The 134,899-nt window shown below is 48.8% G+C and overlaps 2 protein-coding genes and 1 non-coding gene across 3 annotated transcripts; 2 read left to right on the top strand and 1 right to left on the bottom strand.

Annotated features, from left to right (window-relative positions):
• Positions 1-12,257: 12,257 nt before the first annotated feature.
• RPS10 (ribosomal protein S10) lies at positions 12,258-19,446 on the top strand. The gene is made up of 6 exons (XM_029069920.2): positions 12,258-12,348; positions 14,909-15,058; positions 15,385-15,556; positions 17,664-17,741; positions 18,986-19,041; positions 19,356-19,446. Exons 2-6 carry the CDS (start codon positions 14,909-14,911, stop codon positions 19,395-19,397), a joined length of 498 nt encoding a protein of 165 aa, XP_028925753.1. The 5' UTR covers positions 12,258-12,348; the 3' UTR covers positions 19,398-19,446.
• A 9,838-nt stretch (positions 19,447-29,284) lies between these two features.
• On the bottom strand, positions 29,285-29,422 carry LOC114813570. Its single transcript, XR_003761287.1, has one exon. It is a non-coding gene; the product is annotated as a small nucleolar RNA SNORA7 (small nucleolar RNA).
• A 10,881-nt stretch (positions 29,423-40,303) lies between these two features.
• On the top strand, positions 40,304-128,805 carry NUDT3 (nudix hydrolase 3). The gene is made up of 5 exons (XM_001512210.4): positions 40,304-40,571; positions 87,201-87,311; positions 122,531-122,575; positions 125,001-125,085; positions 126,921-128,805. Exons 1-5 carry the CDS (start codon positions 40,473-40,475, stop codon positions 127,097-127,099), a joined length of 519 nt encoding a protein of 172 aa, XP_001512260.1. The 5' UTR covers positions 40,304-40,472; the 3' UTR covers positions 127,100-128,805.
• Positions 128,806-134,899: the final 6,094 nt, after the last annotated feature.

The raw sequence follows: 134,899 nt of genomic DNA, 5'->3' as shown, positions 1-134,899 counted from the left end.
TATATTGTTATACTGTCCTCTCCCAAGCACCCAGTACAGTGTGGCTTAGGCGAAACAGCTTGGTTTAGTGGAAGGAGCCCGGGCTCGGGTGTCAGAGGTCGTGGGTTCTAATCCGGGTTCCACCACTTGTCAGCTGTGTGACTTTGGGCAAGTCACTTTACTTCTCTCTGCCTCAGTGACCTCATCTCTAAAAGGGGGATTAAGACCGTGAGCCCCACGTGGGACAACCTGATAACCATGTATCTGCCCCAGCACTTAGAACACTGCTTGGCACATAGTAAGCGCTTAACAAATACCATCATTATTATTATTACGGTGCTCTGCACACAGTGAGTGCTCCATAAACACCGTTGATTGATTGATTGATTGGAGAAAGAGCTGAGCCCTGCAGAGAGAAGAGAAATACTCTGTTTCCAGAGTCCCTGCCATGACAAGCCAACACAGCTCTCTCTTCACCAGCCCTAAGCCCAGGACACTGCAGGGAGTTAATATACCAGGTGACAGTATTTTCACCTAGGGCCTAGGGGCCAGGGAGAGGGAGCTTTTCTGTACCACTGGAGACGTATTAAATAGGCTCCAAAGAGCTTGAGGTGCTCAGGCTGGGTTATTTATATCCCGGGCCCTGGCTGTTGCTCTGTGCTTCCCGTCTGTTCCATCTGGAGTTCATTCAGTGAGCTCTTCGGTTGACTTATTATCCTGGGCTGAGGGATCTCCCTTGGTTTCTTTTCTTTTCTTTTTTTATTATGGTATTTGTTCAGTGCTTACTATGTGCCAGGCACTGTACTAAAAACTGGGGCAGGTGTAAGCTAATGAAGTTGGGCAGAGTCCAATGTCCCACACGGAACTCACAGTCTCAATCCCCATTTTACAGATGAGGGAACTGAGGCACAGGCAAGTGGAGTGACTTGCTCAAGGTCAGCCAGCAGACAGGTGGCGGAGTCAGGATTAGAACCCATGACCTTCTGACTCCCTGGCCTGTGCTCTTTCCACTACGGCTTACTGCTTTCTCACAGTTTTGTTGGACTGCATGTGGTACTGATGCATCTGGGCTCTGATGGGGGCGGGGGTACAAGCAGCTCGGAATTAGGGTTGGAGAGAAGCAGCGTGGCCTAGTGGATAGAGCATGGGCTTGAGAGTCAGAAGGACCCGGGTTCTAATTCTGGCTCTGCCACATGACCGCTATGTGACCTTGGGCAAGTCACTTCACTTCTCTGGGCTTCAGTTACCTCATCTGTAAAATGGGGATTAAAGATTGTGAGTCCCATGTGGGACAGGGACTGTGTCCAACCTGATTAACTAGTATCTATCCCCGCACCTAGAGCAGTGTTTGGCACATAGTGAGTGCTTAACAAGTACCATAATTATAATTATAATTATTATTAGGTATTGCCATGGATGTGTCACTTGGGGGCAAAGTGAAAAAAACCCCAACTTTCTAGGGCTCAACTTTTTATCGGCAAAATGGTGATTAGGAGGCTCCATCAATCAATCAGTGGTATTTATTGAGCACTTACTGTGTGAGGAACACTGTACTGAGCACTTGGGAAAGTCTGACTTGGTAGACACACTCCCTGCCCCCAGGGAGCTTACAGTCTAGAGGTTTTAAGTTAAAAGGAGGGTTTGCCTACTGGAACCCATACTAATTACAGTAATCATGGTGTACGTTCAATCACTCAATCAAGTGTATTTATTGAGCACTTGCTGTGTGCAGAACACCATAGTAAGTGCTTGCCACGACCTTACAGTTTAGAGGGGGAGACAGACAATAACATAAATGAATAAATTACGGATATGTACACAAGTGCTGTGGGGCCGAGGGAGGGGGTGAATAAATGGTGCAGATCCAAGCAAAAGGGCGAGGCAGAAGGGAGTGGGAGAAGAGGAAATGAGGGCTTGTCAGGGAAGGTCTCTTGGAGGAGATGGGCCTTCAGTAAGGCTTTGAGGGAGGGAAGAGTGATGGTCTGTAGGATATGAAGAGCGAGGGCGTTCCTGGCCAGAGGCAGGGCATGGGTGAACGGTCAGTGGTGAGATAGACGAGATCGAAGCTCAGTGAGTTGGTTGGAATTAGAGCATCAAAGTGTGTGCAGAGCACTGTACTAAGCGCTTGGATTACCTCGTCTATAAAATGGGGATTATTACTGTCAACCCCAGGTGGGACAACCAGATTACCTTGTATCTACCCCAGTGTTTAGAACGGTACTTGGCAGCCAGTAAGCTCTTAACAAATACGATCATTATTATTATTATTATAGTAAATGTGCAATAAATACCACTGACTGATTGATTCGTCTCCTATGTCTCAGCCACCATTTTCTATCCTACTCTGAAGGAAGGGATGGCAGGAAGCTCTGACATGTCCAGCTGACTTACGAAGTCAACGTTACCCTGCTGGGAAAATCAGCGATGGAGATCCAGTCGAGAGGAAATACCTGCGGCTGCTATCTGAGGAACGGAGCGGAAAGGATTACCTGAGCTCTTTTTGGCAGATTTGCATTTAGGAGAAATCACTTCACAACAGCAACGATTCTGAAGTTTAAGGAACCAGCTGTGTGTGTGTGTGTGTGTGTGTGTGTGTATATACCTGTTTCCCTGCCAAGAACAATGTAGAAACCCTATCTTCATGTCGGAAGGTAGCATAAATGAATCCGTTTTCAACCGACACCCGTAAGAGGTGTTCTAAAGGGCAGGAAGAGAAATAATTTGACAGGTGTTAATTGGAGAGCTATTCACGGCGTAGGAGGTGACATGGAAAAAGCAAACCTGGGCTACTTTGGACCCACTGCGATTTTAGTTGGTGTGTTATATCTGGTGAGTTACCGTGCCCTGATCCGTGGGTCGGAGCCCTGGTCTTTAACCCTGGGGAGTTAGCAAGACTTAGATCGTACACTGTAGACTGTAGGCTCCCTTCAGCCTGTAAGCTGCTTGAGGGCAGAGTACGTGTCAGTCAATGTTAGGGACTGAACGCTGTGTGCAGAGCACTCTATTAAGGTCTTGGGAGAGTACAATACAACAATATAACAGACATGTTCCCCGCCCACAGCGAGCTTACAGTCGAGAGGGGAAAAAATCAACATTAATATAAAGAAATAAAATTACAGATATGTTCAAAAGTGCTGTGGTGCTGGGAGGGGGGATGAATAAGGGGAGCAAGTCAAGGCGATGCTGAAGGGACTGGGAGAAGAGGAAAGGAGGGCTTAGTCAGGGAAGGCCTCTTGGAGGAGAGCTGTCTTCGATAAGGCTTTCCCCAGTTGACACAGTCTCCCCTGCTGCTCTCTGTAGAGGGGACCTCATCTTCCCCCACTCCCCCCAGACTCACTGGCAAAGGGGGTGATGTCGGCTTCCTTCTCACTCCCCATTACTGCTTTTGCACCATTCCACCTCCCCGTCTCTGAAGATTTGTTGATGATAAACCCCCTGAGGGCAAAAACCTTAGATGCCGCATGGCTTGTTGGATAGAGCACAGGCCTGGGAGTCAGAAGCCCCAGGTTCTAATCCCAGCTCCACCACTTGCCTGCTGTGTGACCTTGGGCAAGTCACTTAACTTCTCTGGGCCTCATTTGTAAAATGGGGATGAAGGCTGTGAGCCCCACATGGCACAAGCTGATTACCTGGTATCTACCCCAGCGCTTAGAACAGTGCTTGGCACATAGTATTAACAAATACCAATATTGCATTACTTAACTTCTCTGGGCCTCAGTTACCTCATCTGTAAAATGAGGATGAACACTGGGATCCCAATGTGGGACATGGACTGTGTTTAACCTGACTAGCTTATATCTAATCCAGTGCTTAGAATAATGCCTAGCACATAGTAAGTGCTTAACAAACACCATAAAAAAGTCCTTTATAACTAGGGCTTGGGAAAGCACAACAGAAGCCAAAGTCATGGTCCCTGGCCCAGGAGGAGTTTACAGTTGATTCGTTGATTCATTCAATCATATTTATTGAGCGCTTACTGTGTACTGAGAGCTTGAGAGAGTACAGTATAACAACAAATAGACACATTCCTGCCCACAACGAGCTCACAGTCTAGAAGAGGAGACAGATATTAATATAAGTAAATAAATGATTGAATAACTAAATTACGGATATGTACACGTGCTGTGGGAATGGGAGGGAGGATGAATGAAGGAGTGAGTAAGAGCGGCGCAAAAGGGGGTGAGAGAAGAGGAGAGGAGGGTTGAGTCAGGGAAGGCTTCTCGGAAGAGTTGTGCCTTCAATAAGGTTTTGAAGCTGGGGAGAGCAATTATCTGTCTGATATGAGGAGGGAGGGCGTGGGTGAGAGGTCGGAGGCAAGACAGACGAGACTGAGGTACAGTGAGAAGGTTTAATAGTTCTTGACTTGATTTGTTTCTTAGTTTTCTACTTCTTGGTCCCATATCTAATTCTGGCTTCATTACTTGTATGCCGTGTAACCTTGGGCAAATCACTTCACTTCTCTGTGCCTCTGTGCCCTTATCTGTAAAATGGGGATTTAAGACGGTGAGTCCCTATGTGGGACAGGGACTGTGTCCAGCTTGATTTGCTTGTCTCCGCCCCAGGGTTTAGTATAGTGCCTGGCACATAGTAAACACTAAACAAATAGCACAATTATTATTATTATATCAAAGTCAAATTGATCAGCAATTTTGTTGGGGTTTTTTCCTCTTCCTGATCCCTGTCTCTGTGTCGTTTTCCCCAGTGATAATAATAATTGCATTTGTGAAGCAGTTATTACATGCCAAACACTGTAGAGAAGCAGCGCGGCTTACTGGAAAGAGCATGGGCTTGGGAGTCAGAGGTCATGGGTTCTAATCCCGGCTCTGCCGCTTGTCTGCTGTGACCTTGGGCGAGTCATTTAACTTCTCTGTGCCTCAGTTACCTCATCTGTAAAAATGGGGATAAAAAATGTGAGCTGCACATGCAATCTGATTACACTGTATCTACCCCAGTGCTTAGAACAGTGCTCTGCACATAGTAAGCGCTTAACAGATACCACAATTATTATTATTACTAAACCCTGGGGTAAAGACAAGATAATCAGGTTGGACATGGTCCCTGTCCCACCTGGGATTCTCAGTCTAAGTAAGAGGAAGAACAGGTATCGAATCCCCATTTTAATAATAATAATAATAACGTTGGTATTTGTTAAGCGCTTACTATGTGCAGAGCACTGTTCTAAGCACTGGGGTAGATACAGGGTAATCAGGTTGTCCCACGTGAGGCTCACAGTCTTAATCCCCATTTTACAGATGAGGTAACTGAGGCACAGAGAAGTTGTGACTTGCCCACAGTCACACAGCTGACAAGTGGCAGATGAGGAAACGAAGACATAGGGAAGTGAAGTGATTTGCCCAAGGTCACTCAGCCGGCAAGATTAGAGCCGAGATTAGAACCCAGGTCCTTTGATTCCCAGGCCCATTCTCTTTCCACTGGGCCACGCTGGTTCTCTAAGGCTGGACCAAAGTGTGGATTCAAAAGAGAAAAGAGATGACCTTCAAATGAATCAATTTTCCTCCTTGTTAGCGAGTTTAGTGAGGGAAGTAAAAATGATTGGTGAAAGAGGAGTTGAAAGTTTTTGACTTAATTAAAAATTTGGAGATTATCTGTGGATTTCTTTTATCGGTGCCAGACCATCTTCTAGTCAATCAGTGGTATTTATTGAGCACTTATTGTGTGCAAAGCACTGTGCTAAGTGCTTGGGAGAGTACAATATAACAGAATTAGTAGGAATGCTGCTGGCCTGGATACTGAGCTCCTACTGAGAGCTCACCTCCTCCAAGAGGCCTTCCCAGTCTGAGCTCCTCCCTTTTCCCTCTGCTCCCCCTCCACCCTCTGCTCCTCCTCCTTCCCCCTTCACCTCCCCTCAGCTGAGCCCCCTTTCCCTCTGCTCCCCCTCCCTCCCCTCCCCGACCTCTGCTCACCCCTCAGCACTGTGCTCGTTTGTATATATTATTTAGTACCCTATTTATTTTGTTAATGAGGTGTCCATCCCCTTGATTCGATTTATCGTGATAATGTTGTCTTGTTTTTGTTTCGTTCTGTTTTGCTCTGCTGTCTGCCTCCCCCATTAAGACCGTGAGCCCGTCATTGGGCAGGGATGGTCTCTATCCGTTGCCGAATTGTCCATTCCAGGCGCTTAGTCCAGTGTTCTGCACATAGTAAGCGCTGAATAAATACTATTGAATGAATGAATGAATGAATATTCCAGAGTTGGCCACCTTATCTTCTAGATGGCCAGTTTCTACAGTTACAGTCCTTGCAGATCTTACTAAAGACAATGGGGAAAAACTGAGGCCAAGAGAAGGACCAGGTCCCAGGGAGTCAGGAATAGATTTGGAATGAACTCAGGAATCCTCATATCCAGAGATGGTTTCGCTAAAATAGCAGTTTCCAATTTTTCCTTCAGTGAAAACCTCACCTGACTATATCCCTAATCCAGCTTTCATTTTCTGCTCTTTGGAGCTTGCCCGTGCCCATGCATTTTAAATCCCCTCCTTCTCGTTCTTGTCCATTCAGGTTCTGGGCCTTGATGCTGCAAGTGATAAACCATGGCTACAGCAAAGGACAATCTCCTCAGGGTGGAAGCAACCTTCGGATGGGCACTGCTCTGCTCAGCTACTCCTAACTGTGGGAATAAAATTCCTTCTTGAACACGGGGACAGCGGTGTAAATAGAGAAGCAGCGTGGCTCAGTGGAAAGAGCCCGGGCTTGGGAGTCAGAGGTCATGGGTTTGAATCCCAGCTCTGCCACTTGTCAGCTGTGTGACTGTGGGCAAGTCACTTCACTTCTCTGTGCCTCAGTGACCTCATCTGGAAAATGGGGATGAAGACCGTGAGCCTCACGTGGGACGACCTGATTACCCTGTATCTACCCCAGCGCTTAGAACAGTGCTCGGCACATAGTAAACGCTTAACAAATACCAACATTATTATTATTTAGAGGTGACGTTGTTCCCTTACTTCACCTCTATGTTCTCCTCTTTAGAACTTGGGTTGGAGGAGGCCTCTGTTCATCTGTGAGAAAGGGACTTCCTTCTTCAGTGATCAGGACATTCTACAGTTCACCCAAAACGGATTAAATAGGTCAATCCGCAGAGGAGCACGAGGTCCGGGAGGGATGGGGCTGGTGTTGGAAGGAGCGGGAAGGTGGTGTGTAGATTATATTAACACTCTCAATAAATCCACCGGCAGGCTTATGTCTATTAAGGTAGCATCATCTTGGACTTCTTTCTGGGACAACTGTTTATCCATTGCGGATTTAAACCCAGGATGACCAAACTGTAGAGATTTCTAAATTCAAGGCCTCGGTCCTGTAGTTCTGCCTTTCTGTAGCGTCCAGCCGGTCCTCTTTAATCCTGAACTAGTCTCTTTAGACCGTGAGCCCCATATGAGACAGGGTTCTATGTCTGACCAGGTTATCTACCTCAGTGCTTAGTGCAGTGCTTGGCACATTGTAAGCCTTTATTATGATTTTATTATAATAAAAATAATCATACCAACAATGATAATTCCCCACAGTAGTTATACGCGTATCTGTAATTTATTTATATTAATGTCTGTGTCCTCCTCTGGAGTGTAAACTCCTTGTGGGCAGGGGATGAGTCTACCAACTCTGCTATCTCGTACTCTCCCAAGGGCTTAGTGTTAGAGAAGCAGCGTGGCTCAATGGAAAGAGCCCGGGCTTGGGAGTCAGCGGTCATGGGTTCAAATTCCAGCTCTGCCATTGTCAGCTGTGTGACTGTGGGCAAGTCACTTCACTTCTCTGGGCCTCAGTTCCCTCATCTGTAAAATGGGGATGAAGACTGTGAGCCCCACGTGGGACAACCTGATGACCCTGTCTCTACCCCAGCGCTTAGAACAGTGCTCTGCACATAGTAAGCGCTTAACAAATACCAATATTATTATTATTACAGTGCTCGGCACACAGTAAGTGCTCGATAAATATGATTGATGGATAATAATTTGTGTAATCCTGGCTAATCTGCTCCTGGCCCATCTAATCCTGTCCTGTCCCACTGCCCTGTGTGATTCCCTCTCTGGCTGGGGAAATAATAATAATAATGTTGGTATTTGTTAAGCGCTTACTATGTGCTGAGCACTGTTCTAAGCGCCGGGGTAGGTACAGGGTAATTAGGTTGTCCCACGTGAGGCTCACAATGAATCCCCCTTTTACAGATGAAGTCACTGAGGCACAGAGAAGTTAAGTGACTTGCCCACAGTCAGCTGACAAGTGGCAGAGCCGGGATTCAAACCCACGGCCTCTGACTCCCAAGCCCAGGCTCTTTCCACTGAGCCACGCTGCTTCTCTAGTAAAAATGTGGCTCATTCAGTGAAGGGGACAAGGGACATACTGTATTCCTACAAATCAGTCAATGAAAAGTATTTATTGAGTGCCTACTATGGGCAGAGCACAGTACTAAGCACTTGAGGGAGTACGTTATTGTCAGTAGACACACTCCCTGCCCTCAAGGATTCTAGAGAAGCAGCGTGGCTCAGTGGAAAGAGCACGGGCTCTGGAGTCAGAGGTCATGGGTTCGAATCCGGGCTCGGCCACTTGTCAGCTGTGTGACTTTGGGCAAGTCACTTCACTTCTCGGTGCCTCAGTTACCTCATCTGTAAAATGGGGATTAAGACTGTGAGCCCCACGTGGGACAACCTGATTCCCTTGTGTCTACCCCGGCGCTTAGAACAGTGCTCGGCACATAGTAAGCGCTTAACAAATACCAACATTATTATAACCTAGTGCAGAAGTTTACATTGCAGCTGGGGAGACAGACGGTAAAACCCAATATAACTGAGAAAGATAATTACGTTCTACCTTCGCATCACTAAAATCCAACCTTTGTTCCGCACCCGAACACAACGAAGCATTTATCCTATCCTGCCTTAATTACTGCATCAGCCTCTCAGGGCTGACTTCTCTGCCCCCTATCTCTCCCCACTCCAGACCATACTTCATTTTGCTGCCCAGATCATCGTTCTAAAAAACTGTTTAGGCCACGTTTCCCCACTTCTCAGGAACCTCCGGTGGTTATCCATTCACCTCATCACCAAATGGAAGCTCTTACTATCAGCTTTAAAGCACTCAGTCTCCTTGCCCGCTCCTACCTCACCTCGCTACTCTCCTACTAATACCCAACCTGCACACTTTGCTCCTCTAATCACAACCTACTCACTGTACCTCAATCTCATCTATCTCACTGCGGATCCCTTGCCCATGTCTGGTCTGGAGCTCCCTGTCCCGTCAGATGCGACCAACCATCACTCTCTCCACCTTCAAGGCCTTATTAAATCTCATTTTCTCCAAGAGCCCTTCCCTGACTAAACTATCATTTCCTCTGCTCTCCCACCCTTCTGCATCCCCCTTACGCTTGGATTTGCACCGTTTATTCAACCCATCCTCAGCCCTACGGCACTCAGGATTATATCCGTCACTCTGCCTCCCCCGTTAGACCTCCTTGTGGGCGGGGTTCATAATAATAATAATAATTGTGGTATTTGTTAAGTGCTTACTATGTGCCAGACACTGTACTAAGCCCTGGTGTGGATACAAGCAAATCAGGTTGTACACAATCCCTGTCTGACATGGGGCTCACAGTCTTAATCCCCTTTTACAGATGAGGTAAAGGAGGCCCAGAGAGATGGACTTGCCCAAGGCCACACAGCAGACGAGTGGTGAAGCCGGGATTAAAATTATTATTAAGTTACTTGTTAAGGGCTTACTATGTGCCAAGCGCTGTTCTAAGCGCTGGGGTAGATACAAGATGATCACGTGGGGCTCACACTCTTAATCCCCCTTTTACAGATGAGGTAACTGAGACACAGAGAAGTGAAGTGGCTTGCCCAAGGCCACACACAGCAGACAGGTGGCGGAGGCAGCATTAGAACCCACATCCTCTGACTCCCAAGCCCATGCTCTTGCCACCAGGCCACGCTCATGACCTTTAAAACATCTTCCAACCCTGTTACACTGTTCCCTCCCAAGGGTTTAGTATTCTGCCTCATTCATTCATTCATTCATTCATTCATTCATTCATTCATTCATTCATTCATTCGCATTTATTGAGCTCTTACTGTGTGCAGAGATGGTCTCTATCTGTGGCTGAACTGTAGATTCCAAGCACTTAGTCCAGTGCATATACTAAGCGCTCAATAAAAATGAATGAATTGATGAATGAACTAACAAATGAATGAACGAAATAACGAACGAATGAATGAATGAATGATGTTCTCTATCTCAGGCTGAATGGTCCATTCCAAGCGCTTAGTCCAGTGCTCTGCACATAGTAAGCGCTCAATAAAAATGAACGAATGGATGAACAAACGAAATAACAAATGAATGAATGAATGAATGATGGTCTCTATCTGAGGCTGAATTGTCCATTCCAAGCACTTAGTCCAGTGCTCTGCACAGAGTAGGCGCACAATAAAAATTAATGAATGGATCAGCATGGCTCAGTGGAAAGAGCCCAGGCTTGGGAATCAGAGGTCATGAGTTTGAATCCCAGCTCTGCTGTGTCAGCTGTGTGACTGTGGGGAAGTCACTTCACTTCTCTGGGCCTCAGTTACCTCACTGGTAAAATGGGGATGAAGATTGTGAGCCTCATGTGGGACAACTGATTACCCGTGCTCAGTACATAGTAAGTACCTAACAAATACCAACATTATTATTATTATGAATGAATGATGGTCTCTATCTGAGGCTGAATGGTCCATTCCAAGTACTTATTCCAGTGCTTTGCATGTAGTAAAGCGCTCAATAAAAATGAATGATTGCATGAATGAATGAACGATTGAATGAATGAGTGAATGAATGATAGTCTCTATCTGTTGCCGAATTGTACATTCCAAGCGCTCAGTCCAGTGCTCTGCACATAGTAAGCACTCAATAAAAATGAATGGATGGATGGATGGATGAATGGATGAATGAATGAATGAATGACGGTCTCTATCTGAGGCCGAATTGTCCATTCCAAATGCTTAGTCCAGTGCTCTGCACAGAGTCAGCGCTCAATAAAAATTAATGAATGAATGAATGATGGTCTCTATCTGAGGCCGAATGGTCCATTCCAAGTGCTTAGTCCAGTGCTCTGCACAGAATAAGTGCTCAATAAAAATGAATGAATTGATGAATGGTTGAATGAATGAATGAGTGAATGAACGAATGAATGAATGAATGATGGTCTCTATCTGAGGCCGAATGGTCCATTCCAAGCGCTTAGTCCAGTGCTCTGCACAGAATAAGTGCTCAATAAAAATGAATGAATTGATGAATGGTTGAATGAATGAATGAGTGAATGAACGAATGAATGAATGAATGATGGTCTCTATCTGAGGCCGAATGGTCCATTCCAAGCGCTTAGTCCAGTGCTCTGTACAGAATAAGTGCTCAATAAAAATGAATGAATTGATGAATGGTTGAATGAATGAATGAGTGAATGAACGAATGAATGAATGAATGATGGTCTCTATCTGAGGCCGAATGGTCCATTCCAAGCGCTTAGTCCAGTGCTCTGCACAGAAGAAGCGCTCAATAAAAATGAATGAATGGATGAACGAATGAATGAATGAGTGATGGTCTCTATCTGAGGCCGAATGGTCCATTCCAAGCGCTTAGTCCAGTGCTCTGCACAGAAGAAGCGCTCAATAAAAGCGAATGAATGGATGGATGAATGAACGAATGAATGAATGAGTGATGGTCTCTATCTGTTGCCGACTTGTTCATTCCAAGCGCTTAGTCCAGTGCTCTGCACATAGTAAGCGCTCAATAAAAATGACTGAATGGATGAATGAACGAATGAATGAGTGAATGAATGAATGATGGTCTCTCTCTGTTGCCGAATGGTCCATTCCAAGCGCTTAGTCCAGTGCTCTGCAGAGTAAGCGCTCAATAAAAATGACTGAATGGATGAATAAACGAATGAATGAATGAATGAATGAGTGAATGAATGAATGATGGTCTCTCTCTGTTGCCGAATAGTCCATTCCAAGCGCTTAGTCCAGTGCTCTGCAGAGTAAGCGCTCAATAAAAATGAATGAATGGATGAATGAACGAATGAACGAACGAATGAATGAATGAACGAATGAACGAACGAACGAATGAATGAATGAACGAATGAACGAACGAATGAATGAATGAACGAATGAATGAGCGAGCGAGCGCTGGGCGTCCCCGCGGGGCGGTTGTGTGGGAGGCGGGCTCGGGGTCCTTCGGGCACGGCGCGGGGCAGGCTGGCGACTGCGCGCAGGCAGTGGCGCGGCCAGCCGCAGCGGTGTGGCGGGGTCCTCGCGGGAGCGCGGAAGAGGTCCGGTGTGCGCATGCTCCTTCCTTTCCAGCGGGGCTCCGGCGGCGGCGGCGGCAGCGGAGGTGAGAAGGGGGGGCGGCGGCGGCCCCGCCATCCAGCCGCATCGGGGCCATCCCGCACCCGGCGACCCCATCCCCCGTCCGCCCGGGCCCGGGGGGCTCCCCGCCGCCGCCCGGAAAACAGATTTCCCGGCGGAGGCCCGGGACCGGCCGGCGGCGAGCGGCCGGGGGGGTGGGGGGGGAGGGGCGCCGGCCCCAGACGCCCTTCCTGGCTACTCATTCATTCATTCCTACCGATTGAGCGCTCACTCTGTGCAGAGCACTGGACTGAACGCTTGGAATGGACGATTCAACTTCAGATAGAGACCATCATTCATCCAGTTGTATCTATTGAGCGCTGACTAGGTGCAGAGCACTGGACTAAGCGCTTGGAATGGACGATTCACCCTCAGAGATCATCATTCATCAATAGTATTTGTTGAGTGCTTACTATGTGCAGAGCACTGGACTAAGCGCTTGGAATGGACGATTCAGCTTCAAATAGAGACCATCATTCATCCAATTGTATTTATTGAGCGCTTACTATGTGCAGAGCACTGGACTAAGCGCTTGGAATAGACGAGTCAGCCTCAGATAGACCATCAGTCATATTTATTGAGCACTTACTATGTGCAGAGCACTGGACTAAGTGCTTGGAATGGACGATTCAGCTTCAAATAGAGACCATCATTCATCCAATTGTATTTATTGAGCGCTTACTATGTGCAGAGCACTGGACTAAGCGCTTGGAATAGACGAGTCAGCCTCAGATAGACCATCAGTCATCAATCGTATTTATTGAGCGCTTACTATGTGCAGAGCACTGGACTAAGTGCTTGGAATGGACAATTCGGCTATGGGGGGAGTGCCTCCTCCGCCAGGCCTGGGCTGCTTCGTGTCTTTTTGGGGGGACTCCCCCACCCCGAGCTCTGCTTCGTTTCCCTCTTGGGAGAAGCGTTGCTTCAGCAACTGGAGAACGCTGGAGAAGCAGCGTGGCTCAGTGGAAAGAGCATGGGCTTTGGAGTCAGGGCTCATGAGTTCGAATCCCAGCTCTGCCACTTGTCGGCTGTGTGACTGTGGGCAAGTCACTTAACTTCTCTGTGCCTCAGTTCCCTCATCTGTAAAATGGGGATTAAGACTGTGAGCCCCACGTGGGACAACCTGATTCCCCTATGTCTACCCCAGCGCTTAGAACAGTGCTCGGCACATAGTAAGCGCTTAACAAATACCAACATTATTATTATTATTCAGCATGGCTCAGTGGCAAGAGCTCGGGCTGGGGAGTCACAGGTCGTGGGTTCTAATCCCGACCCCGCCGCTCGTCAGCTGGGTGACCTTGGGCAAGTCACTTCACTTCTCGGGGCCTCAGGTACCTCATCTGTAAAATGGGGATAAAGACTGAGCCTCGTGTGGGACAACCTGGTTACCTAGCCCAGCGCTTAGAACAGTGCTCTGCACATGGCACTTAACAAACACCAACATTATTATTATTACAACCTGATTACTCTGTGTCTGCCCCAGGGCTTAGAACAGTGCTCAGCACATAGTAAGTGCTTAACAAATACCAACATTATTATTATTGCAACCTGATTGCCTTGTATCTAACCCAGCGTTTAGAACAGCGCTTGGTACATAGTAAGCGCTTAATAAATACCAACATTATTATCTTATTGTTCTGTGCGTGGCTCAGTGGCAAGAGCCCAGGTTGGGAGGCAGAAGTGGTGAGTTCTAATCCCGACCCCCTGTCACTGTGTGACTTTGGGCAAGGCGCTTCTCTGGGCCTCGGTTACCTCATCAAGAAAATGGGGAGTAAGACTGCGAGCCCCACATGGGACAGTGCTTGGCACATAGTAAGCGCTTAACAAGTACCATCAGTATTATTATTGTAAGCCCTGGAGTAGATGCAAGGTTATCAGGTTGTCCCACGTGGGGCTTGCAGTCGTAAAAGCCATTTTACAGATGAGGTAACTGAGGCACAGAGGTCACGCAGCAAGCAAGGGGCGGAGCTGGGATTAGAACCCACATCCTCTGACTTTAAACTCCATGCTCTAGCCATTAAGCCACGCTGCTGCTCTTTATCGGGGGTGCAACCCCCGAAAGCCAAGGTATCTCCTCCACTCCTCCTCATGTGCCCGTGACTTAATTCAGTAGTATTTACTGAGCGTATACTATGTGCAGAGCACTGTACTAAGCGCTTGGAATGGACTATTGCCAACAGATAGAGACAATCCCTGCCCAGTGACAGGCTCACAGACCTGGATCCCCACCCTTGCATAGACCTTTTGCTAAGAGTGGGATTTCTCTGATGGAATCCTTTGTGGGGACAGCGTCAACCCTAATTCCATCGATTGCGGGGGCCTGACCTACTCCATCAACCTCCAGCTACCCGGTGCACCGATGAACTGTAAAAATACAGTCTCCTCCTGGGATGTGTGTTCGCTGGGGGGACTGTCAGAAGGGGTATTCCTAGACCAAAGATCCCTGTTTCGCTCTGCACATGCCAACCCCGGGAAGTGGTGGGTTTCTGAACCATCTGCCGTGTCGCATGACCCGCGTCTGACTGCTTTAACATTAAATCTTCCAGATGTTGATGCCCAAGAAGAATCGTATTGCCATCTACGAACTCCTTTTTAAGGAGGGAGTGATGGTGGCCAAGAAGGATGTCCACATGCCAAAACACCCAGAGTTGGCCGATAAGAATGTGCCCAACCTTCATGTCATGAAAGCCATGCAGGTATGGGGAAGGTAAACACTGGTAGCCCTGTGGGAGGGGGGTCTTGGTGCCATCCATTTCCCCTCCCAAATGCCCAATTTGAAGGGAGAGAAAAACACAGCTTGAACTCTTATTAGACATTAAGTAGGGAGCTGTTGGGATATAGAACACCCTAGAAAAATTTGGATTTCCCTCAGTAATCCTTGTTGTGAAACTTCTTTTGGTACAACATGCGTAAGTTTCGGTTAACTACCCCCCAGAAAAGTTGCTGTGGTATTGTTAACTCCTCAAGCCATTATAATTATTACTGATTCTTAACTCTCTTCCCTCCGCAATGCACTCCTTAGTCTCTGAAGTCTCGGGGCTATGTGAAGGAGCAGTTTGCCTGGAGACACTTCTACTGGTACCTGACTAATGAGGGCATTCAGTACCTTCGGGACTACCTACACTTGCCACCCGAAATCGTGCCCGCCACTCTGCGTCGTAGCCGCCCCGAGACGGGCAGGCCACGACCCAAAGGTAAGGTGCCCAAAACCCTCGGTGCGCCTCGTCTCCGAAATATCCACGCCGAGCAAGATTGTTTTCCTCCTCTGAATGTAGAGCTCCTGCAGCCTGGTCACGATGAGGAAGTGTTAGTGCAGTGGGAATGTTTTTCCAAAAACATGCCGTGCTGCTCTATTTTTAAAAGAGTTTGACTCATGTTGTGGTTTGGGTGGAACTCTGACCCCTGGATACCATGTGCACCATCTTTAATATAGCAGTCTGTGACTGGACCCTGCTCCTTAGTCTTGTAGTGATTAATGAATCTAAGCTCCTTCAATCATTGGTATTTATTGAGTGCTTACTGTGTGTAGAACACTGTACTGAGAGTTTGAGAGAGGACAGCACAAGAGAGTTGGTCATCAAGTTCCTTCCCCGTAGTGAGCTTACAGTCTATAGAGGGAGAAAGACGTTATAAATTAATGTTATAAATAGGTACATAAGTATAAGTAACGTGGTGCTGAGGGAGGGGTGGATACCAAATGCCCAAAGGGATTGTAAAGCCCACCTCGTCAACCAGCTTCAGAGTTTTATTTGTTCCTGGAGGAATGATTGCCTTGTCCTACTGGATTTCTTGGAGGGGAAATACGAAGCCTTATGGAAAATGAATGTTAGTCCTTCTGTTCCTTGATTTAGAGGTGATTATGTTAGATGTCTGGCTTTTATGGAGTTTTCACCCAAACCAGCAGCTGTGTTATGAAATAGTAATTACCTCAGGGAGTTAAGCTTAAGGTTAATGACCTTCTGTACACCACTTGTTTTTGCCATAGGAGAGCTGTGTTAGGAAATTCAGGGGCTACTTTTGAGGGGGGTATTTAAGCACTTACTTTACACTAGACCCTGTTCTAAGTGCTCGGGTAGATAGTAATCAGGTTGGACGCAGTCCATGTCACACAGGATCATCATAATAATAATGGTGTTTGTTATGCACTTATTATTTACCAGACACTGTATTGAGGGCTGGGGTGGATACAAACAAATCAGGTTGGACAGAGTTCCTGTCCCATGTGGGGCTCAATCTTAATCCCCATTTTACAGAGGAGGTAACTAAGGCACAGAGCAGTTAAGCGGCTTGCCCATGGTCACACAGCAGACAAGTGGCAGAGCTGGGATTAGAACCAGGATTCTCATGACTCCCAAGCCTGTGGTCTATCCATTAGGCCACGCTGCTTCTCAAACCAGCAGCTGTGATGTGGAAGAGTCACTAATTATCTTGGGAAGTTAGATTTAAGATTAATGACCTTCAGCTACGCCATTTAGATCGCTGTTAGGAAAGGTGCCATGGGTTACTGTGATTGTCTGATGCTACATGTGACTAGATTGTGGCTGAGGGCATGGGGGCAGACTGCTCTGGGCATCCTAAAGCAGGTTCTCGTATTCCCCCAAAGAGTCGGGAATCCATACTTGGACTGGGCTGGATTTACAGAATGGCTTCGCTGTTGGGTTTTAGTCGGGATAAATTAAAAAGTGTGAAAGCTTTCTATTCTTGTGATTCAAATATAGGGCCCCCCCCCCCGGCCTGGTGTGGCTGAATTTAGAAGTGTGCTAAAAAATGTCCAGATGTCCCGCTTTTTTCTGGACCTCTTTGTCAGCTGGTTTCATGGGCCTGATGATTATTGGATTTTTCTGAGTACCACATGTCACCGAATATGTTGTCTATTGTTTTGTTTTGTTTTGTTCTGAAACTGGAAGGGGATAAAAGCGTGGTGTCTTCTGTTTGGAATTCAGGACTACAGAAGCCACCCGATCTAGGGGAAGGCTCCAAGGAGATAGATGTCTCCCCCAGGCTCAGAAACTTTTAGGGGGGAAGTGGGTGGGGAATTTGAATAATTATTATACATGTGTCTGGATTTTGTATGTGGACATTGTGGGGGGAAGTTGAGCTCAAAGAATCGGGCGTTATCCCGAGCCCCGTGCGGGGCAGAGACTTGGTCCAGTCTAATTGTATCTACTGCAGCGCTTTAAACTAATACCACTAAAAAGTGGACATGGAAGACTCTGGTCTGGGACCTCACTTTCTGGGTTTTGGTTGGGGTTGGTGCGTTTCTGGATTTCCCATGTTTTTCGTTCCTCCGATTTTGTGTAGGTCTGGAGGGTGAGCGCCCCGCACGGCTTACCCGGGGTGAGGCCGACAGGGACACCTACAGACGCAACGCTGCTCCCCGTAAGTATCCAGCTGTCGGTGAACCACTGCTTACGCATCACCTCTTGTTTTCTAAAAAGCTGTCTTTAAAGACCATGGTTGCCCCTAGAAAGGCAAAGGACGTTTCCTTTTTTGTCTCACGAAGTCACCTGTGCACGAGTGCCTGCGAATTCATCCGCACAAGGCTTCTCTGCCCGATTCTTGGACCTCCGGTGCGCAGCAGGGGAGGAATGGAAATAGAAAGGAAGAAGCCGGGCCTACTGGGTCACTAAACCATGCCTATGGGCACTTGAAAATATACTTGCTCCTTCCACTGTGGGACATTACTCCATGTTTTAAATAAAGCGCGTTAGGGAATGTCCTCCCATCTGCTTGTGCCTGGATAGAATTCAGCGTGACGGAAGAAAACCATTTTGTGTGTGTGAGTCCTACGTCGGTCACGGCACACATTCTGGCTTTCGTGAAAAGCTAAATGTGTTTGGGTTGAGCTACCCTTTCTCCTTTGTGTTGATCCCCCTGTAAACCGGGGAGCTTGACTGTAGGCTTACGGATAGGGATGGCACTGGACAGAGGCAGGTGCTTCTCCTTTCCCTCTGCTAAGCCATCTGCAGCTCCAGAACTACCTTCCTACCTCAAGTCACCGTTGTAATAATAGTATTTAAGTGCTTATTTTGTCAGGCACTGTACTAAGCACTGAGGATGGACACAGTCCTAGTCCCATGTGGGGCTCACAGTCTCAATCCCCATTTTAGAGATGAGGTACCTGAGGCAGAGAGAAGATAAATGACTTTCCCAAGGTCACACAGCAGACACAAGTGGCAGAGCTGGGATTGGAGCCCTTAACCTTCTTACTCCTGGGCCCATGCTCTATCCGCTGCAAGATGCTGCTTCTCACATATGCAAGAGAAGTAGCGTGGATTAGTGGCAAGAGCCCGGGCTTGGGAGTCGGGTCAAGGGTTCTAATCCCGGTTCTGCCACTGATCAGCTGTGTGACTCTGGGCAAGTCACTTGCTTCTCTGTGCCTCAAGTTACCTCATCTGGAAAATGGGGATTAAGACCGTGAGCCCCACATGGGACAACCTGATTACCCTGTTTCTACCCCAGCGCTTAGAACAGTGCTCGGCACATAGTAAGCGCTTAACAAATGCCATCATTATTACCGTTACATATGCATCCCTGCAAACAGGACAGGAGCCGTATGCAGGGTGGGGAGGGCATTGTTTTCCGGATCCGGTGGCTCATTCTCATTCTTTCCACCTTTCCAGCTGGCGCTGACAAAAAAGCTGAGGCAGGTGCTGGAGCAGCGACCGAATTCCAGTTTGTAAGTATCTTTGGTTCAGGATCTTTTCCTCTAGGAGACGGGGGTGGGGAGGGGGGTGTTTTCTCCATGAACTCGCCTAGGTGGAGAGTAGATTTAGAAATCCACCTTTTCCTCGATGATGCGTAGAAACAGAGCCTCCCTTATCCTCAGATCATCAGGGGAACCCTGTTGGGGACAGCAGGGCCCGGGAGAAACTTGCTCTGAACCGGTCCTCAGTTAGCCCTTTGGGACCGAAAGGCCACAGGATGGCGGAAGGAAAAGGACGCTCACGTGTGTCATCGAAGTAACAATTTCCGTTTCCTGTTTCTTTTCAGAGAGGTGGATTTGGCCGTGGCCGTGGTCAGCCTCCCCAATAAAACTGAGGATTTCTATTTTCGTGTGTAATAAAAATTGACCCAAAAAATGTACAGGACTCATTTATGTGTGTAGTTGGGATCAATCAATCGTATTGACTGAACGCTTGAGGATGCAGCGCGGTGTACTGAATGCTTGGGAGTACAATGTAACGCACATTCCCTGCCCACAATGATCTTACAGTCCAGTGGGAGACTGGGATTGCCGAAAGATTGGCCATCTGATGAAAAAGAGTGCTCGTCTGGGCTTTCCTGGGTTCTTCATCCGGGCCACATGTCGGGAGGGAGCTGGGAAGATTTAAGAGGCAGCATAAATGCTGAGCACTTCAGAGGGCAAGTCCCAGATTTTGAAGTGCCGTGGAGGAAAAGTGAGTTTCTTGGAAAGCTGGAGGAATTTCATCCAGATACAAGGAGGATTTCTTCTGGGCCAGAGAGGAGTCTGCAGCTAGGTGGCATTGAGTAGCTTCACCTAGAGAAAAGAGCACAGGTCTGGGTTTTAATCCCGTCTCTGCCATTTGCTATGTGGCCTTAGGCGAGCCCCTAAGTGTCTGGTACCTCAAATGTAAAATGGGAGGTAAAAACCCAACCTAGTAGGGTGAGCAGTATCCTACCTGATTAGCTTGTACTTTACCCCAGTGCTCAGTACAGTCCCTAAAACACAGTGAGCACTTAGCATTAAAGATAAAACAAGGCACTCCTGGCAGACCAGTGGATGTGGCCTTGGGCAGCAAGAGAAGCAGCATGGCCTAATGGATAGAGCCAGGCCTGGGTTCTAGAGCCGGCTGTGCCGCTTGTTTGCTGCGTGACCTTGGACGAGTCACTTCTCTATTCCTCAGTTCCCTCATCTGTAAAAGGGGGCTGGGGACTGTGTCCAACCTGTAAGCACCCCAGCACTTTAGAACAGTATCTGGCACATAGTAAGCGCTTAACAAATATTTTTAAAAAACCCAAATCCAGACTGGAGGTCTTGCTCTGAGCAAGAAGCCCCCGGGAAGGGAATGCTGAGGTGGTGGTCGGTGGGTCCCTCACAGGAGAGGCTCATGCCTCAGCTAAGGCTCTGTCGGCCCCGAGTGATTTCTGCCAGGCATTGCCGCTCTGAAAATAGGTCTCTAAAACCTAGCCTTGTTACTTAAAGCCGCGGAGAGGAGCCGAGTGTAACCGGCGTGGCTTCTCTAGTGGGTCTCGGCTCCTGGGTAACGCGAGCCCACGGACTCCGCCTCGGCTGGGGATGAGGAGGGTTGAGCGATTTGGTGCTCACTTGGGCCCGCTCGCTGGCCGGCCTGCCGGCCGTCTCCGCTTGGTTCAGTAGGTGGAGGGCCTGGGCTGCCGGTCGGCTTGCCTGAGTGGATTTTCATCCGGTTTTGCCCCCCGGTAGAAGTAAGGGCAAGCCTGACGAAGCAACGTGGCCTAGTGGAAAGAGAACGGGTCTGGAGGCAGAGGGCCCGGGGTTCTGATCCCGACTCTGCCATTTACTTGATGTGTGACTTCTCTGGGCCTCAGTTTCCTCAACTAAAATGGGGATTCAATGCCCGTTCTCCTTACTAGACTGTGAGTCCCCCATGCAGGACGGGGACTGGGTCTAATATGTACCGTCCCCAGCGCTTAGATCAGTGTTTGACAGATAGTGGTTCAGTGGAAAGAGCACGGGCTTGGGAGTAGAGGTCATGGGTTTGAATCTTAGCTCCGCCACTTGTCAGCTGTGTGACTGTGGGCAAGTCGCTTCACTTCTCTGTGCCTCAGTTACCTCATCTGGAAAATGGGAATTAAGACTGAGCCTCACGTGGGGCAACCTGATGACCCTGTATCTCTCCCAGCGCTTAGGACAGTGCTCTGCACATAGTAAGTGCTTAACAAATACCAACATTATTATATAGTAAGCACTTAACAAGTACCATAAAACAAAGGGTTGGGCAGCTTTTCAAACTGAGACTAGACCTTCAGCTGCATTGGGATTGTGTATGCCAACTCTATTGTACTGTACTCAAGTGCTCAATTGTATTTATTGTGAGCTTCATGTGTCCAGAGCGCTGTACTAAGTGCTTGGGTTAGTGCGATACGACTTGGTAGATAATTTCCCTGCCCACAGGGAGTCTACCGATTACCAGTCCACGCTATAATAATAATGTTGGTATTTGTTAAGCTCTTACTATGTGCAGAGCACTGTTCTAAGCGCCGGGGTAGATACAGGGGAATCAGGTTGTCCCCCGTGAGGCTAACAGTTAATCCCCATTTTACAGATGAGGCAACTGAGGCCCAGAGAAGTGAAGTGACCTGTCCACAGTCACCCAGCTGACAAGTGGAAGAACCGCGATTAGAACCAATGACCTCTGATTCCCGAGCCCGGGCTCTTTCCACTGAGCCACGCTGTATAAGAAATCCGTCGCCTCCACGGAATGATCCAAATGTTATTCACGGTATTTGTAAGAGGGAGAGTGGGTGATCAATTCCCATTTGGCAGGTGAGGAAACTGAGGCACAGAGAAGTGACTTGCCCGAGGTCGCGCAACAGACATGTAGCAGAGCTGGGATTGGAAGCCGGTTCTCCGACTCCCAGGCCCGGGCTATATTCCCGTTGGGCCACACTGCTTCTCCCAGCCCTTAACTCCCCTCTCCCTCCAAAAATCTATTCCTCCAGAACTCTGGCCATCTTCAGGAGCTTTCTAAAGTTCTACCAGGAAACCTTCCTTAATTAATTTGCAGCTCACCAGTAAAGAAAAAAAAAATGTTGGTATTTGTTAAGCGCTTACTATGTGCAGAGCGCTGTTCTAAGCGCTGGGGTAGACACGGGGGAGTCAGGTCGTCCCACGTGGGGCTCCCAGTCTTAATCCCCATTTTACAGATGAGGTCACTGAGGCACAGTGAAGTGACTTGCCCACAGCTGACAAGCGGCAGAGCTGGGATTTGAACCCATGACCTCTGACTCCCAAGCCCGTGCTCTTTCCACTGAGCCACGCTGCTTCTCTGTAACGTAACATCAATCCAATATCCACACTTTGCAATCATCATCGTCACTTAGAAGTAGCGTGGCTTAGTGGCAAGAGCCCGGGCTTGGGAGTCAGAGGTCGTGGGTTCTAATCCCGCCTCTGCTACTCATCTGCTGTGTGACTTTGGGGAAGCCACTTCTCTGCGCCTCAGTTATCTCATCTGTAAAATGGGCATAAAGACCGTGAGCCCCACGTGGGACAACCCCCATTACCTTGTATCTACCCCAGCATTTAGAACACTGCTTGGCACATAGTAAGCGCTTAACAGCTCTGTCCTCTTTCCTCAAGGCTACAGAACCTCGCAGGGCCCCCATAGTTTAGTGGGGGAGAGAAAGAACCAACAAGACTGGAAAGCCTTGAGAAGGTGTAGTGAATAGGACACAGGCCTGGGAGTCAGAAGGTCATGGGTTCTAATCCTGGCTCTGTCACTTGTCTGCTGTGTGACCTTGGGCAAATCACTTCTCCAGGCCTCGGTTCCCCTAGCTGTAAAATGGGGATTAAAACTGAGCTCTATGAGGAATAGAGACTGTCCAATCCGACTATCCTGTCTCTCCCCCAGTGCTTAGAACAGTGTCTGGCACATAGTAAGCACTTAATAGCGTTATTATTATTATTACAATACACCAGTGACAAGAGAAGCCTCCTTGAACTATGTGCCAGCCTGAATGCTGTGAATCATCCACTTTTCTTTTGTTATGTTGTCCCCCCTTCTAGACTGTGAGCCTGTTGTTGGGCAGGGTTTGTCTCTGTTACTGAATTGTACTTTCCAAGCGCTTAGTCCAGTGCTCTGCACACAGTAAGCGCTCAATAAATACCCTTGAATGAATGAATGATTCCACCCCTCCCCCACCTTTGAATGGCTGTTGCTGTTGAAACCTTTAACAAGATAAATGCAGTTTATAATGAAAGGGATCTATGCGTGTAACCTGCTAATCCAGACAGATGCAGTTCATTCATTAGTATTTATTGAGCGCTTACTATGTGCAGAGCACTGGACTAAGCGCTTGGAATGTACAAATCGGCAACAGATAGAGACAGTCCCTGCCCTCTGACGGGCTCACGGTCTAATCGGGGGAGACGGGCAGACAAGAACAATGACAATAAATAGAGTCGAGGGGAAGAACATCTCGTAAAAACAATGGCAAATAAATAGAATCAGGGTGATGTACATCTCATTAAACAAAATAAACAAAATAAATAGGGTGATGAAACAAAATAAATAGATGCAGTGTGGCCCAGAGAATAGCGCATGGGCCAGGGAGTGAGAAGGACCTGAGTTCTAATCCTGCTTCTGCCACTTGTCTGCTGTGCGACTCAGTCACCTCATCTGAAAGTGGGGATTGAGACTGTGAATCCCATGTGGGACGGGACTTTGCCAACCTCATTAGCTTGTAGCTACCCCAGCGCTTAGAACAGTGCTTCGCACAGAGTAAACACTTAACAAATGCCACCATCATTATTATTATTTAATCAGTGGTATGTGTGGCATGATTGCTATGTGCAGATCACTGTACTGAGTGCTTGGTAGAATACTACAGAACCGAGCTGACAGACTGGTTCCTTGCCCACAAACAACTTGCAGTCTAAAGGAGGAGAGGATATTAATATAAATTTGTAAAATATAATTTATAGATATGTACATTAGTGCTGTGGAGTTGCGGGTGGGTCAAATATCAAAAGCTCGAAGGTCACAGATCCAACTGCAAAGAGAGGAGAGGGACCCGGGGAAAAGAGGGTTGAATCGGAGAAGGCTCGTACTAGTTAACTACTTACTATGTGGCGAGCGCTGTTCTAAGCACTGGGTTAGATAATAATAATGTTGGTATTTGTTAAGCGCTTACTTCGAAGCGCTGGGGTAGATACAGGGTGATCAGGTTGTCCCACGTGGGGCTCACAGTTTTAATCCCCATTTTCCAGATGAGGTCACTGAGGCCCAGAGAAGTGAAGTGACTTGCCCACAGTCACACAGCTGCCAAGTGACAGAGCCGGGATTCGAACCCATGACCTCTGACTCCCAAGCCCGGCCTCTTTCCACCAGGCACCAGATCCAAGTTAATCAGGTTGGATACAGTTCCTGTCCCAAATGGGGTTCCCAGCCTAAGAAGGAAGGAGTAGGATTTAATCCCGATTTTCCACGTGAGGTAACTGAGGCATGGAGAAGTTAAATAATTAGACCAAGTTCATTCAACAGATATGTGGCAGAGGCAGGATTAGAACCCATGTCCTCTGACTCCCAGACCTGTGCTCTTTCCACCAGGCCACCCTGCTTCTCAAGAGCCTTTGCATTTCCCCGATCCTTAGCCTCCGGCCCTGTGGCCATCGGACCGGCTAGCCGAACACGGGAGGGGCTCGTTAGCGGAACAAACTGCAAACCACCCCCTTTCTGGACACCCCCTGCACTCGGATTTGCTCCCTTTATTCGCCCGTCCCTCAGCCCCACAGCAGTCATGTACATATCTGTCATTTATTTTTATAAATAAAGTTAGTCATATTAGTGTCCGTCTCCCCTTCTAGACTGAAAACTTGCTGTGGGCGGGGAACATATCTAATAATAATCACGGTATTTTTTGAAGGGCTACGTGTCCGGCACTGTACTAAGCAACTAAGCAAGTCGGGTTGGACACAGTCCTTGTCCCACGTGGGACTCACAGACTCCATCCCCCATTTCGCTTTATTGCTATTGTTGTTGTCTGTCCGTCTCCCCCGATTAGACCGTAAGCCCGTCAAAGGGCAGGGACTGTCTCTATCTGTTACCCGTTTGCACATTCCAAGCGCTTAGTCGGAAGCGACTCGACGGCACTTAATGATAATAACTAAAGCACGGAGAATCGACTTGCCCAAGGTCACACACCAGACAAGAGGCGGAGCTGGGATTAGAATTCACGATTAAAGAGGCAGCGTGGCTCAGTGGAAAGAGCCCGGGCTTGGGAGTCAGAGGGCGTGGGTTCTAATCCTGGCTTCGCCACCGGTCAGCTGTGTGATTTTAGGAGAGTCACTTCCCTTCTCTGTGCCTCAGTGACCTCATCTGTAAAGTGGGAATTAAGACTGTGAGCCCATGTGGGACAACCTGATCACCTTTTATCCCCCAGCACTTAGAACAGTGCTTTGCACCTAGTAAGCGCTTAACAAATACCATCATTATTATGACCTTCTGACTCCCAGGCCTGTGCTCCATCCACTACCCTCTGCTGCTTCTCAACCATCCTACCAGTTCTGTTATAGTGTACTCTCCCAAGTGCTTAGGACAGTGTTCTGCACACAGTGAGTACTCAATCAATACAATTGATTGGTTGATTGCTAAACTACATGGGCAACCTTGGGCTACACTAGGTTCCCTGGCTAGAATGCAAGGTGGGTTTTAGGCCCAAAGAGTCTAGCTGGGTATGTCGCTGGCTACGTCACCCACTCCCACCTTGGGGATGCTTCTGCGAGGTCCATCTTGCCCCCACCCTTACCGCAGCTGTTCTCTCACATGTAGGAATTGCTTATTAAATCTAAGTAGCAATAAAGCTCAACTCCCGGTTTCCACGTCAGTGCTGGCAGGCTGCTCTGTTTCTGCCGATCCCCAAGGCGTGCCCTGCGTTAGCTAAATACAGCTTTGTTCCACCCTGCTGCTCCCCGAGACGCAGGTGGAATAATAATGACAATAATTACGGCATTTGTTAAGCGCTTACTACGTGCCAAGCACTGTTCTAAGTGCCGGTATCACCGTACGAAGCGCTGCTGAAAAGAACACGAGTTTGGGAGTCAGAGAATGTGGGTTCTAGTTCCGGCTCTGCCACTTGTCTGCTGTGGGACTCTGGGCAAGTCACTTGACTTCTCTGGGCCTCAGTTCCCTCATCTGTAAATTGGGGATGAAGACTGTGAGCCCCATGCGGGACAACCTGATTACCCTGTATCTGCCCCAGTGCTTAGAACAGTGCTTGGCTCATAGTAAGTGCTTAACAAATACCATAATTATTAAGCTCTGCCACTTGTCAGCTGTGTGACTGCGGGCAAGTCACTTAACTTCTCTGTGCTTCAGTGACCTCATCTGTAAAATGGGGATTAAGACTGATTCCCCTGTGTCTACCCCAGCGCTAAAAACAGTGCTCTGCATATAGTAAGCGCTTAACAAATACCAACATCATTATTATTATTATCAATGTTATTATTAATAATGTGTGTTAAGCACTTTCTATGTTTCGAGCACTGTTCTGAGCACTGGGGTAGATATAAGCTAATCAGGTTGGAACCCGTCCCTGACCCCCATGGGACTCCCAGTCTTAATTCCCATTTTAAAGATGATTTAATTGAAGCAGAGAGAAGTGAAATCAGTCAGTCAATCGTATTTATTGAGTGTTTACTGTGTGTTATATTGGGAGGGCATAATATAACAATAAACCGACACATTCTGTGCCCACAACGAGCTCACAATGACTTGCCCGGGGTCACACGGCAGACGGTGGAGAGCCGGATTAGAATTCAGGTCCTCTTGACTCCCACGCCCGTGCTCTCTCCACTAGATCATCTGCTTTGGACTCCGAGGTTACCCAATCGTCTGGCACCCATATCATTTCTAATCTTTTGGTGGAAACCCTGCTTTAAGTTTGCTCTTTCCTTGATGGGGAGAATCAGTTCCCAGAATTTCACTTCTTGGAAGTTAGACAGGGCCTGGAATCTCAGAAGCTGAAGTGGAGTAATTGGAAGTTATTGTTGAGATTGTCTGTCATTTGCTTGGAATCCATATTTCTGAGAATTACGTAAGTCAATTGCTCGTAAATAAAAACAGGAGATTCGGGTTGAGACGGGGTAGCTGAAATATGTCCATGGTTTAGAGTGGGGTGTCTGGAACCAGTTTTTTTTTTTCTGGCAATGGATTTATCTGGGACCATTTCTATTCCTGAAACATCTGGTCTATTTGGGCACAAGTGTTTCTGTGCTGGTACTGGTTCATTCCCCTGCCAGAATCTGTTCCTTTTCCTCATTCTCATGAGAGAGAAACTCCAGAGTGCTCTCAGTCCTAGAAATCCAGCCGTCTTAATTGAATTTTTGGGGGAAAAAACCCTCAGGGGTCTAAGGATCGGCGAGGTATAAATGGAGTGGACAATATTATCCAGGATAGGAACAAACATTGGGGCTGAGCCTGAGGGCAGAATATTTTGAAATGGATAGTGATGTTGAAAAGATTAGCTTTGGGTCTCACCTACACAAGACGAAAACAACGTTCCTCGCTGCTTTCATTCATTCGTTCAATTGTATTTATTAAGCTCTTACTGTGTGCGGAACTCTGTACTAAGCGATTGGGAAAGTACGATACAAGAGTAAAAAGTGACATTCCTTGCCCACAACGAGCTCACAGTCTAGAGGGTGAGGGAGACAGACATTAATATAAGTAAATGAAATTAGAAATATATACATAAGTTCTGTGGGGCCGGGAGGGCAGGGGAGGAGAGCAAAAGGAGCGAGTCAGGGTGACGCAGAAGGGAGTGGGAGATGAGGAAAAGTGGGGCTTAGTCTAGGAAGGCCTCTCGGAAGAGATGTGCCTTCCGTAAGGCTTCGAAGCAGGCAGATTTGAGGAGGGAGGGCGTTCCAGGCCAGAGGTAGGACGTGGGCCAGGGGCTGGCTGCGAGACAGGCGAGATGGCGGCCCAGTGAAAAGATTAGCACCAGAGGAGCGGAGTGTGCGGGCTGGGCTGTAGAAGGAGAGAAGCGAGGTGAGATAGGAGGGGCGAGGCGATGGACAGCTTTAAAGCCAATGGTGAGGAGTTTTTGTTTGATACGGAGGTGGATACGTAACCACTGGAGATTTTTGAGGACGGGGGTGACATGTCCTGAACGTTTCTGTACAAAGATGATCCGGGCAGCGAGTGAAATATGGACTGGAGTGGGGAGGTCAGCAACGAGGCTGATGCGGTAATCAGATGATGAGAAGCAGCATGGCTCAGTGGAAAGAGCCCGGGCTTGGGAGTCAGAGGTCATGGGTTCTAATCCCGGCTCCGCCGTTTGCCAGCTGTGTGACTTTGGGCAAGTCACTTAACTTCTCTGTGCCTCAAATTACCTCATCTGTAAAGATTAAGACTATGAGCCCCACGTGGGACAACCTGATCGCCTTGTATGTACTTTGCACATAGTAAGCGCTTAATAAATACCACCATTATTATTATTATTATTATTGCTATTAATCTAGGCAGGATAGGATGAATGAATGAATTAATGTGGCAGCGGTTTAGATGGAGAGGAAAGGGCGGATTTTAGTGATGTTAGTATGGTGCTTGGCACATAGCGCTTAACATACCAGAAGTATTATTATTATTATTGTTATTATTATTATTATTAATTCATTCATATTTTGTTGAGCACTTCCTGTGTGTGCAAAGCACTGTACTAAGGGCTTGGGATAGTACACTATAACAATCAACAGACACACTCCCTGCCCTCAATGACCTTACCTATCAAGGATGGACACCACGTGGGTCACCATCCGATGGGCGATCCCTATCGGGGACTGCGTCAACCGTAGCATCGCACCGACCATTACAATCTACTCGCTTATGGACACCTTCTCTCAAGCCCATTGCTTCTGCTCTTGGTTCTCTTCTCCGTCCGTGTCCTTCCGTAGTGTGTGCTCGTCCGAACCGGTTTCAGCTAGGGCTCGCGGTGGGTTATTACGTCCACGTCTCCTGTGGTGACTCTTTTTGTCTTGTCTCATGCCGTCGAGTCGTTTCCGACCCACAGGGACACCACGGACACCCGGAACGCCCCGTTCCCCATCTGCAATCGTTCTGGTAGTGGATCCAGAGAGTTTTCTTGGTAAAAATACAGAAGTGGTTTCCCATTGCCATCTTTCACGTGGTAAACGTGACCAACTTGAGTCTCCGTCCTCGGCTGTCTCCCGTGCCGCTGCTGCCCAGCACAGGTGAGTTTTGATTTGAAGCAGATTGCCTTCCACTCGCTAGCCACTGCCCAAGCTAGGAATGGAATGGTTCTGCCTCTGCTTGCCTCTGCCTCCCATAGCTGAGACTGGTAGAGGACTGGAAACTCTCCAGGTGCGACCTGAGGGGGGGACTCTTCTGGTGGTCAATATTTTGCAACCCTACCTTTTTAATCTTACAACTGTCCTTCCACCTTACGTCCTTTAGTATTCCCTGCCTTTTACAAATTCTGTTAATGCAAACACCTAAATCTCCTCTCTTTTGTCAATGCAAACCCTTACAGTGGGGTGAGTATCAAGAGCTTAAGTGGTATGGATCCAAATGCAGAAGTGATGCAGAAGAAAAAGTCATTCGGGGAAATGAGGGATTGTATGGAGATGTGCCTCTTGGAGATGCGCTTTTCTGAAGGTTTCTGAAGCTGGGGAAAGGCGGTGGTCGGTCAGCTATGAAGGGAGAGGGAGTTCTAGGCCAGAGGGAGGACGTCGGCTTTGAAACATTGGAGAGGGAGTTCTAGGCCAGAGGGAGGACGTCGGCTTTGAAACATTCAATCAGCTCACCCCCTCCTACCTTAACCTTGCTAATTTAATAATGTTGGTATTTGTTAAGCGCTTACTATGTGCCAAGCACTGTTCTAAGTGCTGGGGTAGACATAGGGGAATCAGGTTGTCCCACGTGGGGCTCACAGTCTTAATCCCCATTTTACAGATGAGGGAACTGAGGCCCAGAGAAGTTAAGTGACTTGCCCACAGTCACACAGCCGACAAGTGGCAGAGCTGGGATTCGAACTCATGAGCCCTGACTCCAAAGCCCGTGCTCTTTCCACTGAGCCACGCTGCAACTACTATCTAGCCCGCACGCTTCACTCTGGTGTCCACTTGCTCTCGGTACCTGGATCTCGTCTCTCTCACCCTCGATCCCTTTCCCACATCCTTCCTTTGACCAGTATCTCCCTCCTCTTCCATATACAACAGACCACCATTCTTCCCACCTTCACAGACCTCCTAAAATCATATATCCTCCAAGAGGCCTTCCCCCACTAAGTCTTCTTTTCCTCCACTCCCTTCAGCATCTGTACCCCTTTAGGCACTTGATATTTACCCTACCTTTAGCCCTGCAGCACTTATGTACATATCCATAGTTTATTTTAATGTCAATCCCCTCTCTAGACTGTAAGCTCCTGGGAGGTAGGGAACACGTCTACCAACTCTGTTGTATTGTTGTATCATACTCTTAGTACAGTGCCCTGCACACAGTAAGTGCTCAATAAATACTACCAATCGATTGACTGATGATGTTCTATAAAACACGGTTTGGCAAAGGATGCCTTTTAAAATTTTAAAAGAAACAGGAAAAATGTTGAAGAAACAAGCTTTATGATAAATTCATGGAAAAAAATAATGAGAAACAAAAGTTGGGAGTCCCCAGAAATGGGGCTGAGGGGGAGGGGGTGTGAAGTGAATGCATTTCTAGAACTCCTTCATTCCAGGCCTGCACAAGAGAGTTGAGGCATAGAAATGACTAAAGTGTTGGCTGTCAGTGATTAAAAATACATTTCAAAAGAATTGTCGATTCCCTAGCACGTGAAAGATTCTTGTTTGCTGACTAGCCCCATCTTTACTTTGATGGATCACGGGTAGCCTTTAAAAATGAGCACTTTAATGGCCAGGATGCTAAACTGAGCCTATAGTAATAGGGTCACCAAGCACCCAGCAAATCTCTCTCTAATCCATTCTGAGCCCCTGAGAAACTCATGAGGGTTAGTCATAACCTAGAATGGAAGCAGCAACCCAGATACAAGTTATTGAAGTTAAAATACGATGGTTGGAGATTAGGAGGGAGAGCTACAGTGAGCTGATCTTCCAGTCAATCAATCATATTTATTTATTTCAATGGTGTTTGTTAAACGCCTACTATTTGCCAGGAACTCTATTAAGTGCTGGGGTAGATAGAAGTTGGACACTCTCCGTGTCCCATGGTGGGGCTCAAAGTCTTAATTTCCATTTTACAGCTGAGGTAACTGAGGCACAGAGGAGTGAAGTGATTTGCCCAAGGTGTCATCGCAGACAAGTGGCGGAGCTGGAATTAGAAGCCAGGAGATCTTTCTGACTCCCAGGCTCATGCTCTCTCCACTAGACCACCCTACCTCTCAACTGAGCTTCTTACTGGAGAAGCAGCATGATTGAGTGGATAGAGCACGGGCCTGGGAGTCAGAAGATCATGTATTCCATTCCTGATGCCACCACTTGTCTGCTGTGTGACCTTGGACAAGTCACTTCACTTCTCTATGCCTCAGTTACCTCATCTGTAAAATGGGTATTGAGACTGTGATCCCCACACAGGACAGGGAGTGTATCTACCCAAGTGCTTAGGACAGTAACTGGTACATAGTAAGCGCTTAACAAATACCACACCTTTTTTTATTGAGCACTAACCGTGTGCAGAACACTGTACTAAGCGCCTGGGAGAGTACAGTGCAAGAGAGCTGGTGGAGAAGAGATGTGATTTTAATGTCTTCAAAAGAGAGGGATGGTCTGTTGGGATATAAAGGGGGAGGGAGCTCCAGGCCAGAGGCAGAACACGAGCAAGGGGAGAATGGCTAGATGAGATCGAGGTACGGTGAGTAGGTTGGTGTGAGAGGAACAAAGTGAGCGGACTGGGTTGTAGAAGGAAATCAATGAGGTAAGATTGGAAGGGGCGAGGTGATAGGGTGCTTTCAAGCTGATGGTCAGGAATTTTGCCTGATGTCGCGGTGGGTGGGCAATCCCTGGAGGTGCTTGAGAAGTGGGGAAACGGGGCCTGAATGGAGTGATCTGGGAGCAGGGGGGAAGTACAGAGGTGGGGGAGAAGCAGGAGGCAGGGAGGTCACTGAGGAGGCTGAAACTGTAGATAAGGCTTGGAGCAATGTGGTTTGGATGGAAGGGAAAGGAAAAGTTTTATCAGTGTTGTGAACCAACAGGATTTGATGACAGATTGAATGCGTGGTTGAATGAGAGAGATGAGTGAAGGATAACACCCAGGTTATGGGCTTGTGAGACAGGGAGGATGGTGGTGCTGTCTACAGTGGTGGGAGAGTCAGGGGAAGGACAGGGTTGGGGTGGGAAGACGAGTTCCGTTTTGGACGGGTTAAATTTGAGGTGTCGGGGTGGCGTCCAAGTACAGATGCCCTGAAGGCAGGAGGAAGTTCGAGACCGTAGAGCAGGAGGAAGATCAAGGCTGGAGATGTAGATTTGAGAATCATCCACATAGAGATGGTTGTTGAAGCCATGGGAGCGAGTTCTCCAAGGCTGTAGATGGAGAATAGAAGGGGACCCAGAATTGAGCCGTGAGGGATTCCCACAGTTAGGGGGTGGAAGGCAGAGAAGGAGCCTGAAAAAGAGACTTAGAGGGAGCGGCCAGAGGGATAGGAGGAGAATTACCCCCAGTTAAAGTGGACTCAGGAGATACATTTGGGTTAGAATAGAGAATCTTTTTCTCTGACACATTGAATAGCTTTATTTCCAATATTTAAACCCCTAAACACGTTAAACCTGCAGTGAAGTTGGTTCCTGGCCTTCCACAACTTTTAAATGCCCCTTGTCTGGACTGGCCCTCTCTTTCACTTCAGGCAGGCAGCCTTCCCAGGGTTGGCAGGCAGAATGTGAACTTTGGCTCTCTTCAAATCTCTGTCTGGTACATGGCCGCTCCTCAGTCCAGTCACCCACAAAACGTTCAAATCCTATAAACAATAAATCTTATTTATTTAAGAAAAATAAAAGCTGGATTTTTTATGGAGTTTATTAAGTCTTCATTTGCCAGTCTGGGGTCAACGTCCCAGAAGAACCATTATACGACCGTGGTGTACACCCCAAGATTTTGCAGAGGTTGGGTAAGTCTCATGGCGGCTTTTGACCCCGTTAGTATGAATTCGATTGTATCTATTGAGCGCTTACTGTGAGCAGAGCACTGCACTAACTGCTCAGGCGAGTGCAATACAACAAGAAAGAGACACAGTAGCATCAGTAAACACCCTGGCCAGGCTAGCGGAGTTGAGGCAGATCGTTCAATTGTGCCGGCAGGGCGATGTGTTCCAGGCCAGAGGCAGGACGGTCCCGAGAGGTCGGAGGTGAGATAGGCTGGATCGAGGTACAGTGAGAAGGTTAGGATGAGAGGAGCCAAGTGTGGGATTGACCTCGCTATCACAACCCGGCCTACACACTTCGCTCCCCTAGTGCCAATCTACTCACTGTACCTCCATCTCATCTATCTCACCAACGACCCCTTTCCCATGTCCAGCCTCTGTTCTTTCCTTCGTTCAATTATATTTATTGAGCACTTACCGTGTGCAGAGCACTGTACTAGGTGCTTGGGTCACAATCTCTGCCCACAATGGGTACACAGTCTAAAGGGACTAGCAGATGATTACTCTCCCCCCTTCAAAGCCTTACTGAATAATAACGATGGCATGGTTAAGCGCTTATTATGTGACAAATACTGTTCTAAGCAGTGGGGGAGACAGAAGGTAATCAGGTTGTCCCAGGTGGGGCTCACAGTCTTCATCCCCATTTTCCAGATGAGGGAACGGAGGCACAGAGAGGTGAAGTGACTTGCCCAGAGTCACACAGCTGACAAGTGGTGGAGGCGGGATTAGAACCCACGACCTCTGACTCCCAAGTCCTTGCTTTTTCCACTAAGCCACGCTGCCCATCTCCTCCAAGAAGCCTTCCCTGACTAAGCCCTCATCTCCTCTTTTCCCACCCCAACCTGCGTCGCCCTACCTTCCCGCAGAAACGATCTGGGCATGTCACTCCCCTTCTTAAACAACTCCAGTGGTTGCCTATCGACCTCCGCTCCAAACAAAAACTCCTCACTCTAGGCTTCGAGGCTCTCCATCACCTTGCCCCTTCCTACCTCTCCTCCCTTCTCTCTTTCTACCGCCCACCCCGCACGCTCCGCTCCTCTGCCGCCCACCTCCTCACCGTCCCTCGGTCTCGCCTATCCCGCCGTCGACCCCCGGGTCGCATCCTCCCGCGGTCCCGGAACGCCCTCCCTCCTCACCTCCGCCAAACTGATTCTCTTTCCCTCTTCAAAACCTTACTTAAAAATCACCCCTCCAAGAGGCCTTCCCAGACTGAGCTCCTCTTCCCCCTCTACTCTCTCTGCCATCCCCCCTTTACCTCTCCGCAGCTAAAGCCTCATTTTCCCCTTTTCCCTCTGCTCCTCCACCTCTCCCTTCCCATCCCCACAGCACCGTACCCGTCCACTCGACTGTATATATTTTCGTTACCCTATTTATTTTGTTAATGAATTGTACATCGCCTCGATTCTATTTAGTTGCCATCGGTTTTTACGAGATGTTCTTCCCCTTGACGCTGTTTATCGCCATCTTTCTCGTCTGTCCGTCTCCCCCGATTAGACCGTAAGCCCGTCAAACGGCAGGGACTGTCTCTATCTGTTGCCGACTTGTTCACCCCAAGTGCTTAGTACAGTGCTCTGCACATAGTAAGCGCTCAATAAATACTATTGAATGAATGAATACCTTGCTTCCTTTATTCACCACCCCCACCCCCACAGCATTTACATACATATCCATAGTTTAATTCTATTTATTATAATAATTAAAAATAACCATAGTATTTAAGTGCTTATTACGTGCCAGGCACTCTAGTAAGCGCTGTGGTAGACACGAGCAAATCGGGTTGGATACAGTCCCTGTCCTAAATGGGGCTCACAGTCTCAATCCCCATTTTACAGATAAGGTAACAGAGGCACAGAGAAGTAAATAATAATCATGATGGTATTTATTAAGCACTTACTGTGTGCCAAGCACTGTTCCAAGCATTAGGGGAGATACAAGGTGATCAGGTTGTCTCAGGTGGGGTTCACAGTCTTCATCCCCGTTGTCCAGATGAGGTAACTAGGGCCCAGAGAAGTGAAGCGACTTGCCCAAAGTCACACAGTTGACAAGTGGTGGAGGCGGGATTAGAACCCACAGCCTCTGACTCCCAAGCCCGGGCTCTTTCCACTGAGATGCGCTGCTGCTGTTGATGTGTGTGTCTCCTCCTCTAGGCTGCAAGCTCGATATGGACGGGGAATGTGTCTGTTACACTGGGCTATTACACTCTCCCAGGAGAGAAGCAGCGTGGGTTAGCAGAAATAGCTCGGGTTTGGGGATCAGAGGACGTGGGTTCTAATCCCCCCTCTGCTACTTGGCTGCTGTGTGGCCCTGGGCAAGTCAGTTCACTTCTCTGTGCCTCAGTTCCCTCATCTGTCAAATGGGGACGAAGACTGTGAGCCCCAACGGGGACAGCCTGATAATCTTGTATCTCCCCCCAGCACTAAGAACAGTGCTTGGCACATAGTAAGTGCTAAAACAAACACAAACGTGAATGAATGAAAGTATGAGAAGCAGCGTGGCTTAGTGGAAAGAGCCCACGCTTGGGAGTCAGAGCTCGTGCGTTCAAATCACCCCCTGCCACTTGACAGCTGTGTGACCTTGGGCAAATCACTTCACTTCTCTGTGTCTCAGTTCCCTCCTCTGTCAAATGGGGATGAAGACTGTGAGCCCCAACCGGGGCAACCTGATTACCTTGTATCACCCCAGTGCTTACAACAATGCTCGGCACATAGTAAGCGCTTAAACAAACACCAACATTATTATTATTATTTCCACGCTCTGGGGCATTTGATGGGATTCATTCAATAGTATTTACTGAGCGCTTACTATGTGCAGAGCACTGTACTAAGCGCTTGGAATGTACAAATCGGCAACAGATAGAGACAGTCCCTGCCCTTTGACGGGCTTACGGTCTAATCGGGGGAGACGGGCAGACAAGAACAGTGGCAATAAATAGAGTCAAGGGGAAGAACATCTCATAAAAACAATGGCAAATAAATAGAATGAGGGTGATGTACATCTCATTAAACAAAATAAACAAAATAAATAGGGTGATGAAGATATATACAGTTGAGTGGACGAGTACAGTGCTGAGGAGGTGGGACGGGAGAGGGGGAGGAGGAGAGGGAAAGGGGGGAGAAGAGGGTTTAGCTGCGGAGAGGTGAAGGAGGAGGGTAGAGGGAGCAGGGAAAAAAGGGGGGGAGCTCAGTCTGGGAAGGCTTCTTGGAGGAGGTGAGCTTTAAGTAGGGATTTAAAGAGGGGAAGAGATGGGATTGATGCCCACTTGTTTGGTTTTGTTGTCTGTCACCCCCCTTCTCGACCGTGACCCTGTTGTGGGGCAGGGGTGGTCTCCCTCTGTTGCCGAACTGTCCTTCCTGAGCGCTTAGTACAGTGCTCTGCACTTAGGAAGCGCTCAATCAATACGATTGAATGAGGGAGTGAATTCCTTCATCCTTTGTGACGACGGGGGGACATTTTAGCACAGGCGACGCAGGAATAAACTTGGGGCCTGGGAAGGGAAGGGGTCCTTCCAAGGCTACACACACACACACACACACACACACACACACACACACACACACACACACGGGCCTGGCAGCAAAGTTTATTAGGGGGAAGCAACGTGGAGCAGCAGTGTGCCCTACTGAGAGCTCACCTCCTCCAGGAGGCCTTCCCAGACTGAGCCCTCCCTTCCCCTCTGCTCCTCCTCCCCATTCTCTGCTCTTCCCCCCTCCCCTCCCCTCAGCACTGTGCTCATTTGTATATATTATTTATTACTCTATTTATTTTGTTAATGAGGTGTCCATCCCCTTGATTCGATTTATCGTGATAATGTCTTGTTTTTGTTTCGCTCTGTTTTGCTCTGCCCTCTGCCTCCCCCGATTGGACTGTGAGTCCGTCGTTGGGCAGCGATGGTCTCTGTTGCCCAATTGGATGTTCCAAGCGCTTAGTCCAGTGCTCTGCACATAGTCAGCGCTCAATAAATACGATTGAATGAATGAATGAACCATAAACAGAGACATAGCTCAGTGGAAAGAGCCCGGGCGTGGGAGTCGGAGGTCATGGGTTCGGATACCGGCTCTCCCACTTGTCAACTGAGTAACTGTGGGCAAGACACTTCACTTCTCTTTGCCTCAGTTACCTCATCTCTAAAATGGGGATTAAGACTGTGAGCCTCACGTGGGACAACCTGATTACCCTGTATCTACCCCAGTGCTTAGAACAGTGCTCTGCACATAGTAAGCGCTTAACAAATACCAACATTATTATTATTATTAGAGGGGGTTCTTGAAGAGGTGCAAACACAGAGAGTGAACCTTTTTATATATATTATTTATCACCCTATTTATTTTCTTAATGAGGTGTACATCCCCTTGATTCTATTTATCTCGATGATGCTGTCTTGTTTTTGTTTGGCTCTCTTTTGCTCTGCCGCGTTTAGACTGTGAGCCCATCATTGGGTAGGGATTGTCTCTATCTGTGGCCCAACTTAGTCCAGTGCTCTGCACATAGTCAGCGCTCAATAAATATGATCGCATGAATGAATGAATGAAAGAATGAGTGGAGGGCGTTGGGTTTGGCGGGTGGGGGAAGTTGCACCGGGCCGGGCCTCCAACCGACACCACGCTCACGCTCCGCTTCTGCGCAGTTGGCGTAGTGCTCCCCCGCGCTGTTTGCGTAGCGCCTCCGCCCGGCTGCCCTGCGCTGTTTGCGTAGCGCATCGGCCCGACTCTTCCACGCTGTTTGCGTAACGCCTTCTCCGCGCTCCTCTACGTCGTCTGCGTAGCGCCCACGCCCGGCTCCTCCGCTCTGTTTGCGTAGCGCCTCCTTCTGGCTCTCCCACGCTGTTTGCGTAACGCCTCTGCCCCGCTCTCCCGCGCTGTTGGCGTAGCGCCTCCGCCCCGCTCTCCCGCGCTGTTTACGTAGCGCACCCCCGCGCCGTTGGCGTAGCACCTCCCCCTTGCTCCCCCACGCCGTTTGCGTAGCGCCTGCGCCCGGCTCCCCTACGATGTTTGCGTAACGCCTCATTCATTCATTAATAATAATAATAATAATGATAATAATAATACTGTTGGTATTTGTTAAGCGCTTACTATGTGCAGAGCCCTGCTCTAAGCGCTGGGGTAGACACAGGGGAATCAGGTTGTCCCACGTGGGGCTCACAGTCTTAATCCCCATTTTACAGATGAGGTAACTGAGGCCCAGAGAAGTGAAGTGACTTCCCCACAGTCACACAGCTGACAAGTGGCAGAGCTGGGATTCGAACTCATGACTCCTGAATCCAAAGCCCGGGCTCTTTTCAACTGAGCCACGCTGCTTCTCATAATGTTGGCATTTGTTAAGCGCTTACTATGTGCAGAGCACTGTTCTAAGCGTTGGGGTAAATACAGGGTCATCAGGTTGTCCCACTTGAGGCTCACAGTCTCGATCCCCATTTTACAGATGAGGTAACCGAGGCCCAGATAAGTTAAGTGACTTGCCCACAGTCACACAGCTGACAAGGGGCAGAGCTGGGATTCGAACCCGTGACCTCTGACTCCCAAGCCCAGGCTCTTTTCCACTGAGCCACGGTGCTTCTCTATGTGCAGAGCACTGTACTAAGCGTTTCGAATATACAATTTTGTGCAACAGATAGAGACAATCCCTGCCCAACAATGGGCTCACAGTCTAATTGGGGGAGACAGATGGACAAAAACAAGACAACATCATCACGATAAGTAGAATCAAGGGGATGGACACCTCATTAGAGAAGCAGCGTGGCTCAGTGAAAAGAGCCCGGGCTTGGGACTCAGAGGTCAGGGGTTCAAATCCCAGCTCCGCCACTTGTCAGCTGGGTGACTTTGGGCAAGTCACTTCACTTCTCTGGGCCTCAGTTCCCTCAACTGTAAAATGGGGATGAAGACTGTGAGCCCCAAGTGGGAAAAACCTCATCACCTTTTAACCTCCCCAGTGCTTAGAACAATGCTTTGCACATAGTAAGCGCTTAACAAATGCCATCATCATTATTAACAAAATAAATAGGGTAATAAAAAATATACGGATAATAGTAATGTTGGTATTTGTTAAGCACTTACTCGATTAGACTGTTTCCCCAGATTAGACTGTAAGCCCGTCAAAGGGCAGGGACTGTCTCTATCTGTTACTGATTTGTCCATTCCAAGCGCTTAGTCCAGTGCTCTGCACATAAAGCGCTCAATAAATACTATCGAATGAATGAATGCAGAGCACTGTTCTAAGCGCTGGGGTAGATACGGGATAATCAGGTTGTCCCACGCGAGGCTCACAGTCTTCATCCCCATTTACAGATGAGGTAACTGAGGCACAGAGAATTTAAGTGACTTGCCCAGGGGTCACACAGCTGACCAGTGGCAGAGTGGGGATTCGAACCCATGACCTCTGACTCCCAAGCCCAGGCTCTTTCCACTGAGCCACGCTGCTTCCCATGAGCAGAGTGCTGAGTGGAGGGGGAGGGAGAGGGGAAGGAGCAGAAAGAAAGGGGGCTTAGCTGAGGGGAGGTGAAAGGGGGAAGGAGGAGGGAGCAGAGGGAAAAGGGGAAGCTCAGTCTGGGAAGCCTCCTGGAGGAGGTGAGCTCTCCCGGCTTCTCCACGCCGTTTGCGTAGCGCCTTCCGCCCCGCCTCCTCCACGCCGTTTGCGGTAACGCTCCGCCCGCCAGCCTCGCGCCGTTTGCGTAACGCCTCCGCCCGGCTCCTCCACGCCGTTTGCGTAACGCCTCCGCCCGCCAGCCCCGCGCCGTTCGCGTCGCGCCTCCTCCAGGTGCCCTACGCCGTTTGCGTAACGCCTCCGCCCGGCTCCTCTACGCCGTCTGCGTCGCGCCTCCGCCCGGCTGCCCTACGCGTTTCGCGTAACGCCTCCCCCTCCGGCTCCTCCACGTCCGTTTGGTAGCGGCGGTGGGGAGTCGGCGGAGGCGGCGATTCTCAGAGGCGCTGGCGCTGCGGGCGTCCGGGCGCCGCGGTGCGGCCGGGGCCTTACGCCGCCGGCGTAGCGGGGCTGAAGATGGCGGGGCGCCGCTCGTCGTCGTCCTCGTCGGCGGCTTCGTCCACGGCGGCGGCGGCGGCGGCCGAGGGGGCGGAGGCGGCGGCGGTGGCGGCAGTCGGGGGCCCGGGGCGGGAGGAATGAGGAGGAGGAGGAGGAGGAGGAGGCGGCGGCGGCGGTGCAGCGGCCGAGCGCAGCGGAGAAGCGGGGCCCTGCTGGCGGTGCAGGCCTAGGGGCTCGTCCGGACCCTTCGCCCCCCCCCAGGACCTTCCCCACCTCCCCCACCGTGTCCCCACCCACCCCCCGGCCCGGACGATGATGAAGCTCAAGTCCAACCAGACTCGGACCTACGACGGCGACGGCTACAAGAAGCGGGCCGCCTGCCTCTGCTTCCGCACCGACAGCGAGGAGGAGGTGAGGGCGTCCAGCACAGAGGTCGGGCTCAATTGGGGGCCCCGGCTCGCGGGGAGGTTGGAGGGATCCTCAGGGTTGGGGAGGGGCCAGATTGGGGGGGGGTTCCGGCGGAGGGGGAGGGGCCCTGGAGTGGGGGACCTGGGGGGAAGGAGGTGTTGGAAGGGGGAGGCTGGAGGGACCCTCAGGGTGGGGAAGGGGGGCTCTGCTGGGGGTGGGAGGGCCCTGGGTCGGGAGTTGGGGTACCCGGGTGGGGGGAGGCTGGAGGGACCCTCGGAGTTGTGATTGCGGCCAAATTGGGGGGCTCTGTTGGAGGGGAAGGGTCCTGCAAAGGGGGAGACTGGGGACCCTCAGGATGGGAAGGGGGCCAAGCTGGGGGTCCCTGTGGCGGGTGGGAGGGGCCCTCGGGCTGGGAATTGGGGTACCCTGGGCGGGAGTCCTAGAGGGGACGAAGTCCTGGGGTGGAGAGGCTGGAGGGATCCTCAGGGTTGGGAAGGGGACCAAGCTGGGGGTCTCAGCTGGGTGTGGGAGGCGCCCCGCTGCTGGGAATTGGGCTACTCTTGGGGGGTTCCTGTAGGGGATGGGGGTCCCTCCAGGGGTGGGATGGGGATGGGTCTCTCCAGGGGTGGAAGGAGGAAGTGGAGGAGGTGGGAGAGACCCTCAGGGTCGGGAAGAGGGGCTCAGCTGGGGGTCTGGCTTATAGGGGTACGTCAGGAAGAGGGTATGGGACCCCACAGAGGGGTCACGAATAGGGGTACACCGGGGATAGGACCCCGCTGGAGCCGGGGCGTGGAGAGTGGGACTGGCATTGGGAGTAGGGGTGCCTGGGGGTTGGAGAGGGCATGGAGCCCCGTTGGGGGTGGGTAGGAGACCCCCCAAAAGAGGTCCTCTGGTGGGATGGGGGGTAGGGGAGAGGGGCTGGGGTCCTGCACTTGGCACTGGGGACAGAGAGAACTGGTGCGGGCGGAGGAGAGCCAGCGCGGGCCAAAGGGACGTAAAATGAGCTTCAGCCCAGCCGGATCGGGCCGGGCCACTGCAGGGGAAGAAGTGTGCCCGGAGAGACGGAAGGTGAGGAAGGAAATCCAAAACTCCCTGGAAGGCCAAGGTGGAAGGTGGGGTGGGTCCAACCCGAAACCCTTCCGTATCACGAAGGGCCGGAGAGGAGAGGGCAGTGGCCACAGCTCTCCCGTTTTTGATGTCACGGGTGGGGAGGTGGGGGGATTGGATGGATGAAGGATAGAAATCGGGAAAGGGCTTTGTAGGGTGGGAAGTGTCGGAGAGAAAGGTCAGGGGACTCCGAGACAGCGGTCGAGTCGGCGCAGGAGAAGTTTCAGAGCCTTTGGGAAGAATGACAGGGGGAAGATGGAATTTGCCAAGAGCTCACTACTTGGCAAGCGACAGATTCAGTATTGGAGTCAGTACTGTACAGTGGAGTCAGACGCAGCCCCTGGCCCACAGGGGGCTTGGCATCTAAATTGGAGAGAGAACAGGTATTGAATCTTCCTTTTGCAGAGGAGGAAACTGAGGCACAGAGAAAGGAGATGATTTGCCCAAATTCACACGGCAGGCAAGTGACAGAGCCGGGATCCTGGGATTCCTGACTCCTAGTCCTGGACTAATTAAATTAGGCTACAGTGCTTCTCCAAGTGGATGGAACTGTAGGCTCTGGGACTTTATATGTATATTTTATATATGTGTTGTATATATGTATATGTAAAACTCAGTATAATATGGATATATGAGTTTACTAATTATACTAGCCAATCAGTAGCCTTTATTGAGGATCGTTGTGCGTTGGCCAGTAAAATTCCTCTTTGGAGAGTGGTGGACTGTCAGATATTCCAAGGCCCGAGGTAGGAATGTGGGCAAGGGGAGGGTCAGTGGTGAGAGAGGTGAGATCGACGTGTAGAAAGTAGAGACGAGCAGAATGTGCGGGTTGGGTCGAAGTGGGAAATGGATGAGCTTAGAGGTAGGAGGGACTGTAAGCTCCTTGTGGCGGGGAACGCGCTCTGCCAACTCTGTGGTATGGTACCCTCCCAATCGCTTACTACAGTGCTCTGCACATGATATATTTTTACTGATTTGTGTGACGTAGACAGTGGAGTTGGGGAAAGACCAGATTGGTTAAAATAATTTTGTGGGTTGGTAAATTCCCGGTATTGAGTATTTTGTGTAGCGGAGTAGAACTCTAGTTCAGAGCTTCTGGCTGGAACTCCCCTTTCCTCTCCCAGTGCCAAGGAAAAGCCAGTAGGATGAGAATTGTAGGAAAAAATGAAGGGGTAGTCGTTCCGTGATGACTTGTGGTTGATAACCTAGGAAAATCTCTCCTTCTCCGGTAGGTAAGTTCAGCGGACAGGCACAGTTTGGGAATCTGTAGAATTGGTGGGGTGAGTGTTTCTTTTGAAACGCAAAATGGCCGGGTGAAAATAGGAACCGCGAAGGGCAACGTACTGGAAATTCAGTATGTTACATTCGGGGGGTGAAAGGAAAAAAAAAATGTTTCCAACTGGAACACCGTTGCCAGTGGTGATGGCTAGAAGCCATCGATCGCCTGGGACGCGAGCAGGAAGGCGGTAGTGACATTAGCCCGTCGCCCGGGGGCTACCAACTGCGACCAGAGGCAACGAGAGGAGCCACCGTTCTTCTGGCTTTTGACTTGGGACCGCTGGGGACCAGGAGGCAGCTGGGGGTGGGGAGGGTGGGCCTGGTGACCACTGTCCCTCCCTGATCCGGCCCACGTGGGTGCCCACCCTGCACCCCCACACCCGGTTGAAACAATTTTCATACCGGAAGGGTTGTCTGGGACCCTTTTTTTTAATACCTGAGCGAAGATAGAGCCAGTCCCCGTTGGTTTTCCAGGGCCCCTTTCAGCTCCGGGCCCGGCATCCTGTGGGGTGCTTCGGTGGCTCAGGTGGAGCCCAACACCTCAAACGAAAGCGGGAAAAGAAACCTGGACCCGGGACCTCTTGAAAAGAAACCATGAATCAGGTGACAGATGGGGTGCCTGGAGTGGCTGTCCAGAGAGATGGCGAGAGGAAGTGGGGATTCAAATTAATTAGTCTGAGAAAATGGGGGCTTCCTTTCCATAGAGCCGAAGGAGTCAAGGAGATAGTCAGGCAGCGTGTACTTAGCATTCCAAGCATATGGTTAGAAGACTTCAGTATCGGCACGTTTTAATCCGCGGTGTCTAGGCCGTGGTCTCCTTTTTAAAATTCAGGTGGAGTAAATACTGTAATTCAAAGTCCTCCTGAAATCCCCCCCTCCTCCAAATGCTTTTCCCCCAACTGAATCCCCCAGCACCCCAAGTTGTGCAGAACCATCTTCCATCTCTAGCACTAGATAGTTTTCTCTACCCCTCTTCAAATTGTGTAAAGCCATCTGTCATGTTTTAGCCCAGGGTATTCTTCTCTACATCTCTTCAAGTTGTGTAAATCCTTCCCCTATCTTTAGTATTATTATTACGGTATTTGTTAAGCGCTTACGGTGTGCCAGGGCACTGTACTAAGCGCTGGAGGTGGATACCTGTCCCACATGGGGCTCACAGTCTCAGTCCCCATCGGAGGCCCAGAGAAGTGAAAGCGACTGCCCGAAGTCACACAGCAAAGAAGCAGCGGAGTCCGAATTGGGCCCATGCTTCATTCATTCATTCATTCATTCATTCAATTGTATTTATTGAGCGCTTCCTGTGTGCAGAGCACTGTACTAAGCGCTTGGAATGTACAGTTCAGGTGGCTCTAGCCACTGGGCCATGCTGCTTCCCTTTAGCATCAGCCTACTTTTGCATTTCCCTTGCTTTACTCTTCCCTTTAGCATTTAGGTACTTTTCCATCCCCATTTCCAAGTTGTATAAAGCCAGCCACCGTCTCTAGCACTAGGTATTTTTCGTACCCCTCTTCCAAGTTGGGTGAATCCATCCCACCACCCTTAACACCAGGTGCTTTTCTGTAGCCATCTTCAGGACTTCACTTTCCGTTTCAGAGTGGACGTTGTTTGTGGTCAGGGAATGTGGCTCCTTTCGTCCTTTTCAGGCGCTTAACACAAAAGAATCGCCCCCACCCTGCCCACTCCCCAACCGCTGGTACCGGGGCAGAGGATGGTCTCTGTCCGTTGCCGGATTGAACGTTCCAAGCGCTTAGGACAGTGCTCTGCACCCAAAAGCCCTCAATAAAGACGATTGAATGAACGAAGGTGAGTTATTACTGGGCTTTACGGTCTCCGTTCTCTTCATTATCGTATCTGTAAGAGGAAATCAAAGGGAGCAGAGACCAGACTGCTTGAGGTGGGCGACCGCCTCAGCATATCAGCAAAAGTAGTGATTTCGGGGTAAGAGGGTGAACATGCGACTCACGACCAGAGGGGTTGGAATAATACAAGACCTTAGTCATGAGGCTATTAAAAAGCCAAATTAAAATAACATGGGGAGAGTTAAATTCCATTTTTTTTTTTTTTTTCAACTGAACCCCACCATTATTTTCAGGGAAGCTGGGTTAGAATCAGTCAGGGGCATTTGAGTGCTTACTGTGGGCAGAGCATTGTACTAGACATTTGGGAAAGTGCAGTGCCGGAGAGCTGGTAGACGTGATTCCCTGCCCACAGAGAGCTTAGAGGCGGAGGCAGACACTGAAATAAATCACAGGGGAATTGGCAGAGAATAGGGTTTTATATAGATACGTAAGTGCCGTGGGGCTGGGAGCCGGGTGGATAACCAGGGCGTAACTGATGCGGATCTAAATGCACAGATGATGAAGAGAGGAGGGTGGTTGGGGAAATGCTGGCTTAATCAGGGCAGGCCTCTCGGAGGAGATGTGATTTTTTTTTTCCCGGAGGGTTTTGAGGTGGAGACAGCGTCGGTCTGTACCGGTGCGATAGACGAGATCAAGATACCGAGAGTAGGCTGGGTTTAGAGGAGTGAAGTGTGCGGGCTGCGTTCTACGATAAGCGTAGGAAACGGAGCATCCTTGCTTCTCACTCATTTGTGAATACCGTAAGGAGCTGAAGATTCTGTAATATGTAAGTGTTTACATACCTGGCACTGTAGAGTCTCCAACCGTAAATCTAAAACACTGTTAAAAAGAATGGTAGCCTTGCTATCTAAAAACACCTGTTATGGAATTGCCGTTAAATAGAAAAAGCACCCTTAACAGTTTTTAGAAACCTGTCAGAACCCTGCATTTTTCATCCTCGATTTGCATTTGAGAGTTCCCTGAGGAGCAGAGAAGGATGGGGTCACATTGCCCGGAGGAGAGAATAGCTGCGGAACCAAAGGGTCTCTGCGTTCTCAGACTTCGGTAGGAGAGCAGAGGAAATGCGAGGGTCATCCGAAGCCTAATCTGCCAGCTCAGTGAGGGTCTAGTATGTTAGATTGGCTTTGAAGTAACCAACCTACTCACCGTACCTCAACCTCACTTGTCTTAGCCACCGACCTCTGGACCCCCGTCCTTTCTCTGGGCTGGAACTCCCTCCCCCGCTCGTTTCCGACAGGCAACCACACTCTCCACCTTCAAAACCCTTCTAAAATCACCTCCTCAAGAGGCCTTCCCCGACCAAGCTCTCATTTCTCCCATTCACCTTCCCTTCTTTTCATTCATTCATTCAGTAGTATTTACTGAGCTTTTACTATGTGCAGAGCACTGTACTAAGCGCTTGGAATGTATAATTCGGCAACAGATAGAGACCATCCCTGCCCAATGACGGGCTCACAATCTAATCGGGGGAGACAGTCAGCAGAGCAAAACATAACGAAACAAAAGCAAGAGATGTTGCCTATGCACTTAGATTTCTCTTCTTTTATAATAATAATAAAAAAATATTGGTGTTAAGCGCTTACTCTGTGCCAAGCACTGTTCTCAGCGCTGGAGTAGATACAGGGTAACCAGGTTGTTCCATGTAGAGCCTACGGGCTTCATCCCCATTTTACAGATGGGATAACTGAGGCAGAGAGAAGTGAAGCGACCTGCCCGAGGTCACACAGCTAACAAGCAGCAGAGCCAGTATTAGAACCCACGACCTCTGACTCCCAAGCCCAGGCTCTTGCCAATGAGCCATGCTGCTTCTCAGAACGTGTCATTCACCCCCCCCACCACACATCCAGTCAATTAATTATATGTATTGAACACTTACTGTCTGAAGAGCACTGTATGGAGTGCTTGGGAAAATATGATAATAATTATGATATTTGTTAAGTGCTTAACTATGTGCCAGGCACTGTACTAAGCGCTGGGGAGAATACAAGCAGATCGGGTTGGAGGCAGTCCCTGTCCCACGTGGGGCTCACAGTCTCAATCCCCATTTTACAGATGAGGGAACTGAGGCCCAGAGAAGTGAAGTGACTTGCCCAAAGACACACAGCTTGGATGAGCGGCGGAGTCGGGATTAGAACCCACGACCCCTGACTCCCAAGCCCGGCCTCTTTCCACTGAGCCACAGTTGGTAGGCATGAGCCTTGTCCACCAGAAGCTTTTAGTCTGAGTAACCCCCGGTACCTAAGTACATATCCCTGCCCTCTCCCATTCCCAATTGGTAATTTATCCTCACGCCTGTCTCCCGGTCTAGACCGTGAGCTCCTTGCGGGCAGGGAATGTGTCTTCCAACTCTACTGCGCTGTTTCCTCCCAAGGACCCCGTCCAGCGCTCAGCACACAGTAAGTGCTCGAGCAATACCGTCGGTTGATTTTCAGATTGCAAAGTCGGCTCTCGCTTTTCCGGCGACATTTAGACAGTTTATGGATTATCCAGAATCTTGGCTTCTCCTGACCTTTGGCCTCTTGGTTACAGGGCGGGAAGGGAAAAAGAAAGGCCAGGAGGCTTATCAGTGTGCTCTAGTACTTGTTAACCCTTCTGGAGAAGGAAATTGGAGCTATTGCCCAAGTGAGATCACTTGTGGATTTCATTATCCTCTCTCCCTAGTGGCGTCTTTACAACCTCGCCGTGTTCGGCACCGTACTCATTCAATCAACTGTGTTTCTTGAGCGCTTACCATTTGCAAAGCACTGTACCAAGCTCTTGGGAGAGTATAGTCTTAGAGTAAACAGACACATTCCCTGCCCACAACGAGCTTGCCCTGTACGGAGCTTTAGGGCCCAGGTCTTCCAGGCACGGCTGTCCTGCCCCTTAAGAGGCTCATTAGTCTAAAATACAATCCTGCGTTAATTTTTATTGAACATTTACGGGGTGCGGATGCTCGGAGATTGGCGCCTAGAGTGAAACCAGTTGGGGTCCTCATTTTGGGGTTACCTCATCTGGAGTCTAATGAGGGAGACAGAGAAATTATAAGCGTGCAGTGGGAGCGGGAGGAACAAGGGATAAATAGAGCACGGGCCTGCGAGTCAGAAGGTCATGGGTTCTAATCCCAGCTCCACCGCTTGTCTGCTGCGTGACCCTGGGCAAGTCACTTCACTTCTCTGGGCCCATTATCTCATCTGTGAAATGGGGGATGGCTGTGGCCCACGAAATGGGGCAGGGATTGTGTCCAACTCGATTCGCTTGTATCCGCCCCAGAGCGTAGTACAGTGCCTGGCACATAGTAAGCTCTTAACAAATAGCACAGTTATTGTTATTTTTGAGAGATTCAGCCCGTAAGTGTAAAAAGGGAGAAAAATGGGGGAAAGGGAAAAAAATGGGATAAAGGACCCGATAACAGATGCGCAGGAAAGGACTTTCTCCCACTATTTCCATGATGTAGTGTTTTCCTGGTGTGTTAGGGAATTTGGGGCTGTTTTTCTGACAACATCCGCCAGCCTGGATAGTGCACGGTGTCAGAAGAAATGATCGTGCATGCGGCATCAACTGAGGCTGGTGCAAGTCCTCTTCGCCCAGGGTTTTGTCCAGAATGTAACTCCAGGGTTACAGGAGAACCGAGGGCAACTGCAAATTGTGTCATCTTTGGAAGGAGTAGTCCTGGGATCCTCACAGCTCTGGGTAGAACTAACCTGGGTTGAAAGTCAAGCCCTCCGAATGTCGGGAAGGCAGGCTAATTGCCCACCCCGCTTCAGGGAACCGGTCTTCATCCGGGCGATGACGGGTCGGGGAGGGAGGTGCCACCCAAAGACTCCAGAGCCCTCATGGGCAGAGGAAATTGGGGGAAGCTTGGGACCGTGTGGCTCCAGAGGGGTGGGCCTTCATCCTGCCAACGGCTGGTGGAAAAGGGAGATGGCACACCCATGCAGCGCTCAGAACTTCTCATCTTTCCACCCGAGCCCTGTCCTCCCCCTGACTTTCCTATCCCTGTAGACACCACCGCGATGCTTCCTGTCTCTCAAGCCTTTAACCGTGGCCTTAGCCTCTACTCACCTTTCTCATTTATCCCACATTTTCCATCTGTCACCAAGTCATGTTGCCTTTATCTTCACAACACTCCACAGCACTTAGGTACAGATCCTTCACCCTTCCCTTTCTCCTGTTTGTAATGCTGTGTCTGCCTCCCCTTCTAGACTGCAAGCTCCTTGTGGGGAGACCACCTCTGTTGCCCAGTGCTTTGCACACAGTAAGCGCTCAAACACCATTGATTGCTTGATTGAAGGGATGTCTTCCCTAGATGGCAGGCCCATTAGAGTGCATTAGAAATTTGGGGGAATTAAGAAGTCCTTTTGGAATGGATTCAATCAGTCGTATTTATCGATTGATGTTTTATTGGTTTGATATATTTTCAGACTACCAGCCTCTTAAGAGCCAGGGAGAGGGAAGGATTGCTAGATGAGTTTGCTTATTACCCCTACATACCACCTCCCGCCTCATTAATCATTTGGAACCCAAAAGTGAAATTTATTTCATATGAAAGAGCCTAGTGTTCCGCTTTGGAAGACGTGACACAATTCAGAGCTTTTCCGGCCTTCGTGTCTGAGGTGCTTTCAAAGGGCTTTTGCCCCCTTCTCACCCACTCTACTGTCAGACCTCAAGAGTAGCAGGGGAATCCATCAGTCGGTGGAATTTATTGTACTCGGAGAGTACAGTAAAGCAGGGTTGGTGGACCCGTTCCCTGCCCACAACGAGCTTACAGTCCAGAGGTATTTAATGAAGCAGCGTGGCCTGGTGGACAGAGCGTGGGCCTGGGAGTCAGAAGGCTCTGTTTTCTAATCCCGGCTCTACCGCATGTCTGCTGTGTGACCTTGGGCAAGTCACTTCACTGTGCCTCAGTTACCTCATCTGTAAAATGGAGGTTAAGATTGTGAGCTCCATGTGGGACAGGGACGGTGTCTAAGCCGATTTGATCGGATCCACCCCAGCACTTTGAACAGTATCTGGCGCCTAGTAAGGGCTTAACAAGTGCCACAGTAATCATAAAAATGATAGGCACTGATCTCTTATTATTTTTGTTGTTATTATTGTTCTTATGTGCTTACTTTGTGCAGAGCATAGTACAGTAGAGCTGGTAGACATGATCCTTCCTGGCTCTGAGGTCCTACGGACTGGCCACCGAATGAATGGGATGGGAAAAGGAAGGGGGTGGGAGGCTGGGGTGGCCCATCCGGAGGCAGGGGGGCTTCCAGAAGCCTTTTGGCCAACCCCCAGGATTTTAGGATAATTGGTAATTAATTAGTCTCCAGAGCAGTAATCTGCTAATTGGCACGGTGACTTGTCTGTCAGAGGACCCGGTTGGTAATCAGGGAGCAAGTTTACCTCCCTTGTGGAGTTTGGAATTCCATTCGTCACTGCTGTAAAAAGACATTTGCATGATTTTGATGCTCTGCTAAGTCTTCTCTATATGGGTAAATGTTCCACAAATTTATGGAAAGAGACTATCCTTGTATTAAAGCTTAATTTACCTAAAGTGTAGATTGTGCATATTTGCGGGGGGGGCTTTAAAATTGGATGGCCGCAGCTGGTAATATTTCACACGTGCCCCACAGTACTTCTGTACATATCTGCATTAATTTATTTGTTCACATTAATGTCTGTCTCCCCTTTTAGACTGTAGTAAGCTCATTGTGAGCAGGGAATGAGCCTGTCTAGTGCTCTATTGTACTCTCTCAAGGGCTTGGTACGGTGGTTTGCACACAGAAAGCAGTCAATAAATACGATCGAATGAATGTCTAAATGGTATTTCATCCTTTAGTCACTCTGTTTCATACTGATCTTGCACACAAATTTGATGACTCAATTTTTCATGGACTTAACCCGAGGGAATCTTGTGTTCCAAAGCAATGTTGACTGTAGGTGGGAGGAATTTTGAGATCATCTAGTCCAGTGGGTCCCAACGGAAGAGCTGAGGCGTGTCGGTGTAACTTGGGAGCTTTCCAAGAGTTTGGGGGCTCTGCCGCCTTCAACTGAAGTTCAGCCCCATGCTCCCTCCCTCCCAAGCTTGCCTAGATGTGTTAGAACTGTACTTGACCCGGAATAAACCCTTAACAAATACCATAATAGTATCATCATCGAAGATACTATCCCTGCCCAGAAGGAGCTCACACCCTCACCGGAGAGCCCGACGTAAAACTGCGGTCGAATGGTGGAGTTATTTATTTCTATCCTGTGCTTAGTGGGGTCGGTCAGTCAGTGGAATTGATTGAGCACTTACTGCGGGCAGAGCACTGTTCTCAGCACTTGAGAGAGTACAGTACAACAATAAACAGACTCATTCCCTGCCCACAACTAGTTTACAACCCACGGGGGAGACAGACATTAGTATAAATAAATTTCAGAGTCATTCAATCGTATTTATTGAGCGCTTACTGTGTGCAGAACACTGTACTAAGCACAATTCAGCAACAGAGAGAGGAAATCCTTGCCCACAACGGGCTCACAGTCTAGAAGCTAAGTGTCGTGAGCACTGTTTTAAATGCTCGGGAGAGTGCAGCGCAGAAGAATCGGCTGACCCCCATCCCCGCCAACCAGGAGTTTACAGTTTAGGGGGGAGACAGACATTAAAATAAATTACAGATAGGGAAAGCGGCGGAGTCTAAGGATAGGTACATAAGTTCTCTGGGGATGGGGTGACTATCGGGTGCTTAAGGGGTAGCCACCCAAGTGCAGAGATGATGCAGAAGGGAGAGCAAATGGGAAATGAAAGCTTAGTCAGGAAAGGCCTTTTGGAGATGGTGTGATTCGAATAGGGCTCTGAAGAGAGCGAGTGGTAGTCTGTCGGATAACAAAGGGGAGGGAGTTCCAGGCCGACCGGAGGACACGGGCAGCGTGTCAACGGCGAGGCAGATGAGATCGGGGTACAGCAAATAGGCGTTAGAGGAGCAGAGTTGTGCGGGTTGAGTTGGCGTAAGGAGTCGTTGAGGTAAAGGTAGGAGGGGGCGAGCTGACTGAGCGCTTTAAAGCCGATGGCGAAGCGTTTGCGAAAATGGATGGGGAACCGTTGGACGTTTTCATTCCGTTAACGTGTTGCACTGGAATGGGGACCTAGTTGCATATGAGGGATGATCCGGGAGCGACTGGTCCCAAGAGCTACTGGGGAGGGGCCAGGAGGGGCTGCGGTGTGCACAGACTGGCCAAAATAACAGTTGGGAAGCCCTCATATTGTCCAGAGAGGATTGCCATCCCATCATTTCAGAACGAGCCCCACCTACTAAGCAGCAGCCCTGAGCACAGCGGCAGGACTATTTATTGAGTACTCACTGTGTGCTGAGCACTCTACTAATACTCATGGTTTTTACTGAAGTCAGTACCCTTTACCACATACAGTCTACTTGGGAAAATACAATCAGACGCCATCCCTGCCCAGAAGGAGCTCACATCCTCACCGGAGATCCTGACCTACCGTCAAATGGTGGAATTATTTATTTATAGCCTGTGCTTAATACAGTGCCTGGGACATAGCACTTAACAAATACCATTGTTTAGTAATAATTTAATCTGTCTTCAAAATGGTGCTGTTCTTTCCCATCTCTCAGATGGTGTGAAGAACAGTGCTGGGTAGGTAGTAAATGCTTAACAAATACCATTGTTTAGTAAGAATTTGTCTGCAAAATGGTGCTGTTCTTTCTTATCTCTCAGAGATGGTGTGAAGAACTTAGTTACAAATACTGGTAGGTGGTCAACTTAGTTACAAATAGGGGCTGATGTAAAAATGCATGGATGAGTGTAGTAGCTGCGTTTGACTGGGGAAGGATGGTGCTGTGCAAATCCAGGGCGGTCACGCTCTTCTTATTTTAGCCCATTTGCAGTTTGTGAGGAGCAGAGAGCAGGCAGAGCACATTGAGACCCAGGAAATGGATCTAGTTCTTCAGCAGGGCAAATCCCTGCCCCGTGTTGAAAGCTGCTAACCCTGGCTGATGATTCTGAGGGCAAGTTTGGATGGGAGGCTGGGGGCGGGGCCCAACGAGTGAGTGAGTGGGAGAGACATCCAGGAGGGAGGAGGGAAGAGAAAACAACCTTGGGATCAAGTGCAGCCACATGAGAGACCTCTAGCCAGGGAGGGAGACGGGCTGACGGTCCTGGCGTGGAGTAATGATATGTCACGGGCTATCAGTCGGTAGCAATCGAGGGGACTCCGCGTGCAGAAAACTCTCAAGTCTTTGGGAGAGTACAGTAAAACTAGTAAGCAAGGCCCCTGCCCTCAGGGAGCTTACAGTTTAGGGAGAGCAGCCAAAACCAAAATAATTAGTACAGATAGGAGGAAGAAGGAATAGGGGAATGTACATGAGATAGTGCTTGAGTAATTGGATAATAATAATTTATAGTATTTAAGCGCTGACTATATGCCAAGCACTGTTCTAAGCGCTGGGGTAAATATAAGTAAACAGGTTGTCCCACGTGGGGCTCACAGTCTTCATCCCCATTTTACAGATGAGGGAACTGAGGCACAGAAAAACGAAGTGGCTTGCCTAAGGTCACACGGCAGACAAGTGATGGAGCCGGGATTAGAACCCGCATCATCTGACTCCCAAGCCCGGGCTCTTTCCACTTAGCCACATTGCTTCTCTCTGTGTATAAGATACATATATATAATAATGTTGGTATTTGTTAAGCGCTTACTAGGTGCCGAGCACTGTTCTAAGCACTGGGGGAGATACAGAGTCATCAGGTTGTCCCATGTGGGGCTCACACACTTTTAATCCCCATTTTACAGATGAGGGAACTGAGGCACAGAGAAGTTAAGTGACTTGCCCACAGTCACACAGCTGACAAGTGGCAGAGCCAGGAGTCGAACTCATGACCTCTGACTCCGAAGCTCGGGCTCTTTCCCCTGAGCCACGCCGCTTCAAATAATGTTGGTATTTGTGCAGAGCACTATTCTAAGCCCTGGGGTAGATACAGAGTGATCAGGTTGTCCCACGTGAGGCTCACAGTCTTCATCCCCATTTTACAGATGAGGGAACTGAGGCACAGAGAAGTGAAGTGACTTGCCCACAGTCACACAGCTGACAAGGGGCAGATTTGGGATGCGAACCCATGACCTCTGACTCCCAAGCCCTGGTTCTTTCCACTGAGCCACACTGCTTCTCTGTACATATATACATATATATGTATATTTTATAATATATTTTGGTCATATAAGGTATATCCAAAGTCACAGGTGGATGAGAGTATGAAATAATAATACTAATAATAATAATACAAGAATAAATGCGTATTTGTTAAGCACTTACTCTGCGTCATACTGTACTAAGTGTTGGGGTCAATTCAGTATATACAGATCAGATACAATTGCTGTCCCGCATGGGGTTTACAGTCTAGGAGAGAGAACAGGTAATAAATCTCCATTTTAGAGATAAGGGAACTGAGGCCCAGAGAAGTTAAGTGACTTTCCCAAGGTCACCCAGCAGGTAGGTAGCAGAACCGGGATTAAAACCCAGATACCCCAAGTCCCAGACCTGGGTTCTCTCCATTAGGCAACACTGTTTCTCACTCTGCTTAAGTCCGTAGATTGCTCTGAAGTTTTGTACAGGCAGCAGAGGGGACAGTTAATCACTCTTGGAATGCCGCCTCCTGAAGGAGATGTGATTTCCGGAGAGCTTTGAAAAAGGAGAGCGTTGTAGGGTCTGAAGGGGGAGGGAATTCTAGGTCTTGGTGGAGAGGGTGTGAGCGAGAGGTAAACGGCAGGAGAGAGAATAATAATAATTTTGATATTTTTTAAACGCTTACTATGTGCCGCGCACTGTTCTAAGCACTGGAGTAGATACAGGGTAATCAGGTTGTCCCACGTAGAGCTCACAGTCTTCATCCCCATTTTCCAGAGGAGGGAACTGAGGCACAGAGAGGTGAAGTGACTTGCCCCTAGTCCCACGGCTGACAAGTGGCAGAGCCGGGATTAGAACCCACAGCCTCTGACTCCTAAGCCCATGCTCTGTCCACTAAGCCACGCTCGAGACCCAGCGACTAGGAATTTCTACATCCCAAGGGGAGATGGGTAGCTTTTTGTTTTGTTGGGTTGTTTTTTTTTTAAAATCCAGCACCCTTTTGAATTTACTCCACACCACTACTGAAATGGTGTTTGCAAGAGGCCCAAGTGGATTGATTCCCTGGAGCGATCTGATTTTTGAGCTCTGAGGATCCCGTAGTTGGGACGTACTGCTCTTGGACAGTGTGGGACTGGTCAGGGGATACTGGGGAAAGTGAGGGAACGGTTTCATTCCAGGCCGGAGTACCGTGGGGCCGGGGTGAGTCTCAAGGTGTTTAAGGGGTACACAGCCAGGTACGAAGCGGACCTTCTCAGGGCTCCTCAGTACAGACGGACTAAAGCATCCCCGGCGTCTGGAGCCCGTTGAGCCCTGGACCAGGTTCTGGGGGAAGCGAGAGGGCTGAGATCAAAAGACCACCCCCGCCCCAGCAGCCGCTTCATCCCTTCAGCCTGCCCATCGTGTCCCACATCGTCCCCCCTCTCCTGTTGTCCCATGGTTGCTTCTGTGCGGAGCCAAGACCACAGCTCTCCCTAGCCAAAGAGTGAAGAGAATCTGGAATGGGTCTCTTTTAAGAGAACAAATGAACTCCTACTGTGTGTAGAACACTGAACTCAGGGCTTGGGAGAGTTACCATCATTAACGCCCCCCCCCCCAAAAAAGGCTTTTAAATGAGCACCTGAGACAGGAGTAATTTAGTTGAAATAAAGCTAAAGTACCGGACTGCTAAATCTCTTAAGTAGACTTTCTGTGCACTGAGCCAGTTCAGCTCTTTGTTCTGAAAACAATAAGGCCTTTTTAAAGGAACGTCTGGGCGAAATGGTTTTCCCCAGTTGGGTAATTCAACAGATTTCTGAAGCGCCGTTCAAAAACCGCATGGCAATAGTTAGCCCAAGTGGACGGGGGACCTCCGGGCGGAGAAGAAAAGTGATACAGTGCTTACGCGCCGGCCGGGTGTTGGCATTTATGTGGACAGAAGAGATTTTGCCCCTTTCAAATAGAAGTATTTAAGGCTCAAAGTTAAAGTTCTTAACCCCTTTAAAGCTGAGCGATTTGAGGTCGGTGCGCTCAGTTCTGCCATAACGTCTGTGTTCACCGTGCATTTCGGCAGAAACGCCGTTAGTGAATTAGGGCGTGTTCCCCTGACAGCCGTGAGCCTGTTTGACTATAGCCTGACGTTGTCGGGAGACCTGGAAGTGTGTACGTGTGGCCCGATAGACACAGCTGATCGAATAAGTTTTTCCCGAACACACCCCCATGTCTTAAGAGAATTTTATCGTAGAGGTATTGCTTCTGTTGCTTTCTTCTCAGCCTGTTTCGAAGTCTGGATGACCATCAAGCCTTTAGCAAAGTCTGAAAAGCGTTTCCTCCAGTCTGGTTTGGGAATTGCCCTCGCTGGGCCGTCCCCGGGCGGGGGACAGGAGAAAGAGGGCGCAGGAAAAGCGGTTGCTGCAACAGTTCCTGCGGCCCACGGCGGTTTGGTTGCGACGTGTGTCACTGGGCCGTCTCCAGGCCCACCGCTCCTGCGTCCCGAGCTGGCCACGGTGACCCCCGGAGCTTGCCCGGGGAGACACCGATCTGGTCTGTGCCCTTTCCGGCCGGAGCCTAGAAGGCACCGGTCCGGTTGGGGTTCTCGCTCGTCCAGATTCTGAATTTAAGGCAGTTTCTTGATGCCGTTTCCTCCGGTGGGGCTCAGCTCTGTAGCACGGTCAAGTGGCTCTGGCCATGCTATCCGGCTAAAAGCAGCAGTATCCATTCGTTCAGTTGTATATATTGAGCGCTTACTGTGTGCAATGCACTGTACGAAGCGCTTGGGACAGTACAATATCACAATGAACAGGCGCATTCCCTGCCCACAACGAGCTTACACTTACTAAGGTTGATCGATACACAGCCGTGTTTTTTTTAAGCTCAAACCAAAAAAGAAAATTAAAGGGGCACCTGACCCCTTTTATCCCTCGTCTTCATTTTGGGTGGGGAGCGTGTCTGCCGAGTCGGTTATACTGTACCCTCCCAAGTGCGTAGAGAAGCAGCGTGGCCTCATCGATAGAGCCCAGGCCTGGGAGTCCAAAGGCCCTGAGTTCTAATCCTGGCTCTGCCACCTGTCTGTTTGTGACCTTAGGCAAGTCACTTAAACTTCCCTGTGCCTCAGTTCCCTCATCTGTAAAATGTGGATTAAGATTGTGAGCCTTAAACTGGGCAGGGACTGTGTCCAACCCCATTAGGAAGCAGTGTAGCTCAGTGGAAAGAGCCCGGGCTTGGGAGTCAGAGGTCATGGGTTCGAATTCCGGCCCAGCCACTTGGCAGCTGTGTAACTGTGGGCAAGTCACTTCACTTCTCTGTGCCTCAGTTCCCTCATCTGTAAAAAAAAAAAAAAAAAAATGGGGATTAAGACTGAGCCTCACATGGGACCACCTGATTACCCTGAATCTACCCCAGCGCTGAGAACAGTGCTGGGCACATAGTAAGTGCTTAACAAATACCAACATTATTATTATTATTATTCAAGATAATAATAATACATCTTGAATCTTGAATATTATCTTGAATAATAATGATAATAATGTTGGTATTTGTTAAGCGCTTATTATGTGCCCAGCACTGTTCTCAGCGCTGGGGTAGACATAGGGGAATCAGGTCATCCCACGAGGGGCTCACAGTCTTCATCCCCATTTTACAGATGAGGGAACTGAGGCACAGAGAAGTGAAGTGACTCGCCCACAGTCACACAGCCGACAAGTGGCAGAGCTGGGATTCGAACTCATGAGCCCTGACTCCAAAGCCCGTGCTCTTTCCACTGAGCCACGCTGAATCCACCCCTGTGCCTAGAACAGTGCCTGGCACATAGCAAGTGGTTAACAAATACCATTATATTATATTCGTTAAGTGCTTAGCACCGTGCTCTGTTCATAGTAAGCGCTCAGTACGTACCATTGATGGATCGATTTCCCGACTGCTTCGTGGGGATCGCAACGCAAGAAGCGGCATGAAGGGGAGGTCGTCGGAGCCCACCCACACTTGTCTGTGGTGCTAGGCTTAACTGGCCCCATCATCTTGGGACCCAGGAGGGCCGACCGGCTGACCGAAGGGAGCAGGGAGCACGGGATGGTGGAGGAGGAGGAGGAGGAGGAGGAAGAGAAGGTAGTGCTCGGGTCACATTGGGAGAAAGGCAGTCACCCCCGATCTCAGCGTGTGCCACCTCAGACGTGGGTGTTCTGCATCATTTCGGGTAGCCTTTCTGGCGAGCAGCACCCGGTACGGAATTCTCCACGGAGATGCTCGGTTTGGTGCGGCTTAGAAAGATACTGGCATCGGCGTACTGCCGGCTGTTATGTATTGGCAGCGTTCTTTCCTCTCACAGTCCAGGTGAGCTGAGGATATTTCCCCGCTGCCTAGGAAGGAACGAACAGTTCTGTGGTGCGTTTTGTGGGGCTCAGGAGCTTGGCGTGAACAGATTTCCCCAGGCAGGTACGGCGCCAACAGGAATCCTTTACTGAGTCACAGCCTGCACCACCCAGAGTCGCCAAAACAATGATTCTTTCTCCTTAAAAACCTCGGCGCCGACACGAGCCTTCGCTCTTCTATGTCTACACACTCCCTCACCTGAACACTTGGATGTCTACACACTCCCTCACCTGAACACTTGGGTTCTTTCCTCCTTGCCCACTAGTAACCCTCAAAAATCCAGTTCTCCCTCTCAGCTGTGATGGAGAGCTCCCAAGTCACCCACTTTTTTTTTTTAACCGTATACAGTTATTTTTAGCCTCGGGTAAGTTGGCCACCTGATTTGGTCGTTGGGGACCTCGCAGCTTGGTGTCCACAGTCTTGCCTTACCCCATCTCCTCAGGCGTAATTTCCGAGTAAGGGACTGTCCTATCGTCTGACCAGGCCCTTTGGTTTCCCTCCGTGGGTTGTCCTCTTTGGCTTCTTTTGCAGACGCTGCCTAGCTTTTCCCTTGTTGTTATCAAAATAATTAAAAAAGGTGGCATTTGTTAAGTGCTTACTGCATGCCAGGCACCGTATTAAGCGCTGGGGTAGAGACAAGCAAATCTGGTTGGACACAGTCCCACATGGGGCCCCCGGTTTTAATCCACATTTACAGGCCCCAAGAAGTGAAGCGACTTGCCCGAGTTCACACAGACAGGTGGTAGAGCCAAGATTAACACCCAGGTCCTCTGACTCCCAGGCCTGTGGTCTATGTACTAGGCCACTCTGCTTGACTCTACTGGGTTACTTGCCGTTCCCCTCCTTAAAAAAAAAAAAGGTATTTAAGCACTTTTCCGTGCCACGCACCGTATTAAGTACTGGGGGGTAGAGTCAAGCTAATGAGGTTGGACACAGTCCCTGTCCCACAGAGGGCTCCCAGTCTTAATCCCCATTTTACAGATGAGGGAACTGAGGCACAGAGAAGTCAAGCGACCTGCCCAGAGTCACCCAGCGGACAGGTGGCAGAGCCGGAATTAGAACCCAAGTCCTCGAACTCTCAGGTTGGTGCTCTTTCCACTAGGCCACGTGGCTTGGTCATTCCTATCTTCCCACCCGCTTTTCCTGTCTTGACCCGCTCGTGGCACAAATGCAGGAGTGGGAAGTGGAAATTTTAAAACCAGCACTTCTTTCTAAGTAGTGTGTTGTTATTGCATAGCTCTAAAAAGCCACTGTGGTATTTCTTAAGTGCTTCGTGTGTCGCAAGGCCTGGGCTGAGGGCTGGGGTAAGTACAGTTCAGTCAGACCCAATCCCTGCCCCACATGGGGCTCACAGTCTAAGGAAGAGGGCGAACAGATATGTTATCTCCATTTTACAGATGAGGGAGCCGAGGCACGGAGAAGTCAACCGAATTCCCCCGGAGTCGCACAGCAGGCAGGTGGGGCGGAGTCAGGACTCCCTGCCACTGAGTTTGGGAGGCAGCATTTGGAATGAACAAAGAGAGTTTTGTAATTATTTTCCGAGTAACTAATCCCCCACCATCCTGCTTGTGCTGTCCCATCAGCCTCCTCGTGAATATCTCTTTAATTGCTTGCATTTAAAAAAATCATTTGAAGCTGCTTTCTAAAATTTCACCCATTGTACATTTGATCATTTGAGTCTGCCCATCTCCCACAAGAGCGGGGAGACCGTATTTTTCCTCTAATGTGTATTTCCCAGCAGCTGGTACTGCAAGCAGTTAATAGACGTGGTTAGCGACGGATATTTCTGAATTGATCCCCAGGCGGGAGTGTATACCGCCCCTGCTTCGGGCAAGAATTCAGGTTTATGTCAGGTTCTCTTCCCCACCTCCCCTCCAGTTACGTTTCTTAGAAATATGGGTTTAAGTTCCCAAAAGCTCATATTACGATTCAGCTGCTTCCCTCCGTTCCTCAGCCCCTGCGCCTTCCCTCCCTTCTCTCTCCTCCGGGCCCCTGCTCCCTTCTCCTTTCCTCTTGTCGTGCCCCCGCTTCCCACCCTCCCCGTAGCTGATCTGAAAGAAAAGGCCAGCTTGGGGCAGGGGGGAGAGGGGCAGGAAGGGCAGAAAAAAGGAAGAGAGAGGGACCGCGGAGCTGCAGAATGCTTAGAGGCTCCTCTTCTTTTCCTCTGCACGGCTCCAGGGTGTCTGAGTCGGCTTTTGAGTCTCTGCCACACTGGCCGCTTTGGCCAAGGCCCGGCGTGGCGGCCGGAGGGATGAAATTATGGTCTCAAAATGGCCCCGGCAGCAGGGTTCACGATGGGCCCCGGCAAAGAGAGAAGGAGCTTCCTTGTCCTCGCTCCAGCCTCTCTTCCGGGCATGTCACAGAGCGGATTCCCCTGGCTCTAGAGGCCCGGTAGATGGTTTAGGCGTCAAGCGTTCAGTTAGACTTTGGGGATGTTTGCAGATACCTGAAAGGAACTGCTTTTTCCATCAATGAGTTCAGTGATTCAGCTAAGGTGGGGTTTGCCAGAGCCGCTGAAAAATCCTGCCTCGTTGTAGAGGAGTTTGAGGGAGAAGTTGTACTGGGAGAGTGGGGGCTGGTTTAATAATAATAATAACAATTGTGGAATTCGTTAAGAGCGTACTCTGTGCCGAGCACTGTACTAAGCGCTGGGTTAGATACAAGGTAATCAGGTTGGACCCCGTACCTGTCTCTCCATGGGGCTCACAGTCCCATAGAGAAGCAGCGTGGCTCAGTGGAAAGAGCCCGGGCTTGGGAGTCAGAGGTCATGGGTTCTAATTCCGGCTCCGCCACCTTCCAGCTTTGTGGCTTTGGGCAAGTCTCACCTCACTTCTCTGGGCCTCAGTTCCCTCATCTGTAAAATGGGGATTAAGACTGTGAGCCCCACGTGGGACACCCTCATCACCTTGTATCCCCCCCCCCCCAGTGCTTAGAAGAGTGCTGGGCACATAGTAAGTGCTAAAATGCCATCATTATTATTATCAATCCCCATTTTGCAGACCAGGTAACCGAGGCACGGAGAAGTGACTTGTCCAAGGCGTCCCAGCGGACGAGGGGCCGGGATTGGAACCCATCCACTAAGCCATGCTGCTTCATGCTGGGAAGAGGGCTGGCAACTTGGATGCAACCTCTCTTTTCAGCCTGCCGCACCACCTACCGTGCTGCCATTGTGCCCCCAAGCAGCAGCGGTACAAAGCGGATAGCGGAAAACTCCGAGCGGTATCAGGCCAAGTTACCATTCAAGGAGCCCAGGGACAGACAACAGAGATCAGAGCCTTGTTTCTGTCGCCCTGACCCCTTTCCGCAATATCCAGCAGGCTACTGAGGCGGTGAGGATGCAGCAGGATGCATAATATTTGTGGTCACGATAATTATGGTCTTCGTTCAGCATTTCCCGTATGTCAAACACTGCTGCTGGGGTGGATTCAAGATAAGTTGGGCACAGTCCCCGTTCGTGGGAGGCTTCCAGTCTAAGTAGGAGGGAGTAGGATTTAATCCCCATTTTATAGAAGAGGAAACGGAGGCACAGGAAAGTTAAGCGATTCACCCAAGGTCACACAGCAGTGGTGTGGAGTCGTCAGGGGACCCCGGTTGTCTTGAGATGCTTTGGGATCTTGGGGAGGACGGTGAAGGTTTTATTATTTTTTTTTCCCTTTTTCTTTTTCCCTTCTGTACATCCTATTCCCACTGATATTTAGGGGAGAAGCCCTCTGGTGCGGCAGTTGGATGGTTTGGAGCCAGAAGTCCGAAGGAGGGTGAATCGATCAATAGTATCTGAGCTCCGATTGTGTGTAGAGCACCGTACTTAGTCCGGCAGTATCTGACTTGCTCCCTTTCTTCATCCCCCCCCCCGTCCCAGCCCCACAGCACTTACGGACGTAACTGTAATTTATTTATCGACATCAATGTCTGCCTCCCCCTCGAGACTGTAAGTTCGTTCTGGGCCGGGGATGTTTCTGTTTATTGTTAGGGCGTACTCTCCCAAGCGCTTAGTACAGTGCTCTGCACCCAGTAAGCGTTTAATAAATAAGATTTTAATAGTAGACATGATCCCCACCTTCAAGGATCTTGTGTTAAAGAGTAGGGGAGAGGGACCCTAAAATAAATCGCAGGTAGGAGGAAATGAAAGGGAATTAGTGCATTTGGAGGCTATTTAGGATATGCGCTTAAGTGCTTAGGTGGTGAGTTAAGGTGCCGTGATGGCAGTTGGGGTAACATAAACTGAGGAAAAAAGAAATTTATCAGGGAAGGCCTCTTGGAGGAGGTGTTTTTTTTCAGAAAGGCTCTGAAGGTGGATTAAGCTGCGGTCTGCAGGATATGAAAGGCGCGAAGTAGTTCCGGACTAGGGTAGGGTGTGAGCAAGGGGTCCCTGGCAGACGGGTGAGAGTGAGGTACAGTGGGTAGGTGAGGTCGGGAAGAGTCGAGTGTGAGAGAAGATGGAGTGATTTAAAGCCAGCGGTCCGGACTTCCTGCTGCAAGCCATTTCACTTCAAGACGGCATTTCACTTCTAGGCGATAAGCCCGAAATGGGCAGGGATGGTCTCTCTTTACATCTGAATTGTACTTTCCAAGCACTTAGTATAGTGTTCTGCACACAGTAAGCGCTCGGTAAATACGATTGAATGAATGAGTTTCACTTCTCTGTGCTTCAGGGACCTCATCTGCAAAATGGGGCTGGAGACTGTGAGCCCCACGTGGGACAGGAACTGTGTCCAGCCCAGTTTGCTGGACTCCACCCCAGCGCTAGTAGGATGCCTGGTACATAGTAAGCGCTTAACAAATACCACAATTATTATTATTCTGCTAGCCAGCTACGCTTCAGCCTGGGGCTAATGGTTTAGGCTTAGGCTGGAAGCCACTTGCTGGTCTCACACTTGATTATCTTGGATCTCCCTCAGTGCTCAGAACAGTGCCTGGCTCATAGTAAACACTCAACACATTAATGCATCGTAATAATATAATATAAGATCCCTGGAGGGTTTTTTGAATCTTAACTACTCCCTTGATCAGTCCCAGTGTTGGCCTTGGGTGCCCTGAATGCAGGGTACACAGGCTTTCCAAAAGAGAGCAAAAGCGATCTTTCAATCAGTGGTATTTTATTGAGCACTTTCCTATGTCTGGAGCTCTGTACTAAGCGCGTGGGAGAGTACGGTGCAACAGAGCTGATAGAAACATCATCTGCCCGTAAGGAGCTAGGAAAGCATGTGTTACGGCAGAGCAGGCTGTATCTGGAAATACTTTTTAATAATAATAATAATGTTGGGATTTGTTAAGCCGCTTACTATGTGCAGAGCACTGTCTAAGCGCTGAGTTACATACAGGGAATCCAGGTTTTCCCACGTGAGGCTCGCAGTTAATCCCCATTTTACAGATGAGGTAACTGAGGCACAGAGAAGTGAAGTGACTTGCCCCCAGTCCCAAAGCTGACGAGCCGGGATTCGAAACCCATGACCTCTGATCCCAAGCCCGGGCTCTTCCCCTGAGCCACGCGCTTTTTAACTTTCATCATGGTTGGGATTTGCGGTGGAGTCGAAGAAGGGCAGAAATCTCATAAATAGCCTGCCCTTTGGGTCATGTTTGAAAGACTGGCTTTTTAGCCCTACTCGCGCAAACACGACACCAGCAACGTGTTTGGGGTGAAGCACAGGTGAACGAGGCCAACATTTTGGGGAAGAAGCAAATGTTTCATTAGAAAGGCTGTCCAAGAAGCAGCGCTCAGGCTTCCCCTTTTATCATAAGCTTATTTACATCTGTCATCTTTGTTGTGATGTTTCTGAGCTCGGCTGGGCTCCCCACTGGCGTTCCGTGTTTTGATTTGAAGGTCAGAGCTAATTTCCAATTGAGCCGGCTTCGGTGAGGTAGTTTATTTGATTTCAACGTATGCAGCTCTCTTTGAATTGCGGTTTTGTTTTCAATTTGGATAAACTGGTGTTTATCCAGTGCTTACTGGGTGCAGAGCACTGTAAGATAGTAATTGTGGTATTTGTTAAGCCCTTACTAGGTGTCAAGCTCTGTTCTAAGCGCTGGGGTAGATACAAGGTAATCGGGTTGGACACAGTCCCCGCTCCACAAGGGCCTCACAGTGTTAGTCCCCCATTTTATGAATGAGGGAACTGAGGCACAGAAAAATGAAGTGGCTTGCCCAAGGTCACACATCAGATGCGCGGCGGAGCCGGGATTAGAACCCAAGTCCTCCGACTTCCAGGCCCGTGCTCTTTCCATTAGGCCATGCTGCTTCTCACCTATCTTCTATTTGGTGTTTTTATTACCAAGTGCCGTAGGTTATTACTCTTTGAAACACCCCTGGGGAGGTAGGGTTCGGGATATTAGACGTGCCACGGAGCGTCTAATATAGCAAGAGCTGCTAGACACTTTCCCAATTACTGTATCACTTAAGATTTGGGAAAGGATAATTGTGTGTCTCATCCACTAGCCTTTCCACTGAATGAAGAAGCCCTTTTAAGACGTGGCTCCAGTGGAAAGACCCGGGCTTGGGAGTCCGAGATCATGGGTTTGAACTCTGGATCTGGCCACTTGTCAGCGTGTGACTGTGGGCAAGTCACTTCACTTCTTGGGGCCTCAGTTCCCTCATCTGTCAAATGGGGATGAAGACTGTGAGCCTCACGTGGGACAACCTGATTACCCTGTATCTCCCCCAGCGCTTAGAACAGTGCTCTGCACATAGTAAGCGCTTAACAAATACCACATTATTTTATTGTAAAGACCCTGCCTGAATCCAATTTTGTGGAGAGATTCTAGAATTAGTAGATTTGCATTTCTTAGGGAGCAGCCCGGCTAGTGGGCAGAGCAATGGGGCCTGGAGTCAAAAGGTCCTGGGTTCTAATCCTGGCTCTGCCACTCATCTGCTGTTGACCTTGGGTGAGCCACTTAACGTCTCTGGGCTTCAGTTCCCTCATCCGTAAAATGGGGATTAAGACTGCCGAGCCCACGTGGGACGGGGTCTGCGTCCAACCTGATTAGTTTGGCTCAGTGGAAAAGAGCCCAGGCTTGGGAGCCAGAGGTCATGGGTTCAAATCCTGACTCTGCCACCTGTCAGCAGTGTGACTGGTGGGCAAGTCACTTTACTTCTCTCTGCCTTCCGTTCCCTCATCTGTAAAATGGGATGAAGACTGTGAGCCTCGTGTGGGACAACCTGATTACCCTGTACCTACCCCAGCGCTAGAACAGTGCTCTGCACATAGTAAAGTGCTAACAAATGGCCAACATTATTATTATTATTATTATCTACCCCCGGTGCTTAGAGCAGAGCATGACACTTAGCGAGAACTTAACAAATCATCATCATCAAGTACTATTTTTACTTTTGCATTTTCGTAGAGCCATTTACAGATCGAGAGCATTACATCTAGTGGGTGGGTTCTCAGCAAATGCGGTACGTACCGCTCCCACCTGCTTCTCCCCAGCTTGAAGTCTTCACTTCCGAGGTCTCCTTCCAATGGTGACCCTTTACTGAAGCTGTTAACCCAGCCTAGAATTCACCCTCCCCACCTATAGCCCACCAGGCCCCAGTTCTCCCTCGCCCCCCGCCCAATTCAAAGCCCATCTCGAATCCCACCTCCCCCAGGAACCCTCCCCTCGTAATTTTACAATACGGGCGAAGTACGGTAATCAACATTCGTTTGTGTGCTCACCAGGCTTGGGCAGTGCAGGCACGCCCACCAAATGCTGCTCCTGACATGGCAGTGCATGTCGTTGAATCCAGACAGGCTCACGTTGCCAGATCAATTCATGTCCCCTAATTTCTCAACAGTGTTTTAGCCAAACCAAAGGGGAAAAGAAGCCTTATTGGCCTAAGGGTTAAATGTATATTCAGTTTATTAATAATATAATGTGGATTTTTTAAGCGCTTACTATGTGCAGAGCACTGTTCTAAGCGCTGGGGTAGATACAGGGTAATCAGGTTGTCCCACGTGAGGCTCACTATTAATCCCCATTTTACAGATGAGGTACCTGATACCTCATTCTGACATATAAGCACCATGACCTACTCCCTCCCTGTTATCAATTATATTTGCACTGTTTGAAAATGCTTTTTGGCTGTGACCCTTCTTTAGATTGTAAGCTCCTTGAATACAGGCCATCCATATTTTGCTTTTGTTGTACTCTTTTTAAAAAAAAAAAATATTTGTAAAGTGCTAACCCTGTGCCAGGCACCGTACTAAGCACTGGGGTAGATTCACGCTTATCAGATTGGACATAGTTCATGGCCCGCATGGGGCTCACAGTCCTTAGTTAACGTTTTTATAGATGAAGGAACTGTGGTACAGAGAAGTGAAGTGATTTGCCCAAGGTCACTCAGCAGCCAAGTGGTGGAGTCAGGATTAGAACTCAAGCCCTCTGACTCCCAGGCCTGTGCTCTTTCAAGTTCACCACGCAATTGCTTATTTCAGTGCTCTGACCTTTGTTAGTGCTCAACGAATGCCACTGATTGATAGACTTGTTTGGCCTTAGTTAAAAAAAAAATGTGTTAGTTATAATTGTGTAGACAGGTTGCAGCTCTGAAAGATGAACAGGTACAAGCTGTAATTCAGCAAGTAGCGTAGTTTAGGTTTGTGAATTCATATTCATTTCTTTCTGTTCATATCTGTTGAATCGACATCTGTTTGGATGTTGTTCATTTATAACTTTGGGCTCCTGAAGAGCAGGAGTACAGAGTTGAAGTTGCTGGGCTAAAGCACTTTTTGTAGTGCCTGAGACATGAGGGGGTTTAATATTGTTTGATGAAATAGAGAATTGACAAGACATGGTGGACACTTAGTATCTAATAATTAAGTGGAGAGGATAATTTTCCTTTTAGGATATTTTATTTTATTTTTCCTGTGTGATTTTGATTTAGAGGGTAATTTACCGTGCAGAAAAGTCAGGAGTGTGGTAAGAAATTAATTTTCATACCAAACTTCTTTTACCTGACAGAATTGGCTATCTTAAAACAGACTATCGGGTTTTTTGTTTTTTTAAAAAAAAATCAATATACAGTACAGGTAGGATTTACAGATGCATTACTAGGAACCCAAAGCAGGTTTCCCCTCCAGATCATTTTCCTGAATGGCCAGTCAGCTGACCACGGGCTCTTGGAAACGTAGCCCACTTTTTGTCCCCTGGGGGGACCGCCGAGATGCTGAACTTTGGTTCCTGGTGTTAAAGCAAGGAACACAATCCTGCTTCAGTGGACCAGAGCCCTCCAGGGCCCAAGGCCTTGCCAGTGGGCCACCAAAAGATTCGGGCGAGACAGAGGGCCACATCCCCGCCGTCCCCCCGCGTTGTTTGCGTCTTCTTCAGATGAGTTTGAGCCCACCAAGTTCTACAGGTCCTTTTTTGCATATAGTATTTGTTAAGTGCTTACTCTGTGCCCAGGACTGTACTCAGCACAGGGGTAGATACAAGCTAATTAGGTTGGACACAGTCCCCGGCCCACATGGGGCTCCCGATCTCAGTCTCCATTTTACAGATGAGGTACCTGAGGCACAGAGAAGTGAAGTGACTTGCCCACCATCACACAGCAGACACGGGGCAGAACCGGGAGTAGAACCCAGGTCCTTTTGACTCCCAGGCCTGTGCTCTACCCATTAGGCCACGCTGCTCTTCTTGACGTATGGTGGCCGCCGATCTGGATAGAGGAAAGGTATCCCGTCGCGTCCCCTATGTGTCTTTTGGTCAGGGTGTGAGTTTTTTGTGCTCAAAAAGTTGAGCTTGAGAAGGTCATCACCAGCACTGAAAAAAAGGAGTAGAGATTGGATTTAAATTTCAAAAATTGGGGGCTTATTTGAGCTGTCATTTTTATGATTCACATTTAGTAAGATATGCGTGGCAACTGTTTCTTCAGTAATATTACCCCTTTCTGGCATTTGCAAATGACGCAAGTGGCTAAACAAACACCCAAGGAAACCGCCCCCCCCCCCCCCCCCCCCCCCCCGGCTTATATAGCAATGTTAGGGGATCCGTACTTAATTAAACTCCAGTGACCATCCAAAATGTAATAATATCTGAATCTTGGTTTTAAGGTGAGGGCTTCACATTGGAGAGAAAAGAAGGATGACACTTGCCCAGGAAAGAAGCAGAGACTGGCCGTGGGGGCCCGCGACCCAAAATACTCCAGACATTTTACAGAATGGGGACACGAGAAATCGCTTGCGGGGAGCGGCAGGGGGATTGAAACACTAAAAAAAAAAGACCGCATTTTCCGGCTAACACGTTCTAAAATACCTGTCAGGTGTATTGGTGGCAATGGAAATAGTGTATTTTTATTTGTTAAGCGCTGGGGTAGGTACAGGGTAATTGGATTGGACACCATCCCTGCCCCACATAGGGTTCACAGTCTTAATCCCCATTTTACAGATTGGGAACTGTGGCCTAGAGAAGCGAAGTGACTTCTCCAAGGTCACATAACAGATGAGTGGCAGAGTCGGGATTAGAACCCGTGACTTTCTGACTCCCGGGCCCGGGCTCTACCCACTAGGCCACCCTGGCTTGGGCCAAAGACATCTTAATTGGACCTGGTCAACTTGGTATGTATTTGTAAATGAAGTCAATCCTTTTTGTTGAAAAAAGACTGTACAAATTGTTTTAGATAGTCTAGTTTGGGAGGGCTTGAACTCTAGGTTTAAATAATTGGGGAGGTGAAAATCGGGTTCATTTGGACCAAATCCTACCAAACCTCTATGTCGAATTTACTACGTGAATCAGTGTGTTTGCAACCCAGTTTTTGTAGTAAGAGAAAGATCTGGATTTTAGCCTGATCAAGAGGAAGCTCATTTTGGGTGGGGAACGTGACCATCTCTGCTAATTCTGTTACATTGTACTTAGTACAGGTTTTGCACCTAGTAAGCGCTAAGTAAATGCCATTGATTAATTGAGGTGATAAACAGCCGCTTTCTAGGAGGGGGAAATGTAAATCGTGGGATCCGTAGGGGAACTGCGCTGCAGGGGGTTTTGTTGAACAGATTTAAAATTGATCTGGAAGAGGGACTGTGCGGTAGCGTCTCCAAGCCCGAGGATAGTGCGAACCTTTTCCGGGTGTCGAATTCCAAGGAGACTGCCTCAGACTGAGTGGATGGAAAAGTGTCGTCTTGGATCTTCAAACCGGAACGCAGGACCACCCCTGGCGTGATCTTTACCACATGGCTAATCCAAGAGCAGAGCACCAAGATCGGGGTAGGGGTCATGTTTTAATTCTCTCCTCTGTATTTGTCCCTTAGCGCTCAGTACAGTGCTCTGCACACAGTGAGTGTTCACTAAGTACTATTATTACTACTGGGGAACAGGGTGGCCTAGTAGAAAGAGCAGGCCTGGGAGACAGAGGACCTGAGTTCAAATCCCGGCTCTGCCACTAATAATAATAATAATTCATTCAGTCAGTCGTATTTATTGAGCGCTTAGTGCATGCAGAGCACTGTACTAAGTGCTTGGAATGTACAATAAGGCAACAGGGAGAGACAATCCCTGCCCAACGACGGGCTCACAGTCTAATGATGGTTTTTGTTAAGCGCTTATTATGTGCCAAGTGCAGAGGTAGATCCAAGGTAATCAGGTTGTCCCACGTAGGGCTCGCTTGTCTACTGTGTGACCTGGGGCGAGGCATTTCACTTCTCTGTGCCTCAGTTCCCTCCTCATCTGTACGATGGGGATTAAGACTGAGCCCCGGGTGGGACATGGACTGTGACCAGCCTGATAAGCTTGTATCTACCCCAGTGCGTAATACAGTGCCTGGCACATAGTAAGCGCTTAACAAACACCGTAAAAAAGAACTATTACTCCTACTACTAGTTTCACTGCAGTCTATTTTGTAATGGCAGATCGTACTAAAGCATTTGACACCATCCACAGACTTGGGCTCCGATCGTGCCTAAGCAGACACGATGGCCCCGAGCAGGTCACTGAGACACAAAAGCAGCGTGGCTCAGTGGAAAGAGCCTGGGCTTGGGAGTCAGAGGTCATGGGTTCGAATCCCGGCTCCACCACCTGTCAGCTCTGGGACTGTGGGCAAGTCACTTCACTTCTTGGTGCCTCAGTGACCTCATCTGTAAAATGGGGATTAACTGTGAGCTTCACGTGGGACAACCTGATGACCCTGTATCTCCCCCAGCGCTTAGAACAGTGCTCTGCACATAGTAAGCGCTTAACCAATACCAACATTATCATTAAAAGCCACCGTGTGGCGACCTGATGATGGGATCCGAATAGAAGGAGCTCTGTCGGATCCTTCCGCCAAGATCATTGAATTCACACAGGCCGGGGGAGTCAGGTCATCGCTGACCCCTCGCCCACATCAGTCCTCTGGTCTGGAACTCCCTCCCTCCTCAAATGCGACAGTGAGTTACTCTCCCCCGTCTTCTCACCCATCTCCCGCACCTTCAGAGCCTCCAAGAGGCCTTCCTCTTCTCCCTCTCCCTTCGGTGTCACCCTGACTTGCCTCCTTTGTTCATCCCCGGCCCCTCTCTCCCCCCAGCCCCACAGCACTTATGCACATATCTGTAATTTATATTACTGTCTGTCTCCACTCTAGACCACAAACTCATTGTGGGCAAGGAAGGGGTCTGTTTCTTGCTCTGTCATACTCCCCCAAGTGCTTAGTACAGTGCTCTGCCCACGGTACGAGCTCAATAAATACGTTTGAATGGATGACTAAAAGGCTAGATCTGCTCATCTTCTTCCGGGCTCCCTGTTTGAAGGGAACTCAATGAGGGACCTCATAACTGGCACCAGAATGCATCTCCAGTCCCCCGGAAAACGCTTCCAGCTCGGAGGGCTGCAAGCATCTTCGATTAAGGCAGTCTTTCCGGAGCGGCTTTATGCTGGCTGTGTTCTGTAAGCACAGATTTAATAATAATTAGAAGAATTATGGTACTCGTTAAACACTTATTATGTACCAAGCACTGTTCTAAGTGCTGGGGTAGACAGAGGTAATCAGGTCGGACACAGTCCCTGTCCCGTGTTGGGCTCTCGCACACCGTTTTTTCAATGAGGTGCCTGAGGCACAGAGAAGGTAAATGACTTCCCCAAGGTCACACAGCAGACGAGTGGTGGAGCCGGGATTAGGACCCATGACTCTGACTCCCAGGCCCGTGCTCTATCCACTACCCCATCCCGCTTCTCAAAGAAATTTCAGATATGCACATAAGCTCTGTGGGGCCGGGTGGGGGGATGAAACAAGGGAGCAAGTCAGGGCGATGCCGAAGGGAGAGGGAGAAGAGGAAAGGAGGGTTTAGTCAGGGAAGGCCTCTTGGAGGAGATGGGCCTTCGATAAGACTTTGAAGTAGGGGAGAATCATTGTCGGATACGAGGATGGAGGGCGTTGCAGGCGGCGAGATAGATGAGATTGAGGTTCAGTGAGAAGATTAGCATTAGAGGACCAAAGTGTGCGGGCTGGATCGAGTGCCAAAAGGGTCACAAGGTGGACTTGCCCGACTGGGAATCGAGACAGAGAACCGCGGTCGTGAGCGTGCTGCATCCCAAATACCAGGAGCAGGGAGGATGTGAGCAAGCCTACTCGGGGTGACCCGGTGAGCAGAGGACTGTGTGAGGAGCTGGGGTGTGAGCTGGAGGGCTTTGGGAGAAGAGAGTGGGTAAGTAGGAGGGAGAGAGAGCCGATAAAGAGCCTTACAGCCCTTGTGGCTGGCAAAATTGGAGACCTGTGGGCTAAATGGATTAGAGATTGAGTGACTTTGCACACACTTGCCAAAGTCCAAGTTTGTGGCTGTCATAGTAAGCATGCTAAGCCTGCACTAAATGCGAAAATGATGAATGAGAAAGGGCTGTAATATATACAAATCACTCTCACTTGAATACTACTTGTAAAAGTACAAGTAATTCTAGAAAATCGGCCATATGCTCACCGATAAATAAGTTAACTTTCTTTGGCCTCTTCACTGTTTCTCACTTTACTCGGAAGCCTTGACTAGGAGCGACAAGCAGACTGAAAGGAGAAAATTATGGAGCACTGTGATTGGAGCGTAACAGTATGAAGTGTAAAGTAAAATGGAGTGGGAGAGCAAGGTAGCCTCCGATTCTGCCAGGGCGAGTGCTCTCGGATGCGTGACTACGTGCGGGCCATCCGCAGCACGATCTGTAGCCGTGGAAATACGCGGTTACTCAAAACGGTGGACTTTTGCTGCGGCCAAAATGGTAGACAGGTTAGCAGAGTCATCCTCGGTGCAGACTCCCAAGACCTCATTATTCGCATTCCCCATGCAAACGTTCGGCTCTGCCCGTCCACCGCAGCGGAAAACTGCTGACAGTATCAGGTCTCGTGTTTTCTTAAAGAAAGGACGCCAAAGAGCTGACGGTCCCGGTCACCTCTCCGTCTCACTCCTTGACTGACCTCACCCAGAGGTGTAGCTTCCCGTTCCGTGTTGCGGTTCAGAGATTTTCTGTGGCACGTTGTTCCACCGAAGGTGCGGCGCTGGGTTTCCCGCTCGCGCTTCTGAGACGGGCAGAGCAGGGAAAACTCGAGCGGGAGAGCTCCGCCGATTCTGACCCGGCTTCTCGTGCCTTGGCCTCACCCCTCTCTCAGCCCTACGGCACTTAGGTGCCAATCTGTAATTTGTTGATTTATAATAATGTCGGTCTCCCCCTCTAGACTGTGAATTCGTTGCGGGCAGGGAATGTGTCTGTTAATATAGTACCCTCCCAAGTGCTTAGTACAGTGCTCTGCCGACATTAAGTGCTCAATAAATACCATTGAATGAATGAATAAATACATTCGACTGATCGACTGCCAACTCTGTTATCGTGTACCCTTCCAAGCACTTAGTACAGTGCTCTGCACACAGTAAGTGCTCAATAAATAACATTGATTGATTGGCTGTGCCACCCAGAAGCCGATCCTAGAGCTACGTTGGGCTACCCCAAACTCATTCCGACTTTCCCCAGAGGCCTGGGAAGGAGCAACGTAAAATCCCTCAAAATGCCTCCTGTGATCTAATTACAGTATAAATTAGCCCACAGACATCTTGGGTCTAGCACCTTTTGTGGGCTAGGTTTAATAGAGTCAATTTGAATGGTGCCCCGTCCGTTTATCAAAACAAGTTTTCACTGTGATCGACACGCGTTCTGTTGGTTGCATGCTAATAGCTAAACCACCCGGAATTGTGTAGGAAAATGTGGAGCGAGGATTCCAGAACTTGTAGCATTTCATCGGACTTTGAACCGTGCTGGCAGTGATTGGATGGGGCAGTTGTATCTTTTTTTTTATTATTAATGGATCAGAAATATTCCCCTTTAGGGTGGGGGATCGGTCATTCAGTGGTATTTATTGAGCGCTTACTGCGTATGTTTTTCATCAGAAACATCCCCCTTTAGGGTGGGGGATCGGTCATTCAGTGGTATTTATTGAGCGCTTACTGCGTACAGATCCCTGTGGTGATCTGTGGTGAGCATTCACTCATTCAGTCATATTTATTGAGCACTTACTGTGTGCAAAGCACTGTACTCAGCACTTGGTGGGCACGATTCCTGCCCGTAGGGAGTTTACGGTCGTGAGGGAGCGATTCGGGCATCCCCAAATGTTCCCGATCAGGTTTGAGCAGGTGGACCCATTTTGGAGCAACAGAGGCTGACTTCTTTCGCACGGGACAAATGGCCCCCTGGGCATCTAGCCAACGCTGACGGTGAAAGTGCAGCTGCAGCTCAGCCGGGCCTAGTGGATAGAGCGCGGGCCTGAGGATCAGTAGTTCATCCCGGCTCCGCCACCTGTCTGCTGTGTGACCTCAGGCAGGTCACTTCACTTCTCTGAGCCTCAGTCATCTCCTCTGTAAAATGGGGATTGAGACTGGGAGCCCCATATGGGACGATGACTGCGTTCAACCCATTTTACTTGTATCTCCCGCAGCGCCTAGTACAGTGCCTGGCTCATAGTAAGCACTTAATACACACCCCAGTTATCATTATTATTATTATCTCGGGGTAATGCAGTTCAGGGTATGTTTTCACCAACCATCCCGCCCCCGAGCCCACCCCCGGTTCCCCGAGTTTAGCGCGACTGCGTAGTCCCCCTCCCCAGCTCTCGCCCACTTGTCGCATACACTTTAAAGTAGCAATAGCAATAACTGGGGTATTTATGAAGTGCTTACTATGTGCCGAGCACTGTACTAAGCGCTGAGGTAGATATAAGGTGATCAGGTCCCACATGGGGCTCACATTCTACGTGGGAGGGAGGGCAGGTATTGAGTCCCCATTTTTGCAGATGAGGGAGCTGAGGCACAGAGAAATGGAAGTGACTTGTCCACCTGGCCGCACTGCAACGAGAAAAAATAAAGGAAAACCCCCGGCCGCGCCTCATCTTTTCAATGGAAAAGTCCTCCTGGAATCACCCCTGATGAGACTGATCAGTCGTGAGGGATAACATCATGTGCATTCATTGGCATTCCAGACGGGTTGTTCCAGGAACGCTATTGCAGTTTTTCTGTGCAAATCATATCCCCAAGTGCAAGAGGCCGCCCTCGGGCATTGTTCGAATGAGTTGGCAGAAACAGGCCTCGAGTAAAAAACGGAAATGGGATTGACGCTGATTATGGCAAACTTGTCAGGTTGATAACCCCTCGGGCCAAATTGGCCAAAGAGGCAGAAGCCTCAAACAGGAAACTGCCCAGAGGGTTGTTTTGGAAAGGGTGCGTATTAAAGACCGAAAGAAGAATGGCGCAAATTGCAAGCGGATGGGGAGAGAGCCACCCGAAAGAAAAGATCGATCAGCCGCGTGGGGGTCGTTGGAGCCACACCCATCGATCAGAGAGCGATCTAAAGTGAGAAGAGGGGACCCAGAATGGAGCCATGTCCAGACTAATTGACCACCTTTTTGTGTATTTAGGAGAGAAGCAACATGGTCTGATGGGGCCGGGAAGTCAGGACCTGGGTTCTAATCCCCAGCTCTGCCGCTTGTCTACTGTGTGACCTTGGGCAGTCACTTCACTTCCGTGGGCCTCAGTTCCCTCAAAATGGGGATTAAATACCCATTCCCCCTCGTGCTTAGGCTGTCAGTCCATGTGGGACCATATAATAATAATAATAATAATAATAATAATAATGGTATTTGTTAAGCGCTTACTATGTGCAGAGCACTGTTCTAAGCCCTGGAGTAGATACAGAGTAATCAGGTTGTCCCACGTGAGGCTCACAGTTAATCCCCATTTTAGAGACGAGGTCACTGAGGCACAGAGAAGTGAAGTGACTTGCCCACGGTCCCACAGCTGCCGAGTGGCAGAGCCGGGATTCGAACCCATGACCTCCGACTCCCAAGCCCAGGCTCTTTCCACTAAGCCCCGCTGCTTCTCTCATGATATTATGATCATAAAGACCTCATGATCTTAGTGGAAAGAGCACAGGCCTGGGAGTCAGAGGACCTGGCTTCTAATCCTGCGTCCGCCATTGCTGTGCGACCTTGGGCAAGTCGCTTCTCTTCTCTGGGCCTCAGTTACCTCCTCTTGGGGCCTTTGCTCCTAAAGTGAATAAGATCCTAAAACAGGCAACCTCCTCCTAAGCTGGCCTCCTTAACTGGACCTCATTTTTGACTCTCCCACCTCGGGTCCCTTGCTCTTTCTGGATTCCCTGCCTGTAAACCACAAATCCTCCAGGCTGCAGCTCTTCCAAAGACGATGCTGATAATAATAATTATTGGTATTCGTTAGACATTTACTGTGTCCCACGCACAAGTAAGATAATCACATGGGATACGGTCCCTGTCCCACATGGGGAGTGCAGTCTGAATAGGAAGAAGTAGGATTTAATCTCCATTTTTACAGATGAGGGAACCAAGGCCCAGGGAAATGAAATGACTTGCCCAAGGTCACACGGCAGGTAAGTGGTGGAGCCAGGAGTGGAACCCAGATCTCACTCTTAGGCCCGTGCTCTTTCCACTAGGCCACACTGCTTCCCATCTTCAGGACCCTCCTAGAACTTTCGCATGCTCCTCGCAACATGCGTCGTGCCCTGTTCCCGCAAGACGCTGTACTAAGCACTGGGGTAGATACAAGATCATCGGGTTGGACCCGGTCCCCGTCCCACATACGGCTCCCGGTATCAATCCCCACTTGCCACATGGGGTAACCGAGGTACAGAGAAGTTAAGCAGTTTGCCCAGGGTCACACAGCCGACCACTGCCCTTTCCCCATCTTCAAGGCCCTTCTGAAATCACGCCTCCAGGAGGCCTCCCCTGATTAATCGTTCATCTCCCCAAAGTACGGGCCCGGGACTCAGAAGGACCTGGGATTTACTCCCGGCTCTTCCGCTTGTCTGCTGGGTGACCTTGGGTAAGTCACTTTGCTTCTCTGGGCCTCAGTTCCCTCATCTGTAAAATGGGGATTGAGACTGTGAGCCCCGTGTGAGACAGCGACTAGGTCCAACCCATTTTGCTTGTATCCACTTCAGCACAGTACCGTGCCTGCCACATAATAAGCGCTTCACAGATGCCATTATTATCGGTATTTTTATTAGCATTAATGGATCTGAGGAATTTAGTTTTCAACCACGTTAGCCCAGCAAAGCATTCCCGCTCCCCTGCCCCCTTCCGCTCATAAATTCTAGGGCTTGAAGCAGCTGGGGTCAACCCCCTTTCCCTGTCCCCACCCCCCGCCGAATGCCCCGTTGCCCAATTGAGCTTTCACTCATCCCCCTTGCTGTTTCGGCATTTCTGATCTCTTCAGGAGAGGCCAGAAACCATCCGTCTCCCCTTTAGAAAATGTGTGCCGCCTTCCCAGGACGTCTACAATTCCCTAAGCCCACTTGGGGGTTTGGGCGGCTCTTCCGCTTTAAAATGGCAGCGCCCTGATTGCTCAGGCCTCATCTTATAACCATATTCTCATTTTGCGGCATCAGGTACCGTCGCAGGCGAGTTGGTACATCCGTTCAGTCGTATCTGTCGAGCGCTTAGCGTGTGCCGGGCCATGTGCTAAGCACTTGGGAGAGGACGATATAAGAATAAACGAGTTTATCACAACCGGCAGTGGGATTAAAACCAACAGAACTTGCAGGGCTGGGGAGGTGGAAGGGGTGGGGTGCAGATTAGAAGATCGACTCGTTGGCTTCACAGACTGGTCATTTAAGCCGCCCGGCAGCCTGGGGGTCATCCCGGTGGGGCCGGCCGGCCGAAGAAGCGTAGTGGCTAGAGCCCGGGCCTGGGAGTCAAAAGGACCTGGGTTCTAATCCCGGCCCCACCACGTATCTGCTGCGTGACCTTGAGCAAATCACTTGACTTCCGTGAGCCTCAGTTGCCTCGTCTGTAAAATGTGGATTAAGAACGTGAGCCCCATATGGGACAGGTACTGTGTCCAACCTGATTAATTTGGTTCTACCCCAGCGCTTATAACAGTGCTTGGTACACAGGAAGCACTTAAATACCATAATTACTATAGTTCATTCAGTCGTATTTGTTGAGCGCTTACTGTGGGCAGAGCACTGTACTAAGCGTTTGGAAAGTACAATTCAGCAATAGAGAGAGACAATCCCTGCCCACACCAGGTTTACAGTCTAGAAGGGGGAGACAGACATCAAAACAGGTAAACGGGCATCAATATAAACAAACAGAATTATAGATGTGTATACATTAAAACAAGTAAATAGGCATCAGTATAAATAAATGGAATTACAGATATTTACAATTATTATTAAATCTGTACTCAATGAATCAGTGGTACTTACTGAGCACTCCCTACGTATAGAGCACTGTCCTAAGCGCTTGGGAGAGGACAGTACAACAGAGTTGGAAGATGCGATCCCTTCCTACAATGAGCTTACCGTCTAGAGGGGGAGACATTGATATAAATGAGTAATTTATAGAATTACTCATTATTATTATTATTAATTTACAATTCTATAATATAGAATTCGGAGTTACGAAAAAGAGCCCCCTTTTCTCTTTCGCCTCAAGCTCGGCCTGGACGAAACCTGCAGAGGGCCAAGATTCCTTCCCTCTGGGGGTGGTCATATAATAATAATAATAATAATGTTGGTATTTGTTAAGCGCTTACTATGTGCAGAGCACTGTTCTAAGCACTAGGGTAGATACAGGGTAATTGGGTTGTCCCACGTGAGGCTCACAGTTAATCCCCATTTTACAGATGAGGTAACTGAGCCACAGAGAAGTGAAGTGACTTGCCCACGGTCACCCAGCTGACAAGTGGCAGAGCGGGGATTCGAACCCATGATCTCTGACTCCCAAGCCCGGGCTCTTTCCACTGAGCCACGCTGCTTCTCTAAGCTTCTGGGGAAGACAGACGTCTCTTCCACCGTCTCCGCTTTTATTCTGTATGGCACAGAGGATCGGGGTTTGTGCTTCTGCACTGTGAAGATTTTAGTCCTCTGGGCAGTGAGGCGTCCCCCCCCCCGAAAGAAGCTAATGGCTTCTGTGTAATGTATTCAGAGAAAGGAATCGCCATTATCCAGGTCTCCGTTATTGTGTTCCTGTTCAAAGGACCAGGAGAAAATGGAAAAAATAATAATAATTGCTCTATTTTGTTAAGTGCTTACTATGTGTCCGGCACTGTACTAAGCGCTGGAGTAGATAGAGGGTAGTCAGTTTGGATCCAGTCCCTGTCCCACATAGGGTTCATGTTCTCCATCCCCGTTTTACAGATGAGGTAAACAGGCACAGAGAAGTGAAGCGACCTGCCTTAGGTCACACAGCACACAAGCGGCAGAGCCGACATCGGAACCCAGGCGAAGCAGATTGTGCAGTTACTTTTAAATGTGGCAGTCCGAAGTCCTAGCCTCCCAATTCACTTCAATATTTTCCTATTTTTGCTGCCTCCCTCCTTTCCAGTTCCAAGTTCCCAAGCCCTCACGACAGCTAAATGGCGGCGCGTCCCTAAGACCCTCTGATCTCGCGTTTTCTCGCCGTGGAATAAAAATGCGGAAGCGTTCAGAGGGTTGAATCGACACCTTCGTGTTTCCCTTTCCTTTCGGCAACTCGGGCTCTCTGGGTCGCGCCGATTCACGTCGTCATCGTCAGACTGCGGATGGCTGAGAGTGGAATTATTATCTTTCCCCCGCGGATACCTGGTTTAATATATAGTACTCCCAAGTGGTTTCTGGTGGAACCTTCCTTCAGTTGAGAACGTCTGTCAAATAATCTTTCAGAGGGATTAAGCTACCCTTTATTGCCCTGTTCCCCTGTGACTCCCGTGACCCAGCTTTTCTCCACGCTTCCCACTCACCCTGTGAATTATGGAAATAAGCCCGGCGGGAACTTTGTAAGACCCCCCCCACCCCCCCAAAATTTAGTGCTGGTTTACGTACGGGCCGGGAGAAGAAATACTCCTTTTAAGTGCGGTTTGCGCTTAGGGTCCCAGAAAACCACACTCATCTGACTCCCCTGGGACATTATAATTGCTTGGGCGAAAACAGGCCTGCTTGTTTTCTGCGGGCTCGACTGGGTTTTCCACCCCTAAGTGTTCTGAAGGAGTGGCCGACGGTCAAATCGAAGACCACAGTTTCAAAAGTCGGAGGGTCCGAACAAACAACCCAAGTGGCCGGGAAAGGGGATGGCTAGGGAAAGGCCGGAACGGTCCTTTACGGCTGTCGGAAAGGAATATTTTGAAAAAGGAGTTCGAACGGCGAGGCAGAACCGGTCGACGGGTTCAGATACTAGACGAAACCCGGAAGTCGTGTAAAAACCCATCGTTTCAGTTTGAACAGAGCAGGAGTTAGGGCGGTCGTATAGATGCCTTTTGCCCTCGAATTCATTCGTTGAGTCGTATTTGTTGAGCGCTTACTCCGTGCAAGGCGCCGTACTGAGAAGACGGGCCCGCCGATAGCGTAGTTCACCAGAGTGGCCAAAAAGGCTGCCTCGGGACGGCCGATCCCGACTGCACGGGGCACCCGCCGAGATGGGCCCCGCCGCCGATGCTGACGCAGTTGTGGTTTGCAGCTGTTTTCGTTTCGGCCTCAGTCTCATGACCGTCTCCCGGCTTCCCCTGCCGACGAGCCGCTCGTCTCTGAACTGCAGGAAGCCAGGCCGGTCTGCCCGCCGAAGCTCAGCCGTGACACCGCGCTGTCCGAAGCGGCCCTTGGCCGGGTCCGTAAAGCCTTAGCTCTGCCACGCTTCCCGCCGGTCTCAAACGTATCTCTCATCGTCCCCGCCCCCCATTTTCAGTTGTCCAACCTGGACTCGCCGTTCGGCACCTGTCGAGAAACCTTTCTTCATCATTGTTATTATCGGCACTACTTTTATTGTGTTTGAGCACTTACTATCTGTCAAGGACTGTTCTAAGCGTTGGGGTGGATTAGTCAATCAGTGACGTTTATCGAGCGCTTAATCGGGTACAGAGCATTGTACTGAGTACTCGGGAGAGTACAATAATCAGTGGTATTTAGTGAGCGTTTACTATGTGCGGACCACTGTATTAAGCGCCTGGGAGAGTACAAAATATTACATGCTTAGTGTGGAAAACTCCGGTCTGCCCTAGGCGGTGGCATTGTTGGTTCGCGTCCGTTCACCCAGCTTGTGGCTTTGCAGGGCACAGTTCAGTTTGTTTGTGGGTTGACAAGTTGTGTGGGATCGCACGTTTCCCCTTTGTTTCCCACAGCCCCTTCACGGGAAGTGGAAGTGGGAAGTCACGACTGTCTGACTTGAGTGCTATCAGGGGCTGGGTATCTTAATAATAATAATAATAATAATGTTGGTATTTGTTAAGCACTTACTATGTGCAGAGCACTGTTCGAAGCGCTGGGGGGGATTCAGGGTAATCGGGTTGTCCCACGTGAGGCTCACAGTTAATCCCCATTTTACAGATGAGGTAACTGAGGCCCAGAGAAGTTAAGCAACTTGCCCACAGTCACACAGCTGGCAAGTGGCAGAGCCGGGATTCGAACCCATGACCTCTGACTCCCGAGCCCGGGCTCTTTCCACTGAGCCACACTGCTTCTCTATCTTCTCTATCCTTTGTGGCCACATGCCCCAGGGCCTTGCATTCCTTCCCCTCCCGCATAAAGCTGCAATCTTTTAAAAACCCAGCACAGTTAATGCTATTTATTTAAAGACAGATACCGTTCCAATCAAGGTTTCAGACTTAATAATAAAAGAGCAACAGTTTTTGAAATTCACCCGGCCTTCATATCCGACAGACCACCACTCATTTCATCTTCAGAGTCTTCCTGAAATCATGTCTCCTCCAAGATAAGCAACATGGCCTAGTGGAACGATCACTAGTGGGTCTGGCAGTCGAAGGACCTGGGTTCTAATCCCAGCTCTGCCACTTGTCTGCTCTCTGACCCTGGACAAGTCACTTAACTTCTCTGGCCCTCAGTTACCTCATCAGTAAAATGGGGATTAAGACTGGGAGCTTTATATGGGTCAGGGACCGTGTCCAACCTGATTATCTTGTATCTACCCTAGCAAATAATGTTGGTATTTGTTAAACGCTTACTATGTGCAGAGCACTGTTCTAAGCATGTAATATGCGGTACCTGATTTTCTTGTATCTACCCCAGCACGTAAAATGGGTTCTGGCACATAGTAAGCACTTAATAAATGCCATTTAAAAAAAAAAAAAAAGGACGCGGCGTCATTCCCCCATCCTGGTCACCCTCACCTCTGCATCATCTGTGCACTTAATAATAATGATGATAATTGTATTCGTTAAGTGCTTAGTGTGTGCCAAGCCCTGTTCTAAGCACTGGAGTAGATACAAGATAATCAGGTTGGACACACCTGTCCCACCTGGGCTTCCAGTCTTAATCCCCACTTTACAGATGAGGTAAATGAGGCCCAGAGAAGTGAACAGACTTGCCCAAAGTCACACAGCACACACGTGCCAGAGCCAGAATTAGAACTCACGACCTCTGACTCCCAGGCCCGGTCTCTTTCCACTAGAATATGCACTTGAGGCCATCTCCCTTAAGCACTTCGATAGCCCACCCCCAGCTCCACAACACTTCATTCGTTCATTGTATTTATTGAGCACCAACTGTGTGCAAAGCACTGTACTAAGCGCTTGGAAGAGTACTTATGTATATATCTTTATCTTCTGCTACTTCTACTGCCTGTAACTTATTTTAACATCCACCTCCCTTGCTAGAGTAAAAGCTCCTTGAGGGCAAGGATTGCATCTTTCAACCATACTGTACTGTGCTCTCCCAAGTGCTTAGCCCAGTGCCGTGCACACAGTAAGCGTTCACTAAGTGCCCATCGGTTAATTGATGGATCGCGTGATGGGAAGTACGACAATCCCGGTTTTTCGCTTGTAGTTGGAGAGAGAATCAGGCAGGAGAGATGAAATCAGGGGCTGCTATGAAACGGGAACCTCACCTTGCATGTAATAATTTTTAAAGTTTAATAATCAGGAGTGATGGGAAAATATAATTTAATGATCTAGCAAATATTAAATTGGAATGCAGAGTGATCTTTTTCCCTTTCATTTTGCCCATTTTTACTTTCATCAGTAAAAATGACCAGGCGAGATCTGTTTGCTGACTGCAGTCTTTGTTGCCTTGCTGCACACCAGCATGTTGAAGTTTCAAATTCTGCCTCAAAGCAGGAATGTGGGATGGAACACTGTCTCGAAAATGGTTTTTCGGGGTTTTTTTTCCTGGATATCTTTTCCTCAAAGCACAAAATCTCTTAGACCTCTTAACTTCTTATTGATCTTTCCCCCATTCCCCCGAACGGACAGGGAACCTGTCCAATTCCCACCTGTGTATTCTCTCCCAGCGCTTAGTACAACGCTCTGCACATAGTAAGCGCTTCATTATTACTACTACCGAAGCGTGGCCACGGTGAGGTTTCAGCGTAGCTTTGGATTTCAGTCAGGCGTAGGATAGTAAAGGGACAAAACCTGGTTGAATCTGCTCTTCCCTTTATTTGCTCGGATCCCAAAGAATTCCTTCCCTCTCCTTGGCCTTTCCAGCTGTGAAAGGGCCGCTAGCTTGGTTTTTGGTTCACAAATACGGCCGAGCCTTTGCTGAGAGATTGTAACCAAGCAGAACTCGGCCTCCGTCTCCGGGCGGACACCTCGAGTGAAACCAGTCCACGTAGCAGGACCGTGGTCGAACCTTCGGACCTGCCTTTCCGTCATGAGAGGTGGAGCTTGTTCCAGGTGCGCTCTGAACCCTAGAGAGGCAGCAGGACCCAGTGACGGTGGCGTTGAGTCAGATGGATGCAGAGCACTCTAATAATAATAATAATAACGGTGGTATTTGGGAAGCGGCTACTAGGGGCCAGGCACTGTTCTAAGCGCTGGGGTAGATACGCGATAATTGGGTTGGACGCAGTCCCTGTTCCACATGGGGCCTCACAGTCCTCATCCCCATTTTACAGATGAGGGAACTGAGGCCCGGAGAAGGAAAGTGACTCATTCAGGGTCACACAGCGGACAAGTGGCAGAGCTGGAATTATTAATAACAATAATAGTATTTAAGTGCTTACTGTTTGCCAGGCACAGTACTAAGTGCTGGGGTGATGCGAGCAGATCGGGTTGGACACAGTCCCTGTCCCGCGTGGGGCTCATAGTCTCAGTCCCCATTTGACAGTTGAGGGAACCGAAGGTCAGTGAAGTGACTTGCCCAGGGTCACAGCAGGCGGTGGTGAAACTGGAATTAGAACCCAGGACCTTCTGACTCTCAGGCCCGTGCTCTATCCACAAGCCCACGTTGCTTCTCTGTGCTACAGTGTTCTAAGTAGGCTGGACCAACTTCCATTTTGCTGGGCTCACTTTGGTTTGGGCACATTCCGGGCTGGGGGCCGGCGCCCGGCGTGGGCAGACCCTTAGAGCAGGCCAGGGGCACGTTGGAGCCGAAACGGCGAGGAGGGCCCACTCGGGCCAGATCCGTAACCCACTCAGGGCCGCAACAGGTGATCAGTTTACCTTTCAGCATAGGAAGGTTCACTCCTGTTACGTGTGTGTTCTCCCTTTGGTGGATATTTGGCAAAAGCATCTTCCCCTTGGACGTGAAAATCTTCAAGCATCCGCATTTGTCAATCTTGTAGGAAACCCGTCAGGTCGCTGACAGATCTAGCAGATCTCACGTCTTCCATCTTTCCCTGCAGGGCGTTTCCTCCTTTGTTAGCCTAATCGAGATAGATTTGGGGGAAGTTTGTCATTTTCTGGGTATCCGGTCTATTCATGGTCTCAGATGTGAGTATTCTGACTTGTCGAGCAGAAAAGGAGAGGAAATTGCTGAGGCATTATGTAACCCAAGGGTGGTGGTTATACAACCCTCCTCCACTGGCTAACTTTGTGACCTTGGGTGAGTCGCTTAATCTCGGCTTAAATTTTCCTCATCCATAAAACAGAGATAACACTACCAGCGTCCTCGGTGAAATGGTTGCGAAATAAGGGCTTGTGGAAGACTGGGCAAATATGAGTTGTTAAAGAAATCTAATATAACTATTATAATTTCCTGGAGTTCAGCAGAGTCTTTTGTTTCTTTAAAATCAAGATAAGTAGGATACTATCCGGAGGGTAACTCAGAATTACGAAAAGTCCGGCTTTCTATTGAAAGTCCGGCTTTCTCTTTCTATTTGAGAGGTCATATATGTGGAAGTACAATTGAAGCAGAAAGCTCAGCGTTGAGAGTCCACGCTTTTTTCCCCCGTTTTGCCATGAGGTGATTCTGGATGATCGCAGGGGTCTGTTAAATAAGTGGATTTGTTGCCTGTGGGGAATTAGAGCGGTGTGCTTAAAGATGGGATGGAAGCATATTCAGATTACCAAATGGGAATTTGCAGAAAAAGGATGAAAGTTAATTCCAAATGGGTTGGAATTGGGGGCAAAAGACAGAAAAGTGCGAGCTTTGTGAAGATGCTAAGTTGACGGTGCTGATTCATGATCATCCGACGTTGTTTCTTCAAACCAGCCCACTGTTACCTGGAGTATTCCTATTTTAAAAGACTTGTTCTTTGTTCAGGAGGGTTTGTGGCAGGTAAGTGTCACTTTAATTACCAGCCTGAAAGTGGGGAAGAAGTAATTGCCACTACCCTGGGACCCCATTATAACCTGCTCTCCGAGACTCAGTGTGACACATCCTTGGATACAGTTTTACCACGGACAGGGAACCAAAAGACAACACTGTTGGGTTTGGGTGATTTTTTTATGGTATTTGCTAAGTGCTTACAGTGTGTCAAGCAGTGTTTTAAGCGCTGGGATAGATACGAGTTAATCAAGATGGACACAGTCCCTGTCCCACGAGACGTTAAGCCATTTGCCCAAGGTCACGCAGCAAGTTGGCAAAGCCGGGAGTAGAACTCAGCTCTTTCAAGCCCAGGGTCTTTCCCCTAGGCCACGCTGCTTCTTTTGCGCAGAACCCGGATGAACTGGGAAAATCCTCTTTCCCTCTTCCCTGTGATATGCCCGAGGATTTCCTCCCCGGGGGCCAAAGGGAGGAATATCATTGAAACCAGGCTCACCTGTGAGACGTTAGTTCTGGGGCTTGAATTGTGTGATGTTGCAGTGTATTTTCTTGGGCCGTTCTAATTTTCAACCCTTCTACCTTTCCAAGGAGAAAACGGACAAGCCAGAGTAATGCAGGGTGGTGTTTATCAAGGGCTTACTATGTGCTAAGCACCACGGTAGGTAGAAGACCAATAATCAGGTTGAACACGGGGTCCCATCCCACACGAGGCCCACAGTCTAAAGAGGAGGAAGATCGGGTATTGGAACCATGCTTTATGGGCGAGGAAACTGAGGCACAGAAAAATTAAATGATTTGCTCAGGGTCGTGCAGCAGGCAAATGGCGAAGCTGGGAGTAGGAGATCCTGGGTCTTCCTGGTTCCCAATCCCGTGCTCACTCAGTGAGGACACCTTGCTTCCCGAAAAAGCGGAAAGCTGGAGGGATGGATTTAGCCTGAGGTCAGAGAAGCAGGTGCTTCGTTTGAGGCCGGTGAGGAAAAAAACTGCACGAAGCATTGTGGCCTAGTGGGTAGAGCTCGGGCCTGGGAGTCAGAAGAACCTGGGTTCTAATCGTGGCACCACCACCCGTCTGCCGTGTGACCTTGAACAAGTCACTTCACTTCTCTGGGCCTTAGTTTCCCCTGAAATGGAGATGAAGACTGTGAGCCCTATGTGGGACAGGGCCTGTGTCCAACCCGTTTATCTTATATCTGCCCCAGTGCTTAGAACAGTGCTTGGCACTTGGTAAGCGCTGAACTTACCACGATTAATGTTATACTACAAGATAAAAGAGGATGCTGGGAACCAGAGCCAGTCCACGAACCTGCATATTCTAGGTCATGGTATTATCGGGGGGAGAAACCAACCAGATCATTCCCATCATAGTATTTCCGCGTCTCTTTTGGAGGGTCTCCGGCCTCACCGTCCTGCATAGCTTAGTTTCCTGGTTATGGACGATAAGCATCTTGTGTGCAGGAAACGCTTCTACCAAGCGTGTTGGACTGTACTCTCCCAGATGCTTAGTAGAGAGCTCTACACATAGTAAGAGCTCAGTAAATACCGCCGACAGATCGACGGATTGATTGTGTCGACACTGCCTGAACGAACAGGCGGAGCAGCACCGTGGCCTGGTGGATTGGGCGCGGACCTGGGAGTCAGAAGGACCCGGGTTCTAATCCCGGCTCCTGAAAGTGGGGAAGACGTAATCCTTCTCGATAAACACCTGGGCTCTAATCACTCGTCCGCTGTGTGACCTCCGGCAAGTCACTTCGCTTCTCTGCGCCTCGGTTCCCTCATCTATAAAATGGGGATTGAGATCGTGAGCCCTGGGTGGGACAGGGACTGGGTCCAACCTGATTAGCTTGGATCCACCTCAGCGCTTAGAACGGTGCTTAACGCACAGTAAGTGCTTAACGCATGCCATCGTCGTTATCGTTATTATTCTTAACAAATACCGCGGATCGATCGATCGGGCGGACGCCGTCCGCCTGAACAGACCTGTCCCGCCAGTGACGGCTGAGTCCGCGGGCGGATATTTTCCTGTTGTTCGCGTGTCCGCAAGCCGCAGTAACGACCGGGCGTGATACTTTACGTGAACATCTGTGCCTCTCTGCCAGGTGCTGCTGGTGAGCAGCAGTCGTCACCCCGACCGATGGATCGTCCCCGGGGGAGGGATGGAACCCGAAGAGGAGCCCAGCGTGGCGGCCGTCCGGGAAGTCTGTGAAGAGGTATGTTGGGAGCGAGGCGGGCCTCGGTTGGAGAAGGGCCTTCCTCTGTTAATAGCTTTGCCTCTTGAATCAGGGTAACGTCAATTTCCTCCTCCTTTCTCCCGCACAAATATCCGGAGCCGAGAGTGACGGAATGGGTGTTGTGCCCTCATTTTCCGAAGTACTTCCAGGGGAGGTTTCTCAGTTTTCCCTCATGACGGCCCCCTGAGCAGGAAGGGGCAGGTAAGGAGAGGCCCGTTCTCCGACCTATTTGGGAATCCCTTCAATTCGTTAGAAGCAGCGTGGCTTAGTGGATAGAGCACGGGCCTGGGAGCCAGAAAGACCCGGGTCTTAATCTCAACTCTGCCGCTGGTCTCTTGTGTGACCTTGGGCAAGTCACTTCACTTCACTGTGCCTCAGTTACTTCATCTGTAAAGTGAAGATTAAGACTGTGAGCCCCATGTGGGCCAGGGACCGTGTCCAACCTGATGAACTTGGATCTACCTCAGTGCTTAGAAGAGTGCCTGACATAGAAAGCGCTTAACAACAGCCATAATGATTATTATTATTATTGAAAACGGTAGAAAACTGATTGCCTTCACAAACACTCAGGTCGCACCTCTGCTAAAGAAACCTTCTCACAACTCCCTTCAACTGTTGCCCTACCTCCTTCCCGCCGTTTCTGTTCGAAACTCCTTAGACGGGGCTTGTGAACCCGCCGCCTTGGCTTTCCCCCACAGCCTCCCAGACCCACTACCGTCGGGTTTTTATTCCGTTCACCTCACTGAGGCCACACTCTCCGAAGCCACCAACGCCCTCCCCCTTGCCAAATCTCGTAGGCTAGGGAATTAGCGTGGCTTAGTGGGAGGAGCCCGGGCTTGGGAGTCAGAGGTCGTGGGTTCTAATCCTGGCTCCTCCACTTGTCGGCTGTGTGACTTGGGGAAAGCTACTTCACTTCTCCGGACCTCAGTGACCTCATCTGGAAAATGGGGATGAAGACTGTGAGCCCCACGTGGGACAACCTGACAACCTTGCAGCTACCCCAGCGCTTACAACAGTGCTTGGACATAGTAAGCGCTTAACAGATACCATCCTTATTATAATTTCCAAATCCTCCCTGTCCTTTCGGCTGCTCTTTGACGGTAGATCGACTCCCTTCCCCTGGAAATCCCACCCCACTGTGGTTTTCCCGACACGGTTCTCTCCTGTTCTCCCGCCACCTCTCCGGCCTCTCCTTCTCAGCCTCCTTTGCCAGCCCCTCTTCCTCCTCTCACTCCCAAATTGTGGATGTCCCTCGAGGCTCTGTTCTAGGTCCTCTACTCTTCAAAGCGTACACTCCCTCCCCCGGGGACCTCCTCTCTTCCTGGGGCTTCAGCTGCAACCTCGACGCTGGTGACTCCCCAGTCTCTCTCTCGCTAATCCTCACCTCCTTGGCCGTCTGACGTTTTCCTCTTACATCCAGGACGTCAGCGTCCTGCTGGCACCTCCATCGCAGTATGTTAGCGCCAAAGTCTTCATTTTCCCTCCCAAATCTCCTCCTGACTTTCCACCCTCAGTTGACACCATCACCACCTCCCCGTCTCTGTAGCTGGCATCCTTGATTCCTTGCTTTCAGCGCTCACTTTTATGTAGCTAAATCCTATTGGTTTTTCCACCACGACACTTCTCGGGTTCGCCCCTCCGGTCTCCGTCCAGACGGCCTGCATGCACCCTGTTTCTGGCACTCATCCCATCCCAGCGAGATGACCCCGTCGGCCTCCTCCCACATCTCCCTGTCTCCAGCTTTTCCCCTCTCCAGTCTGTTGCCTGGATCATTTGTCTCAAAACATCCACCCACCGTCTGTCCACGTCTCTAAAATCTTCAAGGGAGGCCCATTCTCTTCCGCTTCATGCCGAAACGCCTGGCCGTGGCTTCAAGGCGCTCCCCGCCCCCCCCCAGCTTGCTCCCTACCACCCCGGGCCGCACACTCCTCATTCCTCCCAAGCTAATGTCACTGTGCCTCGTTCTCCACTCTCCAGGCTCACCGCCTTCCTTCTGTCCAGAACTCCCTGCCCCCTTCAGATCCATCAGGCCACAAATCTCCACGTTTCTCCCAAAGTACTCCCCCAAAACTACTTCTTCCAGGAGCCTCTCCCCAATTTTTCTCTTCCCCAGACTGTCCTCTCCCAGCTCCCACCTCAGCGAAGCAGCATGGCCTAGTGGAAAGAGCACGGGTCTGGGATTCAGAGGGACCTGGGTTCTAATCCCGGCTCCGCCACTTGTCTGTTGTGACCCTGGGCACGTCACTTCTCTGTACCTAAGTTACCTCATCTGTAAAACGGAGATTAAGACTGTGAGCCTCGTGTGGACTATAAGCCCTCTAGACTGTCAGCTCACTGTGAGCAGGGAATGTGTTTATTGTTGTACTGTCCTCTCCCAAGTGCTTAGTACAGTGCTCTGCACACAGTAAGCGCTCAGTAAATACGATTGAATGAATGTGGGGCAGGAACTCTGTCCAACCCGATTTGCTTGTATCCACCCCAGCTCTTAGTACAATGTCTGGCACACAGTAAGTGCTTTAATGAATACCGCAGTTATGATTTATGCACTCTCAGCCACCTGACCTGTTTTGAACTTACCAATTTACGCCCTCTACTATTTAAACCCTTACATGTCCACCCGCCTTCTTTCCATTTTATTTCTTCCTCCTATCAGGAAGTTACTCTGCGTCTTATCTCCTCCGCTAGACTTTAAGCCCCCTGAGGACAAGGATTCATATCTTTTACCTTCCTCGTATTCTCCCAAGTGCTTAGTAAAATGCCTTGCACTCCCTAGGCACTTAATAAATGCTGTCGATCGAATGAGTGATCAATCGTCGCTCACCTATATATTCCCATGGGGTGGCCCAGAGGATTGAAGGAGAACCTTCAGAAGTTGGTCGCGAGAAACACTTGGGAGCTCTTGGACTGGGGCTCGGATTCCCCGCCGCCGGGAGCCTCCTTTCAGGACAGCTAGGAGGAAACAGCCTACTCTCTGGGTGTTCTCATTAAAATCCCCCCTCCTTCCCTCCCAGCCCCCCAGCACTTATGTACAGATCTGTCCATAAGAGAGCAGCGTGGCTCAGTGGAAAGAGCCCGGGCTTGGGAGTCCGAGGTCATGGGTTCGAATCCCGGCTCTACCGCTTGTCAGCTGTGTGACTGTGGGCAAGTCACTTCACTTCTCTGGGCCTCAGTGACCTCATCTGTAAAATGGGGATTAAGACTGTGAGCCTCGTGGGACAACCTGATGACCCTGAATCTACCCCAGCGCTTAGAACAGTGCTCTGCACATAGTAAGTGCTTAACAAATACCAACCTTGTTATTATTTTCTGTAATTTATTCATTCATTCAGTAGTATTTATTGAGCGCTTACGATGTGCAGAGCACTGTACTAAATGCTTGTCTAAGTTAATGTCTGTCTCCCCCTCTAGACTGTGAGCTCATTGTGGGCGGGGATTATATCTGTTTAGTGTTGTACTTTCCCAAGTACCTAGTGCAGTGCTCTGCACACATTAAGCCCTCGGTAAATGCTATTGACTGACTGACTAATCTGCTCTTTAGAGTGGCTCTTTTAAGGTAGGGCTGAAGAGCGCCACTTTCTACCAGAGAAGCGACATGGCCTAGTGGAGAGATCCAGGACCTGGGTTCCAGTCCCTCTTCCTCCACTTGTCTTCTGTGTGACCTTCACTTCATTTCTCAGTGCCTCAGTTACCTCATCTGTAAAATGGTGATAAAGACTATTAGCCCTATGTTGGATAGGCACTGGGTCCAAACTAAGTAACTTCTGTCTACCCCAGGGCTTAGTACAGTGCTTGGCATGTAGTAAGCACATAACAAATGCCATTTTTTTTTTAAAAAAAAAAGACTTTAGGTATGGGGTCAAAAGTCACACAACATCCCCTCCGCATCCACAGATTGAAATACTCAAAGTCTTGTACTTTGCAAGGTGTTGCTCTTAGGACCTGCACCCCTTCCAAAAAAGTCACACTCCATTTTTCTTTGTTAGCTCCCTGTGGGACAAGGACAGTGTCTAATTCCCAAGTGTGTATTCTCTCCCAGCGCTTAGTACAGTGCTCTGAACTCAGTAAGCACTTACTCCTCCTCCTACTTGGCTGTCCACATGAGCCTTTGCCCAAATTACCTCAGCTAATCCATTCTCCATCACGTTAAATATCACTCTCTTTTGACACTATCAGTAAAAGAATTTCCTATTAAGACTCCCAGTCACGGAACTCTCACAAGCATGCCCAATTCAGTGGCTTAGATTTGATAGACATAGGGAGAGCTAATAGCTCCAATTTATTTAGTACCTATTAATTGAAAAACAAGCCCCGTATCAAATGCATAGTCTGCAACACTTAGAGTGAACTCCATCTCACAAACCCCAAGGGCCTGGAATTTGCATGCGTTTGAAAATTTGTAATATTGAAATGGGCTGTTTGGCTAAGGAAGCAGATGCTCGAATAGCCGGCAAAAGGACGGGGAAAAGGGGGATGCAAAACTCTCATACGTCGCCGAATGCAAAGCCGACGCTTCAGGATTTAGGTCACCCCTGCTGATTTGCCCACCCCGACCTGAGCCCCCTTCGTTCACCGTGGGGCACAAGCAAGGGCAAGATGAACCAGGGAGGAAGGTTGGGGGCGGGAGGAAGGGAGGGAGGCAAGCGGGAAGCAGATAGGAGGGATTGAGCAAAGACCCCCTGAATTCGGAAGTGGTCCTTAAAGCGCAAAGTTAAAGGAGACGCTTTCCAAAACAATCGTCAATCTTCCTCTCTTTCGATGTCTTCAGAACATGTGTCTCGTACGCACACACGTATATTCTGTTGAGCACAGTGTTTTGCTACACACTGCATGGTGGAACTTATTCCAGGCTTACAGATGTTTCCATTTGATATCCCGGAGTTTCGTCATGCTCTTGGACACGTCGTCCTTGTATCTCGGTGTCACCGTTTTGCTCAGGGCTGACTTCGGGTCAGGGGCTGCAGAGAAATTTCCAGTGGGAGTCCCCACATCTAAGAAGGCAGCAGTTTCAATGTTAAGGAAAGATGGTAACTCATTCTCCACGTCAGGATTGATGTTGATGATTCCGATCCAGTATCCAGTTCAGGACCACTTGTCCTCTCCCTGTCCTGGGAAAAAATTCTGTTTTGCACCCTCAGTTTTGAAGTTGGACCTAGGATCCCATAAGTATTTCCCCGCCATTTTCCCACTTTCGTTGGCATCCCAAACGTCGTGGGTGTCCAATCAGAGAGGACCCTTTACCCGAAGCAGTATCGGCATCGAATATTTTCCCTTTTTTAATGAAATCTCTGCTCTAGAGGTTAATAGGGAGAAGTGAACCTGGGAGGCAGAGATTTTAAATTCACACTGTGTTGTTACGTAGAATATTTATGAAACGTACCAGAAATTGTCAGTGTTTTTCTCTTCTCTGACCAAATCCTCCATTCAGTTTGCAGCTACTCTAAAAATGGTCGTTCGTAGCCAGTTTTGTTCCTAAAGCCACAGTGAAGCAGAGTAGCATTCAGAAACACATTGACGGGAAGCAGATTTTACTACTGTCCGAGTTCCTCGGTTCCGGTGTGGACTGACTAGAAATTTATGAACTGTTGATTGCTTTCCGTCTTCATGCTTTCACACTCGGAACGTCACAGGGCCGATAGAGACGAGTTGTCAAGAAAGCAAGTGGAGTTTTCTCAGCATTGAAAATCTCTCAGTAAAGGAGTATTTCATTGGAATCTTTCTTCCCGCCTGTCATTATTGCTCCCACACTTGCATTCAAACGTTTTCCACTCCATTTGTTCCCAGGCAAAGTCGTTCCTTTCTCCAAAGCAGAAGAGCAGTTCCCTGGGGATCGTGGGCTTCGTGTGAGCAAAATCTCATCTCGATGGATCTTTAGGGAATTTGAAAAATGTAGAAACTACCAACCTGTCCTTAAGGACTGTGCATACCCCCATTTTGAAACAGGAGAAACAGCAGCAGGCAACAAATCTCGCACAAGTAGAGTGGGCTGTTTCTTTGCTAACAGTCGACTGATTAGACTGATGCCAGGCCAACCCGGGGAGTCGTGGCACCAGGGAGTTCGAGAGAAGATGCCCCACCATATAAACGGGTGAAAACGTGCTCGGTCGTGAACGGTCGTTTTAAGCAGGGACATTTTCTCATAGACTTCCACGTCCTTGGGAATGTGGATCTGCTCCAGCATCTCCGGCAAGGTAACGTAAGTGCGATTGTTGACCACGGGCCGCCTGCCGTAATGGTGAGCATCACTCAGCTGCTGTTTAATTTTCATGATGGCGATTCCAAGCAGAGCCTCACAACATTAGGGAAATGTTGTACTGTTATAATCTGATTGAGTCTTTGCAGGTGGCCTGGTCTTCGGACTGGCGGTGGCTTTTGCGAAGAATTTGTCCCCTTAGTTGAATGGCAGCCACCTTTTCTTCTTAAAGTACCCCCGAACATCTCTGCCCACTGTGAATTCCTCTCTCCGTTGGGGCCTTATTAAGAGTCTGGGGCTTTAGTGCTTACAGGGTGGCAAGCCGTGGACTGAGAACCAGGGCAGACGCGATCCGTGTCCCTCTAGTGCAGTGCTGTGTCCAGAGTAAGCACTCAGTAAATACCCTGAATTGATTTTCCAGAAGAGGAAATGGAGGACCAGAGAGGTTAAGTGAATTACACGGGACACCCAGCAGGCCAGTGATAGAATCCTGACTTCCCCCCCCCTTGCTCTTTCCACCCCGGCTCCCTGCTATCGTTTTCCCCCCATTTCCCTCTGCTCCTCCCCCTCTCCCTTCCCATCCCCTCAGCACTGTACTCGTCTGCTCAACTGTATATATCTTCATTACCCTATTTATTTTGTTAATGAAATGTACATCGCCTCGATTCTATATAGTTGCCATTGTTTTTACGAGATGTTCTTCCCCTCGACTCTATTTATTGCCATTGTTCTTGTCTGTCCATCTCCCCCGATTAGACTGTAAGCCCGTCAGACGGCAGGGACTGTATCTGTTGCCGACTTGTTCATTCCAAGTGCTTAGTACAGTGCTCTGCACATAGTAAGCGCTCAATAAATACTATTGAATGAATCTGTGCAAGTTCCTCCACTTTCTTTGAAAGTTGGTGGAGGGCTTTTTAATCCCAAGATTGGAATGAACTTTTGGCCTTGTAAAAAGTAAAAACAAATGAAGATTAGTCTTGCAGTGGTGGGTTGGATCGTCCAAACATGGTGAGGTTCTCCTTGAACAGCAGTTCCTCGGAATGAGCTGCACCTAATTCCTCAACATCTGAATCCGCCATTTCTAAATTGAGTTGCTGCATTCAGTCAGTGATATTTACTCATACAGTCGTATTTATTGAGTGTATTACAGAGCACTGTACTAAGCACTTGGGAAAGTACAATGCAACAATAAGCACTGACATTCCCTGCCTACAGTGAGCTTACAGTCTAGAGCGGGGGAGACAGACATCAATGCAAATAAATAAAATTACAGAGGTGCATTTGTTGAGCTCTTACTGTGTGCAGAGCCCTGTACTAAGCGCTTGGGAGGGTACAGTAGACAGAGTTTGGAGACAAGACTCCCTGCTCTAAGGAACTCACAGTCTAGAGGGAGAAACAGTGAGTAATATAAGTGAATAAATTAGGGATGTGTATGTAAGTGCCGTGGGACTGGCGGTGGGGTGAGGGTCAGGCAGAGCAGCGTGGCTTAGTGGAAAGAGCACGGGCTTGGGAGTCAGAGGACCTGGGTTCTAATCCCGGCTCCACCACTTGTCTGCCGTGAGACTTTGGGCAAGCCACTTCACTTCTCTGAGTCTCAGTTCCTTCATCTGTGAAATGGGGATTAAGACTGTGCGCCCCGTGGGACAACCTCATTACCTTGTGTCTGCCCCAGTGCTTAGAAAAGTGCTTGGCACATGGAAAACGTTTAACAAATACCGTAACTATTATTATTTTTATTAGAAGGCTGCAGATGCAAGTGTATAGGTGATGCAGAAGGGAGAGGGAGTAGGCTAACTCTTCAGTGGATCATTTTGGGTTATCCATTCGGTAGCCTCTTTAGCTGTGGGCAAAGCTCTCTTCAAGATCCGTTCGTTGTTGATTGCTGCTTGATCTCAGCCCCGGTCAGGGGAGGGGAAGGATTTACTTACCTAAAACGCTCGATCAAACCCTTGGAATCGGTCATGTTTCCGCACGCCTAAATCAACAGGCCCCATGGAGTCCCTCTAGACCGTAAGCTTGTCGTGGACCGAGAATGTGTGTGTTATTTTCTTGCACCGTACTCTCCCAAGCGCTTAGAACAGTGCTCTGCAGGCAGTAAGTGCTCAGTAATGCTCGTGGTGGGCGGGGAATGTGTTGATGGTTATATCTCCCGAGTGGTTAGGACAGTGCTCTGCACACAGTAAGCGCTCAATCGATACGATTGAATGAATGAATGAATTTTGGATGGCAGGGGTAGGGATTAGGGGTGGGGGTGTTGATTTCCTGGGCAGAGGTCACAGCTCAGTGCCTTTCCTGCACTCATCTCCCTCAAATAGCCTGAGGCTTCAGAACCCTGGACTCCTCCCCGGCTAATATTCATCGTTCGGAGTCACCCGAAGCAGTGCCTCCCTCTTGGCTGCCCTGACTTTTCAGTCCTTCGGTTCAGACCTGAGTCATCTTTCGAGGGCCTTCTCTGCTGCTCTTCTAAATGTCTCCCTGAGTTTAATTAGGAGCCGACCACTTTGTGGGGCGGCCGGGGGAGACAGAAATCAGTCATTGGGTTCACAAGTGCCTTCCAGTGAAGCTGTTTGTGCCAATCAGTGATATTTTTGGAGCGCTTTCTATGTACAGCGCACTGTCCTGGGTGCTTGGGAGAGTACAGTACAGCAATCAGTGGTATTTATTGAGCACTTACTACATGTGGAGCGCTGTTCTAAGCACCGGGGAGGGTTGTATTGTACTTTCCAGTAGAGTTAGCAGGAAGGTTCCCTATCCACAACGAGCTCACGGTCTAGAGGGGAGACAGACATGAATAGAAATAATTTATAATATCTACTTTAAAGATACTTAAGGGCTGTGGGGGTTAAGGGTGGGGTGAATATCAAACGCCCAAGTACATTCGTAGGACAGTTACTGCTCCGGTACTTTTAGCACGAGGAAGTTCTCATTATTGATGTCAGTCCACCCATCTGACTCACGGGTTCTTGCACAAAGGGCATTGGGGTTTTTTTTTTTATTTTTTGCCCTCCTCCCCGCACCGAGCTCTTAAAGACATCTGCCCGTTGCCCAAGGCTCAGCTCTAAGTAGCACGTGGGGGAGACTCCAAACGAGCAGACCATAAATTTGGTTTCGGCTTTAGTCCTCGAACACCTGTTTCTTTAGATATCCAAAGGCATCGCTTGCGTGTGAGAGGTGGTGATGGATTTCTCCTTGTCAGTCTCCCGGGAAGGTCCGCCATAAGCCGTCATTCGAGGAGTGACAGTCCACCTTCTGTCGCCCCTGAAGCGAGGCATGCGGGGAAGAGGAGCGGAGGGCGGCTTTCTGCTTAATTTCCGGGCCGTTTCAAGGTGCCACTCCGCCTCCACCTTCCCCCAGGGAAATCACAGAGGAACTCCCCAAGGAACAACTGGAGATTCAAACAACAGCCTTGGAAAGTAGTTGTAAATTTAGCAAAAGCTCAAGAGGGAAGCTCATCTACCCTTCCCTTTCCCCAGTACCCACCCTCACCTTCACCTTCACTGCCACTCAGAGGTGACTGAATTCCTGAGGATGTGTCCAACTCGATTTGCTTGTATCCACCCCAGTGGTTAGTACAGTGCCTGGCACATAGTAAGCACTTAACAAATACCGTTATTATTTTTATTATTATTAATAAAAGAACCTTCCATACCAAGTGGCCCCCTGGGTTTGGGTTAGATCTGCTTTCTCCAGCATTGTCCCATGAGTCTACAGTGTGGGGCTTAGGCTATCCTTTTATTGGGAATTTCACTTGCTCTGGCCTTCCCAGGTAATTGTCATTTGGCATCTGCCTGTCAACCGGTCAGCTTGAACTCTGAACATGATTCCCCAAGCACTTGAGGAGCTATTAGAAGGAGGACGCCAAAAAGTTCTAAATTCCCACAGAGGACAGAACAAGGGGAAATAAGCTTGGTAGGCAAAGAAGAATTCAGTTAGCCCTAAAGAAGAATTTGATTATTGGGATCATTTCAACGCTGAAATCGGCTACCGGGGGAAGGTTAGGAGTCTCTATCCTAGGAAGCCTTTTAAAATAAGATCACCACCGGCTATTTTGAGTATGTAGACCTCCCTAAAAGAGCGGGCTGAACTAGCTTTCCCTTTCTAGCTCTGATTCTGATATCTGAAATGCATGATTAAGGAAACTCATAGAGGTCCAGTAGGCTGGTGATTTTATGTGATCATTTGATTTGGTGGGGGCGGGGGCTCAGAGTTAAAGTCTTTCATTCGAAATAAGGAAAGGAAGTGGTTAAAGCACCGTACAATCAGTTCTCCTTTAATGGGAAGCAGTGGAGCCTAGTGGAAGCAGCACGTGCTCAGAGGACCTGGGTTCTAATTCCGGCTCTGCCATTTGTCTGCTCTGTGATCTTGGGCAAACCATTTAATTTCTCTGGGCCTCAGGTACCTCATCTGTAAAATGGGGATTAAATCCTCCTCCCTAGACTTAGGTCATGAGTCCCATGTAGAACAGGAACTGTGTCCAGCGTGATTACCTTGTATCCACCCTAGCGCCTAGTACAGTGCCTGGCACATAGTAAGCAATGAACAAATGCCATTTAAAAAAAGAAAGTGGTGTCCTGGCACTCTTGTCTCTACTTTTGTATAACCTCTCTGTTTAGGACCAGTTTCCCTTCCTCCCCTCATGACTTTTACCTCTTTCGTATGTTTTTGTTTGTTTGGGAAGCAGCGTGGCTTAGTGGAAAGAGCAAGGGCTTGGGAATCAGAGGTCATGGATTCTAATCCTGGCTCTGCCACTTGTCAGTTTTGTGACTTTGGGCAAGTCACTTCACTTCTCTCTGCCTCAGTGACCTCACCTGAAAAATGGGGATTAAAACCGTGAGCCCCGCGTGGGACAACCTGATTACCTTGTATCTATCCCAGCGCTTATAACGGTGCTTGGCACATAGTAAGTGCTTAACAAATACCATCATTATTTTTATTATGTATACACATAAAAGTCTTTCAATAAATATCGTTGATACTGATTCGATGACAACCTTTTTTAAAAAATTTGTAGAAATCTCCAGATTTTTCACATTGTCTTAAGGGCAGGGTCTTTGTGATTGGAATTAACCATTTCTGAGGTTTGCATCCCCTCCAGTTTTGGTGTTAAAATTGAGAAGGATAAATCTGCCCACTTTTGGAAAGGTGGGAGCACTTGGTCAAGGTAGACTAGTTCGTCTTTGGTGTTATTGGCAGCACCAACTCTCAAGACATCTGGGGATACAGTGACTCCCTGCCAGGTTTTAGAGGAGGATTTACTATGCTCCTTAATTTCAGATCAGAGCTCTTCAAGTTGAATTGTGAGTTCTTAAAAACAAAGCCAGTTCTAGGTGGTGGGCATTCCGTTCTTGGTTTTCTCTTTAGAAGGGGTTAAAGGTTGCTTTCCTGTCCTTTGAGTGGCCACCTCCTATTCATTGGACTTCATTTTGTGCTGGAACGCCAGGGTTATAACGCTCCCGACCTAGGGACCCGTTTCTGATTTTGCGTTCCGGACCACTGCCCAGTAAGATTGTCCCTAAGGAATCTTACGTCCGGGTCCCCAAGTGGGTTTTTGGGTACTGTATCCTCTTTGATTCCTGGAAAGGTGCGATTTCTTTTATCGAAGAGAGGTTCAGCACACCAGCTACCACATGATTCTTGGCAGAGCCAAACTTCCAGGCAGGGAAACGAGGTCACAGAGATTTTGTTCCTTTTCTGCTTTCATTTGCCTTTGCAGTTACCAAGGGTCCAGGGAGGGGTGGGGTGGGGTCTAAAAGGAGGCCAGAAGCGGGGAAAAGCATAAAGAGGAGAGGGCAGCGAAGAGAGGCTTAGGGACATGCAGCCTTGTTCCAATTTTGTCACCCAAGAGAAAGCAATCCATTTTAGAATATTAATAATAATTGTGGTGTGTGTTAAGCACTTACCATGTGTCAAGCACTGTACTAAGCACTGGGGTAGATGTAAGATAATCAGGCCCCAAATGGGGCTTATAGTCTAAGCAGTTGGGAGAATAGATAATTCTCTTCCCTTTTCTGTAGCTCATCAGTGGGAAAGGGAGATGTCTTTCCCCCCTCCTGATGTCACCTGGACCGCTGAGTCCAGCTGAGAGGGAGAAATGGAAAAGGGCAAAATCCACGGGTTTGATTCCCTCACCCTGGGCACTACCTTCCTACCCTCCCAGGAGGAGCCCCTCTTAACATTTTGAGGTAAAAGTGGTGAGGGGCGATAGAGAAAGGCGGATTTCCACTTCTGCTCATTGGGCTCTCTGCCCACTGTGGGAAAGAAAAACACCTGCCTTGCCCTCCCTTCTTGGAGTGTGTGTGAAAATACTGGTGGAACTCAACGGGGAGGGGAAAATCAAGTTTCTCTGAAATTGGCATTCTCAAAAGAGTGACTGTGGCCATCTTTTTTCCCCAAAACTGAACAAGTGGTTTAGCAGTGCACCACTGCATCAGGAACCAGCAGGAGACAGGAGGAGCGGTGTCGGAAGAAAGATTTCACCTTCTCAGCAGGGCCGGGGAGAGCCTGACGGGCCCGGGCCGACTCCCTACAGCCACTTTCTCTCACCCCATCTCTTACCTCCCGGCCTTATGCCGATATCTGCAGCTCCAGTTCTCTGCTTCGTGCTTTCTCCCCAACCTCCACCTAATTTTTTTGACCCTCTCCACCCTATATCACGTCTCTCCCATTGCCAGATTTTCTCCCTTTCCCCTTCCCCGCACTCAACCTGCCCCCTTCCCTCACCCCTTGTACCAGTCATGCCAACGCTTCAGTCGCCACCCTGTTATTCTCCTTACTCATTATTTGACAGTTTTATTCACTAGTCCAGCGATAATCACCGTGACCAAGTATTACACTAATTCCTTTGTTTCCTCCCTTTATAATGAGGTTCTTACTCTAGATCCAACTTGTTATATTAAGGCTTAACTGTTCTTTAATGTCTTGGGATATTTTATTGACCCTGGGGAGGTTCTGGATCCCCAAATCTTCTGTTTCAGTTTCTTCTATCTTCCTTTGTACCCGTCATTTTTGTGGAGCAGTATTTTGCTTAGACGTTTGGGCTGTATATGAATCAGGAATCCAAAAATAGTTTTTCCCTTTGACCTCCTTCAGAAAAGGCCTGTCCTTGGAAAGACCAGGACTCTCGGTACGTTTTCTTGTTAAGAAATAGCTATATTCCACTTCCTAACTTATTAACGTACCAGAAATCATTAATAGCTCAAAGCACCAGCAGAGAGATTGGTATCTTGGCCCAAGGGAAGTGCTTGGAGTGCGTTTGTAACCTGGTTAAGAGAATGGGTACCATGGTTATGTCAGGAACAAAGTGGGGCGGCATGGATCACCTCAGCAAGTATTTGTGACTTCCCTTCCCAGACCCTGAAGTAAGTCAATGTTGATTTTCTTTTTTCGGCATCTGAGAGCCTTATAGAAAGACCCCTGGGCCTTGGATTCAGAGGACCTGGATTTTAATCCCCCCTTCATCACTTGCCGGCTGAGTGACCTTGGGCAAGTCATTCCTTCTCTGGGCCTTAGTTTCCTCATCTGGAAAATGTGGATTCAGTATCTGTTTTCCTTCATACGTAGACTGTGAGCCCCATGTGCAGGAGGGACAGTATCTGACCTGATTATCTTGTATCTGCTGCAGTGGACAAATGCCACAATTCTTAAAGGATGCTTTCTGGGATTGTCAAAGGACCTTTGGCTTGGACTCTCCCTCTCCATCATTCTAGGGGAGACAGTGAGATTGTGTGGAAAAAGCCACATTACCTCTGAGGGCCTCAGTTTCCTCGTCTCTAAAATGTACCTGCCTCTCCCTACCTCACTGGAATGCTGGGAGGATAAAATGAGGTCATTAATGTGAAAATAAAAACTCGGTTCAAAAAGGCAAAAAACAAACAGGCTGGTATTATTTTTTTGTATTCTCACTGATGAAGAAACTAGCTTGGATCGGCTGTGATCGTCTCCTGGCTCCCTCGCTCAGAGAGCGCGAGAGAGAAATTCAAACGTTCATAGCCTGGCGAGGCCCGGTTGTCCTGATTGAAGTGCCCATGTGCTTGAACGTGGCCCAGCAAATAGTTAACGGCCACGGACCGGTGCCAGGAACCGCGGAGGGAGCGCTCCCTGTTTACCCGACTGCGAGGGAGAGATGGAGCCGGAAATGAATCTCGCCAGTCAACCTCTCTTAAAGGGAGCAACTCAAACCCTGAGTTCCTATGGCCTGCTTTTGGGTCAGTTTCTAAGCGATCATGCTGCCAGCTCGAACTTCAAAAAATACAACGTGTCCAGATTTCATCATTAAATTGGACTTTCTGAAAGGAGGTTTTTTTTCCCCACTCTTGTGCATCCATCTATTTATAGTTTCTCCAAAGTCCCAAGTAAATTTCAATCACTCATTTATAATGGAGCCCCGACTATTTTTAGGTCTTTCTAAAAGATTCCAGAAAAAAGTTAGTTGGTTGCTGAATAACTAATTTTTACAAAACCACTTACATGGAAATGACAAGAGCCGGGGTCATTCTTAACCAGTCTATTTTACGTGCTTATTGGTGGTGGTGAAAGTGTTTTAGAGAAAGTTTAGAGGTGCATGTGGTCAGAAATTCAAGGGACTCTTATTTTGTGACGACGAGGGGAAGGTTGACCATAGAAACTAAGACTCTCCTCTCGATGGATTTTATTCTTGGAAGAGTTGGATAAATAGAGCCATTCATAGGTTGTTTGGGATTATTGCAGTTGAACCGACTTGAGTACGAGAGCCAGTTTTGACATTCATATGGAAAAAAGCTCAGTTCCCTGGAAAATTTTATCAGGAAGTCTGGCTGAATCACTGCACTGTACCTACTTCTAATGGAGCACCCTCAAAATGTAGCTCCAGTCACTATTGACTGGAATCTTTGAGGGAAAAACGAACCACCCAAGAGGTTATGGTTCAATCCAACAGGCAAAGTTAGTTCCCAGGTTGAGCCTCTAAGTATATTATTAATACCCTCGGGCTAAAAACCAACCGGACAGCAGGGTTTAAAATGAAAACGCCATGGTTAATGAAATGGTAGCCCTTAAATACAGTATTTAAAACTCTCCTGGATGAATTTAATTCTTTCTGTTGGTTAAACATTAGAGCCCGTGGCTCCTGGAACGTGAGGAGTGGGAGGGTTTGAATAACTGGGGAATAGCAGGAAAATGGAGACAGAGGCGGGATGGGGGGGAGATTTGTTGTTAAAGGGTGTGAATTACGTCTTTCGTTGATATTGGGAGGACTGTAAACATTTGGTCTTCCATAATGTGAAGGTGCCAGAGGGTGGGGTTGGAAAAGACCTGGGAGCTTCCCTTTCCAGAGATTAAAACACTTCCTTCCCCGTGGTGGCGAGGGCAGATTTGCCCAGCTGGGACACACAAAAATCTGGGTACATCCAATCTAGGCGTACCCTTACCTTCCCGGGAATGTGATTTTCCAAAAGATCACCCTTCTTGGCACTTGGCTAACTTGGCCAACCCCTCTTTTGAACTCTTCATTACGAGAATATACCAGCAGTATTTCTAAATGCTTGCTGTGGGCAGAACCCTCTAGTGGTTAGGGGAAGCGTAAAAGAAGTCATTCCTGTCCTTAAGGAGCTTAGAGTCTAACGGGGGAAAATGGTACCATTTCTCCAGTTACATTCTATTGGGGTGGACTCTTGCGCAGCAGTGTGGAGAAGCGCTTCAACTTTTTGGGGGCATTTTTCGAAATAGGCTTTGCCACAGATTTCACTGGAATCTTCATTAGTAGTAATAATAATAATTGTGGCGTTCTTCAGGTTCTTACTCTGTGCCAAGTATTTGGCTAAGTGCTGGAGTAGGTAAAATAGTTCAGACAAAGTCCCTCTCTCTCATGAAACTAGCAGTCGAAACGGGGAGGGAGGTCAGGTATTTTATCCTCATCGATGAGGAAACCTAAACCCAGAGAAGTTAAGTGACCTGCCCAAGGTCACAGAGCGGACAAGGGATTAAACCGGCATTAGAACCCGGGTGTTCGGACTCCCAGGCCTGTGCTCCTTCCTCTAGGCCATGCTAGCCCTTAAAACTTGATTCATTCCTATTTGAAGAGTGTGTCGTCAACTTTGTAGACTTGCATAGGGCCAAAGTATTAAATACCAATGAGAAACCACATTTTAGGTAACTCACTTTTGATTTATACCATTCCAAATATGTGTGTTTAAATTTCAGAATAGGGGAAAATTGACCTGTGTGGGTTTTAGCTGTAGGGCAGCTCTAATTTTTATAGATGCACTTTAAACCTGCATTTAACTACTTTTAAAAAAATCCAGTGGCACTCTTAACTAAGCTCTATTTTCTTTTGTTTCTCTCGATCAGTTTCAATTAAAAAAAGGGGCCGAGTGCTTTCTTGACTATTCCCTGCAAAAAAAGTTTGATGAACAAAAAACCAGGGACTTGAGGCAAGGGGAACAAAATAACCCTTGCTGAAATGGTCCCTTGAATGTTTTTCTATTCTTGTAAACACTAAACACTCTTGTATTTAGTGGATTATCCAAGCCTATATTTTTCTGCCTTTTACCCTGTCTAGTTTATCTTCCTGAGGACAGAGGACTAAAATATGAAACTCTAAGCAGTTAATTTTGCCATTTCATTGCACCCCCGGAAGTAGACGAAGGCTTGGAGTGGAGGAAGTTGAAACTATTCTTTTGGCCAAAACAAAAATTTGGGGTTATCTTTGGATTTCCAGTGGTTGTGCCACTCTTCTCCGGCATTGGTAGGGGTAGTCAAGAGTTAACTAAGTACAAAACCAACGGAACAATCAGGTTAAATATTTGTCCTGTAAGATATTACTATCACTACTAAATAGTTCGGTTTTACAAGACAAAAGAGAATATTTATCCTATAAGATATTACTATCACTACTAAATAATTCGGTTTTAGAAGACAAAAGAGAAAAAACAACTTACTCAAGCAAAGTGCGTCTCTGGCAGAAGCAAACTCGGGAGCAGCGTAGTTTTGCTAAAGTGATTTGAGTTTGAATCCCAGGCTGTACATGGCCTTTCAACATAGTTGGTTCTAGAAAAATGCATCTTAGGTTGAAATACTATACCTTAAAACCAATTTTCTCTCAGGAGCTCTTGCTATAAATGAGCGATTGATTCCGAACCTCGGTCGTCGGTGCTCTCTTTTTTGCCTCAGTTACCTAGAATTGGGTACGCATTCGATAAGTGTTGAGTCATACGGTTATATCAGTGCATTTATATTGAATCAGAGAGGTTCCAAGATGGTGGAGTTGACTTTTACGCCACTGGAAAGGAGAGAGCCATGTCAACCCTCCCTGGTGACTCCATGTGGCGGCCAGTACCCTCCCCACTTTCCGCCCCGTCTCAGTGAGTCAGTAGTATTTACTGGGCACCTGAGTGCAGAGCACAGTACTAAGCTGAGTACTAAGCTCGAAGCAGGTAGAAGACGTGATCCTTGCCCACAAAGAGTTTACTATCTAATGAGGAACTCACAAGTTTTCTACTTTTCCAGGGGCCTCGCCACTCTCACCCAAGCCCTAAAGGAGCCTTGTGTTGTAAAGTCAAAGCAGATATGTTGTGAAGTTAAGGGCCATTCGTTCTAATTCAGTCTATTCCTTATAACTCAGTCTATCTAAGGTCTGGGGCTGCCAGATTTTGCACACAAATATAAACCCAAATGAGAAGGAAGTCACCCAGGCCGAAAATTCAGAATGCAGTTCTTTTCGGGATATTCATTTAGTCTGATCTGACCACCTCTTTTAAGACATTATTGCACAGTGGTTGTTTCATTTGCTTAGAATGTCTATTACTTTGAGTTAAGGGGAGTTGCTCAGAATAAAGCCCAGAGATGTAGGTTTGACCCAGTAAATTCTGAAGGGCTATATTTGAGCTTAAGTAGAGCAGAGTGAAATAGCTGGAATTCCAACCTGCATTTTCTTCAGCCCCAATGCGAGGAAATGAAAGCTGTCTCAGAGAACAGATGGTAGAGCTTCAGGCTGCTTTTTGCCTCTGACACAAACTTATTTTCAGCCTTGAAACCTGAACCTGCTGCTCTAGAAGATTTATAGTCTTTTTTTTTTTTTCCCTCCTTAATAAAACCGCCAAAGGGGTGGAGGCACGGTAGGGAAACGGGGCAGTTCAAATGCAGGTCATTTAGAAAACGCATTTAATTCCAGATGAGTTGTTGGCAATTGGCTTTAAAACAGCTACTCTAAAGGAAAATGTAGGTGGGTGGGGAACAACCAAGAGGAACTTGCAAAATGTGCTGACAGACTGGAGAATCAGAGATGCCAGAAATAGATGTACTGTATTTTCATCGCTTCCTCTGGAGCGCTCTAGCTATTATTATTGTGGAGGGCCATTAAACTTATTCCCGGAGTACCAGGTTACGGAACTTAGAAACAGCCCCTGCCCCAGGGGAGCCTGCGGTTCGTTAGGCACAGATTAATTCACAAAATCGGGTGGCATGGCGGAGAATGATCAAAATCTTGGTGTGATTTGGAAAGACACCACCTCGCCATTGCCCTGCCCTCTGCTTTGTGATCTAGCTCTCTTAACTCAGTCGGGTTTACGGAGCGCCTGTTTCGTGCAGGGTATTCCAGTGCTTGGCACATAGTAAGGGCTTAACAAATACCATTCTTATTATTACATTAGTGGCATCGCCTCTAGGAGTCAAATATTTGCTAAATGGTGATCGAAGGGTATCGGAATCCGTATAATGGCCCTTTGAATTTGTAGATGCTGTTACTGCTGCTGACTGTTATTATCCATGAATGAGTTTGGCTGAAAAGACCAATGTTTGACCAGTCTTTTCCACATCATGTATTTGTGTAATACAGGCCATACTCAACATCAACTGACAAGACAGGATCATAAACAGTGAAGTCCTGGAACAAAGTCAGTCTCCTAGCGTTGAAGCTATGCTCACCTCATCTCAGCTTTGCTGGGTGGGACATGAGGAGAATGGATGACAGTTGGATACTCAAACAGCTGCTCTGTGGTGAGCTGAAATTGGGCAACCGAGGGATTCCGAGGAAACGTTTTGTGAGCGCAGGAATAACAAAACAGCAGATAATGTAGCACCTCAACTGGAAAGCCGGGAGACGGCGGATGCAGACAGATCAGCGTGGAACGCTGCAATCAAGAAAGGAATGACTCTCTTTTGAGCGGAAACTGAGAAGATCTTGAGCCAGAGGTGAAAGCAAAAAGAGCGCCGGGTGTTGCGGAGGACAAACACAGCAGCACGACAGTCTTGGTGCGTGCACAGTGCGGTAGGGACTGTGAATCCCTTATTGGCTTCTTTAGCCACTCCCTCATCCTTAGGTGAAGTCTTTCTGGATCGGTGGCTTCTTTGAGGATGAAGGGCAAAAGTGTCTCTGTGTGTGTACGTGTGTACACTTCTGTGTGTATGTGCAAAGCCCTAGCCGGAGTCCTAGGATGGCTTTGGAAGGTTGTTGTTACCCATGTGCTCCCAGAGTCAGTGTGGTTTCAAACTACAGCGGGGCACATTAGACTTCCTGGAAAGTTACAGGGCACGAAATCAAGATCTTACAAAAGAATTTGCCACCACCAGCCTATCTGGCCTCTGATAGCTACCAAGAAAGTTTGGCTGCTCTGAAAAAGTTTGATCAGCGTCTTAAAAATGGCTATACGGTGATCCCTGGCTCTGTTTGGCTAATGGTGGGTAAATATTTCATCCATTCCCCAACACCAGGGGAGTAAAATGGGGTCATGCATTAGACCCAGTCTTGAGCAATCCGTTCCATGCATCCACGTTTCAGGATGCGACAAGCAGTCTGGAAGCTGTTAGGATGTGAATCCTATCCTTTTGGAAACTTCCAATTCAACAGGATGAGGGTATCATCGAAAGTCTTCATGGAAATCTACGTTTATGGTTTGGATCGTGCCATCCAACAACCAAACCCTTTTTGAGCCTTCCTCAGTGTACCATTTAAGTAAGCTGTTGTGGAGATCTCAGCCATGAATTTAACCAAACCCCCTAGAAACCCATGCATATAGTTCTGCCTGCATGGTCTTGTCTGGTAATGCATTCCACGTGCTTACCACCCACTCTTGGGAAAAGTTTTTCCTTTATTTATTACAGTCCAACCACTTTCCAAGCTTCAGTGACACCTCCTAATCCTGAGGCTGTGTGATTTGACGAACATATTTCCACATCCATCACATCTAAAAGCATCGTGGGGTTTTTTTTTTTTCACTTCGCATGGACCCTCTCAACCTTCAGTCTTCTTCCAGGTTGGGAAGTCCTAAAATCTTCTGCTTTTCTCTTCAGACTCAGTTTCCAGACCAGCGTGCAGAATTGCAAGTACAGGTGTCCTATGGCTTTATGGAATAGCCGTGCGATGCTTTTTGTTTCCATTTTTCCATCCCTTCCAGGTGATGGCCAGCATTTTGTTGTTCTTTCCGGCTGTGATTTCTGGCATTACCACAGGTGACGTATCTTCTTGAGCCGTTCCCTCGGTGAATACTATAGTGCGCCAGCGACTATTTCTAGCTGCCCATAATGTGGAAGGAATCATCAGCCGTGCCACGGTCGTCTTATATTGAAATGCAGATCCCGCTGTGAGAGCACTGTCGGTGATGTCATTTTTAGACCCCACTTGCCTGCTGTGTGACCTGTGGCAAGTCGTTTCACTTCTCTGTGCCTCAGTTTTGTCACCTGTAAAAGAGGGATTCAATACTTCTCCCTCCTTCGGAGACTTGTGAGTGCCCGTGTGGGACGGGAATGTGATCAACCTGATCATCTTGTATGTATCCCAGTGCTTAGTACAGTGCTCGACACATATTAAGCACTCAACAAATACCACAACAGTTATTATTATGGCCCCGAAGGTCAGCACAAATGGATCTTTAGGCAGTAGTCTCTCTCACTTAGAGATTGGGGATGTAAATTTGACATTGACACCAAACGATTTACTTTTGTAACACCCAAAATTTGCAAATGTGAAGAATTCACACATGAATGTTTTTAACGGAAGAAAAAGGGTTTTAAAAAAACATTTTTGCCAAGAACATCCTGTACCGTAGCTTCATTAGAGTGGGACCACCATAGGTGGTTTCCCATTCTGCGTCTCTTGCCTAGGCAAGGCAGCTTGATACGAGTAGCACGTGAACCTGCCACTAAACGGTGAGAAGCAGTATGGCTTAGTGGATAGAGCAAGGGCCTGGGAGTCAGAAGGATCCAGGTTCTAATTCTGGCTCTGGCACTTGTCTGCCCTGTGATTGGCAGACAAGTGACTTCATTTCTCTCTGTTATTTCATCTGTAAAATGGGGATTAAGACTGTGAGCCCCGTGTGGGACATGGACTGATTCCAACCTGATTAGCTCATATCTACCTCAGCACTTAGTATCGTGCCCGGCACAGAGAAAGTGCTTAACGGATACCATAAAGAAATGGGAGATGCATAAAAGTTTTCCAGGTGTTTGTTTTTGCTGTATGGGCTAGTGCAGACATACCCTACGGTACCACAGGGCCCATTCTTTGAAAATAGCTGGCTCGTAAGTGGCTAATTGGTGGGAAACATTTTCCTGTAAATTTACGTTACAAACCATCAGGATCCTGCTCAGAACCTCTGGGAAAGAACTCTGAAATGATAGTCATGATTCGCACAATAAAAACGGAACAGCACAGTGTTAAACGAGCGAAGACTTGACGGGTGATCGTGCATCATGGCGGAGGCTGCCAAAGTAAAAGCTGGTTCTGCTGACTCTAGTGGCGGTTTTCAAGTCGAGTAAAGAATGTGGCCAATTTCCGTTGCACAGCAACAAGCCTTCTTCTTAAAGCCCCTTGAAGCGGGCAGACTCCTTCTGAAGACCTGTGTGCATCTCTGAACCTCTCTCTCCCATTAGAGCCCTCTTATTCCGACACACTGAGAAGCCCATCCCCGCTCTCTAAATTGATTCCAGACGTTTTAATCTCAAGATCTGGGCCGGTAGGGGAAAAGCCGTCAGTTCCTCGTCTGTTTCAGCGCCTTGCGTCAACCCGTCGGGACGGATGAAGTTCCACCAGGTCCCCGGTGGTTAATGCTTCTTCTGCGTGGGATGCACTGACCTCGTCGATACCTTCTCCATCCATTTCTCTCTAACAAACGGCCTTCCCAGTTCAGCGTCTTCTCCGGTTATCTGGTCGGGGGTCTCGTCGACACTTTGAAAGATCAGACACAGACTGTAGGCAGATGGTCTGCCAGGATCCCATTCCTTCATGCCCCGCTGTAGCTCAGTCAGGACGGGACCGGTCTGGGGAGGGGAGAGCCATTTACTCACCCATAGAGCCGGACCTCGACATCAGAGCCAACCAGGCGGACTTGTAGCTTAAGAGGCATCGAACCGTACAGGTCGAATCCCTAGCGACCCGCTTTGTTCGTGTCTACCCCAGCGCTTAGTACAGTGCCTGGCACATAGCGCTTAAAAAATACGATAATTATTATTACTAGGTCGGCCGTCAAGTGGGGTGGAGGTAATCTGGGGTGGGCCAGGACCCGATTTGGCTTTCAGTTCCCCTTCAGGCAGCACCGTGACATTAGAAAGACATTAACTCCACCAGCATTTGTTTGTGGAAAGGGAGTTGGGTGGAGTGGGTTGGAAAACATTTATCTCCCACTGAAGCGATAGCACCCAGATGTCAATTTTTGCTACTGATGAGCACATCTGTTTCATTAGAGTGGGACTATTAGGTGTAGGTATGTATTTTTATTTATTCGTGTACACAGACACACGAGGGAGAAGAAAAGAGAGGGATAAGGATTGTCCACGATATTTGGAGTCCCCAAGACCAATGTTATTCCCGTTATTCCCCAAGAGGGGAAACCGGCCTGCTCCCAACCTTGGGTCCCTGCTAGGCTGCAGTTCACCTTTGAGTCCACAGAGTGATGTGTGGCCTTGTTTCTGGACAGCCTAAGTAAGTACTTTACAGAGTTCCGTCGACTTTCCGGGTCAGCCTCCCGTTGCTGAAAACCGGGAGGTATAGGGAATGGGACGGGACCTCTCACGACTTAGGTGGGTGATGTTTCGGCCCGGGTGTGCCACCCCGACAACTGATGCGGAGGTCTGACCGGGCCGACGGGCCTCCAGACTTGGCTGCCGGAGCCACCGTGTTGAGCGGAGCCGGACACCCCAAGCCCTAAGAGCCGTTGCAACCTAGCAAGAGAGCCCGGGCCTGGGAGTCAGAGACCCTGGGGCCTGATCCCACCACCGGCCCTTTCCGTGCCGGACGTACGTGGCCCACTCACCTCACTTCTCGGGGCCTCGCTTTCTTCATTTAGAAAATGGGGATTACGTGCCCATTCTCCCTCCTATGTAGACGGTGAGCACGATGAGGGACACGGGGACTGTGTCCTTCCGGATGGTCTTGTAGTGACCCCAGCACTCAGTACAGTGTTTGGCCTGTACTAAGCACTTCACCAATACCACTAGTTATTTTTATTATTAGTGACTCTCACCAGCATGTCTGGAATTATCCCATCTGAGGTCTGCTGTTGCTCCCCCCAACTCCTACCCACAGGGGAAAGGACATGGACAAGGCATCTCACCACCTGACCCCCCTCCTTCCCTCACCCCCAATATGTAATCAAGAGCACACTCTATTTCCCTGAAAGGTGGTATGGAAAAATGATTGCTAAGCCCAGCCTGGCCAACTCCCTTATGGAGAAATTAACATGGGGATCGGTTATTGTGTACCGAATCCTAAAAGGGGACATGGCAGCGACTAGGATGGGAAAGAAGTTGGAGCTCTTGGGAGTTTTGACGCTCTATGTCCCTTTTTTAAATCCATTAGCAGGAGACAAAAGAGAAAATCACCCACCGGCCCCGTGAGTGTTAAAGTTTCTGCTTCTACTGTTTTTAAGTGGCTTCTAGACAGGAAGCTATTTAGAGGTGACCGATAAAATTCAGCCGAGTTCATCCACCAGAGCCTGAAAGGGAGAGATTCTGGTAAGGGGCCCGGAATGGCAAGCTACCATCCTCTCACAGAGTAAGTGATCATAGCAGTTGGGGTAGCTATTTTACTTTGGTGGGTTCGAGCTGGTCACCGGAACAGAAGGCACGTATTGAGCGCCGAGCACTGCGCTGAGCAATTGGGAGAGTTCCGTTGGAGATGATGACATCCTTGACCTCACGGAGTTTGCACTCCGGCAGGGGACAGGCAGACAATTTACCAGTGGTGAAAGTTGGAGAGGGTGGTGAGATCCCATTTACTCTCTCCCGGTTTTGAAGTGGATATAAATCTATCAGCGAGTTATCCATTGCATTTTCAGGTTCCAAATGACTGAGTTGGGTTTTAACATTTATGGGGCGAAGAAAGCGTTTGAAAACCCATTCCATTTCCCAGCCAATGGCAGGCATTCAGCGGAATTGCCCTGTCCTGCTATCTTGGATTTTGCCACATTTATGTTGGCGTGCCCCTGACCTTGGGATGCCTGGTGAAATTCAGCTAGTAGAAATAGTATTTATTAAGCATTTACTGTGAGATAAGGACTGTACCGTAAGCTCGTTGTGGGCAGAGAAGGTATTTGTTTATTGTATTTTCCCAATTGCTCAGTACGGTGCTCTCCATGCAGTAAGCACTTAATAAATACGATTCTAGTTCATTCAGTCGTATTTATTGAGAACTTACTGTGTGCAGAGCACTGTAGTAAGCACTTGGGAGAATAGAACAATAAACGGACACATTTCCTGTCTGTGGAGGAGCTGACAGTCAAGAGAGGGGAGACAGACATCAAAGCAAATAAATAAATTATGGATATGTACCTAAGTGCTGTGGGGCTGGGAGTGGGGAAGAACAAAGGGAGCAAGTCAGGGAGACGCAGAAGGGAGTGGGAAAAGAGGAAAGGGGGGGCTTAGTCTGGGAAGACCTCCCGGAGGAGATGTTCCCTCAACAAGGCTTTGAAGTGGGGGAGCGTAATCGTCTGTCAGATTTGAGGACTATTAAGTGCTGGGGAGAGAACTAGCCACCGTGCCTGGCCCTCAAGGAGCTTACAATAATAATAATAATGTTGTTATTTGTTAAGCGCTTACTATCTGCAGAGCACTGTTCTAAGCGCTGGGGGAGATACAGAGTAATCGGGTTGTCCCACATGAGGCTCACAGTCTTAATCCCCATTTTCCAGATGAGATCACTGAGGCCCAGAGAAGTGAAGTGACTTGCCCACAGTCCCACAGCTGACAAATGGCAGAGCCGGCATTCGAACCCTTGACCTCTGCCTCCCAAGCCTGGGCTCTTTCCACTGAGCCACGCTGCTTCTCTTTACAGTAAAGGAGTAAGGCCGGAGAGAGGGGACTGGTTGGTGACAGATACATAAGGAAAGGTCAAAGAGGGGAAAACACCAACAACCAGGAGAAATATAATAAAAGCAGAAGATCAATAGGGGGTCAGGGCTAAAGGCATTAGGGACCCCCAAGGCTCGTGGGGGTGTCCAAAAGCTGCCACAGGCTTCCTAGTGTTCCAGATCTTGTCCGGGCTGGCCACTCCGCCCCACGGGAGCAGGCCCCCGGGACTGCCTGGAGTCAGGACGGTGGGGGCTATTGATGCTGGGGTCACACGCTGCTGCTTCCGTCACGCATAAGAACTTTCAGCTGTAGCTTTTGTGGTCAGGGTGATCCCAGCGGAACCATTATTAGAGTCAATTACTCTTCCGCCTAGCCATCTTTCCATTCTCCTCCACCTCCCGTCTGTAACTTGTGGTGTCGGCCTCCCCCGGCTAGGTTGTAAGCGGGAGGGCAGCGATGGCAATCTCCGGTGTACTCTCCCAAGCCCCTAGTACAGTGCTCTGCACACAAAGTGCTCAATAAATGCTATCGATTGACTAAGAGTGGGTTTATTGACTTTCCATCCATTGTGTTTTCATCCGTTGTCCTGGGAAAGAGTGGAGGGGTGGGAACATAGAAACAGAGTTGGGGAAAGTAACTGGGTTAAAAAGAAAAGGGCCAGCTGGGCATCTGACATTTGTGTCATCAGGTGTTTATGGGTGGGTTATGACATCTTCATTCAGCTTTTGGTGTGTACATATACATATATTTGTATTTGGGCTTACGAATCGCTGGGAAAAAGTACAAGGATGTGTCATCACGTGTTTATGGGTGTGCTGTACTATCTTCAGCTTTGTGTGTGTATGTGTATATATATATTTTATATACATATATATATATATGGTCTACGGTGCAGAGCACCATCCTGAGCACTGGGAAAAGGTACAAGGATATTTCCCAGACCATCCCCGAGCCCACGATAGGGAGATGTCAGCCAGAGATGCCCAAAGGAGAAAAGGAAAGGAGGAGACGGGGCGGCGGGGGATGTCCTTGAAATGTGACTGATGTGTTTTATTGATGCTACTCTTTGAAAATAAGATCAGCGCACCATTAATCGCTGCAGTGGAGGGGAGAGGTGATGTGGATAATACAAAACATCAGATACTGCAAATTGGGGAGGTGACTTAGCTCCCTGCAGCTTGGCCTAGCGAAGAGAGTTTAGACCTGGGAGTGAGAAGGTCCTGGGTTCTGATCCTGCACTGTCACCTGTCTGCTGTTGGGCAAGTCACTTCACTTCTCTGTGTCTTAGTTACCTCACCTGCAAAATGGGCACTAAGACTGTGAGCCCCACGTGGAAGAGAGACCGTGTCCAACCTGGTGGTCTTGTATCTACCCCAGCGTTTACTAGAATACAAATACATATAGAAAAAGTGGGGAAGGCTTGGATAATAATAGTATTTGTCAAGCGCTTACTACGTGCCTGCCACTGTACTAAGCGTTGGGGCGCTTGGATTATTGACATCTGCAGAAAGCCTCTATTGTGACAGAGGTGATACCAAGTGGGAGATGGCGAGAGGGGGATAGCAGGCAGGGTTCCTGGCTGGGTGGAGTTTAAGAATCACCCACAGATTAATCCATTGCTGGTAATCAAGATTAACTGGAGGAAGAGATGAATGTTTTCCCAGAAGAAGTTGCTGTTCCTTTAAGAGACTGACAAATAAGCTTTTGTTTGGTCGAATGCCCTAGTTTTTACAATACACCGTAATTAGAACAAAACGCTGACAAATGAGCGAATCATTCGGATGTTGAGGAGATTAGATTTAGTTCAAGTGGAGAGAGTTTTTGTTGCGTCTTTTTTTTTACATTTGGATGTCTTCCGTGATCCCTGCTTTAAAAGACAAAAGAAAAATACGATTGAGCGTGCTCTGAAACGAGTGATTTCAGTATCTCTGGGTGCTGGCCTTGTTCTTGGGTTTTGAACTGGAATTCTAATCTCATATTACAGAATGTTGCCACAATATTTCAATCATCTCCCCCTCCCCGGCACTCCGTGCTCCTCGTGGGATCGTTCTGCACGCTTAGCCGCTCTTTGTCACTCTTGAGTGGTCCCGAGGATCAGATGAGAAAACAGGTGTTGGCAGCCTCCTTGCATGCCCATCCGATGTTTGTTCTTCCACTTGGCAGCATTTCCTTTCCTCTTTAGTGCTCTTTTAAATTGAGAAATGTCTCCAGAAAGACGCGCCATCTAAACAGCTGGATCTGTCAGTTCTGCCCGTTGGGGTTGACGTTCCTCCGCCCCCAGACCTCAAGCAGATAAGGCTTCAGGGAAAAAGATCAATATTCTCTAATTGGTTCTCGATTTCTAACCTGCAAAATGAGAGAATGAGAGGGAAAGGAGAAGGTGCAGTGCCAGTGGATGGGGCCAAAATCTTCCCAGAGTAGTCCCTAAACTAAGATTTGTGAAAGCGGAAAAAGAAGAATCAATTAATCTCAATCTCAATTAATGTATTGAGAGCTTGCTGTGGGCACTGTACTAGGCGCTTGGGAGAGTACAGAGTAGTAATAATAATAATAATGTTGGTATTTGTTAAGCGCTTACTATGTGCCGAGCACCGTTCTAAGCGCTGGGGTAGACACGGGAATCAGGTTGGCCCACGTGGGGCTCACAGTCTTAATCCCCATTTTACAGATGAGGTAACTGAGACACCAAGAAGTTAAGTGACTTGCCCAAAGTCACACAGCTGACAAGTGGCCGAGCCGGGATTCGAACCCATGACCTCTGACTCCAAAGCCCGGGCTCTTTCCACTGAGCCGCGCTGCTTCTCTAGTAGACGCGGTGGGCCCCCTCCCAGCCTTTACTGGTCAGCTTTGGACAGCGAGAGTGAACAGAATGGGCGAAGCAAAGAGCAAAATTGAAAGAGCGTCATTGTGAAGTTCAGAGGCTTCAGGAGAATATGTGACTAAGCTCCCTGTAGGCAGGGAACATGTCTCTGAACTCTGTTGCGCTGCAATCTCCCAAGTGCTTAATACATGGCTCTGTACAGAGAAAGTGCTCAATAAATACAACTGATTGAAGGGTGGTGGGAAGATCAGGAAGAGTCTCAAGATATCATTTTATATGAATTCCTCCTTTTTTCAGTGGCATTTGTTAAGCACTTATTATGTGCCAGGTGCTGTAATAATAATAATATTGGTATTTGTTAAGCTCTTACTGTGTGCCAGGCACTGTTCTAACTGCTGGGGTAGCTACATTCAGTCGTATTTATTGAGCATCTACTATGTGCAAAACATTGTACTAAGCGCTTGGAATGTACAATTCAGCAACAGAAGTTTACAAGGTAACCAGGTTGTCCCACGTGGAGCTCACAGGCTTCATCCTCTTTTTACAGATGAGGTAACTGAGGCACAGAGAAGTTAAGTGATTTGCCCAAGGTCACACAGCTGACAGGTGGCAGAGCCGGGACTCTGGCATCTGTTCAGCGCATACTCTGTGCCGGGCACTGTACTAAGCGCTGGGGTAGTAGTGATAATAATTATAGTATTTGTTTAGCGCTTACTGTGTGCCAGGCACTGTACTAAGCCCTGAGGTGGCTATAAGCAAATCAGGTTGGACACAGTCACTATCCCACATGGGGCTCACAGTCTTAATCCCCATTTTACAGATGAGGTAACAGAGGCACAGAGAAGTAAAGTCACTTGCCCAAGGTCACACAGCAGACAGAGTACCCGGAATTAGAACCCACATCCTCTGATTCCCAAGCCCGGGCTCTTGCCACTAGGCCATGCTGCTTCTCGTAAACCAGCTCTCTCTAATAATAATAATGTTGGTATTTGTTAAGCGCTTACTATGTGCAGAGCACTGTTCTAAGCGCTGGGGTATACAGGGTAATCAGGTTGTCCCATGTGGGGCTCACAGTCTTAATCCCCATTTTAAAGATGAGGTAACTGAGGCCCAGAGAAGTGAAGTGACTTGCCCACAGTCACACAGCTGACAGGTGGCAGAGCCGGGATTCGAACCCATGATCTCTGACTCCCAAGCCCGGGCTCTTTCCACTGAGCCGCGCTACTTCTCTAGAAGAAGCAGGGGGAGGCACTATAGACTCCTAGAGCAGGCGAGTGATAGATTTCCGTCGGGGTTGTGTTGGAGCCAACGGATATTTCACTAGCAGCTTCTGGACTCGCTTGATGAGTTATTCCAGTTCCTCCAATTGGAAGCCCCTAAATGTCTTGAATAAATCCTATTTAGATTTCGACGGTGCCTTCTTTTTGTTGATGAGTTTGTTTCCGGGTGCCTTTTCATTCATTCATTCAATAGTATTTATTGAGCGCTTACTATGTGCAGAGCATTGTACTAAGCGCTTGGAATGAACAATTCGGCAACAGATAGAGACCATCCCTGCCCATTGATGGGCTTACGGTCTAATCGGGGGAGACAGACAAAAATAATAGCGGTAAATAGAATCAAGGGGATGGACATCTCATTAACAAAATAAATAGGGTAATAAAAATATATACAAATGAGCAGATGAGCACAGTGCTGAGGGGAGGGGAAGGGAGAGGGGGAGGAGCAGAGGGAAAAGCGGGGAAAGGGGGCTTAGCTGAGGGGAGGTAAGGGGGGGCAAGAGAAGCAGCAGAGGGAAAAGGGGAGGCTCAGTCCGGGAAGGCCTCTTGGAGGAGGTGAGCTCTCAGTAGGGAGGAACCTCTCTCTGAAACAGCCACGGTACTTACCGTTCGGTGTTCTTTCTCTTCTTAGAAAGCGCACGCAGTAGGTGGTGTATCTTTTCCAGACCGCTTTCCTGACCCGCTGTAGAATTTCATGTCACCAGTCAAAATTGACGTCTCAGAGAACCCTGCTAGAAAGCGCGGCTCTCGGCCAAGGCCCGTCCCGGAGGGTTTGAGACCGACATTCCTGAGGGGGAGACTTCAGCTGAGATAAATCAGCCCAAAAGTCCCTTTCAGACTTTAAGACCCCTCTGGACTGCGAGCTCTTTGCAGGCAGGGGATGTAGCTGCCAAGAAGCAGCGTGGCCCAGCGGATAGAGCAGGGGCCTGGGAGTCAGAAAGTCCTGGGTTCTAATCCCGGCTCTGCCACGTGACTGTTTATCGTCATAATCTATCCTCCCAAGCACTTAGTACGGTGCTGTGCACACAGCAGATGCTCAATAAATTCGATTTAATGAATTAATGAATGAATGTCTGCTATGGGACCTTGGGCGAGTCACTTCTCTGGACCTCAGTTACCTCATCTGTCAAATGGGGATTAAGACTGGAAGCCCCATGGGGGACAGGGACTGAGTCCAATGCGATTTGCTTGTTTCCACCCCAGCGCTTAGGAAAGTGCCTGGCACATAGTAAGCACTTATTAACAAATGCCATTTAAAAAAAACAACAAAAAAAAGCTGGTCTGTTGTACTCTCCCAAGAGCTTAGCACAGTGTTCTCTGCACAGTAAATGCTCAATAAACACTTCTGTTGCTGATGGAAGAGGGAGTGATTTCCCAGCTTTCTGTTATTCCAGAAATATTAGGCTTAAGAATGTTGTCAAGGGGAGAGCATCAGAATGTTTTCCCCCGTACTCGTTTAGGACACGGTCATGGCCACCTTGTTCATTCATTTCTTCAGTAGTATTTATTGAGCGCTCACTATGTGCAGAGCACAGTACTAAGCGCTTGGAGTGTACTGTTAGGCAACAGAGACAATCCCTGCCCAATAACGGGCTCCCAGTCTAAACGTAACCTTGTCACGCTCCCCAGCTCGGGATTGTCATATTGTCGATGAACTTGGACTTGTCATTCAGCTCCAATTTGTAACTTAATCATTATGGTATTGGTTAAGTGCTCGGTTTGTGCCAAGGACTGTACTAAGCACTGGGGTCGGTAAAGGTGGGGTAGGTAGAAGTAGCATGGCTTAGTGGTGGGCCTGGGGGTCAGAAGGACCTGAGTTCTAATCCCAGCTTCACTGCCTGTCTGCTGTGTGACTGGGGGTAAGTAATTATAATAATAATGTTGGTATTTGTTAAGAGCACTGTTTTAAGCTCTGGGGTAGATACAGGGTAATCAGCTTGTTCCACATGAGGCTCACAGTCTTCATCCCCATTTTACAGAGGAGGTAACTAAGGCACAGAGAAGTTGACTTGCCCAAAGTCACACAGCTGACAAGTAGCGGAGCTTGGATTAGGACCCATGACCTTTGACTCCTAAACCTGTGCTCCTTCCACTGAGCCGTGCTGCTTCACACTAAAGTGAAGTCACTTTACTTCTCTGGGCCTCAGTTACCTCATCTGTAAAATGGAGATTGAGTGAGCCCCATGTGGGACAGGGACTGTGTCCAACCTGATTAATTTATTTCTACCCCAGTGTTCAGAATAGTGCTTGACACATACAGAGTGCTTAACAAGTACTACTGTTAATGTTATTATTACTACTAATATAATATTGTAATATTTAATTAATAATCATTATTGCGGTATTTGCGAAGCACTTACTGTATGCCAAGCACTGTTAATAATGATGATAAAGTTAATCAGATTGGATATACTCCCTAACCCCACATGGGGCTCGCAATCTAGAGGAGCGAACAGGTATTGAATCCCCATTTCACAGATGAGGAAGCGGAGAAGGGAAGTGACTCGCCCCAAAACCACACACCAGGCAAGTGGCAGAGCCGGTATTAGAACCCAGGTCCTCTGACTCCCCCGGCCCGGGCTCTTTCCATTCGGCCGCGCCGCTGCTTGCCCTCTGATTTGAAGACCAGCAGTCCAGCTGGTGCCGACCAAATCAGAGAGTTCACCCCCAAACGTCAGAGCCGGATGTCAGCTGTAATACTGATAACGAACGTTGACCTGCAGGCAGCGACCATGTGATGAGTAAAAATACCCTACCCGGAGACTGCTTGCTGTAGTGTTTGGGAGCAGGCCAGGAGAGGAAGGTTCAGATGTGGGGGAAATCAAAAAGGACAGTCAACCAGATCTTCACCTTTAAGGACTCTTGCCGGCTAGGTCACGAGGACGGGATTCTGCTTGTTCTGCTTATAAATCCTGAGTAATCTCCTCAGCTCTTGCCAACGTAAACCCCTGAAGGAGGAAAAGGTTAAGGAACGGCACTCTTCAGAACCAAAATGAAATAATTCTCAATCTCAACGCATTCTCATTCGTTAATCGGGTGTCTGAAAATGGATCGTCTTCATGTAACCTCTTTAGTCGGGAACTCCTAAACCGGAGGAGCCCTGACTTCCCGCTACTTGGAAGAGAAAGTGAGTTACGTTTGCCATGAATCTGTTCCTTCTCCACATCCCACCCGCTCTCCTGTAACGTCCACCATCTGCTCCATTCCCTGGCACCACCGGGCTGGACGAAGCCGCCGACAGGAGAGCACGGGATGGTTCCCTCGGAAGGAGAGGGGAACGGGTTCTGGCGGCCTGAGGTGGGAGTGGAGAATTGGCCTTCTCAGTCGGCTCTCCCTCCCCGCCGACGGCATCGTTCCGTTCAGAGATGGAGCTTACGTAGCTGGAGTTGACTAGGAAGAATCACAACCGTTTCCACCAGGGAAAAGATGATATTGTCGGTAAGAAAGTCTTGCCGACTGAAAGGATTGGAAGAAGGCAGAGGAGAGCCGTGTCGGCAAGGGAACGGAAGTGGGGAATATGGAGGAGTACAGGAGCGGCAGAAATAATAGTAATAGTCGCAGCATTTGGTACATACCCTCTAGTCCGTAAACTAGTTGTGGGCAGAAAATGTGCCCGTTAAATTGTCTTCCTGTACTCTCCCAAGCGCTTAGTACAGTCCTCTGCACTCGGTACGTGCTCGATAGATAAGATTGAAACCCACTTGGCGCAGTTATTGTACTAGGCTCTCGGGAAGTACCGAATAGACAAATGACATGCCCCCTGCCCACAAGGAACTGACCCTCTAATGGGGTGGGGATAAGCAGAAAACTATTTTCACCTACAATAGTTAAAATAAATAACTGAATATACATATGTGTATCTGTATGAGTGCCAAGAGGGCTGAGCACGAGCTGGAGGCGGAGACCCGTAGGCAGTGTGTTCGCATGGCTCCTGCTGGGGGAATTTCAGTGAAATAAATCGCAATGCAGAAAAAGACTTGCATTAAGCACCACCACCCTTTGACTTTAGGAAAAGGGAGCCCGCCGTTCAACTCTGGGATGGATATTACGAATGGTGAAGCCACTGCAATTTGAGCCGTCCACCTATTTGGGCACTAATATTTATCCTAGTGATAAATATTAGAGAAGCAGCGTGTCTCAGCGGAAAGAGCCCGGGCTTGGGAATCGGAGGTCATGGATTCGAATCCCGGCTCTGCCACTTCTCAGCTGTGTGACTGTGGGCAAGTCACTTCACTTCTCTGGGCCTCAGTTACCTCATCTGTAAAATGGGGATTAAGACTGCGAGCCTCATGTGGGACAACCTGACTACCATGTATCTACCCCAGCGCTTAGAACAGTGCTCTGCACATAGTAAGTGCTTAACAAATACCATTATTATTATTATTATTCTATCCCAAGGGTTTGGGAAAGTACAGTAAACATTAAAGACACGGTCCCTCTCCTCAAGGAACCTTCACTCTAATGAATCTTATAGTCCGCAGTGTAAGTCTAAAAATTCAGCTCAATCCATTCATTAATAGACGGATTTCCAGTCAATCTACCAGTGATATTTATGCTCCCGCCACAGCTCAGGATTGCCTTGTCGGCGATGAGCTTGGACTGGGGATCTTCATTCATTCAGTCGTACTTATTGAGTGCTTACTGTGTGCAGAGCACTTTGCTAAGCGCTTGGCAGAGTACAGTATAACAAAAAACAGACAGCGAGCTCACGGTCTAGAGGGGGAGACAGACATCAATATAAATAAATAGACAAATTATGTGCTGTGGGGATTGGATGGAGGATGAATGAAGGAGCGAGTAAGAGAGGAGGGTGTATTCAGGGAAGGCTTCATGGAGGAGATGTCCACATACCAAGATTTGGAATTGAGCGTCCAATTTGTAACTTGCCCCTCTCTGGTGTTTTTGCCCATTTTCTTTTTTCTTTCCACTCAATTAGCCCTTCCTTTTGAAGCGGCTCTCCCCGAAGACTGTATTGATTTGCTCCTCTTTAGGCATCCCATTCCAGGAATCCACAGGGGTGGGTGTGAGTTAGGCAGGTCAGACATTTTGTTCCATATGAGGGCTGCATATTAACTAAAGTACCGTACATTTTCCCGGGCCTATGCCCCGCTGAGGGAGAGACAGGGGTGCCATTGGACAGGTCCCTTGGTGTCTGATGGATGCTCGCTCCCCGGATGGTGGAGGGCGGAGGGAGAGCGGAAAAGGAGTCTCCACGGTATATCCCCGGGTGATGTCTCCGCAACACTCACATACCAGAACACTTCACCTCCGGCAGCGACGTCTTCGAAATACAGGATGGCTCCAAAGCCGATTAGGAATTTGAGGGGCAGCAAACTTAGAAGTCCCAGATCTTGACGGTTAGGTGTTGTTTTCCCTCGTGTTCTTCACCGCCATGGTCGGGAGCCGACCGGGGGTGGCGTCTCAGATCACCACCATTGACTCTTAAAATGGCTCTTCCCAGTCAAATGGATGTTCGCCACTAGAAAGGAACACGGTTGTGGCGTCCTCTTGGTTCTCTTAAGCTACATGTATTCTAATTGTCATTGTTCAGTCTTTCCTTCTCTTCTAGGTCTTTGGAGAGCCTGAAAAACAATGAGAAAAGAAAAGCTGGGGGAGTTTGGAGTGTTAATCTCTCTCTATAATTTTTCCCCAGGCTGGAGTGAAAGGGACATTGGGAAGATTAGTAGGAATTTTTGAGGTAAGTCCATTAGTCTTCTATCAACTTTCCAAATGGTGAAACGAGTGCTGTGTAACCAGTGTGGATAAAGTTTTGAAAATCTAGTGAGCTGTGTTGAAACTTATGGTTTAGTGAAATGTGGTAGGATAAAGAGGCTGACCAGTTAATTAGATGTTGACTGTTATATAGAAAGAACTCCGGTGTTGGGGATTTGTTTGGGGGGAATCCTTCGGGATCAGAAAAACTGTAATTAAGCATTCTCATATGAATGGCCCCAGGCCAGACATTGTTCAGATTTGAATCTAAAAGAAGTCCCAGTGGAAATTGGAAATTGCTGGAAATTTCCAAAAAAACCATATAGCTGCAGGTGTCCAGGAGAGCCAGGGTGTATTTGATGGCATTGGCACTTTTTGGTGAATCAATCAGTGGTATTTATTGAGTGCTTACTGTGTGCAGAGCACTGTACTTAGCGTTTGGGAGAGTACAGTACTGTAGAGTCGATAGCCTCAATCCCTGCCCACAAGGAGCTTGCAGGCTCCCAGGGGAGATAGACGTTAAATTATGGGAAAGGGAAACAACTGAGTGCGAGGGTGACTTATTTTAAAGTTTTACTCCTTTTTTCTGTTTCACGGCTATTAAAGAGCTGCTTTTATCTCCTGGAGCTAGGAGAAATGGGGATCTCTGAAGGGAGGAAAAAGAAGCCTAGTGAGGAGACTTTTGTGTAAGTGGAGAAAGTGAGGGGGAAGGGGAACGATGTGCAAAGCCTGGGAAAATGCTCCAGAAAATCCTTGCCCTCGCCACACGCACCCTCCGGCCTCCCAGAGACCCCCCCCCCCCCGTGGCTCCAACTTTTCCAGTGAATCCTGGGGCAAGGCTCCCCTTGGGCCTCGTAGCAGGGATCCCAAAGCTTCAGTTATTGTCGAAGCAGCACGAGCCTGGGAATCAGAGGACCTGCGTTCTAATCCCAACTCCGCCATTTGTGTGTGGGGTGACCTTCACGTCTCTGGGCCTCAGTTCCCTCACCTTCCAAAATGAGAATTCAATACCTTCCTCCTACTTAGACGGTGAGAATCATGTGGGACCTGATTATCTTGTAATATTGTGGTGAAGTGGATAAAGCACAGGCCTGGGAGTCAGAATGTTATGGGTTCTAATCCCAGCTCCTCCACTTGCCTTCTCTGTGCCCTTAGGCAAGTCACTTCACTTTTCTGTGCCTCAGTTCCCTCATATGTAAAATGAGGATTAAGACCGGGAGCCCTATGTGGGACAGGGACTGTGTCCAACCGGATTGCCATGTATCTACCCCAGTGCTTAGAACAGTCTCTGGCACGTAGTAAGTGCCTAACAAATACCCTAAATACCATAATTACTATCCTCCCCTGCTTTTAGTACAGTGCTTGACATATAGTGAGAACTTAGTGTATTCCACAATTATAAGTAGTATTAGTTCACCAGAAATGGTCTGCGCCTTGAGCTCTTCCTCCCCACCATCAGATCGTACTTACTAAGCTCCTGCTTGGTGAGGACTGACCTCTCTCTCTCCCTTCTCCTTAAACAGATGATAATAATAATAATGGTGTGCCGGGCAGTGTACTAAGCGGCTGGGGTGGATACAAGCAAATCGGTTTGGACACAGTTCCTGTCCCACACAGAACTCACAGTCTTAATCCCCATTTTGCAGATGAGAGAAAGAATGGCTGAAGGTGTGAAAGAATGGGGTCAGAGGAACAAGTGGTGGGGTGGATTTTGAGAGAAGGCAGGAGAAATCCTTTGAGATGCTGCTGGGAAAGATGGGAGAACTGAAGAAGAGGCGAGAGGAGGAAGGATCTTGGAGAGGAGCAGTGGAGATTTTTATGGAAACCTAATCGTTTTGATATTCTCAATAAAGTATATGGCCAGATCACTAGGGGCAAGAGATAGGAGAGGGAGGGCAACACGGGATTTGAGGAGAGTTTTAAATATATGAAACAACTGGCGTGGGCAGTGGGCATGGGAGTCAGTAAAATTGAAGAAATAATGGTGCTGGCCAGAGGAGAGGGCAGAATTTAACAGGCAAGGATGAACTTGAGGTGGTCAAGGGTGACCTGATATCTAGATGTCCACCAGCACTGCATTGAGCCTCGTTCACAGGAGCCAAAGGAGCGGTCTTTGGAGGTGATGCAGGGCTGTGGGTTAAGTGGTGTGAGATCGGTGAAGGGATACAGGAGCGAGTGAGTTGAATTCTAGACTGGAAGCTCCTTGTGGACAGGGAATGTGTCTTTGAGTTTTGTTGTCAAGGGAAAGCAGTTTGAGACTAAACAGGCCTCCTGGCAGTGCCCAACCCCTGTAGAAGGTTGGAAAGGAAATAGGAGGGGTGTTTTTATCCAATCCCCCTTTTACAAACCCCGTCCGGTATTTGTTTGCCATCTAATATAAACTCTTCCTCCGTCTCCCCTTTGTCCTTCAGAACCGGGAAAGGAAACATAGGACGTTCGTCTATGTGCTCATCGTCACAGAAGTGTTGGAAGACTGGGAGGACTCAGTGAACATTGGTGAGCTTTCTTGTTCTTGAGGTTCCGGGTGGGTGCTTCAGCCACCCTTCTGATGCTCTTCCCGCCAGGGTTACGTCCCGGCGTGACACCACTCACAGCCAGGATCATCCTGCACATTTCGTAGGAAATTTTAAAGAGTGAATGCGATCAAACACAAGAAACCCGACAAGGGGACAGTGAGAGTTTTCAGGCATATGAGAATCAATCGGTTGTATTTATTGGGCCCTTCCTATGTGCACACCACCGTATTACTGCTAATTATAATAATAGTAATGATGGTATTTGTTAAGCGCTTACTATGTGCCAAGCTCTGTTCTAAGCACTGGAGTAGATACAAGGCAGTCAGGTTGGAGACCGTCCCTGTCCCACATGGGGCTCGCAGTCTCAATCCCCATTTTAGAGATGAGGTAACTGAGGCCCAGAAAAGTGAAGTAACTTGGCCAAGGTCACACAGCAGACGAGTGGCAGAGACGGGATTAGAACCCACAACCTGTGACTCCCAAACCCTTACCCTTGCCCCTAGGCCATGCTGCTTCCACAAAGTGTTTGGGAGAGTATAATACAATAAAATCAGCAGGCATGTTCCTTGCCCAAAACGAATTTAACAGTCTAGAGAGGGAGACAGACATTAATATGAATTAATAATGATGACATTTGTTAAGCGCTTACTAGGTGCAAAGCACTTTTCTAAGCGCTGGAGAGGATACAAGGTGATCAGGTTGTCCCACGTGGGCTCACAGTCTTAACAGATGGGGTAACTGAGGCCCAGAGAAGTTAAGTGATTTGCCCAAAGTCACACAGCTGACAAGTGGCTGAGCCGGATTTGAACCCATGACCTCTGACTCCCAAGCCCAGGCTCTTTCCACTGAGCCACGCTGTTTCTCTGACAATTAATACATTAATATGAATAAGTGAGAAGGGAGCAGTCAGCCCAGCCACATTCTTGGTGGCCAGAGACCCCATTTGTAGCGCTCTGGGAGGCAATGGATTCTTGAAACTCATTGGACCCCGAGCAGCCGGTGATTAATTCACTTCCCAAATGGCCAAGGCTGCCCCCGGTGTAGGAACCTTTGGAAAATTGGGAAGCGGCGTGGTGTGGATAAAGCACCGGCCTGGGAGCTAGATGACCTGGGATCCATACCCGTCCCTGCCACTTGCCCGCTGTGCAACCTTGGGCGAGTCACTTTTTCTCAGGGCCTCAGTTTCCCCATCCGTAAAGTGGATATGCAGTACCCATTCTCCCTCGTACTTAGATTGAGAACCCTATATGGGCCAGGGATTGTTTCCGCCCTGATGAACTTGCATCTGCCCCAGCTGTCCGACCAGTGCCTGACACATAATAATCATAATTATGTGCAGAGCACTGTTCTAAGCGCTGGGGTAGATACAGGGTAATCAGGTTGTCCCACGTGAGGCTCACAGTTAATCCCCATTTTACAGATGAGGTAACTGGGGCACAGAGAAGTGAAGTGACTTGCCCAGAGTCGCACAGCTGACAGGTGGCAGAGCCGGGATTCGAACCCGTGACCTCTGACTCCCAAGCCCGGGCTCTTTCCACTGAGCCCCGCTGCTTCTCTAGTAAAACACTGTATAAATGCCATAATTATTCATCATTATTTAGCACCGTTTGCTCGACCTTGCGTTCCGGGGGTCGGGGGTGGCGGGCCCTGTTAACGTCTAACGTGATTGTCGTGCCATTTCCCGTCTCTGCGGCGAACCCTCCCTCAGTGGATCAAAAGCGATGTCGTTTCGAGCAGATTCTTTCTTCCCGTGAGCAGGGCCAAACCTCCCGCTTGCTCCCCTCACCCTCCGGCGCCTTCTCTCTTCCCCCACAGGAAGGAAAAGGGAATGGTTTAAGATCGAAGACGCCATAAAAGTGCTGCAGTATCACAAACCGGTCCAGGCCTCCTACTTTGAAACGTTGAGGCAAGGCTGTTTGGCAAACAACGGTACCCCGGTCATGGCCACCACGTACTCGGTTAGCAGTCACAGCCCGATGTCAGACGTCAGATGACTCGAGACACCTTCGGGGCGAAAACGGAAATTGGAAAATAAGACTGAAATACGGATCTCCTTCCCTCTCGCTCCTCCTCTCACCCTCCCTTCACGTGCCTCCTCTTTCACATAAGGTCTGGGTGACAGCCCGAAGCAGAGGAAACGTGCATTGGTGATGTGGCTGTTCCGTGTAAAGGGCGGGGGGTGGGAGGGGGCGGGGGAGGGTTTTCTTCTCGAGGGCGGGGGGAGGCGGGTATGTATTTTGTAAAGTCCATTTTGTGCATGACGTGTCCCCTTTCCACCACCGCTACCCTCTGGAAAGAGGCAGCAGCCTTCCCCTCTGCCTTGCATTCTGAAGTGTTCCCGTGTCTGATCCCAGCCCTAGCCAGGGAGTTTTTTTTTCCCCCCCTTTCTTTTTCATTTTGATTTTTTTTTCCCTCAATTAAAGGCTACCAGTGTGAGATCAACTCTTAAAGTCTTAGAGTCTGTCCTGTAATGAGCTGTTCAGACCCACAGATAGGTCACACTGCACGTTACGTTAATCGGCTCGATATGTGTGTGTGTATATATAGTCAATTATATAATGCGACTAAATGATTTTTGAGCAGGAGGGATTTAACTCTTTAATTTTGCAGGATTTTTTTACTTTCTCCCCGGAGCACTTCTGAGGAAACGAGTATCTCAGTAAATTGACCTGGAATCTTCCAAGTACTTTTGTGACGGTGCTAGTGGCTGGCCAATCGCTCTTCCCCCTCGCCCCCAACCCCGCTCCCGGTCGGTCCCACAGACCTTCCATCATTTTACCACCTCAGCCTGAGTGAGGGGAGGGTCTGCTGGCCATCCGACTGCCCCGTGATGCTCAGCCCCTCCTACCGTCTCAGCCACCGTTTCCACTTTTCCTCTCAAAGGAGACGTGAAGAATGCCTTTAAAATTAAAAAAAAAATTAAAAAATCACCCAGCCAGAAGCAAGTGACTCCCAATCCAGATCCAGAAACAAGATAAGAATGGAGACTTGAACTGGAGTTCTCGGGATTCGAGTCTAAAGAAGCGGAGCATCCAAGAACCGCGGCTGCCCTGCCGGTGGGGAATCGTTTCCGAAAGGCTCCCTCTTATTGCCGATGGGTCTCTTTCCCTGTCCGGATGCCTTGCCCTGGGCCCAAGTTAATATCGTAGTGGAGTTAAGGCATCGAGACTGTCCTTGCCCGAGTCCGGTGCCCGCACCTTGCGATGAGGTGGCCAACGAGGTGACCCGGAAGGGAGGTGGGCAAGGGAAATATCTGGGCATTCCCTCCACCCCGTTGGTAGCACGGCGGCACTTTTCATGGCCCCGTGGAGCGAACTCGGAATGCTTCGCCTGTCGCTTGCATCCGCAGGGTACGGCTGACACCCGGGAAGCTGGGGTAGAAGGCTCTACCCTTTCGTTAGAATAGCTACGGGATGCGTCGGCACAACTTTCCGAAGGCTTTCGTTTAACCGATAAGTTTTACGCTTTCTGATTTGCCAACAGTGTGATTTAGTTGGGAAATGTATCTGAAGGGTTGGGAATTGGTTTGGGAGGGTCGGGGGGGTGACAAGGGGCATTGGTTAATCCTTGGCTTGAGACAGGAGGCTGCTGCTTAATCTCAAAGGCTATCTCCTTCTGCCGAAGCAGAGCCAAGGTGTGAAATTAATCTGCAGTACTCTTTTATTTAAAAACTTGAATAAAAACTCAAACTTTTGAGAAATTCTCTCTCCAAACTCCTTCCTCAACCCCATTAAAAAGAAAGCACCGATTCAAATACGGGTGTGACCGATTGCCCGATAGAAGGCGAGTCTTCCGCTAGCCGACTTCCAGTCTCTTCTTTTACCTGTTTTCCGGCCTTTTTTCCTTTCCCGTCTTGGAACTGCCCGCCAGGCCAAAAGTCAGGACCGGCGGTTTTATCACGATAAATCCTGCCGTTCGATAAAAGGAAATCCGAGGTCCAGGATTTCATTTGGATGGGAATTGACTTTTACACAGCAAACTCGGGGCTTGGCTGCCTGAGAGTCATGGCCCCGCATAATTTTAGCTAATCAGGTTCCTGCCCACAAAGCAAAGGAGAAACCTAGGAAAAATGTGCGCTGCCCTAAGTGGCAGACAAGGACACAACCATCTCCTGCCTTCCAGATCAGTTCTGGAATTACAGGCTTAATGTCTGGAGACTGCTTGGCTGGCCAACTCGGAGCTGCAGCTTGAGCATCCATAGCACGTATACTCTTTTTAATGATCTAACCCTCGTTTTACTGGGCTGGCTACAGAAAATTTAGGGCAGTAGGGTTGTAAATGACTTGCTAATGGCTTCTATGGGCCAGAAGAGGAAATCGTGCCAAGAAAGTATTTTAATGCGGCATGAATCGGTGCTATTAATGCATTTAGTTGGAAGGGGGTGTGTTGATGCCTCTGTAACTGGAAAATGGAGGCTTTGTTCTGTAGCTGTGTAGCTCAGATCCCGCTGCCTAGAGTCCTGGGAGCCAGGCATCCAACAGTTTTAACAGTTTTTGCCTCTTAGACACACAAATTCCGTTTGTGTCCTTTGAAGAATGCAGGTAGAATCCCCGTCTGCTAGCTGGCTTTGCCCCTTAACTGCATTAACTCCCCAAGGAAATGCTAGAAGAAATCATATCTATTATTTCCCCTTACTCCTGCCCCTGTATCGGTCTGGCTGGTGATCACTGAGAGCGGGCAACGGAGGTTCTCAAAGGGGCTGGCACGTTGCCGATGGACTCTCGATCGAGAGGTGGTCTCCCCTGCCTTGACCCTCCCAACCGGGATGCAGGGAGTCCCCAGGGCCCAGGAAAGAGGTTGGGAAGGACTGGAGGGGATCGCGGCTTACTGTGGAGCCGTGCGGCATTCGGGGGAGACCTCAGCCACTTGGGAAATCCACAGTGACACAGATGCCGGGGGAGTAACCTACCCCTCTCGGTGGACCATTGTGCACAGGTTTGTGTGTCTGGGTGTGTGTATGCGCGAGTGTGAATGTTCGCGGATCTACCCATACTTCGTTCCATGTAGAATCCCAGTAATTGCCCTGCATGAAGCAGAGTCCCTGATTTTCACCTCACCCTGCGAATTCAGTAAACTCAGGCAGGGAAGGGATTACCCGGATGAGCCTTTTCCCTCGTCAGGTGCCTGCTCGACCTGGTGTATAAAGACGGGGCTTGCTCCACGGCAGAGCTGTGAGCTGAGGCGAATTCAAGGGACCGGCCGAGGGAGGAGCAGAATTCTCTGGGGGAGTCATCGATTCCTCCCAAACTGCCCGCAGCATAGAAGTCGAGAGCTTCTCGGCTGGACTTCTTTTCCGGCACCATCACAGTTCCGCTTCAGTGACCACCAGTGGAAACTGGGTGACATCCGGGGGCCTTAACTTGCCGTCTTAAACCCAGGACTAGAAAACCTAGCTCGGTGGAATAGTGAGAGTACCGTATTTTAAGAGAGTGTCTTGCTGTAGTTTTGTAATCCTGTTGCCACACAGTGAAGTTCCTATGTAGTGAAGAAAGATTTTCTGTTTAGATGCTAGGGGTTGGTTAGCTCCCGGTAGGGTCTTTTCCTCTTACTCAGAAGAAAAATATATAGTGTCTGGTTTTTAAAATAAGAAAGTTCCACGTGGGGACCTTTTTCCTTTCTTCTCTTCTCTCCCGTTCCACATAGTGGTAGCTTGAGGGCTCTTTTTTACCTCACTAAACAGAGGGCATCTGTTTGTCTCCCGTTAGGACCTTGATGTATGTTTCAGCTGCTGCACTCTTTAACAACTCATCATCTCCGTAAGACACGGTAATTCCTCCACGGGAACTTTTCCCACCTCCTCTTTCTCCAAAACAGATGGTCTCGGGCCACGGGAAGGAAAGTTTTACAGTCCTCTGCCAGCCGCAAGCTGGTCGAACACACACCCTGTGTACTCAAAGCCGGGCTGAGGTGGGCACAGGCCGGTAGACCCAGTGGGTGGTGTTACTTAGGAAGTTCTGGGGAAGTGACCGGGCTGGGATGACTTTCTTCCTGAATTGGAGCGACTTTCATTTAACAGGGAATTCAGTTTTCCCCAAATTCGATCAGTATTTTAGAAATAGTCCGTATCTTCAGAAAACTCGGCCGTTGACAAATGGGCCGCTCGTTCTCCTGGGCTCCAGGGCTACTGGTGGGGAGTCTAGCCGGGGTGGGATCTTGAAAAGTAGTAAGTGCTCCTGAAGAAGCTCTCCCAGTGGGATTTTAGAAATAATGATGTTATCGGCTAAGCGCTTGCTATGTGTCTAGCACTTTCTAAGCGCTGGAGTTGATACAAACTAATCAGGTTGGATACAGTCCCTTTCCCTCAAGGACCTCACAGTCCTAGTCCCCATTTTATAGATGAGGAAACTGAGACACAGAGAAGTTAAATGACTTGCTCAAGATCACACAGCAGACAAGTGGTGGAGTCGGGATTAGAACCCACGTCCTCCACGTCCTCCACTTGTCCTCCAGTTGTTGAATTCACTTGTTCAAGTTGTTGAGCTTTGGATAGGACAAGTGAATTCAACAACTCCTAGTTCATGTAGTTTTATCCAGCTGAGCAGCTCAAGAATCTGGCCTGATTGGTGATGACTTGGGAATCACTGTCTCTTCACCCTGGCTCTCTGTCAGAACCGATTCCCTCCTGGACCCAGAACTGTCTTTCGGGCTAGATGAGCCAACGTCGCTTCCCCGCCGGGTTCCAGGGCCGGTGTTGAGGCCATGAGCCCAAAGAGGAAGAAGCCGGGGTTGAGGCATCCAGTGGAGCAATGTGTTTTTCTCCCTGTGTCGGGTGGAAGAAATCAACGGTGAGATCAGAGAGAAGTTAGAGTACAAGAAAGCCGTTGGCTCAGCCGGCTGCTGGAGCTGCCGTCTCGGAATCACTGCTGTTTACAAACCTGTTGATTCTTCCCGGATCCCAGGCTGCCTAAAATTTTGGAGTTTCGCCTCGTGAGGCAACAGGAAAAAGGATCCACGAATAAACAGTGCCTCTTCCCTTAGATGTATTCTCTAGCAGGTTAAAGGCACAGAGATTTGAGGCTCACTTAATCTTCTCCAGGTGACAAACTGTCCAAGATCATGAACTTGGCCTTGAGTCGGAGGCTCTGCTTTGGATACGGAGACCTGGCAAATGAACCATCGAGATTTGGCGGTGGGTGCGAGATAAGGTCAACTGCTCAATTTGGAATCGATCATCCAGATTGGCTTGTTCCAGGAGGTGGTGCTACTGGCCAGATCAGTCAATCAGTGGTATCTATTGAGCGCTTACTATGTGCAGAGCACAGTTCTAAGCTCTTAAGAGTACACTACCAGAAAAATTAGCATCCCCCACCCGTCATGAGCTTCAAATTTTGGGTTTCCTGAAGATCTCTGTCCTGCAGGATGCCAACCAAGGAAAGGAGAACGGCTCAGGATAGTCCAGCAAGGGAGTTTCTTAGAGGTTGGCTCTGGATGGGAGATTCATCATGTGGCGAGGAAGGGGAAGAGCACCTGAAGCTGAAGCAATAGCTGGGGTTGGATTGAGTGGCCGCGGAGCCAACTGCCTCCCGGGCGCCCCTGGAAGAGGTTTTATGTTCTCAAAGAGCCGGTTTGCAAAGTGGAGGTCTACTTGGTAGGTCTCTGGTAAAGGTTTAAAAATTGGGAAGAAGAGGGATACGTTCCTTTATCGGATTCCCGGGATTGGAACGAGCCCTCTTCTCGCTGAACCGTGGGTGACTTCCGAAGCCTGACATGCAGTGACTCAGCCATCTGGAAATGATTCTCTTCACGAGACTACCAAGAAATCCACGCGAAGCAATCCTAATGGAAGGAAGCCTTCCTGAGCAAAGAGCTTTTCTCAGAGCAACTTGACAATAATTGAAACCATTTGGCTGGCAGCTGGGGTCCTTCCTATATAGTTTCCTTTGCAGAAGTCCACCTAGCTCTGCCACCGGGCCACAGCATTTAGAATGGAAACTTGGCAACCGCATCTCTGATGATAAGGCAAATTCCTTGAACTGGAGAGCGAATGATCAGGAAGATGGTTAATTCAGTGTACTTAAATTGGAAGGGATCTTTTGCTCCATCTGACCTCTGCCTAAGACTGCACCATTGGGGAAGCAGCAGATTGGTTCCCAGTGAGGAATTGAGAATGGAGGCCATAATGTAGATTTCAAGGCCATCCCGGGCTGGGAAATTCTCAGTGGCTGGTACAGAATCCCAACACTCAATTGGACTGCTCTAGGAGGGGAGATTCTCGTCCAAAGTGAAGGTCAGAGTTTGGATGGAAGGATCAGACCCTGGAGAATTCCTGAGGAGAAGGTGGAAGAGCGGTATTCCTGCTGTTGGAGGGAGGGAAAGTGTTACACCCACCTAACTGGTATTACCCCCCCCCCCCCCCCCGAGGCAGGGAGCAGATTCCAGGAAGGGAAGAGCATCTAAAATGGTCCCCTGGGTAAGATCAAGTGTATTTTTCCCCTTCTCTTCGTGCTGCTGCCCAAAGGAACCAAAAGGCTCCGGTTTTGGGCTCCTGAGTTCTGGTTTAACCGTCATGGAGATGCAAGGCTTCATTACTGGTTAATGTGGTTTTGAGAGGAGATGGCAGGAAACACTTACCTGGAGTGGCCGCAGTTACTAAAAGCCAAAAGGGAGGTCTCTCCTTCAAGGGAAAAAGTTGTGCACCCAGTTGGGCACCAGCATCACCAGCTGGAAATCGAGTCGTGCTCTAGAACCGAGATCTGGATCTGGAAGGAGAACTTGGCAAGGAGGGACCCTTAGCCAGTGTGGGTCTTTAGGAGGCAGCCCGTAAATGATTTGCTCTCATTGATTGAATGGATGAATGAATGAACAAACAAGTGAACTAATGAATGAGTAAACTGATAAAACAACTGAATGAATGAGTGAATAAACATGAACGAATAAGCTCCTCATGGGTAATCAATCAGTCATATTTATTGAGCACTTACAGTGTGTGGAGCACTGTACTAAGAACTTGAGAGATCAATCATGCTTACTGTGTGCAGAGCACTGTACTAAGCGCTTGGAAAGTACAATTCAGCAACAAATAGAGACAATCCCTACTCAACAATGGGCTCTCATTCTAGAGGACTGTGACTAGACTAGAGACTAGAATAGAGAGTATAAGAGTTGGTAAACATATTCCCTGCCCAAAGTGAGCTTACAGTCTAGGGGCAGAGGCAGAAGGTAATACAAATGAAAAAAATTATTACCCCAAATGGGTAATTCTCCATTTGGGCTGACACCTCTCTACCCCCAGCAACCCTTGAGATTGCCGGTGTCGGGGATGTGGAGAAAGTTGCTTGTCTGGGATCAGCTGGTCTTTTGTCGGAGAAGGGCATAGAGGCCGTTTGAGGACGTGAAGAAATATGAAGTCCAGAAGCAAATGGGCAAGTTGAATTGGAATTTGGGAGGGAGTCAAAACCAAGGAAGTGGCAGTGAAGTGGGATCCTTTTCTTGTCTGGGAAGCGCCAAGCGAGACTTTTATTTCCAGGGCGTTGCCTTTAGGCCCTACCGAGGGTCCATTTTGCAGAAGGAACACTGGTTCCAAGGAGGAAGCGCGGATGTGACGACACACTTGGATAAGGGCTTTCAGAGAGCTGTCTCGGCCCCTCGGCCGCTCCATCCGCTTGACCCTTCAGGGAATTGGGATCCAGAGTTATTGGTGAGATGTTGAGAAGTGGATGGGGGGGGGGGGGGGGCCCTTCTGCAGTAATTGTAAGGGGGCCGACCAGCAGAGAGGGATTGGAGCTCACGGGCTAGGGGTTGCCCACCTCTCCTCTCTGTATTAGCCAAGCGGCAGGAGACGGGCTTAAGATGTA

This window comes from Ornithorhynchus anatinus, chromosome 7, assembly GCF_004115215.2.
Source record: "Ornithorhynchus anatinus isolate Pmale09 chromosome 7, mOrnAna1.pri.v4, whole genome shotgun sequence".
NCBI lineage: Eukaryota > Metazoa > Chordata > Mammalia > Monotremata > Ornithorhynchidae > Ornithorhynchus > Ornithorhynchus anatinus.
This window is presented reverse-complemented; position numbering and strand designations above follow the sequence as displayed.

Coding starts and splice junctions, on each gene's coding strand:
- RPS10 (XM_029069920.2), top strand. CDS start 14,909: ATGTTGATGCCCAAGAAGAATCGTATTGCCATCTACGAACTCCTTTTT. Junction 15,059..15,384: donor ATGTCATGAAAGCCATGCAG/GTATGGGGAAGG, acceptor TGCACTCCTTAG/TCTCTGAAGTCTCGGGGCTA. Junction 17,742..18,985: donor CAGACGCAACGCTGCTCCCC/GTAAGTATCCAG, acceptor CCACCTTTCCAG/CTGGCGCTGACAAAAAAGCT.
- NUDT3 (XM_001512210.4), top strand. CDS start 40,473: ATGATGAAGCTCAAGTCCAACCAGACTCGGACCTACGACGGCGACGGC. Junction 87,312..122,530: donor TCCGGGAAGTCTGTGAAGAG/GTATGTTGGGAG, acceptor ATTTTTCCCCAG/GCTGGAGTGAAAGGGACATT. Junction 125,086..126,920: donor GGAGGACTCAGTGAACATTG/GTGAGCTTTCTT, acceptor CTTCCCCCACAG/GAAGGAAAAGGGAATGGTTT.